Source organism: Chaetodon auriga, chromosome 2 (genome assembly GCF_051107435.1).
Source record: "Chaetodon auriga isolate fChaAug3 chromosome 2, fChaAug3.hap1, whole genome shotgun sequence".
Taxonomy (NCBI): domain Eukaryota; kingdom Metazoa; phylum Chordata; class Actinopteri; order Chaetodontiformes; family Chaetodontidae; genus Chaetodon; species Chaetodon auriga.
Genome location: NC_135075.1, coordinates 20,963,622 through 21,107,800, shown reverse-complemented (window position 1 = coordinate 21,107,800; position 144,179 = coordinate 20,963,622). Strand labels below are relative to the sequence as shown.

General features: G+C 41.1%; 3 protein-coding genes across 12 annotated transcripts; 1 reads left to right on the top strand and 2 right to left on the bottom strand.

Annotated features, from left to right (window-relative positions):
- Nucleotides 1-48,292: 48,292 nt before the first annotated feature.
- On the bottom strand, nt 48,293-55,007 carry LOC143332260 (SH3 and cysteine-rich domain-containing protein 3-like). The gene is made up of 12 exons (XM_076749604.1): nt 54,938-55,007; nt 54,458-54,536; nt 52,771-52,927; nt 52,568-52,665; nt 52,400-52,459; nt 52,111-52,209; nt 51,744-51,813; nt 51,354-51,394; nt 51,112-51,215; nt 50,887-50,938; nt 49,901-50,038; nt 48,293-48,807 (listed from the first exon to the last, which is right to left on the bottom strand). The coding sequence occupies exons 1-12, from the start codon at nt 54,952-54,954 to the stop codon at nt 48,709-48,711; spliced, it is 1,014 nt and encodes a 337-aa protein (XP_076605719.1). The 5' UTR covers nt 54,955-55,007; the 3' UTR covers nt 48,293-48,708.
- An 11,214-nt stretch (nt 55,008-66,221) lies between these two features.
- Nucleotides 66,222-122,064, bottom strand: r3hdm2 (R3H domain containing 2). 10 transcript variants are annotated; one of them, XM_076740278.1, is made up of 28 exons: nt 121,759-122,064; nt 121,336-121,388; nt 96,333-96,412; nt 95,405-95,563; nt 95,091-95,313; nt 94,140-94,181; nt 92,493-92,579; nt 92,179-92,302; nt 90,586-90,664; nt 90,059-90,118; nt 89,254-89,394; nt 88,158-88,266; nt 86,460-86,555; nt 85,874-85,905; nt 85,084-85,137; nt 81,853-82,088; nt 80,626-80,792; nt 80,002-80,100; nt 78,297-78,590; nt 75,224-75,359; nt 74,076-74,233; nt 72,965-73,104; nt 72,609-72,709; nt 70,702-70,871; nt 70,323-70,467; nt 68,715-68,809; nt 68,259-68,343; nt 66,222-67,871 (listed from the first exon to the last, which is right to left on the bottom strand). In XM_076740278.1, exons 5-28 carry the CDS (start codon nt 95,247-95,249, stop codon nt 67,471-67,473), a joined length of 3,210 nt encoding a protein of 1,069 aa, XP_076596393.1. In that variant the 5' UTR covers nt 95,250-95,313; nt 95,405-95,563; nt 96,333-96,412; nt 121,336-121,388; nt 121,759-122,064; the 3' UTR covers nt 66,222-67,470. The 10 variants fall into 10 exon arrangements, with proteins under 10 accessions (XP_076596393.1, XP_076596374.1, XP_076596403.1 ...); XM_076740259.1 differs by having other exon boundaries at nt 85,874-85,923; nt 121,759-122,061; XM_076740288.1 differs by having other exon boundaries at nt 80,626-80,750; nt 85,874-85,923; nt 121,759-122,061.
- Nucleotides 122,065-124,400: 2,336 nt separating this feature from the next.
- On the top strand, nt 124,401-128,732 carry LOC143331600 (inhibin beta B chain). The gene is made up of 2 exons (XM_076748658.1): nt 124,401-124,878; nt 125,852-128,732. The coding sequence occupies exons 1-2, from the start codon at nt 124,509-124,511 to the stop codon at nt 126,631-126,633; spliced, it is 1,152 nt and encodes a 383-aa protein (XP_076604773.1). The 5' UTR covers nt 124,401-124,508; the 3' UTR covers nt 126,634-128,732.
- The last annotated feature ends 15,447 nt before the right edge of the window (nt 128,733-144,179 follow it).

The window sequence follows — 144,179 nt, the reverse complement described above, 5'->3', positions numbered from 1 at the left end:
TCTGCACCCAGACAGTCACAGCCTGTGACAGGCGCAGAGGAAGACAAACAGGTTCACTGACACATGTGCTAACACTTGAAGGATAGGTCCACATTTTTTCTGTCTTAACCCGGGATCTGTGGATTAATGCTAGTGGAATCACCTCCAGATCAAAGCAGGGAAAACCAAAGATCTGGTGGTGGACTGCCACAGGTGCAAACAATCTCCTCCTACACCTGTGAACATCCAGGGAATGGACATCGAGATGGTGGAATCTTACATGTACCTGGGTGTTCACCTGAACAATAAACTGGACTGGTCTGACAATACGAATGCACTATATAAGAAAGGCAGAGCAGGCTGTATCTGCTGAGGAGACTTGGGTATTTTGGCGTGCCTGATGCACTACTGAGGACCTTTGTTGACTCAGGCATCGTCAATGGAGTGGTCTGTTGGGGCAGCAGCATCTCAACAGCTGACAGGGAGAGACTTAACAGACTGCTCAGGAAGGCCAGCTCTGCCCTGGGATACCTCCTCGACCCAGTGGGGGTGGTGGGAGAAAGGAGGATGATGGCTAAGCTATTACTCTTGATGGAGAACATGTCCCACCCCATTCAGGACAGCGCTGAATGAGGGATGAGAGATACCACAGGCCCTTCTTTCCTGGTGCTTGTCAGACTTTACCATCAACACTGCTCTCCGCAGACCACAAACACTGAAACTGCCAAATTGACTCGTGCTATGTCAGTGTATACTGGGCAATATCAATATTTCCTGTGTGCAATAATGTGAATTCAACCACTATCTGTTTTACTTGTTATATTGTTTACCTATTCATCATATCTTTGTTTTTTTACTGATGCTTCTTACTATTACCGTATCCTGTTATGACACATCCCCATGCACTGTGAGATAAACAAAGGATTTCATTATGATTCATATTTGTGTTTATTGTTAGAAGGAGGAAGTCAGGCTAAGTAGTATAAAGAGTAAGAAAGTCTGCATTAAAAGCAACGTGGGGTGGATGGATGGATCAATCAAGCACAGGACTTTCACCCCGGACCACAGTTCATGTCCTGTGTGAAAGTCAGCGTTTTTACATTTTGGTGCTGATACTGTCCAATGGTGATATATGTCATTGTGGGAGTCACTGGAAATCAACCTATTTAGCCATTTAGGTATGAGGATGTGTTGTCATTGAGAGGGACATTTCCATGTCCTCTCACCAATGCTGCTCCCACGCATTACTGAATCATCTCCACATGCATGGAGCTCGCACAGATTCCAGCAGGGCCGTGGACATTTGGTGGACATTTCCGTGGCTCCACTCTTCCTCTAAACCTCCCTCAGTGCAGTCAAACCCTGTGTACTCTACATGTGTGTTGATAGACACTCCATGTCAGGGCCTGTGCCCTGGGTCAGCGTACGCTGTCTCTCTCTTACCCACCGCACAGCCGCGCGACTGTCTGCAGCCTCACAAAGCAATGGAGTAATGAGTCCCATGACAGTCCGGTGGAATAGGCTCTGAATAGGTAATGATGGAGTCTGAAGGTGTTGGAAACACTGGCCGTGTCTGATCGGGGGTTATAATGTAGTCTTAGAGCATTCTTCCCTCTGCTCGTCAGTGAGAGTTGTGCTCGCACAATACCTGCTATCTAAAATTTATTGTATAATGCTGCATGCCTGTGTTGGAATCATGTTCCCGACACACTACCCATCGAATCATGTTCTGATCCCTGTCCCCTGTTAATGGTCTTTACAGTCAGTACTCCTCCCATATGTATGCTATACATGCTGCTGAGCTCATAATAGGAAGGTGTAAGGCAAGTCAGACAGCCACTATGACGCTTTATATTCAGAGGCAGTGAGGCCCAGACAACGACTAACTGACTGGCTGGACTGAGGAACCTTGGGACCTCAGCTGACAGTTCCTGTGTTACATTCAAATGACTTGTGTTAATGTGCTATTCACTGCAGCTCCAGAGATGCATCTTATTGTGTTTATGTGCATGTGTTGTGGCACATGAGTTTGTGTGCCTATCTGTCCACCTGGCTGTATGTTTTTCTATCTGCGCTCATGTATTTATGTATTTATGCTTAGAGAGAGGCTGCCTAGTAGTGCCTAAGGCATAATTAAAGCCCGAGAGTCGAAGCAGAGGAAAAGTTCTGGGAGGTGAATCAAAAACAGCAGCGCCTGGCAGACACTGATAGACAGGAGTGGACAGTCATCTCTGTACCTTCCAGGTCTGGGGGGGTGGGGGTGGGGGGTGGGGGATAATGCTCAATTCCTCCATCTCATCTGCAGTACTAGACAGAAAGATAGGCTACATATTCCAATTTATGGCTTATCTCATCATCATCGTTCCTCTGTCTCGTTTTACTGCCCTTGAGATTTCACCCTCGTCGTCTAACTGGTAATCAGAGATTGGAGAGTTACATTTATGACTGTACAATCACGTGTCTGTGATTAGCTGCTCAGCGCGACTGCTGTGAACTTCTGGCTCACTCTTTCTTGCACTTTAGGGTTTGTTACCGTTGGATTACTTTGCCTCTACACCTATAAGCAATTTCCATAACTATCGATTAAATGAAAGAATGTCCTTATTACACGAAATCTAGGCAAAATGTTGGTGATACATTCAGAGAGGCAACCTGGAAAGAAAACACAATTACTCTATACATTTATGTATGTATGTATGTATGTATTATGTATGTAATCATAGCTATACGCTTTTTTTCAGTGAATCATGTTCCTCACTCACAGTAGCATGCTGCTCTTTAATGCTCATCAAGCGTACAAAGACCTACTGTTGCATGACATGCAGCACAGAGACGCTGCGCAGATGAGTAACACGGTTGTTCATCATTAGGAAATATCTCCAACCATGTGCCTCCTACTTAAACCACCAGGTCTCATTTTTTATTCTCTCAAGTAATAGTTACATTATTAAAACATTTCCAAGAGGCACCTTGCCTCTTTCTGTATTAGTTTCTGTGGAATGCCATTGGCTTCTCAAGAGGGGAGTTTAATCAGGACACCAACGTAGACCAGCGAGGTATCAGCACACCACAATGAGGTTTTTCAGCTTATGTCAGCATGATCAAAAAAAGGTATGGCGAGTGAAGGAAAGGAGAAGGGGGAAAAGATGGTGAAGGAATGCATAAAAAAACTACAGAAAGCCTGTCAGCTATAAATCTTCTGACTCCTTACCCAATCGAGTGGCTGCAGAATGGTTGCAGGGGGCTTTTACCCCTTCCACCCCATCTGTTAAAAGCCTGTCTGGTATGGTGGGATCGGTATGGCTGTGTCAAAGTGTGTATGTGTGTGTGTGCAGGTCAACACACTCACATGCACGTGTAGTGTTTCTATCTGTCTTAGGTGGAGTGGCGAGGGCCAGCTGGTAAGGGGATGAAGATTGGCCCCCCAGCACACCGTGCAGGGACCCATCCAGTCACCTCGTGCTATTGATCAAGGATAACGGAGGCAGGGAGCTCACTAACTGTACAAATTCACTGCAGAAGGTCTTCATACCACAGTAAGCTTCAGTACACATTTGCAACTTGCTTATAGACTCATGCATACACTCCAATGCTCTTTATCCACTGCCCCCACTCTCTCTGTACCTGTCTTCAGCTCTCTCTCTCTCTCCTTCACACACACACAGACACACACAGACACACACACACACACACACACACACACACACACACACACACACACACACAGTCAGAGCTTGACAATACGGACATTTTTCACTGTCAGGAACCCGCTTGAGGAAAAACACCAATGGTAATGTCTGCTGATTTCAGCAGGATAGGGATTTAAACATCATAGCTGCATGGCATTGTTACTGTGGGAGCCTCTTTACTCTGCTCGATAAAGTCATCCATAAAAATGTAATTATTTTTGGGCTCTCGTGGTAAAGACATCAAAAGGGCAGTGGAGCTCAAACCCCCACAGTGCTTCAACTGACTGAGGATAAACCACATTGACCCTGTTACAATTGTAGATAAGACTTGGGTCACATATAAGCTGCAACCAGCATGGCTGAATGGAGAAGTCAATGTGAACATGCGTACATAGATACAGCTCCTCTGTGGCTGATTGTTGATTTGTCTGATGTAATGCGTAACAAACTGCATTCAATATCAGATTACTTGTTTTATATTTGATTTTTCTGTGTGCATTTGTCATATATCGATATGGGAAACACAGAATATAACATAATATTTATAACACAATAAAAATATAATACATGATAGCACAATATATATGAAATGTCATTTATTTCAAACATATTGCTCAGCCTTACTTAAATGTGCCCTGTGGAGTTTTCTTCTGAACAAACACAAGTTGTGTTTACATACACAGTGTGTGATCCTTGAGCTCTAACAAACATGTATTAATATAAAAGTATTTTAAATCCAGCATTGGTGACATAAACGTTTTCTGTTGCAGTCTTCTTCTTCGCTGTCTTTGCTGGAGCATTAACGTATAAAGATACTTTATTATGTGATATGGTTTTACAACAAAAGAGTTAAACTTTGTATATTTAAAAAATCTTCCTCATTCTGAAGTCCAGAATACATCAATATGCAAATATTTTAATTCAAAGTTGAACTACAGGACACAAGATGTCTCCTACTTCACTGAAAAGTCCTTTCTCAGAGGATGTTCACAGGAGGTTTCAAGTTCCCACATCTCACTTCAGTAAGATGGATCACGATTTACTCCAAACCACTTGTGGTGTAACAAAAACATGCTCGTACGTCCACTCAGATTTAACACAGCGAAGTGTTTCCCCTTCAAACGAGGAATGTGAAAACAGTTGAGGTCAAACATCCAACTGAACTAAAAATAAGCAAGACACATTTATGAGTGGAGGGGGGCTATTTTTTTACAATAAACTGAATTTCAAATAAACCCTGATTTCTTGTATTGATATTTTCACGTGGTAAGCATCATCCATGTATTAGCATTTTGAAAAGCGAACTCAATGACTTATTAGTTTCTCTCCATCTCCTCTCCTCCCTCTGTACCAGTCCCTACGCACAGCTCTTGATAGCTGAACCTTGATGCATGAGTGCTGACCTCCCTATGAGGATATTCGGGGAAGAGGGGTCACAGAAATCACACCAGAGTCTCCTCTGGATTTACACAGTCATGGCTTGTATTAATCAGCCTGTTTATCTTAAGGTAGAAGCACTTGAGCAGTTGCCATTCCTCTGTGAGTTATGCGCCTTTGCAAAGTTTGAATACTAGATTTTAACCTCTTCATTGTGAGAAAAAAAAGAGAAAACCTTGCACAATTACTTACACCTGCCCTTTCCGGGGCCCATTGTCTGAGGAGAGTTCTGTTCCTTAACCTTTATCCAATGATATATGAGCTTGGAGGAGTCGCTGCAGGCCTGTGCATCCATAATGTCAGAGCAGAGTGGAGTATGGCACAGGAGGAGTCGCAGAGCCATAAACAGGACTGTTATCTTTGTAATTGGCTTTAAATAATTAAAAACAATTTCTAAATGTGTAGCATTGGAGTCTTCTCACTCTCACTGCTCTGTCTTTGAATTTTAGACTCTCAGACAAAATAGGCACTTTGAGAAGGTCATCTTGGGCAGAGTGTGATCGGTGTTTTTCACTACAGTCTGATATGTTCAGGGACTGACCGAAAAAATATAATCGACAGATCACTTGATTAATCAAAATAAAATTCTTTACTTAAGTAAAAATGACAATACCAAAGTGTAAAAATACTCTGTAGTAAAATTTGAAATTCTACTTGATATAATTACAAGTATTAGCAATTGTTCTGAAAGGGGCATTATGGAGCCTTCAAGGTCCTGAAAGATGATATATTTTATACACACACACGCACACACACACACACACACACACACACACACACACACACACACGTATGTGACCTCAAGTAAATCCCAGCCGGCCTTATCAATGACATGAAAACACCAGATCTGTGGGGCCTTTAAAAAGCACAATATTCCTCTTTGAAAATGTAAATGTCACATTTCACTCTTGCAGGCATCTCTCTCACTATCAAATCAGCACATCGACATCTATATTTGGTCGACTTTGGTCATCCTGAATATGCACTGAATTCAGTTTAGCACGAAAGAAAAAAACCCACTGAATACAAGTGTACCTGAAGGTTACCGTGCTCCGGTTTTAAAGAGTTATTGATTCTACTTTATGGTCATTTTGGAGGCTGCAGTTTGTGGTGCTGCTGAATTGTATTGCGTTGTCATGACAACCCATTTATATCAATGAGGGTAGGCTAAATAACAGAAACACCTCTCTGTATAACACGATACAGCTCAGCAGCACCACAAACTACAAAATGATCATACGGTTGAATCAACACCTCTCTAAAACATCACGGCCTTCATGAAGGGAGGATATATTGCAGGACTTATATTAGACTGCATTAGTTTTAGCTAGGTGTCCCAATGAACTGTCGACTGAGTGTAGTGTTCACGATACGGGCGACGGCAGAGTGCTGACCCTCGTGCATTATAAGTCCCTCTGCAATAAGAGCTCACACTAATAATGTCTGTATTTACCACATTTTCTGCCTGTTTTGTCATAACCATAAAGATGCACGCGTGGATACCGTCTCCCAAATTTGTGTTTTTTTTTCCCTGAGATATACAACTACTCACCTACCAGGCAAGTATACAGCCACAGCTATAATAGAGGCTTATCATTTGGAGGCAATTTCACACCATTCCGCCCCTAATTGAACAGTCTGTTTGTTACACTTCCATTTTCCCCTCTCCGCCCTCTCGGCAAGCCTATGGGACAGGCCTGAGAAATGACACTCTCTGCGTCTCATTGAGCATCCTCAAGCTCAAACAAAGCTCACAGAGCTGCACACAGGAGCCACGCATGGCTGCCTTGACTCATTGCTTCTACTTTGTCTGTTTGTGAAGGAAGGCAGCAGACAAAAGGAGGGACAGGAAGAGGGAGGGCTCGGCTGGGATTGGCTCTGCGAGAATCTTTTTACATTGGATGTCAAGGCCGTTTTGCTACGTGCACTTTTAGTGAAATGTGTGGTTCTAAATAAAAAGACCAAATAACATAATTGATGAAATGTGGACAGTAGCATCCACCCACTCTCTGTCCTTCTGTGCGCCTCGCTTAAGGTCACAATCTCTATTTCAAAGAAGACACTCCCAAATGTATCAATGCAAAGGCTCGATGAGAGGACGAGCCTGTGGTTGGTGACCCCTTGTTCGTTAATCCTAATTAATATCCCTCTAATTGGGAGATGGCTGAATGTTCATCAGCTTGAGAGAGGCAGGAAGTCACAAAAATACTAAATTGGGCTACTGATTGGCCAGTGCTAATTGAAGGCAAGCACAGAGAGAACGAAGAAGTGGGAAAAAGCGGGGCACAGGGAGACACGAAGGGAAACAGGGCTGTTACTGATGGGAACAGTACGACACTTCTGTACAGTGTGAGATGTTGTTCCAATTAAAGCCACTGAGGATCTGTCTTTCTCTTTGCCTCTCGCTCTCCCTGTGTCTCTCTGCTTGTTAATTACTGGTGGGAGTTTCGAACAATCTGCTTCAGAAAACAAAGTGCCAGCTATTTTCTTTTTTTAAAAAATGCAACAGATTTATCGGAGATGTGTTCTCGGTGGCTGTGGAAAAGGGGAGGGAGGGGGATGAAAACATACAAACGTTTGTTAAAAAGTTTCTCACACCCCGTAGCTGAAAGGTGATGAAGCGGGTTATGATGATGACGATGAGAGGGAGGACGCTGGTGATGATGACAGGGGTATTATTGTCAGGAGGCTGTGCATCTTTGTTCACGACTGCAACAAGTTGTCTCTCTCCAGGTTATTCTGCCTCACTGTTCATTCCTGTCAAACGTTCTCGTGGTGCAACCAACATTTCTGAAGTTACGCTACTAAAAAAATAGCAAAAAGCCTGTAATTATATTCTAATATAAAGACAGGAGACTCTGCAACTAAATCACTGCAATATATTGAGATTAATGTAGATTAAGATTCTTGCTATGAACCAGAATCAAAGTTTTCAATTGCAAACAATGGATTACCTCTGGACACAGACAGAGCTGAGTCAAACGACTGTTCAGATATCTATTTTGTTTGTCCAAATGAACCGGAGCATTACGTGCTCAGAAATGAGCTGTAAGCATAACAATGATGTAAAATACAGTAAAACTGGAGGCCAGAAAACCAAAACAATGAGCTGAAAGTCACTATAAAGCACCTCAGATCTGAGGGGAACAGCAGAGTTGAGAGATAATTCTCTTTTGGTTGACACAGAGAACAAATAGTCATGTGATCCATTGTTGATACTGAAATATTGACTATGAAAAAATTACTAATGTCATGTACAAAGTTAAAAAGAAAAAAAAAAGGATATTTTGCTAGCAGGGCTTCCAGTTTATCTGATTATCAATCTTTTCCACCATTGTCTGACAGTGCGAAGAAGGTGCCAATCACACAGAAGTGACTCTGTCTAATGTCACGATAAGCTGATGAAGATAAAAGTTAAACCTGAAGATCTGATGATTAAAAAAACAGCTTGGATGGAAACTTACATGCAGCGTAACATATGCGTGTTTTATCCCTGCCACTTGCTTTTTAATTCGACCGCCTCTGCCTCTCCATGTGCTAACCTGAAGAAACGTGCCAACTGAAACTGGCTCTATTCCAACTGCTGTGGATCTCATTGAGACCATCTTCAATCCCATGGTGGCTAAACGGGACCTCTCCAACAACCCACCATTTCTTATAATAATCCTGTCAACCTCTTTACACCAAGTTGTCCCATTCCTCCTTCCAGCCCTTCGTTTCCCCTCCATCTCTCTCTCTCCCTTTCCCTCCCCTCTCCTCTGTCCTCCCCAGTCTGTCGCATCCCCCTCCTCCTGTTCCAGAGGCTGTCCGGTATATGATGAAGTGCACATATTGAGAGACTCTGGTTCCCATCTTCACTTCCCTTTATCTCCTCCGTTTGGAGTGTCAGCGTTATTAATGCAGGCCCAGGGTCCACAAAAGGGAGAGAGACACACAGACAGAGAGAGAGAATGAGAAAGAGAGAGAGAAGAAGGACTAGAGGGAGACAGAGAGGTGGCACATGGACTTCCAGCAGCAGTAAATACACAAGTAGGAGCAGGAGAGAAGGAAGAGGTGTGTCACGGTGTGATTTATTACACGGGTTTCATTAGGCAGCAAACAAAAGGTCAGGAAACCTTAAGGTGGGCCTTGGCAAATGATGGAAAATGCAAACAGTCGTAAGTATTCTTAGATACAATTAACCTTTTCCTTCTCTCAGTGCTCCTCTCTCCCTCGCTCTTTTCCTTTCTCTCACTCTGCAGGCTGGGTGCTGCAGGTTTCCCTGACTGGGGCTGTCAGCAGCTGCCATTCCCAGACACTTATTAGGCTGTAATCTTACAGCTCTTGATTCTCATTCCTTCCCCTCTCTCCGTCTCTCAATGACTGGGCCTGGCACTGTGAAGTGACCTGAGCTTTGGCGTGGAATAATTTTCACATGCTAATTTGCAGGCAAAATCCGAAGCTGTCCATTTTTCCAACACAACAAGAGTGATTTGAAAACTCCTGTTAAGTCTCTCATGAAGTGCAGTTTGCCACGTCCAGATGCGATTATAACGTGTTCTGTTTTAAGTTTGTATTTCACTCACATGTCAAAGGCTCTGATTGTTTTGAAAAATATCTTAAGCTCAGCCCAGTGCTGCTGCTGCTGCTGCAGTAACAATATAACATAGATATGGAAAAAAAAAGTATCCAAAAAAAAAGTAGGTGTAACTTTGGTAAGAGGTTTTTCACCTTCAGTCATTTTTAAGACAGGTACATGTACTCTTCATCAGACCTTAAGTAAAGTATTTTAACTGAGTACTTCTGCTTCAACATAAAAGTATTCCTCCTTTCCTCAAGCAAAAGAGTTTTTGATGTTTAATCCTGTGAACAACTGAAGTCTGCTTAAGAAATGTGAAAACCACTGATCAAGAACTCTTTGCCTCTGCAGTAACTTAACTTTCAAACTCGTACACGGGCAATCTACCGAGACCTTGAAGTTAGAAATGCAAGATGGAGTTCTCCTCACTATCCCATCCTCCCCGGAGGCCGAGTAACAAGTTAAAGGCTTCATAATGCATCAACTGCAGAAGTCGTAGGCCTGCAGAAACAGTTGCAGGACGAAACGACCACAGGGCAGTAAACAGGCTGGAGGATATGTTCTGGTGCCATTCAGAGGTAATAATTCAGCCTGCTGTTAAATACTTAGCCACTTTATTTATTTAAGTAGAGGCAACCAGGTGTTTATGATGTACACGTAGGGCAAACGATCAAGATTTCAAGGTTATCACATTTCATTTCGGGGGGTTTAGTGCACTTGGCATTTTATGTTGACAACACAGTTGGTGAGGACAGGATGGTTTATGGACAGTTAAGATCGAGAGATACAATTGAGTGGTTTTGGCAAAGCGGTGGAGGCGGCCGTGATGGCACCAGACAATTTGTCCAAGAGGCAGTGGAGAGAGTTTTAAGTCGACCAAATGTTGTAGTTGTTGTTAAAATCATAAATGACAGGGACTGTTTGATCGTCTGGATGAGAGAATCGTATAAGCAGCTAAAACACAGACAAATGGTGTCTCTCTACATATTTGTATATTTTTTCACCTGTTTGTCACATGAAAATGCTTTAGGGTTCAAGTCACACATTGAAGAGTTTGAGTAACAAAATCTTGTCTGAGGTGAAAACTTTACTCTGGTTGTAAAATCTGGGAATTGAAAACTAAACTAGGGTTGACATATACAATTATCCAAGCACCCATCCCAACCCCACCCAGTAATAAAAAGCATTACATCCAAATTTGACAAGCCAGCACCTCAGGATTTGCATGCGACGGGGCGGTGGACTTTGGCATATGGCTCCTCAGACGCACAATTAATGTTTGTGTTTTTATTAACCATAACCATAATCTTTCCCTTACCTAACTCCAGTATTTTATTCCATAGTTGTCATGTGCTGATGTTTTAGAAAGCTGGAAACAACTTTGGCATTGGACAAATTGTTTCATAAGTGAAATATTCAGTTTTTTGCTGAATAGTTCAGCATCAACACCAGCAGAGACACTGTAAACTACTTTCATCTAGATTGACTAATAGCAATAATGGACAGCTGACACACTTTTTCCTGCATGTGACAAACTGCCTCCTAAATGTCTTCTCTGACTTCAATGGATATTTTTAGTCAAGTTCAACTGTGCCGTGCATTTCCATAAGGCATGGCTTTTGTTGCAGTGATTTATTGGTTGCCATGGCAACCCTTGTGTTAATCAGGGACCTAATCAGTGATGTGTTATCTATGCTCACTCTTTTGCAGAAAAAGTGAAGCTGGGAATGTTGTATAAAAGCTGTAATACACAGCAGCTACTGTTGTGGATAATTAATGACACTGATGGAAACTGCGTATTGATCACTATCTGGAGGACAATATGATGCAAGTTAGCAGACAGGTTTGATATGAATAGTGCAGAGAAAATAGAGAATGACATTTTGTCCAGCAAAGCAGAACAATACTGGGGACATTGGTTTTTTTTTTTTGTGTGTGTGTGTGTGTGTGTGTGTGTGTGTGTGTGTGTGTTTTGTCAGCAAACATTATTCCCACTTCTCTCCTTGCATAAATACTTTGCTATGAGGCATTAAGAAGCAACAGCCACTCAACACTGCAACACCTTGTTTGAAAAACAGAAATATGAACCTCAAATGAAGAGATTTCTTCATACAAAGGCAAAGTAAAACCAACAAGTAGAACACTTACTGGCAACCAAACCACTGAAATTCTCATAATTCATGAAAAGAGTACTGGTAATGTACTGGTTTCCCACTGATCTTGTGCCCACTACTCTTAAAATGCAGTGTGTTGAATTCCATACTGCAGAAAGCCTGCAGGTTTACTGGATTATTGATGGTCTTAAATGTCCTGCTGTGAGGCTCTTCTCTGCAAGCAGATGCTGCGGTAGCCGCTAACTGGCCGCTTAGATGAACATTTGTGCTAGGCAGGCTCTAAAGCACCGCACTGATATCATAACACCACCTGTTCTCTCCAGATCCTAAAGAATCAGAGTGAGTCTGTCACACACTCTCTCACCTCTATGACTCACTCACGCTCCTTCACACTTCCTCCTCCAGCCCTCCACTCGCCTGTCTGTACCTAACGTCCTTCCCTCTGTATTCAGTTGCATGACACTCTCTTTCACAGCAAAATGAGCAAACAAATACTTAGTGAAAGAGGCGCAGGAGAGGTAATATCCCTCCATTTGTTGAATCAAAGGCCGGGATCACTCCTCTGGAGGCAGCAAATAACAGTTTGTTGTCATGATCGGCAGCCTCTGATATGCACCCCAGTCATTACAAAAAGAGCCATACACCTCATTTACACATAACCAATTGATGCATCCATAGGATATATACAAATACTGGATATAAGAAAAAACATGTAAATACATGCAGGAAGCATTTGAGACAGATTGAAATCCTATTGAGAGTGAGGGTCAATAAAACTTTAGTCTCCCCCCTACAGTAGTTCATGAATACAGTTCATCCAAGGATATGATTCGTATGCACAAGTTATTCTTCTTCTGGTGTTTTTGGTAGTTACCAAACAACTTCAGGTGCAGAAAAAAAAAAACAACAAGATTCAGGATCTGGCCAACAGAGACGCATATACTGTATGTGGTGAATGAAAGCGTATTAAATGTCATCTGGATTTTACCTGGATACGAGACACCTGAAATGGCAAGTGTTAACGGAGCCATAGCATTACTGTGTGGAAGCATTTGAAGCTGCCAAATGAGAACTGATGAAGTGTACAGTTTACACACACACAGACACACATACACACACACACCTTCATAATATTGCACATACAGTGTGGTCTTAACACATATTCCACATGCACACATACGATTTAAACTTAACAGGAAGAAACAACACATATGCACACACGTTAATTTACACCTCTAAGTGAAAAATGTGTTGTCCTGAGAGCATGTCACACATACCTATGTGCTTACTGTAAACATCTGCTTTTAACTTTCTGTAACATTTAAGTGAAAATTACCAAGAAGAAAATACGTACATACAAAAGGCAGCCATGACAGTCCACAGAGTTACTGTAGCAGTGACACTGAAGACACAAGTTGTCAGACTCCAGTGACAGCTGACAGGTCTTGAACAAGCTACCAGGTTTGTTTGGATTAATACAGTATTATTTTTATTTGGGACTGAGGCATAAATATTCTTCAGTATTTAGCTGTTAAACACAAATTGTGCCAGAAGAGACAACAGATGCTGATGGCATGTCATCCTTTGTAGTCACTTTAGTTACTAGTTGTCTGTGTGAACAATAGCCTCCGACATTTTGCTGTTTAAAATAACACATTTAACTATAACATTACTGTCCTTCCAGTGTCATGTCAAGCCTTTTTCTTGGCTAATGTTCATATTCTGGGGTGGCATTTCACTTTGAAAGCGAGTTATTGTGATGGTTGTCAGATTTACACCGCTTGCAACTATCTAGTCATTAGGCACAATGGAGGGGAGAAAAATGGACACAAAATGTGCATTTTTAGCACATTAAGTCAACAGAAATTTAAAACTGAAACACTAAACTTTTAAAAGTTTTATGAGTGACAATAACGTGCTGCTATACAGTATAATATTGGAGAGCATCACCATTATTTCAGCTATCAAATCCAAATGCAAAACAGTTTTGTTTTTTTTTGTTTTTTTTTCCCGTTGTTTACTCCAGTGTGAAAAGGAATAGATAAAATCTGGTATACTGTGAATCCATAAAACTCATCAATAGAAATTCACAGTATCTTTTATAAGATGTGATCTCAAATGTAGAAGTTAGCATTACACAGAATGTGCTAATTGCTCATTGCTTCCCAGAAACGCTTTACAAACAACACATTGGCAGGAGCAGGCTGAGTGCAAAATGTCTTTCACATCCAGTAAATAAAGTAACACACACAAAATAGTGGTAATATAGGGCGGTAGGTAAGGTGGGTAAACTGTAAGTGCATTTGCTCACTCTAGATCCAGAGAGCGGGTGGTCCTGTGCAAGAGGACACAGAATATCAAAATGTTTGCAGTTTTTGTTTTAAAGCGACTGGTGAAACATTATCTTACTCTCACACTGCATATCTGGGCTTATTTGTGTCTGTGTGGCAGCGGTGACTTGTCAGCGATAGGGCGACAGATGGGAGTGTGTCCATCTGCGTTTTTGTAAATGCACAAATGCAGTGTGTGTGTATTTTGTGTTTGAAGCAGTGCAGTGAAGTGCTAGGTGACCTTTCGGGTGGTGTAGCGGTGGCATCACTGTGACAGTGTGACAGAGCGGGCCTCAGCCTTCCTGTAATGGATGAGCACTCTCAAGGTGAACACCTCTCCTTCCTCTCTTTTCTCTTCCCCCTTCATCCCACGTGTCCTCTTTTCCACTGAGACTTGGTGCATGTGGCCCATCTCCTTTGGTTGTTTTTGACCCAGTGTGTTATGATTTCCTGTTTTTGCTATTATGTATTGTATTTTTACAGTGTTTCTATGGAGCTACTGTGTGCACCATCAAGACACAAGAGCCTGTCGTAACCCACAAATGTATCCAGATGTTATCAGGTGACACACAAATTAAACACAAATCAACAAAAGTGAATTCATTTGAAAAGGAAAAAAGAAAACTCGCACTTGAACGCATCATATGGTTGCTTCATTATCAGTTACACTGAACTACTAACCTGTTATTTCCCATACAGCTTATTCTGTCAATTGAATTTCTGTAATGTTCCAACAGTCTAGCTGACGCTGCCCTTTCAAAGAGGGGATATATGATAATGGTGTTGAAAAGACACACACTAATCCCTCAGAGAGCAAAGGTGGGGATGGGGGTTTGAGGGGGTGTACAATCTGTTCGTGTTATTGATCTAAGCTGAGGGGACGCGGATGGCAGGTCACAGCAACATACTTGCATGATATTGATGGGTGGGCAAGCAGCCGGCCACCCACATCTCTGCTGTTTGTCCTTTAGACCGAAGGACTGTATTCTTCAGTGGCAGTGGGCAGTTTGGATAAAAGGCGAAATGACCAACAGTGTTCCTTGATGCCGCCTCACCGGAGTGATTGACTGAAAGAGTTTGACAAACATTTGAACCCAACACCTAAGCTTCATTACATCTAATGTATCCAAACTCAGCTGAGATGGAGTCTAACTGAACAGAAAGTAGCCACAGCATGGATTCTGCAGCACTATCATTACCGTGCTAAAAGTTTTAGCATACTAAAAACAATGTGCTTTCTGTGGCTGTGATAACGTGAAGATAGAGGGCTACACACGTCCTCATAAAACTGGAGTTACACGCACTAACCACTATTTTCCTCGCTAAATGTGTGCGCTAATCATTTTACTGCGGACTGCTTTGAAGGCCAGGATTCAGTTCAAAACTGAAGCTCAAGGTTGGATCGATACTGAGCCTGTAAGTTTTTATATCTTTACATTGCTTTATTTTGCTAGATAGCTTGTTGAATTAGACGTTCTGCAGGATCAGTGTAGTTTAAACATGGGCACAGCTAATTCGTTTTGGTGTAGATGCTGTACACATGCTCCAAATTTTTGAAAAAGACTTAAGACCATTCTTTATGCTTTTAAACTAATTTAATTTTTATGGTGGTGGTGGAAATGTACGCACACAGACACACACAAGAACAAGAGGGACATGATCTCTGTGTTCTCGATAGCATTTGCAGTCCAAAATTAGACCAACAGAAACAAAATTGTAGCTGGGATTGAGACTACAAAATGTCTAATGTAATTACGCCACAAAACAATCCGTGATAGTGGACTTACAGATCATGCTGTCTACACGTGATTTTCTCTGCAAAGCAAGATAGGATTTAATATCTATTGTGTTACTGAGGTTAGTGGTCACCATTTGCCCTTTAACAGATTTCTGATTGAACTGACCTGGTTGCTGACAAAACAGTGTGTTCATTCAGCCCAGCTCTGTGGTTCAGCACAAAATGACCATCACATAAGCTTCATGTCACTTCAGCTTCACAGCTACAACACATCACTCAAAGCTAATTGAATATGCCAGGGCTTTGCCTTAATTGTCCAATATGTTACTGTAAACAAGTCTAACGAGATTAACATTTACGCACGCTGATATGAGAAATGTGTTTTACATATGTGCTCTGTAGTCGTTGAGTTAATTGTCAGATCATTAAATGTTAATGACATGATTAGGGCAATGCTCTAGCTGGTTCAGCACAGCACACAAGGCCTCGCCCTGAACTGGGAAACAGCAGAGCGATTCAAAGAAGATTGCATTTGTGACAAACACCATTCCCGACTCATCCATCATGCTTGCCAAACTTAGACATTCATTATAAAGTTTGCCGATGGATGCAGCCCGTTCTGCTCGGCCATTCATTTTTTAGACCCTCTCTCTCTTTCTCTCTCTCCATCTCGTCCTTCCATCTCCATCTTTTTACCTCTCACTCTCCCTTTTGCGCTCTCTGTGTGTGCACGGCTCGATGTGAATGAGTTTCTCTTGTTCCTTCTCTCCTACTGTGGACTGAAAGATGCTGAGCAGCAGTGTAACAAAGGCGGCAGTGCATTAATTAAATACAGCAATTTGCTTTCCTCTCCTTTTTGTTGTGGGAACAACGCCACTAAGATTGATGAGGCACTGTCTAATACGCAAGACGCCCACTACATCTATATCTGAGGCTGATTGTGATGGAACACCCATTGAATGGCCAGTATGTATTAACATGTCAACTTTTATATTATAAGCTGCGTTGGTCTGTTTATTCATATTTTATTTCATTTATGATTTTTTTTTTTCATCTTTTGCATGTAAGCATATTTGTTTGCCAAGCAGCAGTCACGGTAATAGTGGCTTTACAAACAGTCCTATAATGCAAGTGTTCAAAAAGGAGGAGAACGAGCAGGAGACGGCCTGGAGAGAGAGAATAATCTGTTAAAAATATTGCAACCTACTCACCTCCAAAACTCTTTTCTGTATGTTTCCTTTGTTCTTTAAACCTTATTAGTTAGGTAAATGTGACACTGCTGCCTTCCCCAAAAGCTCACATTATGTGCAAGCGTGTTGGAGAACGTTTACTGTCAAAGTTTCTGCATCATGTCCGTGCATCTTTGCACACTCGCAAGACGAAGAACAGCATGTCTTAACTCTAAGCACAGAGGGGGAAAAAAAGAGTGCCACATTAGGAGGACTGAGGGAGGGTAAAGGGAGGAGGAATGGTGTTCAAGTGTTAAAAACTGCCATGGAAGAGCAAAAGGAGCCCTTCGGGGTCCTCTCATTATCATGCAGCCCTGTATGGACGTCACATTGCAGGGCCATAATGACCATTTAATGAAGGTTTTCATCAGCCATATTCACATCAATTACAGAATATTATTGAATGTTTCTGTTGTGGTATATGATTCCTACAGGGATTTGTCTAAAGGCACTGAAGCAATGTGGCTCCACTTTAGTGCACAGTGTAACCCAAAAAACACTGGATTTTCAAGGTCAATATTGGAGAGTTAGAGGAGTAAATTTAGAGTAAAGCAGTAATCAGGGTACAGCAGCCGAGATGTATTGATCTGGAAGCGAATGTGGTGAAACTGTAGCTTTTCCGAAGAGTTCACACGTGTCATGACACCCACAGGCATGTGTGGTTTTACATAGAAAACAATATGCCTGGGTGTTAGATGCACATCATAGACGGTAGGCTACGATGAGAAGTGAATTGCTTGGATCCCACCGAAAATGAATACAGACGAACCTGCGTGACACACCACCACTTTCAGTGGTTTCATCCCTTCACTGAGCCAAATGAAACTAAAGTTAGCTCAGTTTGAGCAAGTCAGTGTTACTATGTGAAGTTAAACAACATCTCAACGAACAACAAACAAACTAAACAGTTCGTGGTCGAGCAGGATCCTGCTTCAAAACAGTGAATGAAAGGTGATGACTTTGCTGCTATGAATACAGCAAGGTGAGAAATGAAGCCACTGGAGGTCAGCAAAAACAGGTTTACCAGGGGGTGTTAACCAACTTTTTTAAGCCAGAAAACAGTAAGTCAGTTGATCTCAAACATACAATGGCCATTCCTGACATAATTTCATGTTGGTCCTCAGCAGACATACACCGTACGTATGTAATTACTGGCAGTGTGACTAGTTAAAACAAAGGCAATCCAGCTGCTATACATGTGATTTTATCTATTATTCAAATAACAATTTCAATGACTATTTGTGCAGCCATACTTCATACAGCCATACAATCATTTTCTACCATCCTCTAAGTCGCTGATGAAACACTGTAAGTCTGATGTAGTTATCTCACAGCTTCACTGAACACCCACCTCTTTCTCAGCAGCGCTGTGTCTTGCCCCTTTGTGTCTTGGCTGTATTTCTCCTCTTTCCCTTTCTCACCTCTGGCCTCCCCTTGGTGCCGCATTCTCTCGCCTCTTCACTCTAATTGATAGGAGCAGACTTAGTTAAGATGTCACCTGAACGCATCCACAAGCCTCAGACGTGGCGACAGCCCACCATCGACAGCCCACCCCATGCCACCCCATGGACTAACCGATGGTTAAATTGGTGTTGTAGGAGGGTCAGGAGTGCCTGCGGCCCTCAGGGAACATTTGACCCTTCCTGTCACACACTTGCACACTCTCCACACTTCAGCTGGTAAAGCCAAAGCCCCACAATCCATTTACCTCCACAGCAGCTCAATTAACACATGCAGCCAGCATTGTAGGTAATACAGCCTTTCAAATATGCACATAATTACACATATGCACACGTACACACAGCTCACTAGCAGCATGTATTGTGATTGGTAATTGCTTCCCTGGTTCTGACCCAGCTGTCATGATCAATGGGTGTGACCAGGTGATTAGACGAGACAAGCACCCAAAGCCATTGATTAAAGACATCCATTCCATAGGATATAGATTTATGAGCCCCTCCACTGCACAACGAGTCAACCCAATGGGATTTCTTGTGTAAAGGTTACAAAAGGGTAGAGAATCTTCTCCTAAAGGATTTTCATTTCTAACAGGATAGAAGTGACCTTTTCAAGAAACTTTGTCAGAATAGTGAGGGATGCAGTAATTGCGGAGTATGCATCTTTAAAATTCAGAGTACAGACTGCCTTGTTTGGCAGAAGGGTTAGAGTTCAGGGTCAATCAAGATGCACGTACATTTCATCCTTACTGCCTCATCTCTGATGACAGAGAACCCTCGCGTATGTATCAAGATTGATCCATGGACACTAACTGTTACCCTCATCGTGTTTTCACTGTACTGACCAATGGAATTAACAATGGTCTAATGATTGTGTCATGTTTCTATCTTTAAATATGTTTAAAATATATAATAGATTACAATAATACATTCATTCATTCACTCATCTTCTATACCCGCGTATCCCTTTCGGGGTTGCGGGGGGCTGGAGCCTATCCCAGCTGGCAATGGGCGAGAGGCGGGGTACACCCTGAACCGGTCGCCAGCCAATTGCTGGGCTACAATAATACATTTAAAGCATTATTCTTAAGCTGAAAGTCATTGTAGTCATCTGTATCACCTACTTGGAAAATATGAGTTTTAAGCATTTTCAGACTCCAAGTAATGCATTTCAAATAACGTATAGCTGAATCAGGTGGGATCAATACTGTACAGTTGTTATTGCTGCATGGAACAAATCAATAGACTGTAATAGACTTGTTTTTGTTGTGTGTTTAGATGATACTATAGCTGGAGGTTCATTTAAGTCTTTGTGTGTGTGTGTGCATACACTATGTACAGTAGATGGAACAGGCACAATAGGACCAAATGAATGCAGTTTTATTACTTGTTCTGTAGCCAGAGGATATATTCATAAAAAACCCTGCAAGTTTTCAAGATAGTCTCACATGACATTCAGAACTTGAAACATGCATGAACACTTAGAAAACAACTTTCAAAGTATAGTCTTTTTTCAGTATATAGCTTAACAGGAAAATCCCAAAACATCATGCAATGAGCAGCAGATTTCATCTTCATCATCACTTTTCTGACCTGAATAGTGGGTAATTGGTTGTCCAGCTGATGATCAAAGAGAGCAGATGTCAGCAGGGCAAAGTCAAGAGGCCTGTCACTCAGTTTCCATGGTCACTGCGTGTGACGTTGGTCTCTGACCTTTCTGTTTACAATGCTGTGGCCTGAGAGAGTGGAAATGAAGAAAAGTGAAGAAGATGTTTAGTAAGGTTGGGCAGATGTAAAAACTTTGAATCCGGTTTAATCCAAACACCACACTGAGGATGTGACTCAACCACTCTTGAGTGGAACATCATGAGTGAAACCACAGGAACTGAGTGACACATCATGTTTTTAGTTCTCACGACAATCACTCGGCTTAAGGCAACGTAAGAAAATATCAAAATATTGTAAATCTATTTAATTTCTTATTCGTTTGAAACAATGCACAATGCATTTGAAATAGAGTGAGAGGAGCTACTGTCGGGACTTTATGTGGCACAACTACTGGGACTGTATGTGTGTGGTGAGGATAAAGGAGCTTTAAGAGTTAAAGGGTTAGTTTGGATTTTTTGAAGTGGGGCTGTATTTATCCACAGTCAGTGGATTACCTACAGTCGACGGCACTTGGCATGACCCTCAGCTCAGCAGGCAGAGTACCCGCAGAGAAGCAATGGACTTCTGTGGACAGGCAGCAGCAAAACATATATATAAAAAGGCTCAAAAAAGTCAAAAATAGTCCTTTAAAAAAGACGTTAACACCTTTAATGTGCACCTTGAAAAAACAAAACAAAAAAAAAACATCGTGCCCACTGTCTCACGTGTGCACCCTGGAGGAGCTCACTTGTGAAATAACTTAGATGAGACATGAAGCATTAACCTTATTACCAAGGAGGATAGGGAAAATTAAGAAAATGGAGAGCGAAAAAGGTATTATAATCCATTCTATAGTTCTGGGGAAGGGGAAGAGGGGGTCTCATTTATCTTATGTGAAGATACACATCCCAACAATACTTCTCTGGATAAAAACTGGCCACAGGCCTGGCCTGTTATGCCGGTGAAAACAAAAAAAGCAAGATTTAGCATCCCCCCCGCCCTCCTGCTGTTCACACAGTGATCAGCAAAAGTGCATCTCCAGAAACTTGCTGTCAGGCAGAATGGATTGTACTTAATTTCCAATAAGGTGCTTAAGAGCGATCCCTAATCATGCCTTTAATTAGAATCCCTTGGTCATTAAGGGGAGATAATTCAGTGAAAAATAAGTCTGCTCTCTGTGGGAGCAGCAAGGCGGCAGACGGACGAACGGTCTGCTCTGTACACAGGCCAATTCCTCTCCTATGTCACAGAGGGTCCAACTACACAGGTTAAAAAGGCTTTGACAAGACATTCAGCCAAAAATAGAATCATACTGTCAAGCATTATTGTGGAGCGAGGACATTTTCAGAGGTTTACCTTTAAACTTGTAAATAAAAAAAATGTAAATAGTTCAGCATATTGAACCTTCTTTTTTTTAATGATTTATGGTATGTTAAACAGCGCAAAGGGCACTTTGAGATCACCTCACTTCTAGCCATGTTTGAGCTGTTTCCATGGAAGTGCAGGACATATCTGCAGTGAAACACACAGTCCAACAGCAAGAAATGTGACAGGAGCAAAAAATGCCTAGAAACCGCTTGAGGTTCTGAGGGTTAACCCAAATTAGCCATCGGCAGCTCGTTAAAACACAGTGTTTGAGGGTGGTCTAAAAAGAAAAAGAATGTGGTAGTCAGTCAAACAAAATGAATCACGTGAGCTTCACAATATGAGCAAAACTCAGCCTAACACCAGCGACAAGGACTGCGAAGCATACTGAGCATGCCATTTAGGAGATAACGGGGACTTAAGTTGTATAAATAGATTAAAATGAGTTTCCTTTATCCAAACCACAGTGGAAATGTTTACTTTTCTATGTTTTACCTCCACGCTTCCAATGCTGTAAACCATGACGGAACAAAAGTCACCTGAAACCAGAAATACTTCATTTAGTGCATTATGTTTTACTAAACACCAGCTCCGGGGCTTTCGGGGACAATTGTTAGCATAGCGCATTTACTACTTCCAGTCTATTGGTCTGGAGGAGAGCTTGGAACAATTCGGTGATGTTCCAGTGCGTGCTCTGTTATTTTTGTGTAATGTATTATCTCTATCACTCGTGTGTCACTTGTTTTCTCTATTACATTGTACATGTTTGTCTTGTTTGCGTGTGCCTGAGATTCAATCTGTGCATGCGTGTGTGTGTATGTGGATATATCGTGGCGTTTGATTAATAATCTCCTTTCATTACAGTAATCAGGTCTGGGATCGCAGGCGGTGGCAGGATGACTTAGAACTCAGGGCCTCGCCTCATTAACTCTCTGTGTCCAAGGAGCGACACCCTCACGACAAATTGGAATTGCTTCAGCACCCTGACTCAGACTCTTCAGGCTCTTCCACAATGAGTCCAATAAAAGTAAAGATTATATTCTTTCCCCTCTAATCTTGTCTCACAATCATACCTGAGATCATGTCCCTGACACCTTTTCCTTAGGAGCTTTATACTCATTTTGAACACGGCACTGGTGCATGCAGTGCAGTGATTTATAGTCCTTTCCCTGTTAATGCAATTTTTGTTTCAAGCCTGATTCCAAAAAAGTTGGGAAGTTGTGTAAAACATGACTAAAAACAGAATGCAAAGAACTGTGTTTATAAAGAACAGTTTGAGGAGGTGTTCCTGAGCCCATGCAGTAATCTCCTTTATACAACCATGTGTTCACAAAGTGGTGAACCTCGCTCCATCCTTGCTTGTGAACAACTGAGCCATTCCAGGATGCCCCTTTTATACCCAATCATGATACTATCACCTGTTACCAATAAACCTGTTTACCTGTGGAATGTTCCAAACAGGTGTTTTTGGAGCATCTTTCTCAGTCTTTAGTTGCTCCTGTCAAAACTTGTTTGAAACGTGTTGCAGCATCAAACTCAGAATGAGCAGACGTTTACAAAAATCAATGAAGCTGATGAGGTAAATAATGAAATATATTGTCGTTGTATTGTTTTCAGTTGAGCATACAGCAAAAAGGATTAGCAAGCTATCACATTCTGTTTTGTTATGTTTCACACAGCATCCCGACTTTTTTGGAATCAAGATTACAATGCATGTGTTTAAAAGCGTTAACTGATTTTGTGTCATCTCTAATCTTATTCCACACTCTTAACCAAAAGTTCCCTTTTCCTTTGTCTCTGCTACTCTATTGCTTTTAATTCATCTTCTTATATGTATATCAGGTACTAAATATATTCTCTTCTTTACTGTGAATGGTCTCCCGCCTCCAATAACCCAGTGACAGTTACTTACTTTGAACAGACAGGATGAAAACAAATGCTCTGTGTATTTGTGTATTAAAAAAAAAAAAAATCCCTGGTAAATGCAGAGTGTAGCTGTAACTGCCTGGAAATCTGGCCTCCAGCGGAGAGTGTTTTTGAACTCATTAGGCATCGCTAACTCCCACTTGTACATTTTACGTCAGACACTTTTCTGAAGCTTGACCCAAGTTTACTGCAAATTCAAAGAGCTGTGGAAAAGAAGGATGTAATGAGAGTGTTTGTGTGTGATGTGTGTGATATATAACTAATATATATATATATATGAAATACTCGTAGACATGCGCTACTCTTTGTGGAAGCACGTGCCCATGTGGCTTCAAATTTGCACATTTTCAGATATTTAGAAAGAGTGCCTGAGGCTTAAATAATGACCTGCTGTCATCTCCATGCCCTCTGAATCCCCACTCTTAATCAGCCCCCTCCATGTGCACAATTTAATTAGCTGCCCACCAATGTTATTATTAAAACTAATCACAAATGCCCCTCCAGACTCTGATGGCATAGTGGTGTTCATTTCATTTTGCACTAGTGAAACCGGAAGCTTTGGAGTCAATGAATTTTCATTTAGGAAACAAAATTGAAAAATAAATATTTTGCTAGAAACTGCCCATGTGTTGTAAAGCCATATCACTCAGTGCTGGTGTGATGAGAATGGAGAGAAAAAACGTCTGAAATTATGTAAACTGGCCCCTTGGGAAATTTATATGCGACAATAATAACTGAAAACAAAAAGAAAGATTTTATGTAACTTCAGAGTCCAGTCAGCATTGAAGCAGCCAGAGCAGACAGAACAGGGGGCCTCTTAACCACAACAGTTCAGTGTTAAGATCCTGGCTCTGCGTCCGTGTCGAAGCTAAAAAACCTCCATATTTCCTTGTGTGGCTGACAGTAATGGGAACCACGCTGTGTCGCACAACCCACCGCCCTGCCTGTGTGCGCTCGCTGATGCTCAACCTACTGATTGGGATGGTGACTGAGGTCATCTTTTTCTGCACTGACCACAAGTTGTGAAGCAAAAATTCAATAACCCACTGGGCTAATGCAATTAGTAGCCAACAACCATATAACTTATACAAACGATGAGTGCCGCCCAGAGGGAATGAACGCCGTTTGGGCCTGTGCGTGATAAACAATGAGGTCTTCACAAAAGGGGAATAGGGAAGGAGGGGGTAAGAGTAATGTTATGGTGCAGCCTTGGTGTTATCAAGTCATCGGTGTGAGGTTAGGGTGAGATAGAAAGTAAGGTGAACAGTGTGCTATCAGCGTGGAATAGGATGTTATCTCAGAGGAATTTCGTCAGTTTTGCCCTCGCTATCAGTGCTCTGTATCTGATGAACACTCCATAGTTAGGAAGTGCTCACACTGCCAGAGATATGACACCAGTAAAACTGTTTTTTGCTGCCACGCAGGCACAATGGGTAGACAGAGCTGAGAAATCTCATGATTTTCCTATTTCACAAAGAATTATGTCTTTTTTGTGTTGCATAGATCATTCACAAATGGCTGGACAACATGTGTATATATAGATATATATAGATATAGATATAGATATATAGACAGAGAGAGAGAGTGAGGTTTTTTTTTCATTTTTAAGTTTTTCTTTCAAAAAGTCTGACACCATATAAAAAGGATACTATACTTATACATTTGCAAGTAACTTGAACCAGGGAATATTATACCATTATTAAATACGTAGGTGCATAGTTGTACAATCAATGATCTCTGATCATTTAAGGAAACTGTGACCCAAAAAACTTGAGCAACACTAAACTTCCAGGGTGTACGTCGTCTCATCTCTTGTTGCAGTTTGACCTTCAACCCAATCACAATCAGCACCTGATGTAATTAATGAGGTGATTAATCGCTGTATTGATCCATTGATGAACCAAACAGCTCTCGGGAAGGAATTGAAATCCTACGCTCAGTGTAATTACTGGGAATATTAGGAATTTAATTGGACGCTCGGGTCAATTTTGGTGAAAATTTGTTTCTAATTTGTGGTGTGTTTGTGTGTTTTATAGTACAAGTTGTTGAAATAAAAGTAATAGTACCCGTGATTTCAATAACTGCAGTGTGTGTCAAGAAATCCTTCCAATCTTTCAACACATTTTGAAAAAAACAATATTGTTCAAAATATTGTAAAATTTGGGGATACAATCACAAATCACACTATTTAGAAAATGTTACTTTGTTGTCTATTTGTTGTGAGTACAACATTTATCAATTACTCACACTTTAAGACATGGTTTGGGAGCTACAGTCAATCATATAAACCCACATGTACCTCAGTTACTCGGCATATCATCGACCCTGACGTGTAACCAGGTGAGAGATTTTGGCAGCACAGGAGTCATAACTAATCCCAACTGCAGTCTTTTAGCGAAGAATTATGGACTCATTGTCATAATCTGCTTGTTGAGTTCATGCCAGCTGCAAAGGTTTTGTCACATTACTCCCAGGGACAGTTCTGCTCTAATGTTGGAACTGATATTTCACTGTTGATTCCAGAGGCTACGGTGGCCTGGATTTATTTTGCTTTGCTAGCCTTACTGGATGGGTAACACTGGCTATGTTGTCAAAAAATCAATGCTTTGTCTGATAGCGTTAAATGTAAAGCTGTTTCTGCAGCCAACCTTCAAGTCTTAGATGGTTAGATGGACTCGTGTAAGACAGGAAAGTCAAAGTGAAAGGAAGAGTATGAGGGATAAAGTGTGTGATAGTGAAGACATGACGGAAAACACAAGTAGCAAAAACACAACAAAACACAAAGGCAGACAGAGAGGTGAAATGAGGTAGTGGTAGTGGCAGTTTGTAGCTTGGGAAGGTGACCCTGAGATACAGGCAGGGCTGTTCATTTAGGCAGGCAGGGAGCAGAGCAGTGACAGCCTGCACCAGAGCAGTCGAGGACCCCTGGAGAGAGGCACTGTAGCAGATGGAATAAGAGAATTTAGATTAAACAATCCCACACTGCACAATGTCACCATGTTGATCCTGTTCTCTTATTAGAGGTGATGTTAGACTCGAGTACCTGAAGGATTTGGTAGCAAAGAATTTAATTCCTGTGATACACAGCTTGTTGAAGAGAATGCAAATTCAAGTTCTTTTTTTAGGGGAACTGACGACAGAAGATTGGATGAAATGATGAGGATCCAACTGAAGTATTTTAATCATTAATTAACCTCTAAACTATTTTATTATTTAATCATTTGTTTATTCTAAAGACATTAAGAAAATAGTCAAAAGAATCCATTGCAATTTCCATAGCCTGAGGGTATGGTTGCTGTTTCCAAACAACCATCCAAATACACCAAAGATATTCAGTTTATAATAACATAAAACAGAGAACACATTAAATCTTCTCATTTGAGAAGCTAAAATTAGAGACTGTTTGGTGTTTTTTGGATCATTGACAAAGTTTTAATCAATTATTAAAAACTATTTATATCCTTATTTTCTGGTGGCTATCAACTACCAATTCATCAAATAATCAATAAAGCACAATTTAATGCTCTTAATTCAAAAAATAATCCATAGCTGTGCATTTTATCTCATTTTGTCAGTCAACAATGTCCTCTGACCTGTCACTAAAATCAGGATCAATGCAATCTTGTTATAATGTCCAGTATGTGCATCATTCTGTAAATCCTTTGAGTATAGCTGCACAACACCGCCAGTAACAATGAAAACTACAGTATCATAAAGAGGCAATGAAAGCCTATTGCCGCAAAAAAAAAAAAAAAAAATTGCATCAAAAATGCAGTTTGATATATGGAAATCTTAACACTTGTAACCTTCAGGAAGAATACGCCAGAGTTAAGCTGTTTCATATGCGTGTCAGGGAAGTCATAGAAGCCTTACAGGAGACAATGACCCCATGTGGAATCCAATACGACCATGAAAAAGAGGGTGAGACGAAAAAAGTGACATCAGACTGAGTGTGGACAGGGTTGGCCAAACTCATCATTATTGGGTAACGGGACTTCTAATTTTTCCACCTCAGTCTCATTCCTCATTTCAAGGGCACATTGGCTGCTCAGAGTGTGATTGCAGTGTGCCTGTATCAGTGATGCTCCCTCCATTGTGGTTGGACGGCCAGCTGCCTGATGTATTATATCTTCTGATTACCACCCACCACACACACTGATAAGATCCCAGCTGGAACAGGACAGGGGCCAGAGTGCCAACACTCGGTCTGTATGTTTTTTGTAAGCCAGTATCAGCATGCCTGCGCATATGAGCATGTTTGTCTGGCTACTCAAACATCAGCATGCCTGAATGTGTTAGTGAAGACTGGCTGACGTCAGCACTTCACATCTGGGCGGTGTGAAAAAAAGGAAATAGAGACACCATTACTTCCCCAGATGGAAACATACAGATGAGCTCATGTACACACAGGCCACATACTAAACCTATCATACATGCATGAACAAACAGACATAACAAACAGAAAGATGCATGTCAAACACTTCCGCCTTGTAAAATGCAACAAAATAAATACATTTCTTATAAATTTTACATTTTTAAACTTAGACACTAGATGTCCACAGTCTTGACTACAGCATAAATGTATGTTGGGTTGATGGTTGTCATTGTCATTTCTCATCATAGATTCTATTATTGGTGTTATAACTAGACTGAGATTTTGCCCAGCATATATATTGGTCAATATCAGCGTTTGTATCTGTGCATATGTCCATAGATAAGCAACAACAAATTGCATTATAGACATGCCAAAATAGGTTAACGTTGACTAGTCTAAAAGTTGTATATTATAAGAGCCATTTCAAACCGTGAATCACACTCGTCAATAACCAAATAGTGAAACAATAATAATAACTGTCTGGTATTTCTGGTGCCAGCTAGTAAGGGAAGCAATGTTTAATAAACTAGTCGACTAATCACACAAATCCTAAATTATTTGACATGATAATTTAATTCAAAGAGGTCTTTACAGGCCTTTTGACTGTGGTATTAACTGCTGTTCTTCATTAGATTATTATATGGGTGTCCTTTTTAGTGTTTATAATCCAATAATAGAAAACAAAATAGGAAATAATGCGAACCATTAATCCCCAGGGCTGCCAAATTTTAGTACTTTCGCTATCTCAACTGTCAATACACAGTGAAATGGTAACAATTATTCATTTAATAATAGACAGAAAGGGAGGACTGGCAGCTTACTAGTGAGTTAGCCGTACACTGGGAGTAACCAGATGGTCTCACTTTATCCACACTGTTTGCTGTTGTTGTTAATACCCAGGCTGCAGAGATCATTTTGCTTCATTATCACCATCGTTGTGTCTTCTCGACATGACAGACCAATTTTTCACCAAGACACTCACTTCAGCTAATTCATTTTCCTGAAACAGAATTTATCTCCCATTACTCTGCACATGCAGGAATACAATCATATTTTCCCTTCAATGAAAAAGGAGGGAAAAGGGCTTTTGTTGCCAGAAGACGTCTCATCTTTTTTTTTCCCCCGATGGCAGGTTCCTGATGATCACCTCTGTATGTAAACTGTCTGAATTTATAATGTGGCACTGACGGATGCATTAATTTCCTTGGCCACTTGTCTGATTCAGTATTATGCGTTTATCTGAGAGTGCTGCCTCTTCTTCTCACGAGTGTTAAAAGGCTCCTCCAGGAAAACAATTACTGTGCAAAAAACTCACCTCTGAAAATTTCAAATAATGACTTAAAATAGATGTACAGATGTTCATCTCTCCCATCAGTCTGATGTTGATATGACACTTGTCTGTATGTCACTCAAAGGTGATCTGCCTTTTTCCCAAGGAAACGTGTATATGATAGCTGCTCTGTCACTGATTGTGTACACAAAGCTCCCTGGAAGAGCAGGAACACACACATAGATATGCACATGCACACATATACATTCATGCACATCAATGCAAAAAAGATTCACATGCAGCACAAATGCCACACAGGTATCGATGGAAATTCACATCAACAGCCCGTAGCCATTTTTTCCTCATCTTTCCTCTCCTCTCACACCATCTTTTCCTCATCCTTCTTTCTGTCTTTTTCCTCATCTCCTCAACCTCCAGAGGGTTCCTCCTGATTCATTATTTCCTGTCAACATGTGTCTCCTGAGGCCTCCTATGCACTGGAGCCCCTTCTCTAACTTCACTTGAGCTGTTAAATGAACACACACCCCTCTTCCTAATGGCTGAACCCAATGTGTTCATGCTTTAACTTTTCAACAGGTAACAGGTTCTTTGTATTGAATCATGTGGAAAGATCTGTGCTCTTGATTTCACGAAGTGGTGTCAGATGCATATAGACCAAACACCTAAGAAATGGATTGCATTTAAATAGTGACGCCAGTATCAGTCCACTGTGTCTCTGTCTTTAGTTGGTATTCACCATATTTGGGGATACCAAGGGAAGAGAAACAGATCAAATGTGATTTATCCAATGTTTGACAGCCAGCCAGTAAACATTACATGCTGAAGAAGATCAGGAGGTCATGGAGGGGAAGGTCACAAATGTATAAATATTGACCCGGCAGTCCCAGACATGATTGGTGTATGAAGAATGGGAGACGTGACTGTGAGTGTGGGCAATGGAACTGCATTAAAAACTGTGCTGCATCCATTTTTATACAGTATATTCCCACACCTCTCCAGTGTCATAATTTAAGAAAACAGTGTTAATTTTTCTGTTAATCTGATCATTATCACATAATGACCACAGAGGCTTCCTATACGAACTGCTGCTAGCCACTTTACACTAAGGTGGTGTTAATGTGGTTTCTGTGAGTTATGGGCAGCTGCAAAGCAATCTGGCACCAGGTTGTTGGGGTCAGACACTGTAATGATTTGACCTGAGACCTTGGACTGTCATGTTGGCAATGGAAAAACAAAAAAGTGCCAGTATGAACTAGGTCAGTGCAGTTTGACAGGTCATCATCGCGGTATATAAAACAGACAAATCTACTGCACTGTATGCGTTTTGGGGGTGAAATGACACTATGACTGCATATAAGGGATTAATGCAATTACTGTGCATGTGACATTTCTGTCAATTATATCATTGGACTACACTAGATTTAATCTGAGTATATTCATTCATTTATTCATTAAATCAGTGTTGAGTATATGATAATTTTCCTCAGGGTTCACTGGAATGCAAAAATTCTGGAAAGAGGTCATGGCAATAATACATTGGGGCTCTGATTGGGGTTTTGTGTCAGACACTTTCATTGGAAAGAAACCCAACGACTAAAAATTAAAAATATACTAAATTTAGCAATAAATAAGCCTGCAAGCAATTTTTCTCATAGAGCTGTCAGCATTCCTTTGCCGACTGCAAACTGGAAACCTCTGCCAATATAACTTGTCCTGTTTCTCATTTTATCTAAAATTTACAGTTTTTAATTTGTTTTTGGTGGGGATGATTGCAATGGCTCCAACTTCCTCTCACATTTTCTCACAAGTACCGTTCAACATCTAACATTTTTATATCCTTTGACATCTGGCATCCAAACTCTTTCTCTCCCCCTTCTCTCCCAACATGCCTCCCACTATGTCCTGGCAGTCCTGTGGCTGTGAAGGTCAGCCTGTCTCTCCTCGCACACGACACGACTATGCTTCCTTTGGGGCAAGAACCCAAAAGAACTGCTGGTGTGTGAATGTGTGTGCACCTACTGAACACCTGCATGCATGCGCTTTCGGGTGCTGATGCATGTAGGCAGCACTGAATAAATGGGCTGAGCTAATTAACAATTGGCACATCCTAAATTGGACAAGGTGCCAGACAGAATAAAAACAAGATTCTGACCAATACTGAATTTTTAAGGCTGATATAAAGATCGATGTTTAAGAGTTGAAAATCAATTTTTTTTTTTTTTTTTTTTTTGGAGTAGATCTCTTAAAATTGTTACCAAATTGTGACCAGGATCCATCTTTTAAATCATACTTATTGTACATCAAGGACTGTCACAGTTCAAGGACAATTACAGCTTGTATGGACATTTCCGTCAAGGCAGCTATGGACACCGGACACTGAGCATATCTGGGAATGTATGGACAATTATTTGCTACTCTGGTAACCGTTATGGTTTTTGTTTTGTTTTTATCATAAGTCTGTGGGTGCATCAGGGAGGGGGCCTGCCTCCTGTTTCTTTGTGTATACTTGTTCTAAAAGTTCAATAAAAACCATTAAAAAAAGAATTGAGACCAACATACTGTGTGTACTGAGCAGGATATTTTACAATTGAAAACTAAACTTGTCAGTGCTCTCTGGTGGAAAGTGATGTAATGGAGACGCTGCATCTTTGGCATTTCTGTACTGCAACATGTCCAATACCAATATGTCTGTAAGAAGACAATATTGGCTGATCATATTGGCCAGACAATTTATCATTCAGGCCCTGTTAGTACAGGATATCTGACTTATTTTAAAGTAAGAGTGTGGGATCCAGAGATAGTGAAAACAATCCAATACATGTTCTCTTTAGAAGAACACGCTGTCCATGCACAGGAGGTGTAGAATTGCCACAAGCGACTGAATGGTTTCTGAAATTAAATTAGCCTGGGAGAAGATAACACATTTGGTTACCATGCTGCTCCAGTCCCAGGAGACCCAATGCCCAATGAAACAAATAGTTCAGTGATATCAAGTGAAGAGACAAACAGAGCCAACAGCAGTCTGCAGGGACAGTCTGAGTAGCGGAAGGGAACCCACAAGCCCAATCTTTATCTATAGAGGATGTACGTACTGTACAATGCATCTGTGTCAAAATACACAACAGCAGCTCCACATTGAATGTTATCTGGCATCAATCTACGGCCACATGTTCATATAATTAGAACTTAAAGTTAAAGAAAATGTCTGCAAGCATTTGGTTCTTGTGGGCATTATTTTGTAAAGCCCTACAAATACAGGACAGATATAATACCTTCCACCTGAGCAGGCAGGCTGTGTAAGCACAGATCAGAGTGATCCAAGTCATGAAAATTGAATTGCACTGCTGGACCATGACTGACACACACCCTTCTGTGCCTGCCCATCCATTTCACAGCAGTTGCATTCATGGAAAGAAACCAAAATATCACACAGGCACAGGTAAGGGGGAACAGAGAGGGTGTGCAACATAAAGCTCCAAAGTGCAATATGAGAAAGAGCGCTTGGCCCACAGAGCACCTGGTGTTAATAAATGCATACACCTTGTTTGCAGCTTTTAGAGTGATGAATGTATTTTGAACAAAAACGTTCCCACCAGGTACAAGAATTTGTATCACTCATGCAACACCTTTAGGCAAAGAATTAAGCTGTAAAAATTGTATTAATAAATTAATGTTAGACTAGCTAATCAGTCTTGCAGATTGTGTCGACAAGAAGGTACAACGAGCCATTATCAAGAGGTGCATACATGAGAAAAGCTTTTGTTGCGAGCAATCGTGTCTATGAACAATCTGTGATCTGCTTCCTTCTATTTGTGTTGTACAACATAAGTTCTTAAGAGGAAACATCACAGTACTATCACTTGTGTATTTGTGTATACACTGAAAAAGTCATTACGTTAGTTCTAGATTATCTTCTCTACTTTCATCAGTCGAAGCTGCACTTTGTATAACATGCCAACATTTAGTGCAATACCTAGCTAATGTTAACATTAATCTACAGCTGGGGCTGATAAGAATGCAGTCATGTGTTAGAGAAGCACACACTCCCTCATTACTCCCCTAACTCCCTCATCACCTGAGTGCAAGACCAACAGAGCAACAGGCTGACTGTCGGTCTGTTCCACCACTAGGTGGACTGAGCTGCATAAATCTAATTGAACATATAATAGCCATTGGTGTCTAATATTCACCTGAGGGACACACCCTAGCCCTTGTTAATAGCCGCTCCCCGAGTCCCAATATTCATTTGTAGAAACTCACCTACAAAGTAACTACAAAACTGCTTCCTTCAGGTTTGATTTGACAGTCCATCTCTCAGAATCTGTCTGTAGAGGCCCGGTCTATTCTTTAGAGGGGTTTGTTGATCAGTGGCACCATTCTGTCATTCAGCAATACAAGTGATTTACCTGAAGACAAAGACTTGAAACAATACAGTCAGTGCTCATCAATCTTTCCCTCTGCCACTCATCTGTTTCTTGTTGTCTACTTCCACCGCTTAAAATATTACAAACAGATATCCAAAGTTTTAAAAAGTCCAATAGATAGGGTCCATGAGTGCAACTACTTAAATAGAATAGCGGCTTCGTAAGAAAGCTAAAACAAATAATAAGAAAGTAGTGTAAGTCTAGAAATGGCTGCAGTAAGGAAAACTGATCTTCTCACATTAAACACAAACTGCTTAAAAAACTGGACGAATGGTCAAAGTGTCTTAAAAACCATAGCAAACTGCAACTGCGCAACATGTACGGTGCATTTTGCGACTGGACCAGTAATGACCCCCACTTTTCACTGGTTTGAATGACTCACTGTGCTTTGCAGAAAGGCACCGTAGTAGTTTTCCTGAACTTTTCTCAAGAGGGTGAAAACTGCTTACGTTCTATTGATTTTCCTTTTTTGCTCCCCTTTCCCATTCTGCAGACTCGTCACTTTTTTCTGCCCATCTGTAAGTCCCGCATTTCCTATCAGTAGATAACAGTTATCTGCACAATTATTTGTAGCGAAGTGATGGTCAATAGAGCTAATATAAAATGGGTAAAGAACAAGCAGCCTGATACCCCAAAACACATTAGCATAAGTGGGTTTGAACACAGAAGCCACTAGGATGACTATTAAATGAGATGGGGTGTGAGAAACATGGAAATGTATTCTGAGTGTGTGGCTGGTGGCATTACCACCTTCACTGCCACCTGTCAACACACACACACACACTGTACACGCACACACACTAACATAAACACAATCAAATGACATAGAGAGGCACTGGGAGAAAACTCGGGAGAAAAATTGCATGTAGCCAACACACACGCGTGCACACACCAGTCACATCACACTGCCTCACTCCCAGTTATTATACACACAAGCCACCAGTGTGTGTCTGGGCCATCTGCTGAGAGAGGACAACAAAATGAGACCATGCAAAAGAGAGAGAGAGGAGAGGAGAGGAGAGGAGAGGAGAGGAGGATGAGTGGAGAGGAGATGAAAGAATGACAGTAATGTGTTTCACTGGAAACTGTCACTGTTGAGAGAGCATAAAGCATTCTAATTGAATATAACAGAAAACTGATAAACCTGCAGAGCAACACGAACATAAATACTCCTTTGTGTTTATGTCTGACAGGTATATGCACATTTTACATGTCTACACAATTCGAAAAGACACATCTGCAGAGGGGCATGCTCCACGAACACATCCACACACAAACAGAAAAACATAATGATGTGCACATGAAAACAAGCAACACCAGGCAACCAGCCTGTGCGACGGAGGCATCAGTCGGCTACCAGACTGCTACTCACGACTGAGAAGAGAATTTCAAAACATCATATTACAACTAAGATACCTTTATTGATCCCCAGGGGGTGTTACTGCAAGATGGAGGCATTATGAGGACAAAAAAACTTAATGATTGATTAGACAATTAATTGATTAGTTGATGGACAGAAAAATAATTGGCAATCATTCATCTTCAATATTTCTGTGTTTCAGATAATTGTCAACTGAATATATTGGGGTTTTAGACTGAAGCAAACTGGGATGGACAGTTTTTTCAGTTTTTTGCATTTCACAGGATAATTAATTGATTAATTGATTCATGACAAAAATACCTGGTAGATTAATTTAGAATGAAAATAAGTTAATACAGGACTTTATTATATTGTATTAATAACCACCAGTAGTAAATTAACGCTTCTTCGAAAATTATGAGGGAATAGGCATTTTGTTGTATGATATTTTTTTTCCAGTGTTTGAGCTTGTTTCCACTTTGAAGCATGCGTAGTCCCTCCAAAGGAGAAAAAAAAAAGAAAAAAAGAAAAAAGCGAGCGTCGGGTACCTGGGAAATGTTCGGACTGTGAGTGTGAGCGGGAGTGAGGGTGCGCTGACAGGGTGAAGGGGGGAAAAAAAGACAGAAATAGAGTTGTTTGTGAGTTTATTTTGAGCTCCATTTCCCCTATTACAGATGAGTATCTGCTCTCCACCCTCTTCCAAATGCTGAGGATGCAGGTGGCCCACTGAGGAAAGCACCTATTAATCTCTCCCCGGCCATCTACCTATCTGCCTGCCCATTTATTCATCAGCTCATCTACTGACAATCCACCCTGTCCATTCTACTGTTCTTCTGCCTCTCCTCCATCTTTCAGATAATCACTCCATCAACACATCCATCTGTGCACCCATCCAGCAATTCATCTACCCATCCATTTATCTCCCCATCATTCATCCATTTGTCTATCATCTATCCATCCATCCATCCTAACACACACGCTTGCTTTCATCAGTTTCCAGCAGCTCCATCAAGATTGCACCTCAGCTGTTTAAAGCGCCTCACATGAATACAACAGGCTGTATATGTTAGACTTCCAAAACAGACAAACGGGAAACAGAGGAGCTTCTCGATCAATAGACTGTAATCACTGGTGTGACGCGATAGTTCTGGGAAAATGCAAAATACAGAAACAGGGAAAACAATTAAAAACGCTGCCAGAAAACAATGTACCACCACTGTTCAAAGACGTGGGAGATAGCGCTGATTACCAAAAGAGTCTTGTCTTTGAAATCAATTACCAGTTCACAGATATCCTGTAATTGAAATGGATTAGTGTTGGAGGATTGTTCTCCTGTGCCATGTACAGTAAGGCCGTGTTTGTATAAATCTAGACGAGATGAGAAGATTGATACCTTTCTCCTGCCTGTACACGAAATATAAAACAGCAAGCCTGGCTCTGTCCAACTCAGTCACAAAATCCATCTACCGAACCTCTAAAGCTTGTTAAACCAATACAAACAAACTGAAATGAACTGCAATTTGCTGTTTTATGGGGGGTTATGTGAAAAATGCGTGTGTAAAATGTGTAAAATGTTGAGTTTTCATGTTTACATATGTGACTACATACCTATCACTTTAAGAAACGCTCTTTGTTGATCCTTAAACAAAGAACATAAAGGGCATAAATGAAGAGTATAATTTAGGGGTGGCCCACAATTCAATATCATCATGAATCAACTTGCAGTGAAATCATATCAGTTATTGTTTTATTGTCAAGCAAACGGAGGGTAAAAACTCATCTTTTTTTTGTTTGTTTGTTTGTTTTAAATGTCATCCTATGAGTACTCTGATATACTTTCAAAGCAAGGGGAGACCAGCATATGATGCATGTGCTTCAATATATATATTAAATAAATATTATTTTATATATCAAGGCCAACAGTCTTGAAAAATGACAATATGCCAAAGAAATACTTAACAAACTGATTAATGGATGCACTTCAAGTGGAGGGGCTTAGCTTTTTCTTTTTTCGCCATCCTTTTTTCAAAGATGATGTTCTTCGGAGATGACGTGCATTGTGGGGCTGTGTGGGTCTGACACACTGCCAGCTGCTGTTCTGATCAACGGGATGGCAGTAATTGATTCTTTTTAATAAGCAGCTCTCATAATTCTAGTGGTGTATCAAACTGGGCGCCCATCACCACAAAGTCGATCTTGAAGTAACATCATGATCCTGAAATGATGATCACTGCTGGAGGGCTACGATTTGTTTACATACTTTTGAAAAAAAGTTAAAACAAATCAGATTTGCTGTGATCAGATGATGGATTTTGTAGTGTGCACATGAGGAACTCAGACGTGGTGTGCAAACTTCTTTAGTCTGAGCTCACCATCACAGGACCTTTTTTGGATGTCACATATCTGGAGCTTTCAACTGCTTGAAATAATGGTGCTACTGAAAGCATGATGCTTGGCGTATAGCTGCTGATTCTGTGTGCCTCTTTTAATAATGGCCCCTGTATAATGATGGCCCACTCACCCTGTTAGTTACACAGTAAGTCCCTCCTTTTGTGTCTGCTACTTTGTTGTTCTCCCCTTTCCTGTTTGGTATGTATATATCTTTCATAATGTAGATGGCAGAAAAGAAGCAGCGTTGGTTTCAAAGAAAATGTATTTAAATGAGGGTCTCCAGAAGAGGGTATGATGACAATTGATACTGAAAATACCTTTACTCTACATGTTCTGCAAACCACTGAGGCAAGCTCTGTGTGGCATTACCCTCAGGGGAACAAAAACAGAATATTTGTGATTTGCCACGTTTGCTATTTCAGACAATTAATGCATTATTGAATTCTTATTGATTCATCCTCTGTTCTCTCAACGGAACATCTGCAATTGTCTGCGAAGGTGAACCTCACTGGTGCTATTAGGAAGAGGAGAAACAAATGCAGAGGCAAGAGCTTAGCTGCACATGTCATCCTCTGACACCCCTCCAGGCCAACCATTAGCAAGCAAGAGGCAATCACCATTTCATCAACGTTCACTGCACGGCCTCTCCCCTCTCTCTTTTATTCATGTCTTCTTTCTTTTTTGTTTTGTTTTTCCTCCTCCGTTTCTCATTTTCATTCTATTTTCATCATTCTTCTCCGTCTCTGAGCGCTTCTCTTCTTCCCTTGGTTGACAATAGTGGTGGATGCATCAATTCATCCGCCTCTGTATGCGCTGATGAATGTTGATTTGAGTGAAGAATGCAACCCCATTGTGTAAGATTTGGTACGTACGTGTGACTACCACAGGTGCGTCAGTGTGTGTTGATGTTTGTGTGCGTGTATCTGCAGCCAGTCAGGGCGACCTGATGCACCCTGATGGCAGTGGAGGGGAGCGTGGCGTCACTGTTACGGGATAATGGAGGATGTATCATTCATTTCTCTCATTATAGGTCTCTATCGCAGTCGTTCTCTCTCACATAAACATCTCTTACCGGTCTCTTTCCTCTCACACAAACACACACACATACACCTGTATCCTCTCCCTTCCCTCCCTCTCTGAGAGGCTTCACTCAACACCTTATCGGCTTAAACCAGCTCTGACAGTGCTGGCCCCGCTCACACACACCTTGTCTCGGGGGCAGACCACATTATGAAACAATTACTCCCTTAATTGACAGTTAATTAATCTAAAGTCAATTTGACCTTGCCAGGCTAACCTTGAGATTGAGAGCCGCGCTTGTCGTGACACTGAGGCGAAGAACTGGGTTGATGGTGGGATGGAGGGAGCAGATGAAGAGGAGGGATGGAGGGAAATGATAGACCGATGTCGACTTATCTCTACACGAGCGGAGAAATCGCTTGCAGTATCTTCTTGTCTGAGTAAAGATAGACTGCACTAGCATCGCATATGTTTCTGCGTGTGTGTTGCGGCCTGTTTGTGTGTGCAGCATTACACCTTATCAGACAATTGCCAGCTTATTCTGCTGAGTTGATCATTTAGGTGTTAATTACGCCTCTCATTTGAAAACTCGGCAAAGCCTCGGTTTTCATTCTCTCAGGCAACCATCTTGGCTACAGCCTGTGTTTGTGCGTGTGCGTGTGTGTGTGTGTGTGTGTGTGTGTGTGTGTGTGTGTGTGTGTGTCCAAATGTCTTTACAGGTGAAGGTGAAATTACCAAGAACTTACAAATTCAGCTGAACTTTTTTTCTCAGTTTGTCTTTATCCTCTCTTGGGTCCTTGGTTGTGGATGAACAACTTGTGCAATAAATCCAACCTACATTAAACACAGAGGCAGGTGACATTCAATGATGAATGCACCAAGTAGATAGGACCCTGTTTTCTTACATACACTAACAATGTAAGTTTAACAGAGTGGATTTTCTTCAGAAATGCTCGTAAATAAATTGGTAATTCAGTGGACAAAATTTACCCAGTGCATCAAATAACAGTAGTGTTGGGTAATATGACAATATATATATGTACTGTTAGATAATTTGGCTACTGGTTGAGATTTTGTGGGATGGTGGGAAGTTACGATCTTGTGATATATCTGGTTGTTTTACACCAGTGCAGGCAACACTGGAAATTACTAAACTGGTGGGAGGGAATAAGGGAGCAAATGCTGGCTTGTAAAATGTAATCACATGCAGATGCAAAAGCTAGTGTGTCCTTACCAAACATATCAGCATAATACTGTGTTTTAATCTAAAAAAGGCACTCAGCATAAAATGTCAAGCAATTGCAGAATCACAGTGACAAGGGCAATTGTTTATCCTGTTCCACCCAACTTTACATCGTCATAGCTGTCAAATTAAAAGTTCGACTTCTCGCAACCGAACAGTAGCCAACATCAAAACAATATCAGAGCCAACCTCAATGCAGAGACCCCCATTTGGCTTAGCCCCTTTTCTTCACAAGCGCCTCCACATTTTCTGTATCAAAATCTATGGTGTGCTGGATAAATTTGTCTCCACTTTGTGTTGCTTTGACAAGACAGAGCTCCGGCTTCATGGCCGACTGAATTTGTGTGATTAAAGACGACAAGCAAAACCATCTGCTTGTCACATCCATCTGTCATCGCCAGCGTTCGCCATCAGCCGCACATCACTCAAAAACAACAGCAAGTCGTGGAAAGAGAGGGAGAGGGAAAGAGAGAGAGAAGGGGGGCATATGCCACAACGCCTCGGAGAGAGAGAGAGAGAGAGCGAGGGAGGGAGGGAGGGAGGTGAGGACAGGGGAGGGGGAGCTGAAGAGACCAAGAGGTGTGAGAATGAGAGTTGGAGGGTGTGAGTGAAAGTAAATGAGGGAGTTAGGGTGATGAGATGAAGTGCAGGGGTGATGGAGAGAGGGGAAAACACAGCAAGAAAAAGGACCAGACACATGGAAATTTTCTGCTGTCCATCTCTGAGCCAACCTGTTGATGTTGCCCTGTTAAGCCCACAGATTGTCCTACAGTTACAGAAAGTGTCCAGCCAGCTCCCACCAGCCAACGACCAAAGCTCACACAAGCTTTCTTCCCTCCGCTTCCCCAACTTATCATTCACTCTTCTTCACCACTGTGTTTTTAGAAAAGAAAACTGCTCACACTCTAACAACAATAACAAAAGACTGACCTTTGCAGACCCAAATCTCCACAACGTTAAGGAGAAATCTGTCAAGATGTTGCTGCTTTAGTGACTTTGCTCTGCACTCATAACTGACTTAATGCCTCACACTGTTTGTGTATGAATTGTCAGTTTAACAGTGTGGTGACACTCCACGATTTTAGCACATTTTGTCATTCTTATAAATAACAGGCTGTACTATCGCGTCACAATTAATTCATATCAACTGAACCGAAATTTGAAGTGTCATCATCAAAATATACAGCTTAGATGTTTTCATGGGTTTTGTTGAGAGAAAATTCGTGATATTGTATGAAAATGTGAAGCTGCAATGCTGTCATTTTCTCTTCTAAGCTGTAAAATGACTCTGCATTTCTTGGCAAGCTGAGTCAAGACGATACGACATGGAGTTAAGCAAAATGTTCAAAGGAGGGTTTTTTTTGTGCAGAGGACATTTTGTCGTTTCAGACCATTTTTCAGTTTCAGTCATTCAGCCCTTCCTCTTTTTCTCCTCTCTCTTTTTCTCTCCTTTCACCTCAACAGTGTCCTCTCATCCTCAGATAAAAACACAGTCAGCAAAGGGGCCTTTGGGAGTTTGTGGGAAAGCCAGCCCTCATCTTTCATCTTCCCATCCTGGCCCTGTTCTTCCCCTCGCCCATCTCTCTCCCCCTCCTCCTCTGGTGTTTCTTGTCTCCTTTTCTACTCCTCCTCCACCCTTTCTCTCTCTCCCCCAGCCACTTTCTCTCCATCTTTCGCTCTCTCTCTCTCCCACCAACTATCTCCAGGATTATCGATTTAGCGTAGGCTGTGATTGAGTCTCACTGGGTGTAATGCAGGCCCTAAGGTGTCTTCTGAATGGAGAGCATCATGAGTTATGGACTAACTATAGTCACTCTTCCACAACACCTGAATCACAGGCAGACACGGTATCCACACACACACACAAGCACACACACACACACAGAAACTGCTTTCGCCAAAGCAAACCAAACCGTGTGCAAAAACAAGGACACACACATCGATCGTACTTACATTCACTGACACATACAAAAACACACATACACACATGATCTAATGCTCATTGTCGACATAACTTAATTTCAACAGAGGTATAACTTAAAGGTGTCACTTTATAACCTCCTGTGCTGACGTTTGTGCTCATTTGCATTCAGATAGACTGCATCCAGCAGTGACCTCTGACATTTTTTTTTCATTTTCATTGCAATAAAGGTATATCAAACACTCTAGTCTAATTTTACATCCATGATTCAACACCATGAACAGCCACAGATGTGCATGGAGTACAAATTAATCAACAAGACAACAGACTCACAATAATGCCAGTGGTGGAATAAAATCAAGCTCTACTCACCATTAAAATAGGAGAGGACAGCAAGTGTCTGTGCTGAACCATCTTAAGACAATATCCTGTGAGGTATTAGTGCACTTTGTTGCAGGTAAGGCTCGTCACATGAAAGGCACTGGCTCGTCCGTTCAGTGAAAACAATCTACAATCTCAAAGAGACAATGGTTGCAAGTAAGAGTACTGCAAGCACATTTATTCAAGAACTGTACTTGACCTTTCCTTTTCACACTACTACTTATGGCATTTCAAAGGGAAATATTGTACTTTTTACTCTACTCCAGTCAGTACATTACAAATATAACTAAGACATGGTTACATTTCAGATTAAAATGTTCATCCAAAACTTACAGGGAGCACATAACATGTACTGTTATTGCTCAAACTGCCCAAATAACACAAAGTAATGAACAGTACCGTGGCGCCAAAAAGCTGTACACATAAATGTGTCAATACTACTACTACTACTACTACTACTACTAATAATAATAATAATAATAATAATATAATATAATAAAAACTATATAACAATATAACACTGTGAGGTGCATAATGAGAACTAGTACTCTTGATATGCAAGTGTTTTGTGGAGCAGAAACATGTAATCAATTAATTTATCATTTTATCTAAATATGTTTGTTAATCAAAAATGCCTAAATGTCACTGCTTCTCAAATCTGAATATTTGCTTGTTAAACAGAATATATTTACATGCTCAAATGTTGGTTGTACAACAGGAGCAATTTGTATAAGTCAGCTTGGGTTTTGGGAAACTCATGGGATTTTCTGTGTTGATTGTAAATTGCAGCTCTTTTAAAAATAACATCAGAAAATGATGGTCTATTAAAGGGATGTGAATTTACAAACTATATCAATAATTAGCCAGTGTATATCAGAGCGTGTTTTTACGGGTATATACACGCAAATGTGCGTGTGTGTAGTTACTTTATGCATTCTCACCAGCTAACACAGGGAAGCTAAATATTTTAAATAATTAATAAATTGAGTTTCTTTTATTTTTGGTGGCAGTATTGTTATTTAGTTCCTTTATTTAAGGGTGTAATAATGTTAAAAAAAAATGAAACCTAGCTAACCTATGCTTTGAATTCAAAACTTTATTGACAAAGACGTAAATTCATATTGTTGTTTTGGTCTTTTTACAGAATTGAAATAATAAATGATGGTTTAATATTTCTTCCTTCACTGGTAAAACAAGTTTTCACATGTGACAGGGAGTTCAGTGATGGCTAGCTAATGCTAATCTGAACGTTATTCCCATGCAGACAGTGACAGGAATAACTTTTCAGCATCTGCCTCGACATTATTTTATGTCCGCTACAGTCTGTATCGATGTTAAATTAAGTCATAACCGTTTACCTTGTACTGTATAATGGGTAACTTGACTTGGAAGTCCCAACATCTCCGAGGCAACAGCAGAGGGAGTCTGTGGGCCCGTCCTCCAGACCAACGCTAACGTTAGCACTGCCGTTAACGTTAGCTTAGCAGTGACTGATATCAACGGCTGATTTTCCTCACTTGTTGCACTCGATAGGAGCGAAACCGTCTCCTCTGGTACTGCATTATCTGGCCTCCCTACCACTGGTGTAGGGACTTGGTCAACAGGAAGAAAAATCTAATTTTTTATGTTACCTATTATAGCCTCCGTTATACCTCCACTTCCTGTTACGTCAACGACACCTGCGTGGGAGGAAAAAATCGCACAATCTGTAGTGCCGCTCCTCAGACACTAACCTACGGGATTTTTTTTTTTTTTTTTTTTTTTTTTTTGATGTGATTATTTTATATCTAAGGTATAATGAATTGTATTTTTCTGCGGTGTTTACTTGGACATTTTCCTGTTTGTTTTTTGATGGGCTAGTATTATTGTAATCAGGCTAAGCATAGGCTACCTACTTTAAATGCTGACTATACATGAAACCATGAAGGGGGGAGAAAATAAATGGTTTACTGTGAGCACAGTGCTAGAGCTTATGTGTCATAACTATAACCATTTCAATATGTCCAGCACTAACCAAACACTCCCTAAAGCACAGATGTTCTCTGCAAATTGATGGACAGATTTTCTTTATTTGAGTGCTCTCACATATTGCATAGTGACTGACGAGTTTTAAAGGGAAATTTAAATTGGACTTCCTCCTCTGAATGGGTAACGCTTTGCCAGAGATTGAAGTAGAATCAAAATATGTTATTACGTGAAAAAGCAACTCAAGTAGTCAAGTGCAGTATGTTTCTATTGCCTGATTTCCCATGCAATGTGTCAATGTATGGGCCAAAGCTCTCTAAGAAGACAGGGATATATATTAGATATATATATATATATTCTAATTATTATTGATGATAGTTTGGGATCTCTTAATCGGCCTGCATAACTGATTAAAAGGCATTTATGTAACAATGAACTGGTCGTAATTGCTGGTGACATTTCCAAATGTATGCTCGCTTTTATCCATGCATTAACCCTCCCCTCCTCCTTGAACATCTTCCGTGCCCCAAAAACAAGACGCTCATTGTAATTCGGGAATCCTATTAGGATTGGCCCCAGAGTCGGCCTCTGCTTAGCAAATAAATAATGGTAATGATGATGATCCCTCATCTTGTCACTAGGGCTCTCCCCCGGGGGCCTCGCAGTGCAGGTGGAGGGAGCCTCTCCTGGCCTAATTGGTTCCAACCCTGCAGTCTTCTCTCCAGCCTTTTCTCCTTCCCTCCCTCCCTCCCTCCCTCTCTCTCTCTCTCTCTCTCTCTCTGGGCCTTGGGACTCACTCAGTAAACTTGTCTTTCTCTTTATATGTGTGTGTGTCATCACCATCTTTAATTTATTCTTGCACAAGCATGAAATCCCATGTATACACCAGCACTTTCTGTCTGTCTGTCCTGGTCTCCCTCCACACACACACACAGATGGATGGACAGACGAGCTGAAAACACACGTGCAGACATCTACTGCACCGTGGCAATGCACTGCCAGTATCTTGCCACCGTCGTCCCCTGTGGTCTCTCTTTGGCAGCTGGTGCGTATAAACACCTTGAATTCTTTAATGGTGCCAGACAGGAAATTGTTTCCACCTCTTTACCTGTCTCCATAGTCCATAAGTCTGACCCCTGCCCTGCACGGAGCCTATCTCCAACCATCACCATACCTCATTACATTCCACTTTAAAAAGACACCAGTTTGTAACATACAAGACTGCAGTCAAAAAGACATTTTGAATGCATGAGTAATTGAGATTAATAATCGTACAAATCAGATTAGATAATTGAATTTTGGTGCCTCACTGAAAAAAACGGAAAGAAATAAAAGGAGTGGTATTCTGCGACAGTTATTAAAAGAATCATGTCAGGGCTTTAATTTAACACTTCAGAGGTTCTGTCGGGAAATATGGGATTTGATACACATTCACACGATTGCACGCACACACACGTCACAAAAACAGAGACAGACAGAGAGCAAGAGAGTAGAAAACTTTCTAAAAATAAATCCGCTCCCTAAGCTTTGTAAAAGGTCTAAAATGTTGTTTTGTTGCTTCGAGGACTGGGAGAAGAAGCAGCTTTAGCACTGGCCCGTGGAAGAAACATTTCTCTAAAGATCAATACCTTCTCTGCTAGGCAAAGAGGATCTCTAATATAGTTTTATGTTATTATTTTTCCTCACACATTGCTACATTTCTCAGCGGCTGGTGGAGGGAAGATGGATTTTCTCTTCGACTGGATGCTAAATGTGATTCTGAATGTGGTGGGTCAATGAGATGATGCAGAGCCTGCACTCTTAAAAAGGGATGCGTCTCTTTTTGCACATCCACAAGTGAAGTTTGACACCTCACAAAGTAGCAATGCTGCACAATGCTTTGCAAACATGTGCATAAACTGGCATTTCACACACGTTACTCATTGAAAGTAACAAGCTGACAGCACAGCCTCCGACTGCACCCATGGCTGTCATACATAATAAAGAGAGAAAGACTATTGAACCTTTAACTCAAATTTGATCACTGAATCTGATGCGAACTGCTGATACTGATGACAGCCTATTAAATGTCTTGCATTGTATGAACAGAAAATCGCTTGAATACTATGGAAATATGGGATATCTTCCGCTTTTTAGAAACCAAATTAATCCAGCATGTCTGCACAGCTATTTAAAACCAAATGATCATTAACATTAAAAACAAATTTCCTCCCTCTTGCAAGCCTGTGATCCTTTGGCCTGGACAGACTGCACATCAGCTTCACAACTATTTCTCACAATGAACACACTCCTTACAGTGTGCAAAGTCGGTTCAGTGAGAACTTCAGTGCGTTTTGCTTGATATCCAGTACAACAGGGACCTCTGTTGGGTAAAATCACCATTACATGTTAACTGTGTCTCAGTACAACTCATTGTAACTCAGTATGTAACACACTTGCAGCAGCATGTGTTGGTTTTACACATGAAAATTCAGATATTCATCTAAACATAAAGAAGATTTAGAATTTTCTTTCACAACTTTTTATTGCACCTTGCTGGTTTTAAAAGGTGAGAAGTTAGATCCTAATTAACTCCTTGTCTCAATGGGGAAAAAAAGACGAATTTCTTGATTTTTTGTTATGTAATCCACAGTCGTCTTCGGCGTTGTGAAAATGAGCTTAAGGTCCAGCTGTGGCAGTCGCCATGGAAGTGTGCATGTATGAACTTTCAAACTGTTTCTATGGTTAAGGATGAACCGCAAAGCTCAACTTTCAGACCAGCATGGACGTGAAGACGCAGAGGTTCAGCGTCATATGACAGTCTGAACATCTGCAGTATGTTTCCATGGCAACAAAACAAACTCCACTTGCCCCAGGGGACCATGGGATGTGGCCGAAAGCTCCAGAACAAGCACGAAAGTGAAAGCTGTGAATATTGTTCTATAAATGTCCGCACAACGGAAGTCAGAGATGAGCCCCTTTTACTTTCCAGCTATATTTTTGTTTGTTTCTAACCAGAAAAAATAAATATAACTCAAATAAAACTTAAAGTTTGTCTGCAACTGGACTCTAAGTTTTGCACTTGTTTTCACGTCTCCAATAAAAAAGAAATTCTCTTGAATTGAATAGATTCATTGCCACAGCATCATGCCGCCGCCCCCTCCATGCCCCTGCCCTCTTGCGCACGCACACACACACACACACACACACACACACACACACACACACACACACACACACACACACACACAGACACACACACAGACACACACACACACACCACATTTAAAATCATCCACCCACAGAAATCCACAAACATTTTGGCAACCCTCCTCCCTCCTGCCTATCTGGAGTGGCAGGGTCAGGGGGTCAGAGATGACAACATGGCAGCTGTGATATCTTCCACGCGGTCCCTCGGTCCAGAGCGGCATGAAGCAGAGGCTGCTTCCCAAGGGGAAGTGACCCGTGTCTGAAAGGGTGCTCTGTTGTCCAATCAGAGAACTGCTGAAGCCTGGCGGCGGTACCGACTCGGGCCATGCTGCTCCTTTCCTCTTGACAGACTCCAGAGGAGGAAGAAGGCGTGACCAGGCAGCTCATCATCTGCGTGTGGCCGCTGAGCGTGTGGAAACCAGGGAGAGATAAACACAAACAGCAACAAAGAGGTATGAATAAGAAGATCAATCTAACATAGACAAACAACTAGTGAAAGAACAAGAATTAAAGGAAGGATTTATTGCATTACCAACAAAAAAAAAAAAAAAAAAAGAGAAGCCAAAGTGAACCTGTCGCTGTCTGTCTAGGTGTTGTGTTACTCAGGCCTGTAGTTACTAATGGAATGTCTCTGTGGACGCACCGACGCCATTGGCTGCATTCCTGATCTCTGAGCCGTCCCTTTACATAGCAGCCCGTCCCCATGGTGCTCCATATGGCTAATTACACTGCACTCAGGGCAGCTACAGAAAATAGCTCCGCATCCTTTTGAAGTTCTGGAAATGCCTCCATCTCATTTGAATGTCTCATTTGTTCATGTGAGGAAATGAAAGCGTTCTTCCCATCACTGTGACTGACAGCCATAACTAAGTGATAATAACTTCAGCACCTTTTCACAGATTCACCTCTTTGTCTGTCTCTCTCTCTCTCTCACCTAAGAATAATGTTAAGAAGAATAATGTTCACCTAAGAAAGTCTTGTCTCCCACTGTTGTCATGACAGGAACTGATGGAATGAGACACACGTGTGCTGATAAGTTTGAACAGATTTAACCAGAGGAGGAATGTACGGGAGCTACAGTAACTGAGTCTGTTGCATTTGTGACTTATTCTCATGTGTCGATTCTCTTAAATCCATAATTTGCATGACTCAATGATGGTGCAAAAAAAAAAAAAAAAAAAAAAATGTTACAGGCAAGTTTACTGGAAGAGATGACATCATTACCAATCTCTTTTTTAATTGTTAGCACAAATGCATGCTTAATACACAGTGTACACTGTAGTGATACAGGAGTTTAACACACTTGCAATGATATTTAAACATATGGGAACTTAAAAACTCCTCAAACTGAAGCAAGTCCTGCAGTTATTAAAAGTGACTTTCTCTGACACATCAGAGATACAAACCAGTGAGGTGACCTGTGTACTGTACAGTCTTGTTGGATAAACACTTGTTTGAAGATTTGGTGGGTTAAACCTGCCTATTTAACACATGCTGTGCTTCCTGAGTAAATCCACCAAAACATATTAAGCACACAGGCTTTGTGAGGTCAGATGTGAATTTCCAAACTAGAAAAGTAAAATATCAACGTGTGTTGAAATTAAAACTCGAGTATAAAGTGTGATTGACGCTGAGATGAGAGCTGGCTGGAGGTCTCCTGCGACGCCTGCTGGTCCTCCTCAGATCTCCTGCAGCAGGTTTGCAGGGAAGAAGCCGAGCTTCCTTCCTGTGCTGACCTTCAGGTAGCCGTTTACCTCCTCACCCTTCTTCACCACGATCTGAGGACACACACAACAAGCACACTTAGATTTGTTAATTATCTTACACAATAGACTGTGTTTTCCTTGATGCTTGACTGCACACGAGAGTGTTTTTTTCTCCATGTTATATTGTGGCTTATCAACAACAAATCTACCAACAGAAATAAATCTGCAATTCAACAACGGAGAGTGTGCAGTGACAGATTTATAAATAAGACAAGAAGAGCAAGTCTCAATAGCGAGCAAGAATAGAAATGTGCATGTAAAACACGTTTGGAGCCTGAAGGGAGGACTGCATGTGAGCAGAACATAGAGCAAATTATATCTAACACATTATATCTGACCATGATGTGTCGTTCCCACCTTCTGAGTAGGTTTGAGTGTGTTTAGTTGGGTCCAATAGTTTGACTAAACCAGGATTTAGCACTCTGCTCCTGAAAAGCGTTAAATCCTGATGTGCAGATTTGTTAAAACAAATACTATACTCGACAGCAATGTGTGCCAGTAGATAGTTTTCAGAGCAAAAGTTAGCTTTCAGGTTGATTTATTGCAAGGATTAAATTTAAACAGCTGTGAGGTGTAACGTCAGTGACTGCACGTAAATCATGGATACTACAACATTTATCTCTTCACGTCAACATGACATATACTTGTGTGTGTGTGTGTCTGTACTTGTCATGTTAAAACACATGATGTTTGTATTTACATGAATAACTAATCAATGTTTCGGTCATTAAACTGGAGGGCACGGTGTGTTGTTTTTACCTTCCTCTTCCGGATCAACACACAACAGATGGATAACCTCAATTCTCTGGTATATGTAAGTCAGTGGATTAATTTAGGCTTTAATTAAGCAAACAATCTATGGAGAATTCATCTGATAACTTGTCAGACAGTGCTTCAGGCTGTAATGTGTGTGTGTGTGTGTGTGTGTGTGTGTGTGTGTGTGTATCTCTGAGGATCAACTGTCCTCACAGTAGGAGAGAATATAAAAATAGACACATTTCAAATTGGGGACATTTATGGTTTGCTTATATAATCATGTGTCTGCATAGGAGTGTGTGTACCCGTGTACCTGTATGTGTGTGTGTGTGTGTGTGTGTGTGTTCACCTGGTCTTTCTTCAGAGTGATTTGGCCCATCTCCCTGTTGCCAACGAAGGAGCGTGTCACCTTGTAGACCCTCTCTCCTGCTCGCACTCGGATGATGTAGTTGGCAGGTATGAAGCCCGTCCTCTCTCTGATCTTCCCCTGGTGGAGCAAAAGCTTGAACAGTGAGATGTTGCAACCCCAGTTTCTCATTTAGATTACTCAAACATTAATATGTTGTCCCGTGTGGCTCTGAGAGCTGAGCAGCAATGCAATATTACCAAAAACATACCTCTCTCACAACAATTTCAACAACCTTTCAGACACATAAATGTGAGCTTCAAGGTCCAGTGACTACACGGTCTATCTGTTGGGTCTGATTCATTCAGAGGGTGATTACAGTGAATAGTTTAGGAGAATTATAACAACTTTATGAGCCACAATGTTTGTACAGGTTGAACATTTAAAGCACAAACCAGTGACAGCATAACAAGTGCAATGTCCATGCAGTCAGGTGCAGGAGGGGTTAGTGTTGTCTGAGAATCGTATCGTTCAGCCTACATGAAATGATGCTCTAGTAAAGATAAAGCCTGTTTACCATTTTGTGCAGAGGCTGCAAATGATTCATTTACGTTCCTGGATTTTTAAAAAGGAAAAATTTGAACTAGAGGCTCAACCCTGAAGGAGGAGCTCTTCAACTCATTGTTTGCATCGTTTTGATTTTCTGTCCTTTGATTGTCGATTGACTACAGCTACATAAACACTGCAACACAACGCTCTGAAGTAAGTGACTTGGAAGTTACAAGAGTTGGACCTTTCCTGCAGCACATGAACACACCATAATTGGTGTGGCTCAAAAAATAAAGATCATCAACAATGAATGGCAAAAAGGCCCAGATCAAAATTATGACAATCAACCTAATTGATCCTCAACCTTTTTGGGTACTTTTGGAGAGCAGAAATGAAAAGATCACCTTGACATCAGTGTGAGTAACAAATGTGGGACTTACCCTCCACCATTCTTCATTGGAGTCATCTATCACTGTGATACGGTCACCAGCACTTGGGAACAAACAGGATGTTTGTGAGGGCGGATTTTAATATTTAAATACTATATAAAGACACCAACAAGTATGTTTTTGTGTGAGTGAGACAGTCAAGAAGAAAGAAAGCTTGAAAAACCAGCAGAGAGACACACTGAGAGAGATTAGTTGAGGTGATGGATGGAGGCTTACTGAACATCCAGGTCATCTTTCTCTATGGCTTTGAAGCGGTACAGAGCCAGATAGTAGTGGGACTGACTGAACACACCGATCTTCCCCGGCTGAAGTTTTTTGCTCTGATAATCACAAACATACAAAGCAGAGAGATGATGATGGATGATCATAAAGCAGGTAGCTTCACCATGGTTTGTTCTCTTACTATCATTATGTTTGTCCTTATCATCACTGTTGTTTTAACTGATGTCATCTCTGACCTTGTCATCAGCAGGAGCCTTGTCTCCTCTTTTGTCTCCTTCTGTGTTTGCTGGGACACACAACACAATAAATATGAGACAAGGAGAAATTATTCACCTTTGCAATATTACTGTAAAGAACAATTTGATGGTATTCCTGCTGCTCTGCACGCCCAAAAAACTTCTGCAGGTGCTGGATGAGAAAAGTCAGACTAGAGATCAGCACAGTGTAATCATGACTCCCAGGAAACTCAATTTAACAGAGCAACATATGGATCAGGGACCTTCGTCAGCCATTTGTCAGACATTGAAGAGAGAAAGCGAGCATGGAGACAGAGGGAGGTGACGTATAGTGAAGGTCAGTCAAACAACAGGACATTGAGTCTCGACTCATCAGCTACTCATGCACGCGCTTACCTCCGTCACCTCCTTCATCCTCCTGTTTGGGTTGGGACTCATCATCCTCCATCATCATCATCATCTGAACGATTTAGGATAAACAGCAGCAATATAGAACTCACTGTTAACATTTTAAGGATCAGATCAAACAAAGAAATACATTTAAAGAAGGCAAAAGAGGAAAAAATGAAATACAATGCACTGTACCAATATCTAAAGTAAACATTTAAAGTAAAATTATTTACGTGAATATTATACGAACCAACCTGATAATTTAAATCTACCTAAAATTAGAGTTTGGGTTAGCATACATCAAAGTCGAGACCCTGGTTCATAGGGAGTGAAACAGTTATATTCAACACTTTTTTTTTTAATTCACACTCACATTCTTCTTGTCCTCTGACCCTTTTTTACGCTCCTTGTTGGCCATGATCACACCGATACGCAGCGTCTCAAACACAGGGTCAGTGCGGTTTGACTGTGCTGCCAATCAAACATCACCAATCGACAAACAGAGAAGACATGGATGCAGAACTTAAAATGTTCCAATAAGAGGTACTTAAATCTGATCAATTCGGACCAAAATGTACACAAATCAAGGTGGAATTTCTCTTCATGCAGAAAAATGTACATATGTTGGACTCACAAAAGGGCAGCAGCTGTGAAACTGTGGCATTCTGCTGACTGCTGTAGAGAGGAGAGCTGTAGGCTCTTCTGAATCCTGGAGGCTAAAAAGAGGAGATGAGATGAGTTTGAACAATAAATATATTGGAAAGAAAATCTCTGCGGTGCATTTTTGAATTGAAACCAGTTGAACTTTGTAACATGCAGCTCACAATTTTGCCAAAACACCTCTGGAACTCAACATAGGACTGACACTGGTGGTGGATGCTGGTTTTGCAGTTCTTACATCTCAATGCAAACTTATTGTTTACTGAAGAGAAAAAAGAAAAAAAAAAAACAAAATTACATCTGGAAAACTCATTTTAAAGATCACAATGCACTGAAGTCCACTTATTTGGAGAAAAGACAGACGCACAAACGATCATGCGTGCGCAGACGTCACAAAACTTTGGTTTCTTGCAGTAGTGGTCTTTGAACTTGTGAGGTCTGTCGTTGACTGGTTTGACTGGTTCTGCAGGAGGTGGTTCATCTTTCTCTTCTTCCTCGATCTCCTCGTCATAGACGAAATACACCTGGAGAGAGGTGAGGAAGGTAAAACATTAAATATATTAGTCATTATTATAATTATTTATTTATTATTGAGCTGAGTGAAGTTGAATTGTTTTGATTTAATCCAAACCGTCCCAGTATCCTGCGCCACCTACAGCCTTGCACGTTCCTATGAGAACGATTCTATTAATACTGAAGCACCCTGCGGTCTGACTCACATGGAGTCTGTCTGGTGTTCACACAAACCGTCTCATATGAGCCAGATTCACGAAAAACGACATCACACACACACACGCGTGTCAAAACTACTGTATGTTTTCTTTTACACTTTTATTTTGGTAATTGAGCTGTAACTCTGCATGATACTGGGAGTTTGTCATGCACGCGCGCGCGCGCTCGCGCGCACACACACACACACACACAAACACACACACACACACACACACACACACACACACACACACACACACACACACACACACACACACACAGTTGTGTTTCCATCGCATTAACCATTAAGACCCTTCCCTGAACCTTAACCTAAGTCTTCACCCCAAAATTTAGTGATTTACATTATAGGCACTTGCATTTTGTCCCCAGAAGTCCCCACAATGTGACCGTGTAAACAGATCTATATCCCCACAGCATGAGAAACACACATCCACACACACGCACACACACAAACCACAGGTGGGATAGACTGAAAGGGGCTTAGATCTCAAAATAGCCTTCAACTGAGATCTACAGAATTCCCAGCTGAATGCATCAAAGCTTGACATTGCTACTCCTAAATATACTGCGGTCTAGTTAAACAGAGCCAAAAGGATGTCACACACACACACACACACACACACAGTCAGAGGGACGTCTGACAGGCCGAACTGGCTCCGACTCTCCATCACTGGCAGGATTAGAGGTGTCCTGTGGTCGCCAGGCTGTGGATTTACACTACAATAACTGATAATACCAGGGACGGTTCACACATTACAGCGCCATCATTCTGCAACTCTATTTAGCTGTCAGGATTCCTAAACAAACCGACCACAATGCAGCAGCACATTCGCCAGCTTAGGCTTGATTTATTCAAACCCGTCACAGCAGTCTTTCACAGATCAAGCGAGTAGAAAAACAGGGGATGTGATATCTGTCCATACATTCAGGACCAAGGCTGAATGAATATAAATCAATAAGAGTCAGTTCAACCACACTGCAGAAGAGCATAATATTCATGCAGTGGTGTGAAACTGGTCATATAGTTTTGAGTTTATTGTGCCGGGTTCACATTCATCAAAGTGCTAAAAGAGGAATTTTTGGCTGAAAGTACTTGAGGTTATCAAAAGAACACACTCATTTTTCAGTGAAGGTACTTTTACCTGAAGGACTATTTCTCACGTGTTCTGGGGATTATCAGCACCCTCTGATCACAGTCACTAATTCCTGGTGCCTCTGACACTTTGTTCAGAGTTACTTGGCTCTGAGTAATCAGCTTTCTGGACAGTTGCCTGTAAACAGCCGCTTGATGTGTGTGAGGCGTGGTATATCAGATGTCTCACCGTGTTGTCCTCCTCTTTCACCACATTATCAGGGAGAGGTGGGTTGTCATGAATATCCACAGAGTCCTTGTCATCCAACCTGTCATCGTTGGGGAGCAAATGTCACATCAAGTTGCAAATGTTGGAATGCAAAAGACCGCGGTGGTCTTACTGTATGAGTGTCTGCCTCAGACATCACACACCGTGTTCTCAGGTTTTTAATTTTGTTTTCTGTAATTCTGACATATGATAGTAAGAGATTAGCTTAATTTGGATTTTTTTCATACACATTGCACTTTCATTGTTGCTAATTGTGCATTTTCATTCTTCATAACCTCTGATATTAAGATTCAACAAGCCTTTGAGTGAAATCAACCTCACACACAGGCAACCTGGCCTAAAAAGTACACAGACACTTACAACTACTTGTAGTTTGTGCATGAGTAAAAAAAAACAAAACAAAACAAAACATGTTTCTTCCTGTCTGCAGTCTGAACTTACGAGTCATAATGAGCCATAGGTTATTTGGTCACTTGAGGTTTAGTTCCTCCAGATATTTGAAGTCTGGTCCAGCAGATGGCACTGTAGACACAAACCACATGAGCATCACTGCTATTGCTGCAAAGGGATTCACAAAAAAATGGCCTCTGAAATTCCTGCAGGTATCTAATAGTAAAGCACCTCCTGTCATCTTATCTTACAATTAATGTAACATCAGATCAAAGACGCCTACAAATCTGAAATGTTTACAGTAATTCATGTTGATTCACAGGTCTTCTCACTGTGTTTGGTCTCACTTTTGTGCAGTCATTTTCAAGACCCACAGACAACCAAGGTCCGGTCTGGGCAGGCAACTTGATCTCAGCTAAGTTAAAACAGGACTCACTTGTAACCGAACGCATCTACAGAGGGTTTGGAGGGTCTCCCCCCTCTCATGTTGCTCTACATGCTAGAACATGAACGAGAAAACACTCAGTGATCCAACATTTATCAAGCACCCAGCAAGTATTAGTAAGAGATTAAAGCAGATCATCACTCTGGTTATTCATTCAAAAAACTGACCGTTAAACTTGAATTCCACTTCTTGTCAAAGTGAGGTGGTTCTTATCCCCCGCGTGCCATCAGGAAGCGTCCCTGCAGCGTCAAAGGTCTTTGGACTCTTTCTAGCTTTCTCTACCAGCACAGTTGTTCAGTCCTTTATGTTCCCAGCTTTCCAAATGAGCTTCCAACAGGTGGGATATTGGGATGAGTAATGCCAGCAGGCTGATCCTGCCCAGCCCTGGGTGTGTATATTTGGGTATTTGTGTCTATGTGGGTGTGTGTGTACATTCATGTGACTGTTTGGGACAGCTGAGCACTTAAAAAGCTGAGAAGCTGAGTGGTAAAAAACAAAAAAAACAAAAACAGTGCTGTTCTTCTGGTTCCTCACTCAGGTTGAGATAATACTGACAAACTGCTAACATTATTCAACAATTGTTATTACATTTATTTTATTTCAGTTTAAGCCTGCACGATTACCTTGCAAACGTCACTGGTTTGATTGCAGGTGGGGGCCATGTTGCATGTCCTGCCGCTTGCTGTTGCCATGTTTTCTGTCTAAAAACAGGGTGAAATCACACAGCCTGGGACAAGGCTGTCAAACTCATTTTCACTCAGCCACATCAGCATTATGGTGCCCTAAAACTGTGTAAATCTAACTACTCCTTAATGTTAAATAACTGTCTCTGCACTTGATTATCATTCGTTCAAGCGTACAAATACTGTATATGCATTTACATAAATGTAAAGATATTTGTGAAGAAACCCACATTGCTCCATCAATCAAAGATCAATCATTTCAAGTGAACCAAAAACAAATATCATAAAACCCAAGTTATTACATTTCACAGTTTATCACAGTTGAGGGGGGGGGCAGAACTAAGGTGCAATAAATAACTGTGAGCTGCTGAGAACGTGTGACAGATGTGCCATTTTAGAAAAACATATACTGTATCCTCAGTTTATCATCCAGGTCCAGAAGCTTTGCACACTGAGCCTCTTGGTGGATCAAGCCATGTGGCCGTTTTCATGAACTGCTGATGAAAAAGTCAGGTGAGTGCGGGTCTCTTCGGCCAGCTGTGTTGCCAGATTTCCTACTAGTTCGTTAACTCGGTGTTTCTTGACTAACTGACATTTTGAAAAGTCTGTATCTGGTAGGGGCTCACCTGCTCTCACACCTTTAACATGCACCGCTTCAGAAAATCCCCCCTCTGAAAAACACGGGCGATTTCTTGGGCCACAGTAAAGCTAGCTTTCATCGTTTCTGGCTGTGGCTTTTGTAACGAAATTCTGCTGCCATTGGACAATTTGGTGTTTTTCTTCGAGGCTAAATTTGGCATATTTGGCTCCGTGTTTGGTATCAAAACGCTGACGTGAGTTGTGTTCCTTCATCACTGACACTGCCTCGTCACACAGAAGACATACCGGATTTCTCCGTGACGAACAAACGTGTACTCGCTTTCCCATCTTTCATCAATTGCCTTCACTCTGCATCAACTTTACCTTTCCTGGACATTTTGGGCTTCTTTGTCGATCATTTCACCTCGATCACTTGTTAAAAAAATGCTCAAGTTAAATACCGATACGAAAACAGTGCACACTAGCGGCAGGATGCCATCATTTCGCGGGTCACAAAATCGACATGCATTGTGGGAGATGTAGGTTTGGTCAGTGTACACCGTAAAGGAGCATAGATTTTTATTTTACGACAATCATACGACCGGATTCGGCTCGCGGGCCCTGAGTCAAACACATGCGGCCTAGGACATTGTGACCAACTGTATATAAATAATAAACACTATAAAGTTGATAAATAAAATTGTAATTAGGCAAACATTTAACAATGGTTCATCACACTATTACACTATAACATTAAATTACAGTTGAAGACAGACATTACATTTTTTGAAGTGTTTATTGATGGAACTTTGATTCTTCCTGTGAAGAACCGCTAACTGGACTGTGGTAGACGGTTAATACTTATATTAATGATTCTATAAAATATGTCTTCATAAGAGTTATACTGTAATGGTGAAAATACTAGTGCATTGATAAACTACATTACTGTGTGTTATTATGTGTTGTTGCATATATACAGCAGTTAAAATAGAGAGAGAGAGAGAGAGAGAGAGAGAGAGAGAGAGTGTGTGTGTGTGTGTGTGTGTGTGTGTCACTCACATTGCAAAACGCACGTCTCCATAATGTAAATCTAAGTAGTTAAGATTAGGGTAAAAGTTAGGTTAGGTAAGCAGTGGTTATGATTGTGGCTCGCTTTGTCTCCAGGAAATAAATGTAAGTCTACAGATTATCACGAAAAACGATGGACAAACGATTGCGCGCCCGTCCGCATCTTAGATGTTTTGTGACGTCATCGCGTGACGTGAACGATTGCACGCGCGAATGCGTGACACGTGCGAATGCGATCAAAGCCACCACAGCAAAGCTGTTTTGTGACGTCATCACGTGACGTACCCGATTTCACGCGCGAATGCGTGTCATGTGTAAGTGATCAAAGCCATCAAATCAAAGCTATCAAATCAAAGCCATCAAATCAAAGCCATCAAATCAAAACCATTTAAACCAGAAGACGCCTTGTCAGCAGCAAACCAACTCACTCTACCGTAGTATAATTGTTAGATTAATTCTTTTTAGACATAGCCCTCTGAACAAAGTGAAATGGAGAATAAAGAAGAAGATTGCAAATATGAAGAGGCGGCAATCAATGAGATTGTCCGCTCATTCGTCTCAGACATAACTAATCGGGCAGTTGCCGATACCACTAGGTTGATGCGGCGCATCTCCATGTGGAAGGATGAGGAACACTCAAAGTTACAGGCTGATGACTCTGAAAGTAAATTTTCAGCAGCCTATTCCACCAAAGAAAAAGTGGTGTGTTACTTGAATGTATTTTTCGGCCTCCGGCAACGGTTCGCAGAGCTCCCAGAAGGGATGCTTGATGACACAAACGATGACTGGGTCACACTAAGACCATCAACACAAGAAATATATCACGTACCTGCAACTGTCAGTGCACAGAAGGTGGCTGAAGAACAGGATATGGATGCAACACCTAGACCCCCCCCGATGCGATCTGTACGCAGACATGTCAGCAAGATGTATAAAAGCCTGAAGTCTGCATTGAAGCACACCTTCAAATTGAAACCAAGAAAAAAGGTGGCTGAAGAACAGGATTTGGACGAGCCTGCCAGTTTAGACAGGAGTGACTCAGAACCTGGTTCTCTCTGTCTTGAAGAGCTGTCCCTCACTGCCTCAATCAGCTCCAGTGAGCACATCATGGGTGTTGAGAAAGCAGAGCCAGACACAGACATGGATGCAACACCTGGACCCTTCCCGATGCTGCTGGGAACAGAACATCAAGATGAGGTCATCTCATCACCCAGCAGCAACAAAGATTTGAAGACATCAGTATCTCCATTTCCTGGAGAGATGTCCTCTACTGAGATGGAGACGCCGTTGCAAGAGGACAACAAGGATATATGTGAGGCCATGTTGACTGTCAGTGCACAGAAGACTGATGATTCTGACAGGACAGATGGAACACCTGTACGCAGACATGTCAGCAGGATGTATAAAAACCTGAAGTCTGCATTGAAGCACACCTTCAAATTGAAATCAAGAAAAAAGGTGGCTGAAGAACAGGATTTGGATGAGACTGCCAGTTTAGACAGGAGTGACTCAGAACCTGGTTCTCTCTGTCTTGAAGAGCTGTCTCTCACTGATTTAATCAACTCCAGTGAGGACATCATGGGTGCTGAGAAAGAGCCGGATACAGACATGGATGCAACACCTGGACCCTCCTCGATGCTGCTGGGAACAGAACATCAAGATGAGGTTGTCTCATCACCCAGCAGCAACAAAGATTTGAAGACATTAGTATCTCCATTTCCTGGAGAGATGTCCTCTGCTGAGATGGAGACACCGTTGCCAGAGGACGACAAGGATATATGTGAAACCATGTTGACTGTCAGTACACAGAAGACTCATGATTCTGACTCTCCACATCCTGAAGAGACATCTCAGAATGCCTCAGTCAGCTCCAGTGAGGACATCATGGGTGCTGAGAAAGCAGAGCCAGATACAGACATGGATGCAAAACCTGGACCCTCCTCAATGCTGATGGGAACAGAACATCAAGATGAGGTCATCTCATCACCCAGCAGCAACAAAGATTTGAAGACATCAGTATCTCCATTTCCTGGAGAGATTTCTTCTACTGAGATAGAGACGCCTTTGCGAGAGGACGACAAGGAAATCTGTGAGACCATGTTCACTCTTAGTGCACAGAAGACTGAAGATTCTGACAGGACAGATGCAACACCTGTAAGCAGACATGTCAGCAGGATGTATAAAAGCCTGAAGACTGCATTGAAGCACACCTTCAAATTGAAACCAAGAAAAAAGGTGGCTGAAGAACAGGATTTGGATGAGACTGCCAGTTTAGACAGGAGTGACTCAGAACCTGGTTCTCTCTGTCTTGAAGAGCTGTCTCTCACTGCCTCAATCAGCTCCAGTGAGCACATCATGGGTGCTGAGAAAGCAGAGCCGGACACAGACATGGATGCAACACCTGGACCCTCCCCGATGCTGCTGGGAACAGAACATCAAGATGAGGTCATCTCATCACCCAGCAGCAACAAAGATTTGAAGACATCAGTATCTCCATTTCATGGAGAGATGTCTTCTACTGAGATGGAGATGCCTTTGCGAGAGGACGACAAGGATGTCTGTGAGACCATGTTGACTGTCAGTACACAGAAGACTTGTGATTCTGACTCTCCACGTCCTGAAGAGACATCTCAGAATGCCTCAGTCAGCTCCAGTGAGGACATGGGTGCTGAGAAAGCGGAGCCAGATACAGACATGGATGCAACACCTGGACCCTCCTCAATGCTGCTGGGAACAGAACATCAAGATGAGGTTGTCTCATCACCAAGCAGCAACAAAGATTTGAAGACATCAGTATCTCCATTTCCTGGAGAGATATCCTATGCTGAGATGGAGACGCTGTTGCCAGAGGACGACAAGGATATATGTGAGACCATGTTGACTGCCAGTACACAGAAGACTCGTGATTCTGACTCTCCACGTCCTGAAGAGACATCTCAGAATGCCTCAGTCAGCTCCAGTGAGGACATCATGGGTGCTGAGAAAGCAGAGCCGGATACAGACATGGATGAAACACCTGGACCCTCCTCAATGCTGATGGGAAAAGAACATCAAGATGAGGTCGTCTCATCACCCAGCAGCAACAAAGATTTGAAGACATCAGTATCTCCATTTCCTGGAGAGATGTCCTCTGCTGAGATGGAGACGCTGTTGCGAGAGGACGACAAGGATATATGTGAGACCATGTTGACTGTCAGTACACAGAAGACTCGTGATTCTGACTCTCCACGTCCTGAAGAGACATCTCAGAATGCCTCAGTCAGCTCCAGTGAGGACATCATGGGTGCTGAGAAAGCAGAGCCGGATACAGACATGGATGCAACACCTGGACCCTCCTCAATGCTGCTGGGAACAGAACATCAAGATGAGGTCGTCTCATCACCCAGCAGCAACAAAGATTTGAAGACATCAGTATCTCCATTTCCTGGAGAGATTTCTTCTACTGAGATGGAGACGCCTTTGCGAGAGGACGACAAGGAAATCTGTGAGACCATGTTCACTCTTAGTGCACAGAAGACTGAAGATTCTGACAGGACAGATGGAACACCTGTAAGCAGACATGTCAGCAGGATGTATAAAAGCCTGAAGACTGCATTGAAGCACACCTTCAAATTGAAACCAAGAAAAAAGGTGGCTGAAGAACAGGATTTGGATGAGACTGCCAGTTTAGACAGGAGTGACTCAGAACCTGGTTCTCTCTGTCTTGAAGAGCTGTCTCTCACTGCCTCAATCAGCTCCAGTGAGCACATCATGGGTGCTGAGAAAGCAGAGCCGGATACGGACATGGATGCAACACCTGGACCCTCCCCGATGCTGCTGGGAACAGAACATCAAGATGATGTCGTCTCATCACCCAGCAGCAACAAAGATTTGAAGACATCAGTATCTCCATTTCATGGAGAGTTGTCCTCTACTGAGATGGAGACGCCTTTGCGAGAGGACGACAAGGATATCTGTGAGACCATGTCGACTGTCAGTACACAAAAGACTTGTGATTCTGACTCTCCACGTCCTGAAGAGACATCTCAGAATGCCTCAGTCAGCTCCAGTGAGGACATCATGGGTGCTGAGAAAGCGGAGCCAGATACAGACATGGATGCAACACCTGGACCCTCCTCAATGCTGCTGGGAACAGAACATCAAGATGAGGTCGTCTCATCACCCAGCAGCAACAAAGATTTGCAGACATCAGTATCTCCATTTCCTGGAGAGATGTCCTCTGCTGAGATGGAGACGCCGTTGCCAGAGGACGACAAGGATATATGTGAAACCATGTTGACTGTCAGTACACAGAAGACTCGTGATTCTATCTCTCCATGTCCTGAAGAGACATCTCAGAATGCCTCAGTCAGCTCCAGTGAGGACATCATGGGTGCTGAGAAAGCAGAGCCGGATACAGACATGGATGAAACACCTGGACCCTCCTCAATGCTGATGGGAACAGAACATCAAGATGAGGTCGTCTCATCACCCAGCAGCAACAAAGATTTGCAGACATCAGTATCTCCATTTCCTGGAGAGATGTCCTCTGCTGAGATGGAGACGCCGTTGCCAGAGGACGACAAGGATATATGTGAAACCATGTTGACTGTCAGTACACAGAAGACTCGTGATTCTATCTCTCCATGTCCTGAAGAGACATCTCAAACAGCCTCAGTCAGCTCCAGTGAGGACATCACAGATGCTGAGAAAGCAGAGCTGGATACAGACATGGATGAAACACATGGACCCTCCCCGATGCTGCTGGGAACAGAACATCAAGATGAGGTCATCTCATCACCCAGCAGCAACACAAATTTGAAGACACCAGTATCTCCATTTCCTGGAGAGATGTCCTCTGCTGAGATGGAGACGCCGTTGCCAGAGGACGACAAGGATATATGTGAAACCATGTTGACTGTCAGTACACAGAAGACTCGTGATTCTATCTCTCCATGTCCTGAAGAGACATCTCAAACAGCCTCAGTCAGCTCCAGTGAGGACATCACAGATGCTGAGAAAGCAGAGCTGGATACAGACATGGATGAAACACATGGACCCTCCCCGATGCTGCTGGGAACAGAACATCAAGATGAGGTCATCTCATCACCCAGCAGCAACACAAATTTGAAGACACCAGTATCTCCATTTCCTGGAGAGATGTCTTCTACTGAGACGCCTTTGCGAGAGGACGACAAGGATATCTGTGAGACCATGTTGACTGTCAGTACACAGAAGACTCATGAGTCTGACTCTCCATGTCCTGAAGAGACATCTCAAACAGCCTCAGTCAGCTCCAGTGAGGACATCACAGATGCTGAGAAAGCAGAGCTGGATACAGACATGGATGAAACACATGGACCCTCCCCGATGCTGCTGGGAACAGAACATCAAGATGAGGTCATCTCATCACCCAGCAGCAACACAAATTTGAAGACACCAGTATCTCCATTTCCTGGAGAGATGTCTTCTACTGAGACGCCTTTGCGAGAGGACGACAAGGATATATGTGAGACCATGTTGACTGTCAGTACACAGAAGACTCGTGATTCTGACTCTCCACGTCCTGAAGAGACATCTCAGATTGCCTCAGTCAGCTCTAGAGAGGACATCATGGGTGCTGAGAAAGCAGAGCCAGATACAGACATGGATGCCACACCTGGACCCTCCCCGATGCTGCTGGGAACAGAACATCAAGATGAAGTCGTCTCATCACCCAGCAGCAACAAAGATTTGAAGACATCAGTATCTCCATTTCCTGGAGAGATGTCCTCTGCTGAGATGGAGACACCGTTGCCAGAGGACGACAAGGATATCTGTGAGACCATGTTGACTGTCAGTACACAGAAGACTCGCGATTCTGACAGGATAGATACAAAATCTGTCGGCAGACATGACAGCAGGATGTATAAGAGCCTGGAGCCTGAAGAGATGCCTCTCACTGCCTCAGGCACCATCAGTGACATCTGGGATGCAATAAAAGTTGCTTCACAGGTCCACCTGGGAGCTGAGGAGAACATGATTGAAATTACCAAGACCACCAGCAGCGACCTGACATCTGACTGTGCGTCTCCAAAGGACATGTCTACCATTGCCTCAATTGGTTCCAGTGAGGACATCAAGGCTACTGAGAAATCATACCTGAACGATAGCCCATTGGAACTACCACAGCATGACGGGAAGAGGTCTACGCTAACAGAGGACTCAACCCCAGGACAGTCAGAACAGGACAGACATCTTGAAGGTTGTCATGACAACAATGAACTATTGGCCAAGCTCACTGGCTTGAAAGCCATCTTGTACACCATCATCACAAGATTCTTTGATGGGCTCACTGAAGAGCAGCGAAGGGATATGAGCAGGTGTGTTTTTAATGTGGATGTGAAGAAGCAGCTGACTGACATGGGAGCAGAGGTGCTGGGGATTGTCACAAAGACAATCATTGATACTTTGTCAAAGGACCTCAATCAATCTGCTCCCCCACACTGTACCTCATCCAAGAGGAGGTCCACTTCTTCTCCTGTATGTGGGACAGATGCACTTACCCAGATGGTGTACCCAGAGCTTCTTAGGCAGATGCTTCTCATCGCTGAGGACGGCGGAGACTGGAGTTTGAAAGGCTCCTTTGACATGGATCTCTGTGATGTTGATGGTGCATACACAGCTGATAGCTTAACAACAGAGGTCACAGAGGCCATTGTGAGAACAGTCACTGATGAGGTCATCTCTACAATGTCAGAGATCATACAGGTCTCACTGAATGAACTATCCTCCAATGAACATGCTGCTACCTGCTGCCAGTTCCAAAGTTGCAGAGCATGCAAGGGCATGTTGGCAAGAATTATCAATGCCATGAAATCCCTTATCACAGATCCAGGTGTGGAGCCCCCTGAGACTGTCACGACACCAAAACAAGTCCACAAGAAGAAGTCACAATTGGGGAGCTTCTTTTGTAACATGCAGAAGAATAAGGTCCATCCAACTGCAGAAAAGCTGTCAACTGAACACAAACCCTCCTCATCTCCCAGAGTCACAACCAATGCAAGTCCAGATGTGCTAAAGATGGGGCCCCTTGAGACTGTCTCTACACCAAAACAAGTCCACAAGAAGAAGTCACAATTGGGGAGCCACTTTTGTAACATGCAGAAGAATAAGGTCCATCCAATTGCAGAAAAGCTGTCAAGTGAACACAAACCCTCCTCATCTCCCAGAGTCACAACCAATGCAAGTCCAGATGTGCTAAAGATGGGGCCCCTTGAGACTGTCGCTACACCAAAACAAGTCCCCAAGAAGAAGTCACAGTTGGGCGGTCACTTTTGTAATATGCCGAAGAATAAGGTCCATCCAACTGCAGAAGAGCTGTCAACTGAACACAAACCTTCCTCATCTCCTGGAGCCACAATCAATAAATGCTCTGCACACTCCAGTGAGTTGAACTCCACTCCTGCTGAGTTACATGGAGAAGACAAAAATGAGAACAGCAACAGAACACAAGCTTCAGCTCAGAATCAGGATACACAGACCACAAGGCCATCTCTCCTGAAGAGGATCCAGCAGGCCTGGTCCCATTTGAAGCCCCAGTGACCAACTTAAATGACAATGCTGAAGCACGAATAACCACCTCACCCAACATGGTAACCTTTGTAATGAATTGATGCAAAAAAAAAAAAAAAAAGAGAGAGAAAAAAATAATAATAATAATCAAAATTTCAGATTATAGTCTGCATCGCTAATAAAATTTAAAATTTAGATATAAAATGTAGAAAATTCGACCCCCCCCCCCCAAAAAAAAACCAAACAAAAAAAATCAATAACTAAAAATTGACTTGAATCTCCTTGGAAGGCTTATTGGAAAAATCAATCAAAATTTCAGATTGTAGTCTGCATTGCTAATAAAATTTAAAATTTAGATATAAAATGTAGAAAATTCGACCCCCCCCCCCAAAAAACAACAACAACAACAACAACAACAAAAAAGAAAAATCAATAACTAAAAATTGACTTGAATCTCCTTGGAAAGCTTATTGGAAAAATCAATCAACATCCTTCCTCTGATGCAAATAAATAAATAAATAAATAAATAAATAAATAAACAAAAATGAAAAATACATTTGTACTGTTTCTCAGGTTGTATTGTTTAGACAGAGGGAGCTGAGTGGGAGCTCCTCTTTAAAATCAGGTTTCTTTCTATGGGGAGCATGAATGTGCTCACTATGTATAGACAGGTGATGAATTTAAGTGAAAATCTGAATAAATGATGATGTGAACCATATGCTGTGGCCTTCGCAAAGGACACGATCTAACCCAACTGAACACCTATGGGAGAATTTGGACTGAAATGTCAGACAGTGTTCTCTGACACCATTATCAAATAAGGTTAAATCTTCAGCATGAATGTTCTTCCCTCCATTAGAGACCTATAGAATCTGTGCCAAGCTGCACTGAACACTGAACTTAGACAATATGTGTTTTGCCATTTGGATATGCACACACTGGATGCTGTAAACACAGGGTAGATTATGACTTTGTCTAGCTCAGTCAACTTTAGGAAAGTCCAACAATGAACCACATGACACAGATGTTTTGATAGATTTTTTTTCTCCACTTTTATATTTTTAAAAACAAACCAAAAAATAACAGATTAAATAAAATTTACAGTAGACATATGCAATCATTGTGCACTTTTACTACTTCTTCTGATACGTTCTGCACAGCTGTCAACGAAAAACGCAAACACAATGGGGTGTCGGGGTGGAGCGGGGGGATGTGGGACAGTTGTGGGAGAAAGGAGAGGATCAAAGAAATGAGGTAGAGGGCAGTAAGGAGGAAACAAATGTGGGGAAGAGGAGAAGGGGATGAAGAGGGAAGGAGTAAAGGATAAAGGAAGGCCTAAACTTTTTCACTCAGGGGAAAAAAGAAAAATCACTTAATATATAGATTTCTTTTATTCCTTACATCACTTATATAAATATATTGAATCCCAAAAAACAAAAAAAGGAAAAAAGAAAACCTTGAGAAAAAAAAGCGCAATACAGAAACCCACAACAGCAGTAAGGCAAACAGAAAGCAAGAGAGGAGAGAGCAGTGAGAAAGTACATGAGAGGGACAGAGGAGCAGAGAAATATAGGAGGCAGCATGAGACGTGGCAAGAAAGGGGGGGGGGGGGGCAAAGAGAGTGCGCAAATGTGCGTATGAAAATTTATAAATATGTGAGATTAAGAGACAACTGGGTGACGCAGAGTTGAGGAAGGAGAGAAAGCATCGGCAGAAAAAGGAGGAAAAGGAGGAAGGGTTGGAGAGCGGAGGGAGGAGGAAGAGGAGGAAAAGGTTTGACTGAGGTCGACTGTCCAGTGTGTTTTTGTCATGTGCTATGTGACCCTGTTGCCTACGATTGTGTCTGATTGTGTCTGTTTGTGTCTCCTGCTGTGTGTGTGTGTGTGTGTGTGTGTGTGTGTGTGTGTGTGTGTGTGTGTGTGTGTGGCGTTGCATGTGTTTCTGTACGATGGCAGCACACATTCCACGGCAACAGTGAAACACATGCTCACGTGTCTTGTGTGCTCTTCTGCTGTATAAATACAAAACAAAAACAATGAATAAAAACAAACAAAATCAGGTTTTCAACCAAACTCCAGCCACCTCATGATTCACACCTTCTTCCCTTTTATACATTTGACACATTACTTAACTCAAGTTTTTTTTTTTTTTTTTGTTTTTGTTTTTAATAGTACACTAAGAGCAGTCCCCCTCAGTCCTCCTTCCTTTTCCACCACTCCACCGAGAGTCTTTCTGTCTCTTTGACTTTCTTTCTTTCCTCCCTGTCTCTTTTCTTTTCACTGAGAACTGGCTCTCTCCAACACACGCAGGTCATAGTTCTTTTTGGCGGCCCTCAGTTTGAAGAGGCTGGCCCCGCTGTTGTTAAGTTTGAAGGAAGCACTCTGGGCAGCCATGGTGCTGGGAAACACTGCCACTACTGTGTAGAGGTGAGCAGGGTCGCTGCCGTCGCACTTGGCACCCGCGATGGCCCCGGGGCCGGCCCCAGCGGCGGCTCCGTGGCCAGAAGGCCCTGCACCAGGACAGGGGCCACAGCCACCTGCTCCTCCTCGGCCTCCTTGAGGCTCCTTCAGCCACTGGATCTTGGCACCGCACATCGACAGCTGGTTGAAAAGCTTCTCAGCCTCTGGACGTGAAATCCCCTCTGGCAGGTCCGTTACCTCGAGTATTCGACTCACCACTGGTCAAAGAGACAAGAAGAATCAGAGAGACACAAGATATTAGCAGGTTTGACTGCTCAAGCTCTCATCCTTTGAGACTTGAAGGACCAGTGTCAGACACATGCTTTGTGTGTTTACTCGTCTCTTTAAGCTGGAGCATTTTCGCAATGTGCAACTCGCCGTTTATTTCGTGGCATCAACACAGATGGAGGGTTTTTGTGAGTATGTCAGAGAACAAACTCTGCTGCCCTCTAGCAGCCACTTCAGCCACTATACCTGAAAACATTATGTGATGGTAGAGCTCTTTGAAATACAAGACCACATGCAAGTGAGTACACCGATACCTGCAGAGGAATGTAATGATAACAGTGGTAGATGTTATGCTGGTCTGTGATGATGCAACTTACCAACATCAGTTGTGCCCAGATCTGTTGATGCAGATTTGAGTGTTTGTTTTTTCCCTCGTGCCCCGTGTTTCATTCCTCCTTGGCCCTGAGCACATAACAAAATGGATATTATGGGCATTATTATTACAATGCAGTTCCATGACAATACACTAGATGGGAGTGTAAGCAATCAGTGGGAGCCTTAAACTTAGTGTTTGGTAACTCAGACAGCTGCAACATACACTAGTGGGCACAAGGGAGATGATGAGAGATTCTGTGGTCACTAGCTGGTCCGTAAAAAAGTAACAGCTGACATTTTCACATATTTTTTATCATGTTTAACTCTTTAACAACACATGGCAAAAGATGCACAAAAGCTTTGAAAAATGTTAAGACCAGTCAATATCACAGCTTTAACATGCTGACAGTCTGAGTGACGCTGCGTTTCGGACAGTCCAAATGCCTGCCAGTTCTGACCTGATGGGAGCTGTAGGAGGACTGGCCATGCATGAGGGGAGGGGGACACAGGCTGTACTGGAGAGGCTGCCCCAACAGAGAGTAGCGTCCGTCACCTGAACGACACAAATCACAAGTTCAAATGAAAATGGTGGACGGTGAAAACACTTCAGTTTGTAGTTTCATTGCTTTAGTAGACACAAAGTGAATGATGTCATCACTTCGTCAAACCAGGTGACAGTTCATGTCTCCTTGACATAAAAATCTCTTTTTCAAGGGAGACCTGGCCAAGACGGCAGCAGAAACAGTGTTATGACAAAGAATCGAAATATACGGCTCTGCAGGTCCATGATATTTGAATGTATGCATGTCTCCACAACCATTCAACTGATCTACTTCACACTTTGGCGGGTGTATTGCTGGGGACCCAAGGACATACAGAGTCGAATTTGGTGAAATTTGGACTTGTGACATGTTCAATATTAATACGTTTTGAATAAACAAGCAAACAGCCAGTCAGATGAAGAGCTGCAGGCAACAGGCAGCACACCTCCAACTTCTCAGCAAGGTGACCATCTCCTTTCACTGTGCCCTGATTTCTGCAGACTCATGCTGTGTACAGCATGACATCATGAGATCATGGTTGCTCACAGAGTTTTTTTTTTTTATTAAAACAACAATAATTTATTTATTTTTTGACCTCAGAATTAGTATACTATAAACATGGTGGATCTGAAGCTGCTACGTCTAGAATCTGCAGGTGCAGCTGATATTGAGAAAGATACAAGACTAAAAGGCATGTTTTGATTGGACACTGAAGAAGTATACTGAACAGCAGTCAGAAAGAAGATGGACGATGGATTTAAAGGAACAAGTTTTTGCAAACAAGATTTTCATCAACACAATTTGACATAATTCAAAACAGTATTCTCAGTATTCATTTTGGTGTTTTAAAGACAATCCAGTGAAGACCAGCGTCATGGTGATGATGTGGATGGTTGACTGACGCAAGACTGTATTTGTATGTGTAATCATGCATTCCAAATAGTGGGTCTATTTGTCAGTAAAGGTATTGTGGCTCTGTGTGTAAATATCGGTCAGAGGACAGGGACAAGATAAAGCCGTGTGTGGGGACAGGAGGTTTGACCGGGTGGCACGGTGCCAGTCATGTGAACCTGCTGAAAAGGTGAGAAGGGAAAACGATGACCTATTGGCTCTGGGCCACAAGCCACCTGACAAGGTTCAGAGGGTCGCTGAGGAAATGGGTGAAAGAGCACAAATGAGTGCAGGGATTCAAGCACACAGCCGTTAGAGCAGTTCACGTTTATTTGCTCGTGAACTAAAGGAGGAGTCATTTTTTAACTTATTTTGGTCGTTTGGGTCATTTCTCATGGTTACAATAATATTTTTCTTAATTGCTCAGATTTGGGGATGTGGCGACATTGCTACAAAAGGGATGAAAGAAGAACGAACACACAGATGCATGCGTTTGTGGTTCTCTCCTCATTCTTCCCAGAATATCTGTAAACGTATTACAGGTTTTTGCTCCGGTACTGTTGCATCTGTTTGTTGGATACCATATATGCAGGTATCTGTATCTGGACCTTCATCCTTCTTGTTCTTTTCTACCTTGAGCTGGTCCTCCTGGCCGGGGAAACTGGGAAATGAGGGGTAATGGTCCCAGGCCTGGACAGACGCTGCTGACGCTGCCGGAGGGAGAAGGGGTGGGAGACTGAGTGGGGGAGGCCAGGGGACTCGTCAGCTGGGTACTGGCCTGGACACAAGGAAAAAAAAAAAAAAAAGAGAGGAAAAATATAATATAATGCATCATGGACACGAGTACCATTTTCCTGATCACGTAACATTTTCAGCCACCCAGGGGCAGAGCGGGTAACGAGTGAAAGCATGTACATGAATGACTGGATGTGAGTCACAGCCAGGATTAATGAGATCTGTTACATTTATAAGTAAGATCAACTAATGATCGAGACGACCTTCGTGTTTGTACCTGTGGAGTGTTGTCAGGTTTGTAGAGTTCTCCTGGCTTGCCGGGCCTCTGCTCTATGCTGTAGTACTTGCATGGGTTCCACTGGACCAGAGGAGGGTTCTGGGAAGGCTGTGGTCCATTGGGGACGCTGAGCTGCATGACCATCACCCCGGGCCCAGGAGGCGGTACTCCTGAGAGAGCACGAAGAGAGACAAGCACACATGGAGATAAACCGGTGATCGTTAACAGAAATAAAAATCAAACTTGTGTTTTTATTCTCTAAATTTTGCATCAGCCTGCTTCGCTTCCATGCCTTGTGTAAAGTATTTTTCCAGCCTAATGGAGATGTACACAATTATAATAAAACACATGTCAAGTGGTTACACCTCCCAGTATTTGGTATCGGTTTCTGGCAATTCTCTAGTAGACACAAGGGGGATTAGATATGGAACAACTACACCCAAAATTAATATCAGCGTACTTCTCTCAAGAATCTTAAATATAGGCTTAGGACCTGTCTGAGGAACTAAATTATCCAAACTCTCATTACATTATTTTATTCATTTTATGCTTTTGTCATTTTATGCTACCAACTTTTCCTTTGCTTTTTGATCTTACAGTTGCTTCTTTGCTTATTTTAGTGGATTATATGACTTTTGTATCTGCTTCCAATACATATACTGTGCATTTAGAGATGGTTCTGCTGGAGTGGCATAGCATTATAACACAGATTGTAATCTCTTTTCCATGGATTTGACACTCCACATCCCAGGTTTTCATATGCCTGCTCACCAAAACTAGTTAACAGTATGGATGTATTGTGATTGTGACAGTAAAGATAATAATGTGCAGTAATGCTGTGATATTGTTCACTTTTACATAGCTTGCAGATAGACTGTGTAATATCTTTAGGCTGACCTTTGGCATCTGGGTAAAACCAGTAATTTCCCCACATACAAGATGTCATGTACTTCTTTGACACTAACCCCATGCCTAGACTGCACACATTATCTCTCATTTTAATCTAAGCAACTGTCTACACCAGCTCCACGCTGGCTTGCTTCTCAGCTGCCTATCACAGATGGAACCGCAACCTGAAGCATTTCTTCATGTCTCAAGTTGATTTTTTTTGAACATACACACAAACGTGAGGGTGATGTCCAATAAAAAGGCACAAAAAATGCATTTAAGGTCAGATATTTGAGACATTTACCCATTTTAGTGACCTGCAGACAACCTGTAAGACACACTGCCATGATGCCTTGTTTCCTGATTTAAGATAACCGTCTGGTTTGCCTGTCAGAATAACAGTTTAAGCTATCAAACGGCAGAAGATGAACTACATTCATAACACGTAAAATAAGCAGCTGACAACATCTCATAATATTCAAGAAGACCCAAAATTTAGACCTATGGTTGAATTTAGTCTCAAGGAACAGAGCGTGAAATATAACTTTTAGACCAAATCATTAATGGAAATTAGTGTCTCATCGATTCATGGAGTGAGAAACTGACATATTAAATTACTTTTTCAACAAATAAATATATACCTGAGTGAATGGTACAAACAGAGCAGAGGTTGAAAAGATAAAGTGACCATCATTACAATCAACATTTACTTAAGGCCACATGGGAGCACAAGGTCCTTGTGAAGTTTAGATTTTCTGTGATTTCTTCAAACATTCCCTTTGTAAGGACATCGATTTCCAGATTGTGAACCCTGTGTACCTCTGCCTGAACTTTTCCCTGAATACCTTTCACCTGATTTTGTAAAGGCGGAGTTTTAGTTCAATATCGTTGAATTGACAAATACTCGAGGTTTTCAATTTCGAAGAATAATGCCCACGAAGTAGGTAAAATTAATCGTAACTGTAAAAAAATAAATACGCTAAAATAATAATAATAATAATGTTTTAAAAAAGTCTCACCTGAATATTGCTGCTGCAACTGCTGAGGGTTGCATGGGGACGGCGACTGTGTGATCTGATACTGCTCAGAGCTGGGGGGCTGCAGGTAACCTACTGATGGGCTGCAGGACAGACACGTAAAACGGGACAGAAAATAAAGACATGTTGAAAAGTAATTCATACAAGAGGATAATCAGGCAATGCCGCCAGAAGATTAAGAAAAGAAATTTCACATATGTGAGGAAATGCTCTCACAAGACTGCATGTTTATGTTTAATGCAAAACTTGTTTTTTTCACAGCGATGGAGATCACTTGAAATTCTTGGACACTACTGCCATCTCATGTGTAAGAATATGATGCATTCATACATACAAACCTTGTGCTATTCTGCTGTGTGGGTGTGATAACACTGTAGTATACAGGCATGGGTCCCTGGACAGACTGGCTGACTGGTACCATCACCTGCTGCTGGTACTGCTGCTGCACCACCTGCTGATTTTCACTTGCCACTGGTACCTGAAAAGTGTAAAGAGTCAGGAGAAAAGACACCATTTAGGAAGAAACAGAGAAAAGAAGACAAGACTAACAGAAAGGGATTAACTGAAGACCTGTCATTTTTACAGTTCAACAAAAACTGCATCTGTCTGTCCATTTTCATCTTGTTCGGTTTTCAAATACTAGAGACCAGAAACTCCCTCTGTCTGGTCCTGCTGAGCACAAAGCTACAGAGCAGTTCATTCAATGGCTTGGTCTTCACTTTTGCTTCATTTATTATTCAATGGGTATACCAGTGATTTGCATGTCTTTCCCCATTTAAAATATTCAGATTAAAAAGGAACACAAACTCAGTGACAGTGTAGCTGCCACTTCCTGTCCTGCTGTGGTGTGTTCAACGCTGTGGAAATATCTGGACTGTAATCACCCGGAAGATGTGGCTGAGGAACAGTCATTTAAACAGCCCATAAAATTCACTTAATCCTTTGATAATGTACATGTTTGTTTATTGTTTGTCCTCTCAAAAATATCACAATATTAACTTGGATTATGAATGCAGTCCTTTTCCCCAACCAACAACTCCTCACCGAACTGAACACAATCACAAGTAACAGGTTTTGTCCTCTGGAATCGGACCCACATCTGAGTTTGGCACAGTCAACTTGAGCCGACTCAAAACTATCTGCTGCTCAAACCTGCTTCCTCGTTAAAAGCGTCACAAAAAAGTGTGCTTTCATACCATTTATTTGATGTGTTTTCGTTAAGCTCACAGCAATTCTCTTCATCGTTCACTTTTTTTGGGGTCATCTAACTTTGTCTGACTCTTCAACATAAAATGTTTCTTAAGCGTGCACCAGATGGAGCTGTTAAACCAGGGAAGATAAGCCACTTGTATATTGACACTGGCAGGGCTAAGGGTTAGGGTTAGGGTTCAGCTCACACACAAGCCTAAAGTGTTATTTTTGTATCCTTTATTAATTTTGTGTCCATACCTGATATGATGGCATCTGTGGGTACTGAACCATTATGCTTTGCATTTGTCCTCCCATGCCTGCCCTCTGGGAATTGAGCAGACCAGGGTTTTGGGGCTGCTGCACACCCATTATACTCTGGTAGCTCGGCTGCTGGCTGGGCATCATGGTCTGGAGACCTGATGACGACAGACAACAATCAGAGCAGAGAAATTAGAGTGGGGTGATAAAGGAAGACTACAGTGCAAAAGAGGGGAAGGGTAGTTGGGTTTTTGCCTTTGAGGGGAAAATCACTTTACAACAGGACAAGAGTGAAGTTGACTTCAACAAACACAGACCGTAACAGTTTACAGATTATGGTGCTTTGAGTAATCTTTGCTCAAAGGCCAAATTGAGACAAGTTAGATGACTGTACAAACACATTTCTCTGAACTACCTTTATACAGTTGTATTGTTTTCATAAAAGTAGCACTTAATTTGCTCAAAATCACAGTTTCACAACACAGAGGTATTTGTGGCTTCACAGCAGTTGAGTATCAGCAACTATAAGGGGAGTAAATTCAGAAAGCTCTCATGTTTGGTATTTCTGGAAGTATAAATCTTCACCCATCACAATACTCATATTTCAAACCGGACAGCCATGGACTGATGCAAGGTGCATGATCCATGTGGATGTGGCATGCATCCACTATGAGCCAGAGTCCATTCAGGCTGTCAACAACGTCTATCAGTCAGGTACTGTATAAACACACAGCCAACCTTCACAGATCCCAAATGAAAGTGACTGAGGGATAAAGCTGTCAGAGTTTTGCCTGGAAAAAAGGGAAAGGCTCTATTTTGGTCTGAGCGTATTTGACTTGGCAGAACAATGCAGACACAGGGCTTAAAATCAACCTTTCACCTGGTCAACTTAAACTGAGTGTGATTCAGTAGTTAGCGGTGTTTTGCTGTGGGACAACATATTACAGTTAGAAACTCAAGTGCCTCACAAGAAATTTTGACATCTCAATATAGATATTAAACAAAAAAATGAGTGATTTTATGAATGCCCACGAAACATTGCTATTATTCATCTTTATGTAATTATGTATATCCACCCATTCATCTAACACGAATTCATCTAGAGTTTATTATCGTGCTGCACAGTACAGCATTAAAGATGTACTGACCTGACTGCTGTGTGGGCTGAGGTATGGGTTGTGTGCGCTGGGCAGGATAAGACACCTGGTGGGACATGGGCTGGGGCACACGATACTGCTGGCCTGAGCTGGGATACTGACCAGGAGGGTAATACGACACCTGTATCTGAAGACAAACAACAAAAAAACAATAAATACACAAAGATGAGAGAAGAATAACTATTGATGAATCACCGTGACTTAGCCATTTTCAGGCTTGTCCAAGTGTGGCACAGAGACGAAGCTAGGACACTCCCTCATTCATGGCATTGAAAACACATTATTACTTTTTTAATTAAATGTATTTCAGTGTATTTACGCTCCATTATGTCCACCAGCTAGTCACTAACTTTGCCTGTCTGTCATTTGGTGCAGTCAGAAAATGACGACATAGTCCTCATATGTGATTGGTGGCTGACAGTGAACCAAAACAGTAAAGTCACTGACAGGAAAAACCCAAACAATTAGTTGAAAGTTGGTTCAAAGAGCTGAGGGAACTGCAAATTTAGGTGATAATTATCTATGGGTTCATCACTATATAAGTAGTCATGTGATCTATTGACAAATTGAAAAGTGGAACTCATTTCTGTGCTCCTGTGTCAACGTGTCAAGAGTTACAGGTTGTTGAACACTGAGGGTTTAACTTGCAGCTTATACGACTGGGCTGAACATATAAATACTGAATTTCCAAATGAGACATCAAATGGACAAACAGAGAGGAAGTTCAATGTTAGGAGGATCGATAGTTCCTGCCTCCACCTTCATCTGCATACATGACAACATTCAGCCCATCTAGAGGCTGCAGCGGTGTCAATATTTGCACTCCTGTTACACTGTAGACCACCCACGCATTGAACAACACAGCGCATCTTTCTTTCCCAGCCAATGCAGTTTATACAAGTATGGAGATCTAAGAATGACGATAATATAAGATGGTGTGTAGGGTGATAAAAGGCACGAAAAGACACTTTCTACACAGGTCAGCGCTTGGAACTACAAAATAAAAGCGCAGCAGATGAAACCTATAAAAAGACAGAAAACAGGTTTTACAGTGCAGCAACGTGGCGAAGCTATTTTTAAGACAGCAAATAGTAAGTTTGCATAAAGCTTCTCAAATGTGCAACTGATTCAAGTAAATGTTGCATTTTCCATCACATCTGGTAAAGTCGCTCTGGCTGTGGCAGTAGTGTTCTTCATTCATGTTTGTGTACTCTAATTGACAAGCTGCTTTAAGGAGATACTAATGACCCCAGATTCCCTTAATAAGAACACAATGCTATTTCCAAATTAAAAAAAAGTCACCTCTGCTACTAAAAACTCTATTAAACAGACTATCTTCCTTTACAACTTAGCCCCAGAGCAACATTACAGGACCTTATGTCTCCCACCGGGTGTTTAATGGCCAGGTCACTACAGTTCTCTCTCCTCAAATGAATTAGAATAACTACTTTATGGATTCAAGTAAAAGCCTGAGGGAGGGAAAGAAGAGTGTGAGTGACAGAAAGTGAGAGAACTCATTACTGTCACCGCCTCTGCAATCAGAGCAATGTGACAGGCGAGCTGACTGACTGAGACTCAGCTTGTGAAGGTGACGCACAGCACTCTGAGCGTGACGACCAAACTTGATATGTCACACCTAACTCTAAGTTTACAAAAGAAAGATCTTCTTAATGTGTGATATTTATCGCATTTATGCATCAATGGATAGTTTTTAGTGGTAAGGCATTATTTTATGGTGCACAGCGGGTCAGCTGAACATGCAGAAGCATAAAATGTGTCTTCAGGCACACCCTGAAATTCAACATCTGAAGAAATAAGTTTCCACAAATAAACAAAAAAGGAAGGAAGAGCTTTAATGAAGCAGTTCTTTCATGGAAAAGTGTACTTTTTCTACAATTAGTGTGAAATTACATAGTTCTTTTGAGGAAACTTATTAAATTACTAGAAAGTTATTCCGAAATTATAGAGTTATGAAAGAGGGATGTTACACCTATAGCATTTTGATCAACCTGCATTTGAATAAATGGGCTTCTGACAAATTGTGCAATAGCACAGGTTATTATTACATATTTTCTGGTCATTTTGCAACCAGAGGGGAGCAGCGCACCTGAGCCACATATTAAATACAAAAAGAGCATTGACTGTGAGAAGAGCAAGCCTGAACCATTGTTATCTAAACCAGTTATGACTTCCTTGTGACAGGAAAAAAACTGGGAAACGGTGTTGTAGTTTTACTGTTACTTTTTAATCTTCCTAATTTTACTTTATAACACGAACTGAACCAGAAAATGTAGGTCTGTGGCTCTGCTGTGTATCTTGGGCAGTGTTAGATTTTGGACAGGTTTAAGAAGGTCTACGAGCAACATCTAAAACAGATTTTTTTCGTCCAAATTTCCCTTGACACAAATTTGGATTTCCTCAAAAAATAAATCAAATAAAATAAATCCATTTCTCATCAATAAATCTGACTTTGACTTATCATTTTAACTGCTAAAGTTTTCTCTACGGTGGAAGTGAAAGTGCCATCTCTTTCCTCGGATCCTAAGCTTCAAGTTATTTTTCAGGCTTATGAAACATTCGTAATGTCTTGCAAAACAAGGAAGCCCCTTGCACATATGGAATATTAAATGAAAACTTCCAAATAAATGTTAAGAGTCAAGTATCGTGGCCCGAGAACAATGAGACATTACAGTCAAACCTGCGTGTGTTGCCTCATGTATTCATTTCTCGCTGGGTATTACTCAATGTGAATTCTGCGAGCCTGACTTGCAGCACAAAAGAAGAGTGTTAGAGCATTGACCTAAGGCCAATTACCATTATAGTCGTAACACAAATACATACTTAACATATATTAATGGCAATTAAATGCTAAATCAGGGGTGTTTGCCACACACAAATATACCAGAGTCCCAAAACTGTATATAATAAGTAGTTCACTGGCATAGTACCCTGACTTTCTGAGAGAAACTCATTCTACCTGGAAGAATAAGGGCAAAACATTTGAGAATTGGATTTTAACCCATGTCTGATGCCTTTGTCTCACCAACTGTGACGACTGGCGTACCTGTTGAGGTGGAGGGGGCTGCATGTAGCCTTGTGGGGGTGGAGGAGCCTGCATGACGGGCTGTGATGGAGGAGGTGGTGGAGGTGGAGGATGGGGGTGTCCAGTGGCAGGCTGGTAGCCAGACGGAGGCGGCATAGGCTGACCCGTGGTAGCCATGATGTAGCCGGTCTGAGGAGGGGGGTGCTGGGACAGCACTGTGGGAGCAGCCTGATACATGGGGGGAGGCTCAGGGTTCTCGCTGGAGCCCTGCCGACTCAGCGTCATCTGGCTGAACTGGGGTGCCAGCTCTTCTCCCTGGGAGGAATGGGAATGATATCATTGGTAGGTTAGTGCCACGACACTGAATACAACCACACTATCATAATTATTCATCTAGATTACACAGCATTGAGTACAACATGTGTGATATAACTAACAACTGCAAATTACACTCAAAGACAGCTGTCTGAAACGCCAGCAGTGTATAAAAGGCTAAATACTAGACAAAAAATATGCAACCTACACACTGGCTTAATATTTAATGCTCTTTTTAATTAAAAACCCTTTATTACAAAGTGTATTACAACAAGTCGCTGTACCCATCAGGCTGTGTGTATCCGTAGATAAATTTATAGGTCACAACCTCAAAGAGGCTGCAGAGCTGTTCGCTGCTCGTATCTCTGTATCAGTGTCTCTTGTCAATTTTGAAGTTGTGGTGTAAGGTCTAATTGAGATCTGAGGGACTGAGAGTAATCACCACACAGCTACATCAGTAACAGTGTGAGAGCGCTGGCAACAACACTGTGACATTTCGGAAAATACGCCGTCTATCATCTAAAGAGCCAGGAGAGAGGATTTATATACAATTTCATCACTTTGCATCCAGAACAATAAGAATGTGTTTAGCAATCCCAAACAAAGCCAAGGTGACTCCTGGACATAATGGTGACTAGACAGAAGCTAAGGAAACAATTCTGCAGCTGTTAGATCACACATCACATCTGACTGTGTGTGTGATGGAAAACAAGTATGTTTTCCAAAATACTGGAGGGGAATTCCTTTAAGGTTTGGATCTAAATGAACACTCATCCGGTCGCTGCTAATGTGGCAGAACATCTTCACTTGGCTGATTAGGATGAGAGCATATTTAAAAGGTGACATTTGTTCAATTGTTACATTAAGTCAAGTAAGACCACACAAAGAGCTATTTTAATTTTTCTCCAAATTTCTGTCCTAATCCTTTCAACCCAGCGATATGATTTTCATTTAATTGGTCAAATACATCGAGTTTTGCTATATCTTAACACAAATCTTTCCCTTGAATATACAATTCAAAGGATGTAAACAATATTAACCTTAACTATTAAACTTAAACAACTATTGAAATGACCAAAATAAAGCACCCCTAAGCACAACAGTCGCTTCTTTAGTCACAGTAAATCACATGTGCTTGAGGTACATGCAGACAGCACATGGAGTAACACACGGTGATCTTGCCCCGAGCCAAGCCTCTCAGGCAGGTGGAGATTTTCATACAGCCTGAAGACAAAGTGCTACCTGAATGGTTTGGAGCAGTTAAATACCTAATATGAATGAGAACAGGGTATAAGAGTGCAAGAGTTTCTAGCAGAATACAGCAATATCTAAATGTGATGTGTGAGGGTGTCAGTAATGCAGTCTTAACTAAATTAATATAAAGAGATGAAGCTACAAGAGGTGCCAGTACCATTGTGTACTGCTGGGGAGGAGAAACTGGCAGGAGAACCTGGGGGCAGGAGGGGCTGGAGTAGGAGACAGGCTGAGAGGGCTGCAGAGACGGCACCGGCTATACACGCCACCGGAAAGAAGGAGGAAATAAAGAGGCAGAGCACAGAGAGACAGAGAGAGTGGAGCAAGCCAGTGGAGAGGGTGGGTGTCAAAAGCAGACGGATAAGAAGGGAATAAAGAGAAATTAAGATACAGGAAAGATGTGGGTTAGAACACAGAGGAAGAGTTGTTAATGAACAGATGGATAGAAATGGAAATCACATTTCTAAATTTTATACAAAAGCAATAAAACTGAACAAAATGAAATGTAATCAACATGAAACAAGAGAGGAAACGGCTATCATTATATATGTTGTCACTGACTGTAAATAACTTTTATATTGTTGCTCAAAGTACCTTCTCCTTACATGTGACCAGATACAGCCTCAGGCACAACATTCATTTAATTACCAACCCATTTCAAGGAAGACGGTGGACAAATTCCCATTGAAAACCAGATTCAATTAAATCCTGTGTAAGCTGAAAGTGTGCCTTCATTTTTACTGATGGGGTTGATATAAACGCAGGTAGCGGAAGAACATACCTGAGCAATCATGTGGTTGCCCATGGGGTGTTGCTGTGGAGTGGGCAGCAGGGCAGTCTGAGGCGGAGGCTGGGGCTGCGGCTGTTGTGATGGGCAGGGAAGTAGGCTACGGCTAGACTGGGAGGCTGCAGGTGGAGGACACACATCAGGACTGACTAGGGGCAGACCTAGTGATACACATGAAGACATAACAGATACGCCGCAGGTTAACATTGCAGCAAGAGGTGAAGTCTCTCTAGTTTAAATATTTTTGGTCTGGGGTTAATCACAGCAACAAATAATTCCTGTTTAGCTTCAATATTGCTACGCTAGTGAGTTTTTAAAGTCCGTTTATAGAGCACCTGTCTGTGAGTCAAGCTGCCAGTATCCTCCTACAGAAGGGCTTGTCAGATGGTCAAATAGCTTCAGAGAGCCCCTCTCCTCACACCTTTGTGACGTCGGATTGGTGGGGGGTTGTGTTATTCTTGACAACTATTTCTGTCACTTTTCAAAGAAGAGAACAACTGACTCTAAAACCACTAATTACTTCCAGGAAAGACTGAAAATGTGCGCTGTATCCCCATATTTAAAAATTATTGTTTGGGTAATTATTTCTGCCCAAGCACAACCTGGCCCTTAGTGCTAAGTAAGTCCAATTTAACCTGCAAGAGTTTCCCATCGCTCGTGTAACAGAGGAAAGACACTCCTAATGAGTGAAAATGAGATGTATCTCCGGACATCTCGTCTGTCAATCATCTGTCAAGCAGCCAAGAGGAACTAGAGTCACAGAATTTCTTAATGAGGGACTCAAAAAGAAAATGCTAACAGCTAGAGAAAATTCATTCTGATCACTTCCTAGAGTGAGACAGAGTGTGAGTGTGTAACCCACAGACAAACTGAACAAATGTTGTATTTGCCCTGCGGAAGTGAACAGTGATTCACTTTTCAAGAGAAAAGGCTTCAAGTACGAGGACTGTCTGCTCCTTGCACCAGCACTATGTTGGAGGAAACTTTCCAACGGGTTAAGTGTTTTGTATCTTTATAAAATTCCTTTAACAAGAAGAAATGGGTGGTTGATGGTCTTATCTACATTATGACATTACACTATATGTTTTATGCTGTGCTTGCTTCATGTACATAACAATTATGTGAATGGAAAAAAGCTAGTGTTACAAGTTGGCTAATGCTAGCTTTAATGAGAAGCATTAGAAGTCTCCATTTTCTTTAGTTTTCTTCCATAGTCCTTACCAGAGCGAGAGCCTTTGCAGCTTCCCTGTGAGCCTTTGCTGCTGCCAAGGCTATCCCCTCTGGTAAGAATGGAGATGCCAGAGAAGCTGCTAGCCTTAGTGACGGGCGGCCGGAGGGTGCGATTGGAGCTGTCTGAGTCGGTGCTGCTCCAGGGCCGTGGCTCCAGGCACTTCATGTCACTGTCTGTGCTGCTTTGACGACTGCTAGATGCCCGGCTGGAGCTCTCACGGTTCCCTCTGAGACAAGACAGAACGGGGAGGAAGAAGAGACAAAGAGATGAAATGAAGGGGATAATGCGAGAACGGTTAGGACGTAGCAAGTGACGGATGTGTACAGAGAACAGAGTTGAAGATTAAGAAGTCAGATGAGGAGAGAGAGACAAAAAATGTACGTAGGAGAATTTGACGTGGAGACGAATGCATGAGAAAACAGAAAAAGGAGGATAGTCAAAGGCAAAACAGGATAGAGGGGAGAGCAGAAGCAGAAGAGCACAGAAAGGTCATTAACAGATAGAGGTGACAGTGTGACAGGCTTTAGGATGGGGCATTCAACACAGATGCATATTGGCTGGTTTAGTGAAACCATAAAACAAAAATCAGGCAACAGAGCACCAAACAATGTTATTTTCAATCATAAACATATGACCACGCACACTTCACACACACAAATAAACATACAAACCCATTCACATAAGAAAACATACATGCGGGGAGAAAAGATGCTCCAGACAACCAACACTGGGGTGTAAGAGGATATTACAGTGACACAAGATGAGACAAACACCCATGAATTTGACACACACCACACCATCTAAGACTGGAGACAACATTCACATGAGGGACTTGCATACTTATGTGTTATACATTTGAACACTGATTAAAAAAAGGTAACACATGCACTTAAAATACATTGTATTAAAGACAAGAAACACATACAATTGTAAATTAATACCAGATGTACATCAACACTCAGACAGTCAGAGCAGATGTACATCAACACTCAGACTCACACACACTTATCTACAAAATAACCACTTGCTACCACTGGTTCACCACTATGGTTCTTTGAACTGTATTGCTGTATACACACTCATTATGTTGCTGTGACGCTGTCACCCTGGATAAGGGCAGCTGCCGAGAAAACCAATGATCACACTGTAAGCGTAACCACCACTCTGGGGAAACCCCTCCATCACAAGTGAATGGTTGGGTCTGCCATTGACATGTCAGCATTAAGAATATTACTGTTCCATTTGAACACGCCTGGCTGTGCTTGTGCTTGAAAATAAAGTCAAATAAAAATTTAAAAAAGCAAAATTCGTTATGCATACTTTGGTGTAACATAAGGTTAACTGTTGATAAAAATCCTTGCAGGTGAACAAAGACCTATGAGTCTAAATTAAGGATAGCAGAGTTAAAATAAACTCTTGCTTTTTCATCCTCTTGGAACCGGAAGAGGGATATGAAGTGACTATCTCCATGTAGAGAGAACAAGAAAATGAATTCAAAGCACGAAAGGCTGATGGTGGGAATCTCCGTGACGAGAACAGGGATGCGGTATGGGTTGTAAAACCCTTGTGATAGCGAGTGGTGTTTGAAGGTGGCTGTGGCTGATAAATATTTCAGAGAGACTGTAATTAATGGAGGATCTATTTTGAGTCCTCTCTCTGCACAGCCTATTTTAAGGAAGGGTGGGTGCCCTGCTATTCTCTGTGAAGGGAGGTGCACACTTCGCTTGGCTCTGCAGACAAAGATGAGAGCAGGATGAGCGGGAGGAGGAAGAGGAGGAGGAGGGATTCTGCTGTTGATCACATGATATTTCATCTCCACTCTCTCCTCACGACAGCATTTCCCATCACACGCACAAACAGGGGAAGCAGGGAAGCTGTTTTTATTGTGCGCTTCCATCACTCTCAGTCTATACTAGACGGCTCACATAAGACTTTCTTGTTTTGGTTCATTTAAGTGAAGTCTGTGGTTTCATGGCATTCTTATATTAACAGCACGTAACCTGTAAAGGTTAATACCTTATACACTTTACATGAATGCTTTCCTGAGGACACCAAGCACATTTTTAGGTGAAATGTAAAAAGGCCACAAATAGGTTCTAAACCTCAAACATATAAATAATATGACATAATAGATTACATGTCAACCTCGACTCAAATTTCTGCAAGCAGCACAAACAGAAGTGATGACAAAGGAATGAACAAAGAGTCACCAAGAAATTGGATGATTCAAGACTTGATGACAAAAAATGTGAGTCTATATCTGAAAGCTTATCTTAAGCCCATTAATAACGGTGCACACGAGACACAAACAGCAAAATGCATATAACCTACTTTTACACTACAAAAAAACTATATGTGGTTGCACTCTAAAGCTGAAACGATCAGTGGGTTAACAGAAAATTTGTTTTATTGCAACTTGCACTTTTTATGCCTGTATTTGATAGCAGATAGTGGGGAGATTACAAGAAACAAGGATGAAAGAGATTCAGATTATAACTGGGGACTCTGCGGCTCATAGTTGAAGTTGTAATACTTTTGAAAGATAATTCACTTACTGAAGTGAAAAATGCCAAACATTCACTGGTTTGAGCTTCTAAAATGTGAATATTTGATAGTTTTTTTTCAGTCTTTTGACGTCAGCATGGGTTCTACGAGGTTGTGATGAACATTTTTCACTCTTGTCTGTTATTTTATAGACAAAAAGGTTAAATCGAGAAAATAATCAGAGAATAAAATCAACAATGCAAATAACTGTTGCACCTTTTCGCACTTGAAGCAAACACGATAACACTGTCTTTTCTCTACAGTCTCATGTTTCTTATTTTCTTGTCGTCACCTCGACAGCACCATTGTATTTACTTCTTACATATTTGTATGTGCCACTATGCAACAGGTGACATGCCAACAAAAACTACAAGACTAAGTCAACCACAAAACAAACAGGTTACTGTGGAAGCGATGCATTTATTTTATATAAAAAAATGTAGTTGACAGCGAATGGGTGGAAGGGTAAGTAGGTCAATCAGTCCCCAGTGAAACCACAAAGCAGCCATGCATGGGCCTTGGGAAGCCCCACGGTGCAGTGTTGGAATAGCCATCAATCAGCCGACTGCGCCAAGCAAAGATATAAAAACCACCACAAGTCACCACTATCATCACCAAACCACTTTCAAAAAATGGGCATGGCAACACACAAGTCAAAGTCAGCAGCACCCGAATACCTAAAGATCTGCCTCCTCTTTTGAGAGCTAGAGCAGTAGCCCTCAGTGGAAAGTCTGTTGGGGTTAACATTAGGAGAAAATGCTCGGGTTACAGAACTGGATTGGAGAATAGGAGGGGGTTCAGGGGAGGGTGAGATAAGGAGGGGTGGGATGTTGAGGCAGGCACATTGTAGAACTTTTACCCCTGAGAAGAAGAAGGGAAAAAAAAAGCAAAAAAAAAAAACAAAAACCGCACACAACGCAGAAACTTTGACTGTTGAAAAGCCCACGCTTCCTCTCTCTCTCAGCATATTATGTCCTAATCTTTCAACCTCAATGGCCAGGGTGCTTAGAGATGGAGGCTGACTGTAACTGCTGTGTGAGCTAGCTTATTTCTAGAAAACATTTGTTCCACTACCTACAACACTTTCTCAGAGACAGTGTGTCCCTCACAGTCTAGCGTAATGCAACCCTTGAAAATCTGGCCAAGGAGAGAAACATCAGCAAATGCATATTCATTATTTCCCTGGCAATGAAAGGAATAAAATAAGTGGGAAATAAAGATATGCAAATTCTCTTCTATAACCACAAGCTGTTTGAAGTGGACTTTTGTCTGGGGTAAATTATTGCCAGTGATCAGCTGTGTGCAGAGAATCATGATGTAATCTGTAAAATCAGTTATGTTTACGAATCTAAAGCCTCCTTCATTTCATACCTAGCAAGCACACTGTAGCTGTAAGGGTAAAGGTGGTGAGGAGGGAGTCTTATAAATTGTACACACTAGAGTCCCCAGCAGGATGCATCCTCTTACCTGTTGTCGTTGATGTATCCATTTTGAGAAGACTGTAAAAAAAAGGACACCTGCACATTATGAAATGCTTCATTCATCCAGGAGCACTTAAGACCGACATTTCCTGCCTCTAAACATGTGTGTTTAGGATGTAATATGTCACTTAAAGCTGTAGTTCCCAATCTGAGGACCAGAACCCCCTCAAAGGATCGCCAGATGAATCTATGGCCACAAGAGTATTACGCAAAATTGTTGATTATTTTACTTTTATGTAATCCTTGCTCTTTTCTTGGCAAATACTGTAGAATTTTATCTCTGCAAACTATTGAAATTAAACGGTCTGAGGGGGTAAAAATCACTCTTTGAATGAGCTGCACCAACATGCACTCTGATGAAACGTTGGGAACCAGTGACTTCAAGTAGAAATCTTACTATGTTTCACTTCACCAGGTGTCAAACAGTTCTTATTCTCGTCTGATCAAGAAATACTGACGTCTTACTACTCAAAGGAGCTGGAGGTAACAGCTAATGATTGAAAAACAGATTGTGGTTTAAAGTTGGCCTGTCCTTCCCTTGGTCTGTTCCCCTGTCTAGGTCCAATACTTACTTCTCGGGCAAAGATCCGGTCTCGTACCCGCTGATACTCTTCCTCTCGCTCTTCAATGGACTTGCTACGTCGCCCGTCCTGCAGTGGCACACGGATCTAATATTTGGGAAAACAATCATAATGTGAAAATAGTTAAATATATGCAGAAATATTATGTAAATACAAATAAAGCCACACTTAGTGTGACCTGCTGCAAAAAGTCACATGATGACAACAGTAGCATGCGAAGGGAGAGCAGCTGCCTGCTGTCAAAACAACAGACAGAATGGAAAAATGAGAGTTCTGAGGAGTGGGATCAGCGTGGGAAGGTTTAACACCACAAACGTGATAGAAGACTCACAGAATCATCATACAAAAGAATATTACAAATATGCACAAGCATTAGGTGCCAAAGAAAAGTGCCAATGCCTCAAACAAACATTGCTGGAAGGAATGAAGAAGTGTGAGAAACTTCAGACAGCAACAAAGCAAGCAAAGTTGATTAAAAACATGCTTCGTTATTCTCATTATTCTTTTAATGCTCCAACTGTTGCTGCGGTTGAAGACATGGTGCTTCAATGCTTAATTGAAAACCTCAGAAAATATAGTAAGTATGTAGAAACAAGGTATCAAGTTCCTTTTGAAATGAGGAAAAAATTGTGCAGTTGTGAGTTTTACAGCTGACAAACTGAGTTTTAACGTGTATCTCGTGTTATTACTAAGTCTGACAGCACAGTAGATGGAGTCAAGTTTTGAATCACAAGAAGCACTGCTCCAGGCTAAACAGTTTTGTGGCTCACACAGGGAAATCAGCAGCAATGGAGGAGACGTTGTATGCATGGAAAATTGAAAACTGTCATTTTGAGAGACGGCACCAGGAACATGCAAGTTATTGCATATGAATGGCCTATGAATAGTTCAGTACACTCTCAGTGTTGGTGGTGATTGTATTGAAATGAAAAAGTGGTATCACGCTTTCTGCGATTCTAACTTTAATTTATCAACAATATAACAAAAGCAATCCCGCCGTGCATACAGGAAACCTGAAATGTACGACCCAGCAGGTAACAGAGAATTGAAAGGTTTGGACCTTAACACAGCCTTAAAAAGGTGACTGAGCTTCCTCCAGTGTTAGCACTACCTGCCAGTTGTCACCTCTGCCCAAATGAGCTGCTTCACCTCCACCGTAATCACCGTTAAAACTCTACATGCTCTTGCACATACCTGTCATTGATAAATCAATTAAGGTTCTGTCAACTTCTACAGCTTTTTTTGAAACAATTAAAGAGTTGTTCTTAATTATCAACACATGGCTGGGTCAAGAGACGCTGCAGTACTTGTTGAAGCCACTACGCCCACCACTACTCCTACTTTCAGATGCCCAGATAGTCTGGGGGCTCACCACTGGAAATCTGTGAGTGTCTGATTAACGGCTTATTTGCCGTCAAAAACAGACCATGCCTCCTTTCATCTGATAGGCCCTTTTATCTAGAAAATACAGACTTAAATGGTTAAGGTCATTATGAAAGATTGCATGAGACAAGCTTACGGCAAAGTTTTGTTTTGTTGCATAATGACGAACACAACTGATGGCTGTAACTACAAAAAGGTGACAGTGTGAAGGGGAGTGAAGTATGAGAAATAGTGGCACGTGTTCGGACCATTAAACACTCGGTACTTTTGTCGTTAAGTTGACAAATGTCATGGTATGCAGCCCACCTGATTATCATCCTTGTCCATGCTGGCATCATCTCTCTTCAGGATGAATTTCTTCTGGAAGTCCATGTTACGTTCATCCTTGATGTGTTCAGAGAACCGTTGTTCTGGGCTGTTGAAAAAGTAGAGGGCAAAAAGTGTGCCAAACATATCATCTGACTGCATTACAGAAAATATTTAAGCGAAGTGACAGAAGAAAATGACACTTGAACTATTTAAAAGTGGTCCCACAGTGAATGTGGTGATGTTAGCACTCCTAAATCTGAATATCAAATCCTCACACATGATTTGGGCAACTATTAATTGTTAAGGTGCATCTAGATGCTGTTAAAATTTTCAACACCTCAACACAAGTGCATCTGCTTGTCTTCTGACAAACTCTCAAGTTATTCTATGAATTTTTTTTTTTTTTTTTTCCAAAATAACACAATTAAGACTGACACTACATTTATTACCTACACATACTTTATTTAATGGTTGTGGCTGTGGGGTATAACCTAACTTTAAACAGCTTGCTGGCTGCTTAGCTAACATGTTCCTCTGACTATCACACAGTGTAATAAGCGCACCGTGTTTTTGTCATTGGTTTGTTGTGTTGAGTTTTTTCCGTGTATGCTGGGCTGAAGCTGCTTTCATTTCTCTGGTGTATGTGTACTGTCTCAGCCTTCTGCAGAAGCAGAAGTTCCACTTGCCAACCTGTTGCTGCTCTATCAGAGTTCTGGTTCTGGTTGTTCTTCATCCAACTCAAGCACAGAAGATACGGCTGCAGGATTCTTCTGTTACCTTCATGCTATCATCCCTGTGTTGTCACAGCAACCTCAGCCATGTGGGTTGTTATTGTGTTTTGTGTTTTTACTCATGTAACCTTCTGGATTTTACGTGCATAGAATAGCCCGTACCATAAGCTCTGTTGACACCAACACAATCAAGGCTGGAAAAGTCTGAATAAAGTATGGGTGTTGTTTTTTAGTGTCATTAAATACTTAAGTCACCTCTGTTCTTTTATTTTAAGCATATCTACATAAAACAAAGATCTGAAAAAAATGTAATTCTAGATCCAGTTTCCTGTGGCTTTAAGGCTGCAGCTGCTAAAACTCACATGCGTGTGTTGCCCGTCTTGTTGATGATGACGGCCTTGCCTGTCTGATCCACATTGTGGTCCATGCCAAAGTAGGCAGCCACACGGTGCAGCAGCATACGATGATAAGAAGTCATCTGAGGAAATTTCTTGTACTGGTTACTGCAGGGGATACAAAATACAAGGTTGTAATTAGCATGTTATTTGCATTGCAATCAATTAGTAGCTGCAAAATTACTGTATTTCTGTTGAATGCTGTAATGTCTACTCTCATAATATGTATAATTCTTTTTAGCATTTGCAATATTTTTGAGAACACAACCCTCTTCTACAATCTAGGGGATTCTGCATCAATGGTTGTTTCACCAGACTGAAACTACATTCCTTTTCATACAAAATTGTATTCTTGATATTTTCAAAAGAACAATGGTAAACCCTCCAATTACACCATTTTTGTAACTCTTGTAATGCCTTCTGTCGTCTCGTCTCCCACAAGAATTATCGTCTCTTAAAAAAGGTTTACTTTTTTTTATTTTCATTTTTTGAGGTGTTTGACAAGCAGGATGTTCCAGGTTGCAAACAAATATTTTATAAAAGATGATTTATTGCTTTCAGACAGACTTTAAATCATAATACCTAAATACTAAACACTATTCTAGTCACAGGGGAACACAAAGTCCTTGCCAGAAATAAAAACTTGCTCCATAATATCAACTGCAACCTGCCATATTTGTCTCAGTACTCCAGCAATCTATAAATATAAAGGAAAGGATGTAGAGGGGCTAAATTTAAATACAAGAGAGTGGTTATGAAGAACGTGGCTTACTTGTCGTCATTAATGAACTCCAGGATATCTTGTTCTAGTTTGAGCAGCATCATTCGATCCCTGCTAGGCCAAAGGGGGGAGGAGAAGTCATGGGGGAGTTGGTCAGTGAAGAGAGTGCAGTGAGCATACCAACCACAGATCAAAGGCATGATGTATGGCAATAAATTCCTTGTTTCCCTCAAAAGTTGGCAGGTATTCAGGTACTGAGTAGTCAGTGCATGTTATAATTCATATTGCACATTGCCACCAATGCAACTACCAGGCCATTTCACTTTATGAAACCTGAGCGATGAATGTGCAAGTGCTTTTTGACTTTGTTTGTCTTTATTAATCTGTTGGGTTAAAGATTATCCAAAACTGCTGTCACATATCTCAGTAGTCAGTTCAAAATTCATTGTGTAAATGACAAAATAAATTAATATAAATGAGCAACATCATATTCATGTTTTTGTTCATTTTCTGTTGTGCTCCTGTATATACATGTTATACATGTGCATATCAGTCAACCTTTGGTGGCAGCCTCATACCTGGGATTGTTTTTCAGTGTGTTGACCAGAAACTCATGAACATCGATGCCCGTGGAGTCAGTGTATTCCTGACTGGAGTCTAACAGAGAGAAGGAAAAAGTAAATGGGCAGGCAAGAGGAGGAAAAGCTTGAGAGACTGGGGCGGGAAATGATGGTGACACTTCCATAGAGTGCAGGGGAGACAGAGAGAGTTAAGCCAGACTGCTGCTAAGCATAGCTGCTAAAATGATACCTCAACACTTGGGTTGGGCAATCATTTCTATTTTCATATCGTCCAATTGTGGTGACTTGAGATGGCCAATAGGCGATTTGATTGCCAGGGTGTAGTGGGAGTAGGGAAGTAGGAGGGGGTGTGGGGAGGGGGTTATGTCACAGCACACCAGTGATATGCCAGCATGGACGACATTGTCTTTGTGCAAAAGAAAAACGTGACATCAGATGGTGATCTCTATTAGGAGTTTTACCCAGATGTCAAAGGTGAACCTAATGATATTACACATCCTATCTGTAGGCCATTACAAGGCATTTATAAAAAAGAGTGAACATTTAAAAAAAAATCTATTTAATAGCAATGTCTCCTCTACTCAGATGACAGCTCTCTTTTTAAAGTCTGTGTGTCTGTGCATGGTGTGTCAATATCACAGCGACATGTTCTGGTTTACAGTATTATCTCATAATCATAATCTTAACTTCAGAACTACGCTTGGGAGAACATGCATATGAAGAACGGTGATGCAGGGTGTCAGATCCATGGAGATGAGATAGCAAATGGCTTTGTAATTAAGGATTTCAACTTCAATCGTCACGTGTGCTGATTAATGGGGGATCGGTGGGCAGACATGACACTCCACCAGAAACATCTCTAAATGTAGGACACAGATTCAAGTGATTACTTATAGAACATCTTAGTCGTGGTAGTAAGTTAGTTAAAAATCACCCAATATCGGCATAGGAAAAATCGGCAATCATCCCTGCAAACATCTATATACAATACCACTACCAATCGGCACAAGCCTACCCAACACAACAGCAAAGACATCCCAGGCTGTTCAGGGAGGATAAACACAAGACGCAGATAGAATGAGACACCAGCTCGCTGTTCTTCAGTGCTTCCTCACACATGCACACACACTCTACAGGGGATCATTTTCCACAATTTTCCACAACACTAGACAGTTGGGCTAGCCATTTCATCTCTGTTGCTCTCAGAGCCTAATGATGCCTGTGGGCCTCTGCAGAGAGAGGGAGTGAGGTGGGTAATTAAAAAAGGAAGAGGGAGGGACCCCATTATCTTCCAGAGAAATTAGCTTGACATCATATTAGTCTGGGTATTAATAAAGCAGTGGACATTATATTTACATGTAACAGTCATGACACGACAAAACCTTTGCCCTAGCATTCAAGATATCTGTGTAGGGGGAATTAATTAAATGAAGAAAGAAGGAAATTTTATAAACTCAACATAATACTACATAGTAGACAGAGCTTGTCTTGTGTAGGAATAAGCATGGCACCGGCACTGATAACACAGGTTTAATTAGGACTGCACCAATAGGATACAAAATGCACTTAAGCCACAAAGTTGCATCTTACCACGTGATAACATCTTTCGCGGAGTCTTGTCCTTCTTCTCCTTCTCTTCATTTTCATACTCATCCTTTGACGACTTCTCTTCTTCCTTGTCTGATGGACAGCTGATGTGAAGCTGGATAATATCCTGGAAAACGACATTCCACTGCTATGAGAAAAGATGGTAAAATTCTGAATTCAAATTTTAGTTTAGTCTAATAAGTATTGTTAATCCTACACAAACTGCAGTAGTGTACCAAGAATTGCAGGCTAGGCTAACTGCAGGTTATGGAGTAGGGTTAGGGTGAGGAGTTAGGGGTTAGAGACAGGAACAGTACCGATTCTGGAGGCCCATCATTGGAGAACGGACCAGAGGACTCCTCACACACTGCCAGACTCCGTACCAGCTTCAGTTTGGCATTAGACTGAAACAGAATCACACATATATCACCTGTAAGGCTAATTGTGTTTGTTTTTTAGGGATTTTCACTGAATTTAACTAACTGTTCTTCCCATTTCCATCCCAATTTTATCACATGCACCGAAAATTCATACTATGAGAGCACTGGTCGTTTATAGTAAACAAGGTCCTCTTGCAACAAGCACGGCTCACAAACAACTGCTAGCAATATGAAGTCAGGAAGGACAGAAAGTAATGGGGCGAAAATGCAAATGAGCTGCTAACGCACCAGAGTTCCTTGAAGTAAAATAAATATTAAACAGTGAACCAAACTGAACTACAGAGTGCTGGCACCGCAAGGAGCATTATTACAGTTTTTGTTTCCCTAATAAACTTTTTTTGCATCACTGATTTTTTTCATATTTGAAATTAAAATGAAATAAGAAAATTTATTTTCCAAATATTCCTAATCTGATTGATTTCAGGCTTTTTGTTGATACAATTTATTGATGAGAATAATGAACCTTAATCATCTGTCAATACTAAGCGTTACGATTTGAAATGAACCACAGTGTGTAGCAGTGTGTGTGTAACAAGTTTCTTTCTCCCAGTGTTTTGTTGGGAAGAGAAAATCCTCTCTACTTAATTTCAGAAGTTGTTGAACAATGACTGATAATAGAGGAGGAGCTGAAGTGAGACATGGTGAACACACACAGCTTTAAAACAACTGATTAGCTGATTGGGACAATGTCCCTTTGTGGATTATGTGCTAAGACAAAGAGGGAAATTAAATAAGGGTGATCCAACTTCAAGAATGTTTTCACTGTGTTAACAGCAATTTGATCTAATCTCTTTTACAGGAGGCATTATGAGTAGGTTAAGCACAGGATGTCAGCCCCTCCCAAAACAAATAGTTAGGGCTGAACTCTCATGTGCAAGTATAACCAAACACTGCCTTGCACACAAGCCTAAAAAACAGGACACTTCGCTACACATCTTCAAGTTATGAGCAAGGCAAGTTCAGTTTTACAGATGCAACTGCTAATGCAATTGTTAGTATACTACAAACAAGTGGAGTTCACAGAGTTTTTCTGTCCTCGTCGATGTCCACAGTCGGTCGGGGAGTTCCTCCATTGGCAGTTTGTGGCAGAAAGATTCAAACTTCAACATGTCTAAGCAAGGCACAAATCAACTTCACGCTGTATCTGAATGCAGCTTGCTCAGCGGAATGGAAAGTATCTTGGGGGAGTGAGATAAGACTCACTGTCAGACTTTTCTTAGAAATTTAATTATTTTGCAAACCAAAATCTATCAAATATAGCTGGTTATAGTTTTTATCAACTCTCCTCTTTCATAGCCTTACTGAGGTCAGCCAACTGCCATGAGGAGGTTAAAAGTAGGTGGGTTAAAAGTCAATGATAAGGGGAAGGTGGTCCACTGTAGTTGAGAGGATTAGAGAGTTAATATTGGAAGGTCATGTTACGCAACAAACCAGCAGGGGGTTATTTCAGGGAGCAGGATCATGACTTTTAGAAGGATGAGTATCTAGTTTTGTAGTTGAAATCAATGACCACAGACTTCTTACCTTGGCCCTTTTCCTGCCATGGCTGTGATTAGGAGCTCGTTTCTGCAAGACAAAATTATTTTACTGGTATTAATAACAAAGTGCACAATGCAGATTCGAGACATGCAGATAAACACACATGCAAAGACAGTCCAACCAGCAGATACTGCAGTTCATTTGCAGATATTTTAGCTTCTAAAGCTCACTGAATATTAGAACTATTTATGCATTAATTGACTTCAACACTGAATTTCTACTACATAAATGGCATGTTATGGATTCAAATAGTGCAGGGGTAAATTTAAGTTCCTGCTACTGTAGTACTGTCATATACTTGACAAGATCTCATGTTGTTTGCTAATAATTCTATTTGAGCAAGATTTGAACACAACTAGTCTGCTCAGATCAGTGACCAGGTGCATAGAACAGGTGTGAAAAAGTGTAAACTGAATTGCCTTTTTCTGCTGGAGAAACCTGGTTTTTTTGACCGTGCATTGGCCTGAAATGGCTTTTTAACAGGGTTTTTAAAATGTAAAAGTATCACTGTGAGGACAGTGTGCTGATCTGATAGGGATTCCTCTTGCAGTGAGTCCTTGTACCCAAAAATAACTAAATGAAGCTGGTTAAAATTTACACTGAAATAAGACTAAACAAGTCAGTTTATACCTAAACGATTGTTTGTAAAATTCAGACAAATGTGCACAATAAGAAAAAAATAGGCATGCATTTATTAGTGCAGAGCCTTTTCTTCCTACAAAGCTTCAAATAGAATAGTCTTGGCTGAAAAATATGGTAGATAGAACAGAGAGGAGTCACATTATTACAGACCAGCTGTATACAAATCCTCATTTTGCTGTAGCAAGTTTATTTCGGAACAACTCTAATGTCATCGACAAAACCAATATAATGTAGAGTCCAATATAATGGTGTAAAAATTCCTACTAGCACTCTTATGTTGGCACTTCTTCCCACCTGTGCATCCTGTGGGGAGCTATCCTCAGGCTCCAGGCCCTCTCCTGTCCCTTCCTTGGTGCCCTGTGGTTGAGGGGAGGTCTTGCCTCGACTGCAGGGCTCAATGAGTGGCCCACTCTCTCCCTCCTGCTGGATGTCTGTTGTCAGGCTCACTGACATCTTCTTAGGGGAGGGGGAGAGGGTGGGAGTTGGGGAGGGGGTTGGGTGGAGAACCCAGGAGTGGCTGGAAAGAGGAGAAAAGAGAGGGAAATTCAAAGTCCCGACAGAGACACATACAGTATATGTGTGAGAGTGTACTTTACTACACTACCTACCTGTAGGTGGTACCAGATCTGTGCTGGACTCTGTACGGTGAGTCTGGATGGGAACCACGCACAGGAAGATGAGGGGAACCCACTAAGGTAGTGTACTGGGCTGGGCTGCAGCAGGGGGCGAAGCGCAGTCCATAGCAAGCCTAAGCCTTTGGGGTGGGGCTGTGACAGATCAACACAGATCAACAAAACGCTAAAACTACATTCAAAATTACGAATTTAACGATTAAAAGACTGATCTCGGTTTTGTTTTATTACATGTTCAGCACAAGCTCCTTCATTTCAGGTAGGAAAAAAAAACATCTGATTATTACATCTTAACATCAATTAAGATTATTATTGACATAACCTCATTTGTCACCAGTGACCATCCAGTTTTATACATTAAGCGCAGGTTGGTGGCAGTAACTGACTAAGGACCAGAACGGGGGAAGAAAAGCAAACCCAATAAGGTTGTTCTTTGTTTTGTTTTTTTTCTTGAATTTTTTTATTCCTTCATGAAGAAAGGCATTTTTGTGTGAGCCAGAACTTTTCATTTCATTCATTACAATCTTTTACAAAATAAACTTGAAAAAACAATGACTGCCCAGTTTACTAGTCCATGGTATTGGCTGGCATTTTAAAAGGAATCTGAGGCAATCTGATTATAACCATAAAAATCCTTTATTAAATCATGGACAAACCCAAATTTCTCTGAATATCAATTTTGTTTTTTGTGTTAAAAAAAAACAAAACACAACACAAATAAAAAAGGTATTTTGGAGGCTTAATTTTCCCCAGTACTGTTACAAACCAACAGACACATCTTTAGTAGAACAATATGAAAAGAATATAAACATGCACAACAAAAAAAGGCAGCAATATTTACAGCAATCAGGTGAACTGAAGCAATAGCAGCAAGACAGGCAGACAAGGGGGAGGGGCACACTACCTCAGCGGTCACTGGGGTCTCTCTCTTTTCTCTCCCTCCGGCTTAGTGCAGCAGCATGGTCTGTCCTCCAGTCAGGAGCCCTGAACACCAAGAGCAGAAGAGGAAGACACGGATGACGTCATGTTTCACACACTGAGTGACTCATCGCTGCTGCTGCTGATCGTAGCAGGGAGGAGGACAAGGCAGCTGAAAGCTCAGAGCATACTGGCACACAGGGTTTATAAATGAAAGGCTCCAGTCTGGTTTAATCTTCCCAAATCTATTAAATTGTTCATTATTTGACTTTGTCAGTGCATAACATGCTGGTTTCTACAGTGTGGGCACCTCTTGTCATTGATGGGAAACACATCTGAGAAAGAACACAGATTTATTTTTGCTGCTGAAATCAAACTAGTAGAAATATGTCAGTGACAGTTCATTTTGCAAAGCTGTAGATCAAGTGTGGTGACAGTTTTTGCATTTTCAGCTGGAAGTCGCATATAGCGCCAAGTACAGTGGCATTTCTTTAGTTCCTCTAGTTACGAGCAACTAGCAGCTAAGAGCTGTGCTGTCATGTATCTCCTCAGATTTGGGGTGTATGCCAGATTTCTCTGCTTTCACAAAGTTGACCATAGAATTAACAAAGCAATGTTTAAAAAGAGCATAAAAACAAACACACATCAACACCTCCTGTTTAAACCCACTAGGCATCTTCCAGCTGCAAGCTCATCTTATTCAATGTTTAAATTTGGGCTGCTATATCTTCAACAGCAAAATTGCTATTACAACAATATTTGCGATAAACATATCCTTATCATGACTAGTATTGATGACCACAGACTTCTTACCTTGGCCCTTTTCGTGATCCTGCCCTCACTTTCTTCAGCTAATCTACATCGTTAAAACTATTTTCCCAGCATGGAAAAAGATGACACAGAATCACAAACAGCTTTGGGATGAATTCTGGCTCCAAAGCGGTAACTCTGACATCTTAGGCATTACACCCATTACACATAAACTGTACACAGACAGACAACATGGATGAATAACAATCTATCTGACAAGCTCTGGTATCACAGGGTCAATATCAACATAAGTTTCTTGCTGAAAGAAAGATGAAAAGTATGCATTAAATCCAAGAAGAATTCACACATACAACAGTGAGATAAAGCGCAAAAGAGCACAAACTCAGCCCTCAAAAGCGTGATTGCCAGATTGTTTGCATGCAGTGTGGATGAGTGTAATTCATGCATGTTCCTGCTTGTATCTCTGTGCTGGCCTGTGCTCTACTGTACTGTGCTCTACTGTGCTCTACTGTACTGTACTGTGCTGTGCTGTGCTGTGCTGTGCTGTGCTGTGCTGTGCTGTGCTGTGCTGTGCTGTGCTGTAGGATAGATGAGACGAATGAACAAACGAGGCAGGGATTCCCAGTGTGGGGAAAACCCAGGCAATGCAACAGCACAAACGTCATCAGCTGCAGCATCAGCAGCATTACACCACATCACTGACCAGGACACCCACATGCCCCAACCCACTCTGCTTATGCAAGCCGGTCTTACAGCAGCATAGAATACAGCCACGCTATCTACTGTATGCAGATACAACTGCCTGACACAGTCTCTTCGAAATAATCCCCCCCTTTTGCTCGCTTAAACGCACATGCACACACACTGTATTCTTGCACAAAAAGAATGAATGGTTTTGGATTAGAAAGCAAAGAAAATCATTCATCTCAAGTGTCATTCTTACGGCTGAGCGAATATCCTAGCGTAATAGCAGGGAGGGGCCGCGGGAAAAATTGTGAATCAGAGCCAGGGTGCTTATGAATAAACCAGCTTTACCTATCCTCTCCTCCTCCACCCATTCCTCTCTTATGTTCCCTCCGCTCTCTCCTCAACACTCCCCCCTGCTTCCCTCAAAACACACACACACACACACACACACACACACACACACACACACACACACACACACACACACACACACACACACACACACACAGGCAGGCAGGCAGGCAGGCAGGCAGGCCCACAGGGTTGCCAAGGAGATGGTAACGTCATTCTCAACTGCTGCCATTTGTGTTGAGCGAGTACCAGTGAGAAGGGCAGGGAGAAGAATGATATTAAAAATAAATACGTGGACTGCAGTGTGCACAGACTGAGAGGGATGGACAGACCGATGCAGAGAGAACAGGGCAGAATCAAAAGAAAAGGCTATCTTAGACTGTGATATAAACAACAATGTGGGTTCTCAGTCATTCAGGTCATGTAATATCAATCAGAAGACAGTCAAATTAGTGCTGCTGAACTGACTAAGCCTGTGACATGAGTGGTGAAGCCTCGTCAAAAACTATGCAGCATATACGCAGTTGCTTTTGACCTATTATTAGACAAACAGCAATAGCGCCTTAAAAGCGCATATATACGTGCCCATTAACACATTAATTGAAAACGATTAAGCACAAAGAATCTACCCTGAACACAACACAGTTTGCACTAACACATGTTTATAGTGTGCAATTCTGATTGGTTCTTCGAAGTCCACATTCTGTATCACCTGATAAATGGTCAGTGCAAACAAAATTCATATGAATGATTCCTCCAGGACACCTCAAAGATGGGACTACATGTACCTCACTTTAAAGTTAAAACCTGTCAATGTTCAAGTGCTTGTTCAACTGTTAAGCAGTGACATCAACAAAAACTTAAAATGCTACTCTTGACTGTTGATGGAAAATAACGATGATACTAATTAGGTAAACACAGTATTAGGTCAATTTACATAGTAGTAGAATTCTAGCTGTATTATTAGAACCACTTTTGTGGCTGGTACTAATAAAGAGCATCCTTATTCTTATGTAGTGGTAACATAAAGTGTTATTTTGGTATAAGAACTTAACTACAGTGTGTCTTAATACAGGCTGCAAACTGCAGACTCAACATCTATAAAACCAGCAGCAGCAGCACTAATCTCTGCCTGTTGTGTCCCAGTTCAGTCAGCGTGTCGGTCGGCCTGATGTTGGCATCTCTCCGCCAACTGTTTACATCATCACATGTGGCTGCAGACATGCAGTAGGGCAGCTGATTCACACAGGACTCTTGCCAGTTACATCATAGTAAAGGAGGTTATCCACATTATGCTGGCCTCACAAAGGCACATTAACGGGCTGTTGTAATACAGCATGATAGGGATGCTTTGATCAGGCATTTAAGAGCAAATATTTATAATCCAGTTTATTATCTTGAAGAACTGTCCAGTTTAAAACAATGACTAAAACAATGTTTCTTCTTGTTCCTGAGCATTTGTACAAAAAGTTCAAACTAAGGCAACCACTTTTGTAGTATCTGTACTATTTTTCGTTAGTCTCGCAATAGCACAATATTAATACAGGCCTGCATAGTACTAGTAGCTCATTTCAGAGGATTTTTTTCTGATTCATTGAATCATTCTATTACTACAAAAATCAGCATGTATCCCTCTTAACACTATCCACTGGTTCAACAATCAAATGATATAAACAACCAGTTTTTCCAATTCTTTCACACATTTTCTTTCAACTATGAGACAACATCAGAGATTCAGGTGTCATCATGAATATATTAGTCCTTACGACAATAACTTAGCTCCCCATTTTCTTTAACAGAAGAAAAAGAAAGTGATCCATTTTCTTAGATTTGGTTCAAAAAACGATGAACCAACTCTTTACTAAGGACTTTTATCAGTGTGAAATTAAATTTTGTTAAATCTGAAGAAAATACAGTGGCAACTGTTTCACAAAACCCCATGAAACCTATACAGCTAGATGGGCCATCTACATAGACACACCACCCACCAAAAAAAAGCATCTGTCATAATGCAGGGCAGGGCACCCTGACCCATTTCACACACATTACCGGCCTTGCAGACTCTGAAACGGGCCTTTCTGATGACAGGCAACCAGCTGAGACACACAGGTCATACACTGCCCTGTCCACTGTGTCAGGTTACCACACCAAAGACTGCCAATGGGAGGGGGCCCTGAGTGAGACAGTAAGCGTGAGTGTGTGTGTGTGTGTGTGTGTGTGTGTGGTGTGTGAGCCAGTGAGTGAAAGAGGCAGAGAGAGCTATCTCTGGTCAGCACTGTGTGTATGTGTTCATGTTTGTGCTAAGGCGCACAGAATGTACATCGCCACTTCAGACAGTGGGCTAGCCGGACTAAATACTTTGTGCGCGTATGAGCTCACTGTCAAATTTAGCCGCTCCAGGTCAAGCTTGGTCAGGGTCTCAGCGATAGATGACAGCAGGGCAAGCAGCAAAACTGAGAGGAATTCTATTTCGTGGTCGCTGGTTAGAGTGGCAGGCTTGTGTGTATCCATTTTTTTTAACTGATTAACTAATTAGATAACTAAGGTTAACTAACAGACATCATGCACATGGAGCAAAAGCCATGGTTTGATACAAGTTACTGACAAAGAGCATCAATATATTTGACAAGTTGTAATTTTAAAAACAGGGTGCATTTGGCTAAACCTACGCTTTGATCTAAAATGAAGTTAATCCATCCGAATCCAAAGTAAATGACAACAATCTTAAATTACTTTATTAATCATCAAGATTAAATCAGAATTGGTGAATAAACAGATGCTGAAAAATTACTGAAGATAAAATAGTCAATAGTTTATCAGTGTTACACACTTTGCCCAGTAGCACATACTGTAGTGACGGGAGAGCATGGCTATGAAAGGGGCATCCTCGAAAGGCTCGTTCACAAGCAAGGGTGGGGCGAGGTTCACTGCTGAAAACAGATTGTATAAAGGATATAACTACATGGGCTCTGGAACAGTTCCTATATCCATTGTTGGCAGACAGTTAATTTGCATATTACTGCATTGTCTTTAATTACATTTTACACAGCATCCCAACTTTTTTGGAATTGGGGCTGTACAGTGGCCATCTGATCTGTCCTAGATGACAGACAGAGTGCAAGTGAACAGACAATAAGCACTGCCTAGTCCTTCCTAATTTCGTGTGGGTAATGATTAGAGCTGATTCTATCATCAGTTATTTATTTCATTCATTGCATTATTTCAAATTTTGTAATGGAGAACTATGTGTAGCAGACATGCCTCTCCATTTTCTCTGCAGAGGCTGAATGAAAGATGAAGGTGAATGGAAGCGCAGAACGCTGCAAACAGGAATGAGCAAGCACGCACAAACCCACAGACAGTAGTGGGAGAGACACACACAGGCAGTTCGACCCAATTCAGCTCCTCTGTATTCAACCGCGCACCTCGCCCATTTGACGTCAGAGAGAACCCATTTCACAAAAGGCAGCAAGGTTATGTCTTCACAGAGTGGAGGCTGATGTGTGTGTGTGTGTGTGTGTGTGTGTGTGTGTGTGTGTGTGTGTAGCGATGGCAGAGTTTGTGCAAGCTCAGTGCCTGCACATATTATATATCAGCAGCACTTGCGGTGTGTGCATACCAGTGTTTGTCTATGTCAGAGAGGATTCCCCTTTGCGTCGGTTGCACAATCTCACACAGGGAGGGGCAGAGAGGGCTGGCAGAGCACTAGTGACTGTAGGGGAACAGTCCAGGCACAGTCGCACTAAAACTGAGTCTGTGCTTCACGCAGTAAAAATACTGAAACGCGTATCACTGGCCACCACACAGACAGACACTCCAGAACACTGTAATTATTTTCAGTCATGAGCTATGAAAAAGTGACAAAGGTGACTGTGTGGCTCAGAAAAACTGAGCCTGGAAACGTTCATGATGATAATGAAAAAAAATATCCTAACAAGACATAAAACACAGATGAGAGGAACATGAATGGTCAAATGCAGCGTAAGACAGGGTTTCTCTTTTTCCATCTACGTCTCTTTCTGTCCTTCTCCGTGCCACCCCCTCTCTCGATTCTCTTTCAATGCTATGAGGATACCCCTTCCTGTCTTCCACCCCCTCCACATCAACCCCTCCCATCAACAGCTCATTCTCCGTCCACACACTACTAAGTCTCAGCTTTCTTAGTCTCTCTCTCCCTCTCTTTTTCTTCCTCTTTTAATGTGTCTTCTTAAATTGTCAGGCCTGCTGCTGACGCCATCCTCCTCCACTCAGCCAGCCCACTCAGTCCTGTGGGACGAGCTATGACTCATTCTCTCCCTCCTTCCCTCCTCTCCCTCCCTCCCTAGTTACCTACCTACCTTTCTGCAGCTCTCTCCAAGTCTCCCTGTCTCCGTTGCTCTCACTAGTTATAACCTATGTATAGTTCTCTGCTGCGTGTGGGGGAACATGCAGAACGAGCATGAAGAGAAAAAAAATGAGAGCGAAGGATAAAAACTCAAGAAAGTGGGTGATGGAGAAAAAAAGATGTTGGCCAAGTGAACGACAGTCTCCCTTCTGCATAATGAACGAATGGAGAGAGAGAGAGGGGATCCTGATCTTGCGTGCATTATTGACGAAAGCAAGGGTGCTGGAATGTGGGTGAGGGAGAGGGCCAAAATTACACAAGTAAATAAAAATGATGAAATAATCACAATCAATACAGACAATAATGAACCAAGACAAATGTGAACTAATTACAATAGTTACAAAAAACTCACTTTGAATTTTTTCAAGCATTTCTTTTCTTTCTTTAACCATAAAATCTTTATTTCTTAATTTTTCATTGTGGATCATGGTGATCAGATCTAGAGATGTTCTTGCCATTAACATGCTGAAATGGCATTTTTACTTTGGCACATTTCCTGTTAAAGCAAGATGGTGGAGCAGGACATAACAGTGCATTCTCAACTTTAAACCCACTGGACATCAGGGACAAAGGGGAAGAATTATCTGAACAAACATATGTACAGTACCAAACAAAAGTTTGGACATCCCTGCTCATTCAGTGTTTTTTCTTCATCTTTTTCATTTTTCTTCATTGTACATTAGTACAGACAACATCCAAACCATGAAATAATGTATGGAATTATTTAGTAAATAAAAAGTGTTAAACTAACACTAACTAACCGGCTGATATCTTGAGATGGTGGTTCAAGATATTTAATTTTTCTTCTTCATGATGCCATGTATTTTGTGAATTGCACCAGCCCCTCCTGCAGCAAAACACCCCTACAACATAAGGCTGCCGCCCATGCTTCATGATTGGGGTAGTGTTCTTTGGCCTGCAAGCCTGCTCTTTTTCCTCCGAACATTATGGGCAAACAGTTAAATTTCTGTTTCACCAGTTTGGAGGAAATTTCTCCAAAAAGTAAGATCTACGTCCCTATGTGCAGTTATATTCTGTAGTCTGTCTTATTTTTGGTGTTTTTGGAGCAGTGGCTTCTCCTTGCTGAGCGGCCTTTCAGGTTATGTTGATGTAGGAATCTTTTTACTGTGAATCTAGCTGCTTGGGTAGCCGTTTCCTCTAGCACCTTCACAAGGTCCTTTGTTTTGTTCTGGGATTGATTTGCGCTTTTTGCACCAAAGCACATTCATCTCTTGGAGACAGAATGCGTCTCCTTCCTGAACGGTATGATAGCTGTATTGTATTGGTTTGTACAGATGAACAAGGTAACTTCAGGCGTTTGAAATTTGCTCCCAAGGATGAACAAGACCTGTGATTTTCCACACATTTTTTTCTGAGGTCTTGGCTGATTTCTTTTGATTTTGCCATGATCTCAAACAAGGAGGCACTGAGTTTCAAGGTAGGCATTAAAATACATCCACAGGAACACCTCAAATGGACTGAAATGATGTCAGCCAGCCTACCAGAAGCTTCTATAGTCATGTCATTTTTTTGTTTTTTGCTTTTTTAACTTCCAAGCTGTTTAAAGGCACAGTGGACTTAGTGTATATAAACTTCTGCCCCAGTGGAATTGTGATATAGTGAATTTTAGGTGAAATAATCTGTAAACAACAGTTGTAAAATAAATGTGAGACATGCACAAAGCAGATGTCCTAATGGACTTTCCCAAACTATAGTTCAACAGGAAATCTGTGGAATGGTTAAAAAATCAGTTTTAATGAATTAAGTGTAAGTAAACTGTACCCCTACTGCAGAGCATAAGTTCATTACAGTTACCAGACTCAGAAATGATCAAGTAACAGCACTAAAGGGAGGAGCCCACATAAATACTAGTAGCAGACACATCTCAACATCCACTGTTCAGAGGAGACTGTCTGAATCATTAAATTAAAAAAAAAAACAAAACACATTTATTGTGAAATATTCATATTTTCCTAATTTGCATTTTAAGTCACACATGACGAACACGAAATATACATTATATCCAGTGTATCAGCAGGGTTGTGCAGAGCTATAGTGTAAGTCCCATATTTTGATTAAATAACGTTGCACAATGTAACACTTTTGTACAAGAGAAAATAAATGACTCAGGGCTGCATGTTTATACGAGAGATTAACAATACATATTTATCTCTAATCCCACATATGTGTAAAAAATGATGACTGATTCATAGAATTTTCAGCATCTTACTGATATGAAATCTTTATAAAAATGTTGGTCTTCTTTTCTTTACCTGACATGATCTCAACTTCAGAACCTTCACTTAACTTTATGTTACCTTAAATTCAGGATAACGTATTCAACAAACGAAACACTGCCAAGTGAAAATAAGGGCAAAACGAGAGGGAAAATTAATCAATATAAAGCCAAGTGGAAAAAGGATTTCCCTTGGCTACTTTTGACAAGGAACTGCAGCTCTTGTTCTTTTGCTGGTGCAGGGAGTCTCCAGGCAAGATTTGAGGAGACGACCCTTAAATTATGAGTCCTTTTATTAAGTGATGTCTGCCCACGCTTTACATAAAACATTTGAGATAACAGGAATTAAAATACTATGAATATGTCTGAAAAGGGTCTAAGGTGCAACAACAAACGACAAGACTGCATTAAACGACAAATCTAAAGTGTGAACAACCACAGCAAGAAAAAAAAATTTCAGACGAACAACTGAAGAGAAAGAATGAGTCACAATCAAGAAAACCCCGTTGGTGATGTTGAAGACAAGGAAATCAATTTGTGATGCCGGAGTTAAACTTAACATTAGGTTTGTACTAAATTCAAGGTCACATTTTGCTGCAAGAAACTTTTTTGTCGGAATGAAATAAGATCATGATAATCAAGAAAAATTGTACTGATGAAATTCATACAACCATTTGAGACACTGCATGAAAATGAAAATTGTGATACAAAAATTATCATTCCCTAATTGTGAATTAGATTCTATTAACTGTAAAATAATTGCAATATGATTTTTTTTAACCATACTTTGCATAATAGCATATGAATAGCATGTGACCCTTATTATACACATTTCCTATTGGATTTAAATAACTATTCATAATAATACAATTTTACATGATCAAAGAAAATCAAGAACTGTATATCCCTGCCTACAAACTAAAAAACAAGATTTTAATTCATATTAATTAGGCTGAAATTTTACACTATGCTTAAGGCTTGGGATGCAGTAATACAAAGAATACTGCATGTAAAACTTACAGGACTGAACTGGAGAGAAGGGAAATGTTCATAGAAAATAGCGCTCTGTAACAAGTACATTTCATTTTTCTTGCATAAAACCTCAACTTGCTTCCAAGTTGAGGCAGCTCCCAAGCTTTGTGCTGAATAATCTGACCGCAAACAGACAGCATCGATCAAATGTCTGCACTTCTAAAGGTGCTGCACAGATACATTTTAACGTAGTCTTTAAACCATTAGAAACACGATTCAAAATAATAACATTTCTTAGCTGTCCAATAAATATATAAATGACAGAATGTGGGATTGTGGGGTTATCTTGTCTTTTTAAGTACAGTGAAAGATTTGTGAAAGATTCTGCCTGCTCAACTTGAGCTGCTGATGTAACTTGAAGAACTGTGTCAAAATGAAATTGGGAGGCAGCTCCTGCACTCATTATAAACCTTACGTAATTCATCAGCTTCTTTTACTGTGAGAGTGGGGGGTGGCAGTAGAGGAGTGTAAGAGAGATAGGAGGAAAAAAAGGGAAAGATGGAGGAGCAAGGGGTGGCTAGTGAGACAGGAAGAGAGGAAAAACTTCTCAATGATGAAACAATCTGTGCTGTTAAGCGATTGGACCAGACTTCCACCAATGGGAGGACCAGCTCCATGGCAACAGGCTCTGTCACCAAGAGAAAAGCAGCCATATCCCTCAACACCCCCATATTTTCTCTTCCTTTCTCTCTCACGACCCCCCTCCGTTCCCCAATTACAAGGCCCGGTGTATTTATCACTGGGTAAACACAAATAAAAGAGCACACAGACACACACAGCAGCCTCATGGGTTACTTATAGCCCGAACAACACCGCTCAATCGCACAGACACAACAAACATGCACATGCGAACCAAACAAGGCTTGCAGATGTACACACAGGCACACAGACTTAATGGGGCTTACGTAGTGATCAGAATGTGAGTCATTTGCACACACAGTTATTTAAATGTGCAGATTGGCAATGACTCTTCTCACACACCGTCTGACTGCAGACAGTTCTGTTCCACTTCGTCCTGATGAGAGCAATGACTAACTATCAGGTCTGGTGGAGCTGAACCTTGAACTAAACAGACTGAGCTCACAGACACAAGAACAGACCTCCAGAATAAGGAAGTAGGCCTCAGCAGACAAAAAGAAACTACCCTCCCCTCACGGACATAAATATGTGCAAGATGAAGTCAGCATGCATCAAAGGGTATCAGTGCTAAGTACCAAGCCAGCTTCACTCTGCTCAACTAGCTTTAAAGGCTAAACCTAGCTGATATGAGGTGGTAAACCACAGGACTTCAGTCTTATTGTTTGAGGTTAACCCTGTAACTTATTGGAAGCATAAATAATACACAGCCTACAATAATAATGGACTGCTGCTTATTCACTGAAGATGCTAAATCAGCAGTGCATGTTCAGAGGTGAAGTGTCTTCAAAGCAGTGACACAGGCTTAAGTGCGCTCCACAGTTATTTTGTGGACGACAGCATGGCAGACCAATATTGACAAATATTGCTGTGCAGACAGGTCTGTGTTGAGCAGGATAAACATGAGGTGCACACCTAGTAAGCAGCGTTGACATAATGACAGCGATTATGATGTAATAAACTTGCAATATTCATTTTACGTTTTATATTGCCTAATATTTCATTCACTGTAAATGTTGTTGCCATGATGAATAACCTTAAAATCCATTTTAGATCAACTTATATGAGCAACATAATCTTAATAACACCCCATGAGGGCACTGTAACTCATGTCTACACGAAGAAAGCAACAGACTAAATGCAGAAACCTTGACTAATTTGTATCTGATCTGCGCGTAGACAATACCAAATCTGTTGTGGCTGCTATGTATACTATAAGTGCTAGTGTGTCCAGAACTTGATCTGCACAGTACCAGTTAGAGCTGGTTGGGAGTGGTTTCCACTCCATTTCAACTTGGCACACCAAACGCTACATGCCATTCTTGCACACTTGAATCAACAGCTGTGTGCAGCAAATAAAATATCATGTGTACAAACAGCATCGTAACCAAAACACCAACCAACACTTAGAAGCTCTAAAAAGATCTAAGTTTATCACAGCGTGGCACTACCTGCTGTACAATTCAAACAATACTTTTACATATGACCAGTCTCCATGGTTGACCTATTAATAAGGAAAGCTCTGGCTTGAGAGGGCAGAGGATAAGTAGCCAGCTCCATCAGTGGGCTTTCCTGGAATGTCTCACCCAGGTAGGCAGGGACTCCAGCCCTAAGGGAGGAACTGCCAATGACCGCTGGAGCATGAATCAAGCTTGAGCCACCACACAACTTTATTGGCACTATTCCTTCTCAGCACTCTGGATATCTCAAAATATCTCTCTCACTCAGTTTCTAACTCTCCCTCGGTTTAGCTGGTGGTCTTTAGCCAACAGGCTCTGCCTCCGGCTTAAGATGCATATTTTATCACCCCGTTAGCCAGCTTGCTAAACGCCACACATTTGTAAGGCCAATGTCTTGGCCCCAGGTATGTTAAAGACAATACAGCTCTTATTGTCTCTTTCTGGCTGTGTCTCTCTCACCCAATATCTTTTATTATCTGTCCTATCCCATTTCAGAGCAGAGTGGAGCAGCAGCGATTCCTGCTCCCCCTCAAAGTATTTTGTAATCACTCCACTCCCAGTCTCCTGTTTGCTCTGCACTGACACCAAGAGAAATCCTGCTCCTTTACATTCCATTGCAAATATGGTGAATCCCATCATTCTGTTGCACAATACAGCACAATAAGAAAGATTTAAATGCATCACAAATGATCATTAAGTTAGTGAAAACTGATTCAAACTGAATGGAAAACTTCCCACTGGTCTAAGTTGTAAGATTTCTTGAATAAAGTGAAAGGAGCAAAAAGAAGCTGGAGGAAGAAAGTGAAGCAACTGGCATTCTTGGCAAGTTTGGAAACAGTTTTTCTGATCTGTTACTAACTGCACACAAGTTGTTACAGCAACATTCAATATCCACAGTGAGGGAATACATCACTCGGACCAAAAAGAATTCAATTTCCCACAAATAAAGCTAAACAAAATTGTACTTTTTCACCTATCTGAACGCAGGTGCTTGTGGGATGGATCTGTATCTTGGAGTGAGAAAAAAAAATCCAATGTTCCTAGCTTTTTCATGTTTCAGGCAAAATCGTGCCACCATGCTCCCACACCCTGTTCCTGTCTATAGCGGCTTGTGTCTTAATCTCTCTTCCACAATCTTGTAGCCCTCAAATAAGCATCGAAACTTTTGCATTTCATCTGAGTGGTCAAAACGATCTTTGATTCGAGAAGGGCACTAAAATGTTTCCTTGAGTAGTTTTGGAAGCATCAAACTAGTCTTGTTAAGTTTTGCATATGTTTATCATTAGGCTTTGTTAAATTGTGGTAGACCATGATTTTTATTTTTTTCTTTGGCAAAATTTGTGCAGTGCTGTACAGGACTTACATGCATGTCAATACCATTTACTGGAGTTTTGAGGTTATGTCCACATATTGTGACAAAGCCATCTAGCTCACCAAAGCAAATTCCTCAGGCATATTCCTTAAATGTTAATTATGAAGCACAAGTTGTTAAAAGAGTGGGCTAATTAGGCCCTCTCCTCTTCAGGAACTTAATAACTCGAACTTGTGAGAACCTTTGGCCACTAGAATTTTTCTCAATTTGGTACTACAGAAGCAAATCATAACTAACTTCAGAAATCCAATCTTCTCTCAGGAAATCCTAAATATTCAATCCAACATTGCTTAATAACTTTTATGACTGTTACCCTTTTCCTAAATCAGGTCCTAACAAACAGTTAAGTTAGGATCTAAGCTAGGGCGTTTCTGCCCCTCATTTCTACTGCATTTTACAAACCATAACATTTTGAAGTCATTAAAATGGGGTCAGCCAGACAAACGTAATTATGTTCAACAGCTTAGTGAAAATGACAAGATCTGCCAAAAGAACAGAGAATACAAGTCAAATCCATAATGATTCCTGGGATAATTAAAATAGATCTATTCTCAAAATTCTGAAACGTAAAACTTTTAAGCATGTTGTTGTGGCAGGAAGGTAAATTTCAAAGGTCTGTTAACGAAATGATTAGCCACACTAGGGCACTGTTGTGGATTGCCCACTATTCGATACTGTAGACAGCTGATCAATATAGGCCAAATCAATTGCCATGATTGACGCACATGCTGTGGCATAGTCAAGCGTAATGGATGACCTACTAGCAGCAAAACTAAAAGAGGAAAAGAAAAAGAAATTGCATGACAACAGGAAAAGTGGTATCTACATTTTTAGAGGGCTGGATCAGTGGACTCAAGATGCTATTAAGCACAACCAAGGGTTACCCTGTGTACAGTGTTCAGCTAGTCACGACTGATATGAAACCAAACAAACATAACCCATAATAACGTTGCCAATGCCTCTGACATAATCCAGTTTTTTAGAACAGTACATTGTCTCTGCTGATGTTGAAATAAGTGCTGATAAATGGCAAGATCCAAAAAATTTGAAAGTCAATATCAAAACAAACTAACTTTTTGGTCAGTGCTAATGCAAAGCTAGTGCGCATTTGAAAATGAGTGTAGCTCCCTTTAGAATGAATGATTGCACTATGGAACCCTGAGCGGACATTTTATATAGAAATTAGTGTTTAAGCAGAATTAGGTATTAACTTTTGCCACTAAGCAATGTGTTGGACCATAAAATATATGAAATATATTCAGGATGGATCATAGCAATATAAACCACTGTGCGGTGTCTTGGCATCCGATTAGGCTTCAAACTGATATGTGTTTTACCCAATCTGGACTTCCTGCATTGTATGCACAACAACACACCTTCACCAACGAAGCCCCTCACATTATTTGTTAACGAGGTGCTACTTTTGGTCTGAACATCCCCTAAGAGGCTGAGTGAAACTTCTAATTACACGATGAAAAAGATGCTCTTAGCTATAACCTGGCTAAATGTTAAATAATGCATTGCCCAACAGCTGGACGTGTCCAGATGGTAACCAATGTCCTCTATGATCTGCACAAACACCTCCATTTGCCACAGCCAGGCTTAAAGACAGCTGGCTGGATGGGCTGCCATGCCCAAACAGAGATGGAGAATCAAGTGCTGCCAGCTAGCCAACTAGCCAGCATAACCCGGAAGTCAGGCATCCAGCCAGTCAAACTGCCAGGCTGTCTCTGTTGGGCCAGCAGAAAGTGTGGTCTCTTACAATGTGGCTTGTGCACTCCAGAAGAGCCAGCAGGACGGCAACATGCCAGTCATTCAGACATCCATCCAGCCAACATCCAGCCAACCAACACTCAGCTCTGTCTACCACCCTGCATCCCTCTTCAACTACTCTTCAGTGTTCCTCCTCCCTCCTTCTTTCCCCAGGCACCTTGCCAGCTAAATATAGTCCCTTCAAATCCCACAGGCCCACAAGGGTCAGGGTCTGCAAACTAAGCACACACCCCTAACAAGATCTCTCTGTCATACACTAGATGAGATCCCTTGTACCCATCAACACAGACGGATTTAAAACCACAACGAACAGAAACTATAACAGTAAGTCAGTACAGACACACACAAAACATGGCCTCTGTCCTTTCTGCATTACCATTACACCAGGCATTGGGTGACTGTGATGTTCCAACCATGACGACGCTGTGCTAAAATAGAAAAATAGGGGATGATGACAGGCCTGCTGTGTGCTGTAGGAGCTGTGGACACAAAGTGACATGCATACTGTATGGACCATTTGACAGACGGGTAAGCTCATTTAAGTGGGGGCAATATTCATCTATATTTGAATACAGCTGTGCAGATCCTTATCGAGTCACTACCCTCCTACCTGACATGTCTGGAATAAAATTTTAAGAGCTTACAACATACTCTTATGTGAGAAAAGTTTATCTGAGTCCATAAGTGCTCATATAATGAAAGGGATTTCTCTTTTTCTTTTACTATGATTATTCAGCTTTAGCAAAAGAAAACGCTTTCCACAACATACACTCGACATGCTAAATTAAGAAACTTTTACTCTGGTTTTTGAAATGAGTTGCCATTGTAAAATTCATAATATTCTTTGTTCTCTACTAATCCATTTCACGTGAGAGAATGACAATAGTGCATCCCCAGCACAGATTAGGAAGGTAGTGTTAATTTGAGAAACTGCACACGGCAGTGAGTCGGTAGATCACGTAGCTGACCTGACAGTGGCACCTCGCTGCGCTATGCCATCTGTTTACCTGTAAAAGCCAACCACTCCCAATACATCCACCTGCCTAAGGATAGCAATTATCTATCCCCACCCTCTACACATTTTTCTTGCCTCTCTGTCCCTCAGTCTCTTCATCCATCATTACAACCTTTGCATTACGTCAGAAACAACCACTCCTTGACTTGTTTTAGTTCAGTATACCATGTTCTCCATCATCCTCTCCACTCCAAACTCATTTACTTAATGATTTCCATTTTAAAAGGCAATCTATTGGCTTTAGAGGCCTCTTACTGATACCCTTTTCTTCTCTCAGTTGTTCCCTCTATATGTCTCTCGAGAAACTTCAACAAGTGGGTATGTCTCTTTGCCAGACTAGTCAGAGCATAAGGGTGATTCAAGGTTGGGCTAGCCTAATTTGCATCGCAGTGTCACTTTTCCTTTATCATGACTCTAAGGTAGAAGATTTTGGTTAAAATAAGTGTTCTTCAGGATTTAATAGCCATACATCCCTGCTAGTTACTATTAACTTGCTGCCTACAAGAAACATCTGCTTTGTTTCCACTACAGCTATTTGCATGCAGTCTTGCAATTCTGAGGCAAGTGAACTGATAGACTCACATTAACAAAATAAAGACACTGGGATATACAGACACATTCAACACAGAGAAATAAATATGCAAATAACACAATAAAAACATAGTGGAAGCAAGAAGATCAAACACAGACGAGGGAAGAGGCAGTGAGAAGGGACAAGGGGATGGACATTGAAGCATTTTTTTTCTTATGTTTGTTGATCTAAAAAGTATGACGTTTTTTTTTTTAAGCATCGGATAAGCAATTGTGAACCCTCTGACTTAAAGGCAATTATAGCAGCAGTTACTCAAGGGTTTGCTATTGATTTTTTTCCTCTTTTCCTATCCCTCTCGTGCTTCCTCTCTCTCGTACTCAGTCTTTTTCCCACGCATTGACAATTAGTATGCAGGATTGAGGCTGCAGGAGCTCCAACTACCTGGAGAGCAGAACTCGAGTCACAAACAAACAAATGTAATGGTCATATGCACAGACAAGGATGCACACACACAATTTCATAATGCAAGGGGATAGACTAAATTATGTCAGTCAGGGCTAAAACAGCTAGCTTTAGCTACTTCAGCTATCCATGTATTTTCGTGTTCCAGAAAGGGGCTAACATATGGACTCGCAGACATCAGGAAGAAAACAGCATTAGCCCTAGCAACCTGACACCAAATGGGCAGCTTCTATCTAATTTGGGATTTGCTGTGGTTGTTGTCTGTCTTTTGCATTTCTAATTGACAAGAGGGTAGAATCATGGGATCGTTGTCATTTTATGAGCCAACATCAAGCTAGTTGAATTAGGGTGCATCACTTAGGACAATGATACATCTTGATTTATTATAATGGTATAAGAGGTTCACACACGGACACAAACAGTCAGTCATTATATAAACAGCCCATATCCAGCACAAGACAGATCTGGGCCGAGTGAACAAAAAAAGAATAAAAGGATGAGGCTATGAGGAGGATTGCGAGTCTGATTTTGCTAGGGTCTAACCATCAGAACAGAAAAATAGAGAGAAAAGCCAGGTCTTCTAAACCTGAAACAGTGCTGAGGCCATGAGGACGGCTTGCTATTTATAGCGACAGATTTTTTATTCAGGAAGGCTCTGCTGTTGTGCTTTCTCTCAAGCTTGAGCTGCCTCTCTCTCTCTCACCTCCTCTCTATTCTTTCTCTATTCCCGCACATTGTGTTCCACAAATAAAGGGGGAAAACACTAACATATGCAGGTGTAAATGTATATTGTCTTTGGAGATCAAAGGAGATTTCAAATTTCCGATGCATTCATTGAAGGGTCATAATAATCCAGCGCCGCACACCTTCAAGCCAAGAGGATCACTGAGGATAAACTTCAGGGTCTCTTAACACAGGACTTCCCACATGCAGCCTTATGTAAGCCCATAGGTTGTCCTTTTTCCCTGCACCCCTCCCTCCCTCCTCAGTATGACAGTGTTGCAGAGTGACGCCTACTTCTCAGTGACTCTCCACCCCCACCCAGGCCACCTCCACCCTCCTCTCTCCCTCCTCCCACACAGGGACACAGTGGAAGGGAATTCCTCATTACCTCAGCATTTGCCTCACTAAAAACACTTTGTGTGCATCTGTACAAACATATACAAACATAAACTGACCACTAGGCACATAAACACAAACACTACTACAGTCACCACAAATTAGACGGCATCTTCCTGCTTGTAATGTATAAAATCATCTACGTAAAACCAATCATGCTCCTTCCAGCTTGGACATACTGGTAAAATGATTTCCAATTATATAAGAAGAAACCGCATGCATAGTATATGAAACTATCTTCCAGTGAGCCTCATGTGAGTTTTGCATTTTTTTTTACTGAGGCATAATTAAATTAATTGCTGCAGGAACTTTACAAAGAGCAGCAATGAAATGTGGCAAGGTGAGGGGCTACAGAAAAGGGTGCACACTAAAGCAAGGCTCAAGAGTTGTGAAAGGCACAAGAACAAGCTACATCTCACCAATAAATTACTAACACCCACTGACAAAGACACACAGACACATACACACATAGCACATGCTTACTGTATTTAGAGTTCAGCTCTGGATCTCCAGTCAAGTTGAATCAGGTCTCTCACAAATAAAAGCACATTATCGCAGGAGAAGCAGCAGCAGCAGCAGCAGCAGCAGCAGATACAGCTCTGGACCAAGACAACGCTGACATTGGTTTTATCTTGCTAAGTAGTACAGATGAATGAATTCCATTTCCTGCAGCATGTAAATAGCAGAGTTTCAGGGGTGTTTACCTCTGTCACTCTCTTCAGCTCATTCTACTTTCATCTTCACGTCCGCTCTGTTCCTTTCCTGCCTGTAGGTACTAACAGCTCTGTTTTGTTAATGGGTTTCATGAAAATGGACAGAAAACTCTATTTTGACTGCCCCCTCTCTTTTTCTCAATGAAGCACAAGCAGTACAGGGAAACGGAAAGCCTTGCTTGTTGGCTGGCTCTCTTCCTACTGCTCTTATGCTATCATGCGCACAGTTTGCACCGCTCCCTTATCCTCCAACCCTCCCTTTCGTGTGGATTCTCTCTCTCTCTCTCTCTCTCTGTGTGTGTGTGTAACAATATAATTGCAATGACAGCCAACCAGTGCTCACAAGAAGCCCAGCTGTTTAAAGCCCTGCTTGGATCAGCCTATTTGTCACTTGATACAAAAGCATACTTATTTGAGAGATTAGAGAACATAAAGTTATCCTTTCACAGCTACTATTTAAGGTTTGGTATTTTTATTTATTTATTTATTTTATTTTTATTTTTTTTTTGCAAGAAAGGGCACAAGCCTACATCCACAGGCAGGCAGAGGACACAGTACAGGCACACTCTAGTCATCCTTCATTACTCTCCATTTCATGGGAATATATGAAGTCATTATCTGTAGCCTGTGTTTGGGCAAACTGAATGAGCTTAAAGTACAGACAGCTGCTGGTGAAACAGAGTGCTGCTGCAATGGTCAAAAATAAATAATGAAAACAGGATGTTTTGAGGGAAAGATAGTGGGAAAATAATGAAACCACCTCATTAGCTAGGAAAACCCTTAATCCCACAAGATGACATATTTGCATCTTCTCCCTGCAGGCCCCTCACTGCAAACGGCAGCTGAAAGACGCAGTGGAAAAGAGGCAGTCAAAAGTTCAGCATCAAAGGGAACGTGAGCAGGGAACTCTGGGTAAGGTAGCATCAGTCCAGGGATGTCTGTCTCATACATGGTTCAGTTCTCAAGTTGACCGCATGTAACAAGATTTTATATGGGACTTGGGGGCAAAATCTGATCAGAACAATGTGCCAAGTTCGGCAGTGATCCAGCTTTGAATCACAGTAACCAGGATGACTTATAAACCATGTAAACACTCTTCAGTACGATAATGGGAAAACCGTCAGTGTGGACGGTAAACAGACCAATGGTTACACTTAGGAATAAATTGGAGTTAGGTCTGTGTAATATGACCAAAACCTCATTTTCCAATACAGGACATTTCATATCCACATATCAATACACATGGCACATTTCTCTTTGAAATGTTTGACATGATTTTTGCATAGGTGGTAATAGAGGTTAGTGCTGTTTGAGTCTGTTGTGGTGACAGCAATCACCGGTGACTGGGCAGCACCTGAGAAGCTCATTATGCATATGCAATTCGGGGGTGGGCAGCTATTGCATCACAGTGGCCTTGGCCCCCCCAGTGGCACCCCTAGCCATTCTAAATTATTTAACTCATATAATCACACTAACCTCTGTGATGACTGGAACTGCTTCTCTTTTGTGAGGCCTCTGATGTCAGATGGTAGTGATGATGATGATGCTATTCACAGCTGGTTTGGGTCAGTCCGTCATGGAAGCACTGAGTCAAAACAGTCAGTTTCGAAGAGAGCTGCTTTGCTTGCAGGTTAATGATTTCATGTTGTAGGTTGTAAGGCACATGAGCTAGTTTCAAATTAAACAGTGTTGCAAATATGTTCAGTTCCTTTTGTTTACTTTTCATGTCCTGAAACTTCTCATCAAATGCCTGAAGGAGTTTTCACACTCCCCAGCATATTCAATGTCATAGCAGGCTTTTGTCCACCATGAAGGCCAAATTACACAGACACTTGCTGTCATTGAATTTCCTTGTCAGGTTTTCCTTAATCTCTATGAATTATTCCAGACAAAGCCAGTTGGAAACAATTTTACAATGATCAGTGCTAGCAGCTCTGCAGCAGCAACCCTCCTTCACAAATTCTCCCTCTGAATGAGGTTTCAGCTTCCTAGCTATTAGCACTCTCACCACAAAACTTGCCTGCATAACACTGTCTCTGTCAGAATGTGGTCTTGTGAAAGCTGCTTGTTGGCCATGCAAACTCTGCAGAAGAGAGTTACCTTTATCCAAGCGCATTTGTCCTTGCAGCTCATCCACTTTAGCATGGGTTAGAGCAATAGAATGACTCTAGAGATTAGCCTTAGGTTCCTCACCCCTGATCTAAGTGCTCCTCAGTGCAGTTGGATAATAAAATGTCCCACTTTCCAGATATGGCACTAGGGCTGAACAATTAATCAAAATATTATCGAAATCCCAATATGGCAAAGTGCAATATCCAAACTACAATAATCACATCATCATTTTTATATTTTGTCAGGTAAAATGAAATGCAAAAATCACCATTCCCAGTCAGACTTTTGCAGGCCAAAAGTTAGTTGTTGCAATAATGCCATAGGGCTGAATGTACAAAGCAAAATATTTTCAGCAAGACTTTTAAACTCTCAACCACGAGCCTGGCATGAAACAGTAGGCGATGTTGATTTGGATTTGGGTGCAGATTAAAGCTTTCCACCAGCCAGCCAATGTGAGGCTTTTACTGTGAAGCAGCTACAGTTTCCTGTAGCCTCAGACAGTGACGGAAACAACTGCAAACTCCTTGATGCATTGAAATAAGCCTATATTAGAAATCTACACAATTGTTGGCCAGCAGGCCCATTTAAAATATAATAGGAAAGAGTGTTGAAAGCATAAAGAGCCACAATGAGCTAATCAGATGAAGACGTACACTCAACAGGTGCTTGTTGCAGTTCAGGCACACATCAAAACACAAAACACTTAACCAAGTGAGACCTTATTATGTTTTTGGTGCAGGGAAAACAACTTGCGCTGTGAGCCATTTAGTCACAAGTTAAAACAACAACTTGAGTCGGCCATATGTGTGTTCAAATGTGCATAACTGTTGTGGCACAGGGTAACAACACTGTTGGTCTAAACTTTACCTTAGCAAAGGTACATTTCTAGCAATTTAATAGGTGGTTCTCAGCATCTATCCCTGGCTGTGGGACACAGTGGTGGCCCAACTGGCACCCTGAGCCGTCACTGCTTGATTTTTCAGATTTCCCTCTCTGCACCATGTCTTACTTGTTTCTCACTTTTAACACATTATACTCATTGTTTTAGATCCATTATGTCTGATAGCACATCTCTTGTATGACTGCCTGGTAAATGGACAGGAAAGAAAAGACGTCAGAAAATACTTTCAGCTCTGGCACTGAAGTTAAAATCTTGTTTTCTCTAAACACTGTTTTCCAGTTCTGGGACCTAACACTGATTCTAGACAGCTAAGCAAATCAATCAATCTCCTATTTTTATTTCCAAGGGTACTACACTGCTCTAAAGCACAACAATTTGAGGCAGAACACAGCCCTACATCCCCGTAAAAGCATTCTGGGTGCTTTGAGTTTGTGCACAATGCTAGTCTGCCACTTAAATTATATGAAGCAAAGCTTAAATTTGACTCTTGATGATAAGCAAGGCAATGAACTCCTCCAGCTCTGGGACAGAGTTGTTCATGTTTACATGTCTGTCCAGCTATATTTATTATGTTTTTGAACACAAAACTGACCTTCAACCCTTACTGAAGTTAAGACAAGACAAGAAACCAACCAACGACGCAATCCTAACATGGCCCTGGAAAAAGTTTGTCTCAGGCTGTCCACACGCTGGGATAAAGGGGATGGCATGCACTAATGCCACCTAATGCCTCAAACCAAGTCCAATTGCTTCATCTGTATTTGGGCAGCCAGGTAGCCTCTTTCACAGGACAGTAAGAGAAGTCAGTGAAGGACTTTAAAAGCAGGAAGGAGAAAGGGGAGGAGCTGAACAAGGATCAGTAGCCAAAGATACCACAGATAAACCGTTAGTGAACGCAATCAGCTAACATGGTGCTGCACTCTCTACATGCAGAATATCATGGTGGTAAAGCTACAAGGAAACACTAGGAAAATGGTTATTGTTTACAGGGAAACATACAAACAGGGCTTATATAAAATAGAACTCAGCTTGGACACAATCACTTTCTTACTGACTGGAGTTGAATGAGGTCTATTTCAGCCCAAATATTTGAATAAATAAAGCTACGCTTGCATTAAGTCAATACATACACATTTTAAAAGTGTTAGTAAATGAACAACAGACACTTTCTCAACCCCTGCTAGGATCCTATGATCCAATGGTAAATTTCAACATGTGATGAATTTTCTGTTTTCTTTCCCTTTGAACTATCATGCGAAAACCCTCCAGCTTTGCAGCAATTACAATGAAGTCAGTCAGGCAGCTATACCCAATCTGAGGCCAGACTTACGGCCATGCAACCAGTCGCCTCCCTTCTGCTCTGATCAATAATTTACATCAAAGCAAGCAACGAAGGAAAAATGTGGAAACAGAGCGTTGGGAAACTGAGAGAGAAGAAGACATCAAGAGAAAGGCAGCGCAGATGAAGAGAAAAGAACAGAAGAATGCGGGAACAAATAGAGATGGAGAGACAGAGAAACAGAAGCAGGAGTGGTTAAGAGAAGAGAGAGATAGGAGCAGCAGCAACAGCACCACGCTTGGTGCTCTGGCAGAGATCTATAAATAGCTCTTCAAATCTCTCTAGAAAAAGCCACTCTTCTGCTTATGCTGCTGCAAACAGATTCAGAGACAGAGGACGATATGGATACCTGGCTAGCAAATACAAACAGATCACGTCTTATTGGATAATCGCTGCAGAACATCAATTACATAAGCGCCTAAAATACAGTAACAAAACCGTTTTTTACTTCAACCATCTTGGTTTGCATAAATATTTCATCACGGGAAGTGAATACAGTAAAAGCAAGTACCTCCAAGAAACAAAATTACATGTTCTTACATGTTCTACTAGTGTGTGAATAAATAACTGTTTATACATCCTGCAAACCAATTAAAAGAAAAAAAGAATCTTGTAATCAATTTTCACAATATGTCCACCAAAATGAGTCTGTAATTGTAAGAAACAGTGATTTATTGATACCTCAGAAATTGTTAGGTAATGCAACATAAAGATTTGCAAGATGTTGGGAATAAAAGGGGAAATATGTTGACAGTGAGACAAGATACTCCCTCTTTCTCATTGCTGACCTTAGCAACAGCAGACTGTTGATCCAATGACTCACTTCCATCAGATCTTACAATGGATAAGCCTGTTCTCAATGATACTTCCTTACACCAGCAACTGAACCCAATATTATTTTGGAAAGATATGTGCACAATGTACAAATGCAAATACAAGTGCTGTAATGGGGTCACGTTTACAGAATGCTGAGTATAAAATGCTTTAAACAATACTGGTTTGCTGAGGAGGGGTACCTGCTTAACCTATTCACAATTCCACCCAAGTCTTAAAAGGAACAGACAAATTGTGCTATTTTCAAGACAACCTCAACATCAAATGTGCCTATATTAGCAGCCCTTGCCTGACACTTGCAAATTCTCAGGATCACATGACTGGCAAATGCCAATTGATATGAATATTTATGTTTTCAGACACACATACTGTTTTCCCAGAGCAGATGTTTGAATCACAGCTCCGACAGTCTGTGCTGTGATCCCACCTAGTTTGACACAACAGTCTTGCTATCTATTTTCAGCTTGAGTGTCAAAATGTAGAGCTAAAGCCAAGACACAGAGACAGATGACCACTTGTCAAGTACTTCTTGACAAACCCTATTTCTTATTTGACACAAAATGAGTGACAGGCTTGTTTCTGTTTCATCTTAATCTATCTAAGAGGAATTATGCCTCCCTAAGCCAAGGCCTAGGACGAAAGATATATACCTTAGTTTGGAGGGCGGCAAAGAGCGCCTAGGAACTCAAATAACACAACCAAAACTTCAATGCCATACTATAATAAACACAGTATAGCAGAGGGAGGTCATTTTTGTTGTTTTAGACTGCTTTGTAATAAGCTCAGTTCAATTCAATCTCATAACCCACCAACATTCAATAATTGATGTTAATTATGGGTTTGTAACTCCGGGTTAATTTATTGTTACATATTGTTTTCTGTCGTTTTTGACCATCAGTGGACACACAAATATACACACCAGGGTATGATGGTATAAATACCACTTTGTTGTCACCAGCTAAGGTGGGCTTCAAGTATGACTGGAATGAATAGCTACAAACAAATTTACAATCACTTCACTCTGATTCAACCAAATCTCTAATAAGTTCATTCTAAGTCAGTCTAGTCTCGCATTCATGGACCGAGTTTCAGTAACGTCTCTCAACTAAGATTGGATAACATGTTAACATGGCCATCTCGGATCAGGCATGGAGTACGCGGACTTTAAAGATGGTGCTTAACGTTGCGTTACATACCTGACTACAGATCATGGATCATCGGTTATAAGTTACCTCAAGTCATTTTCAATGTTCAGCTTACCGTTTTGCTGGCCGTAGGTCACGAGTCCGTCTGGAGAATCCTTCAAGTTGTGTCTGTAGAGAGCAGATGGCAGTACGGTCAGAGCCGTGGATAAGCATTTGACTGAAAATATTAGCTTGCCCACACGCTAACAATAGCTAGCTCACGGCATTAGCTTGCTTCCTCCGGCGAGTATAGCTAATTAGCCACCTACAGCACCTAGCCACCTAGCTAGTGTTAGCCCGCTAGCTAGCCCTTTCTTTTCAGTGTGCGCTAGCAACCCAACGTTAACAAAACCTAGCGTTTATATTACAACCGGTTAACCAACAAAGTGGCATGTGTTTACAGGAAGGCTAACCTTGTTATAAAAATGTACCAGCACTGTCAGGTCTCAAAATAGGAGGCGCTAACTGGAACTGTTAGCTAGCTTTCCGAATGACTTACCAGTGCTAATATAATGGTGCTGCTAGCTTGAGTTGGTTCACTGCGACCCCGACTGTCAAAATAGCGCCGCGTGAGGGGAGAGCGGCATGGACGTAACGATAGATAGCAAGCGCTGAGGAGCAAGGCAGTCGAATCCGTTACAGCAATACAGCTAAATAACAACAAAACGCCAAAGAATAAAAGGACATAAATTAAAGAAAAAAGAAAGAAAACGCTATTCCCCCTTCACGGCTCCGGCTTCTGTGTGTGTGTGTCAGCGTCACTTTTTTCCCCTCACCGACAGTTTACGTCAGCGGCGTACTTCTCAGTCGCAGGGAGACGTTCAAGGTACGGTAAACTTGGTTTATGATTCATGTATGTAAAAAAGGTAGGCCTGTAAAAAAATAAATAAATAAATAATAAAAAAAAAATGATGGCACCTTAATGAACATAAGTCATTTATGTGCCATTATGTGTGGCCAGTTTTGGTAAAAGTCCTCTTCAGTTGGAAATTAGTGAAGGTTTATTGGCATTATGAACAGTTAAAACACTGCAGCGTTTTTTTGAAGGTACATTTTTCTGCAGAATATCTCTCACATACCGGGTCTATGCAATAGATATGGAATATCAAAATACACACTGACCTTATCAGTCTAACACTGAGTGATTATTTTTAACCTTGCTTCTCAACCTTGCTTTTTTTTATCAGGTGGCTGCTGATTCATGATCAGGCGGCTGTTGAGTGAAATACATTTTTTTACATTTATTTTGATTTGTACACTTGTATTTAACACATTATTCAAAGGCAGCAATCCATGGACTAAGTAAAGTTTGTTGTAGTTCCTAAAATCTCCCACATGTCGGCAGGCAAGTACCACCCTGCCATGGAAGGGCCTTGTCGCTCAACCTCATATACAAGTTTCAAGATTTTTATTGGTCATATTACAATTGCAGCTGTTGGCAATAAAATTCATGTTCTCAAACTGCCTTCAACAATATTCATACAAATGTTAAACTATAGCAATAGAAATGAAATAAAACAATAAAATAGATTATAGATATAGTACTTTGGTAGATAGGTGAACAGAAGTGATACAATGAATAAACTGCATGTAGACAGGTTGTGCAGTAATGTAGATATGCTTAAAGAAAACCGGTTATGAACAGGTACAAGCAGGATATACATGTAAACAGGCAGTGCACATAAATAATGATGTTTAGACATTTAAGTTCTACCAGTGCCGTGAGAGTAAAGTGACATATAGGTCTGTTCTAACCTAAGGCAAGCAAAAGTATGTTCTTAACCGTTAAGGAACATTGAAGCAAGTATGTATTTTAATGAGAAGCATTTTCAGTTCAGGACAAGTTCTGAGAAAACTTGATTGTCAATCCAGCTTGTCTTGTATGAGTCCATGTGGAAGGAATCACACTCAAAAAGTGTTCTATTTTAGTGCAACATATACTGTGATAGAGCACTTATTACAAACAAGAGTATAAATGTTTAAAATGATTTTGAAAGTCATTCCTTTCCTTGGGTGCATAGGTTTTTTTTTAATAACTTAATAGCAACATGTTACCACACTCAGAATCAGAATCAGAATCAGATTTATTGGCTAAGCATGTGCACATACAAGGAATTTGACTCCAGGTTAAACATTGTACTCAATGTGTTCAATCCTACATGTTAACTATAATGTGCAAATCCAAACTATGGAAGTAATTTGTTACAATGGCTTTCTTGACACTCCCACTGCTTACATACTAACTATATTGCCACTGAACACTTTATGGCAATATGTATTAATATAGGTTCAAATTAGCATCTTGGGAAATCTGCAACTGTAGAAGATTCACGGTGCAAAAAGGCCACATTTGAGCTCATCAAAAGGTGTGCAGGTTTGATGAAGTGGTGGTGAGAACCCAGACTCTTCTTCTTCTCTCTCTCTCTCTCTCTCTCTCTCTCTCTCTCTCTCACACACACACACACACACACACACACACACACACACACACACACACAGGAGGCATCAATTTGCAGTATGATTTTATACCACCTTGCATGACGGAACGTGTTTCAAATACCGCAGTCCCAGCCTCATAACCTCGGGCACTCTTGCGCATTTGGCGACTCTGCGGCCCGCGTTCTGTAAGTGGGTTAAAGGGCACTGAATTTCAGCTTGATCGACAAGAGTGACAGCAGGTCGCGTATCCTGCTCAGGTGGCCTGGTGAGGACAGCGGGGCACGGTAACTAGCTACCTCTTGTGATGAACGTTCGTGTCGACCTCATAATGTACAGTTTATCCTCAAATTAATCCAAACCAAACACTTTTAGGGTGACGTGTTTGTTCATGCAAAGCAGCGAGTGAGGTCCTGTTGCAGGTGTGTCCTTGACAGAAGTTGTATTGATTTCGTGTACCACTAGTCGTCCCCTCCCGGTGTCAGCGAGTGTGAGTCAGTAGTCTACGTGTGAGTGCGTGTTTTGTGTGTGTTGTGTGTGTGTGTTGTGTGTGAGAGCAGGACAGACAGATGCTTTGCCAGTAATTTCCTCGGTGCCCCGATGCGCTCATTGGTGCGTCCCTCCAACGTGTCACCAGTTTTGGTGGATTACCCCAGATATCTTTACCATCAGGAGGGTGTAACACCAGTCATATCTCTCAGCTCCTGTCTGCACAGTGTCCAGCTGCGAACGAGGACCTCTGGCAAAATTAGGAACTCAGGATAAAGGAGTTGAAGATTTTTATTCGTTCTTTCTCGTACGGCGCGCACAGCAATGCATTTATTTACTTCAGAGTCGAGGATGACGCTGTCTTTTTCATTCCCAACGTTTCTGATTTTGGCACACTTTTTGATGAAGGGTCTCTGTGTCGGTGGCTCCCCGGGCTGCGCGTCCTGTGGCTTGCCGGCTATGGAGAAGGACGCAGAGGAAAGACTGATGATAGAAATCGCCAAGAAGCAACTTTTGGACAAGCTGCACCTGAAAGAGAGACCAAACATCACTCAGACTGTGCCCCGCGTTGCGCTCCTCACCGCGCTGCGCAAACTGCATTCGGGGCGCGTCAGGCAGGATGGTACTCTTGAACTAGAAAACAATATTCCAACAAAAGATCAAGGCTATGAAATAGTGAGCTTTGCTGATATAAGTAAGTTTGGCATTTACCTTGTGCACTCTAAAGCTGTTTTTTCCCCTGTACGGCACACGAGTGCATTTTGTGTGCGCTTTAAAATGGGCACAAATTAGGTCAGAGTGTCCATGTTTTTTAATAACTACTTTAGGTTGTTGTTCTGTTCCATTCAGTGTGGTGAAAGTTTGGGATTACACTATCTGACATCAAATTTTAGTTTCAAAATTAAGCATAATACAACCCCTGATTCGAAAAAAGTTGGGAGGCTTTGTACAAATAAAACAGAATGTGATCATTTACTAATCCTTTTTGACATATACTCAAATGAAAATGGTGCAAATATAATATATTTAATGTTTTACCTCATCAACTTCATTTATTTATGAACATATTTGCTTATTCTGAATTTGATGCCAGCAACACGTTTCCTTGGGAAAAGGGGCAACTAAAGGCTGGGAAAGTTGTGGAATGCTTCAAAAACACCTGTTTGGAACATTCCACAGGTAAACAGGTTCATTGGTAACAGGTGATAATATCATGATTGGGTTTGAAAGGGGCATCCTGAAAAGGCTCAGTGGTTCACAAGAAAGGGTGGACTGAGGTCCACCACTTTGTGAACACATGATTGTACAAAGGATATTAATACTACTACTACTCACACTACATTTACTTAGTAAAACCGTTGGCAAACACACTTCATTTACAAACGATTTCATTCTTTTACACTCAGTCCGAACTTTTTGGGGGTCTGGGTTGTATGCCTGCAGGACTTGTATTAAGGGTCAACCATAACATAGAGATAAGTTAAAATGCTTAAAATCTATAAAAGTACATTGACATGTCCTTTATTTTTGCATGGCTCTGTAGTTTTACCATACAAGCATTGTGTTAAAAATGACTCTCCCTTTGCTTGTATAACGAAAGTGACGATCTGTAAAACTACCAAAATATTAACAGTCTGTGTTGTTCTTATATTGTCATTGATCAATAGATGAAACAGGGAGTGGTGACAAGGACAGCCTCAGTCTTACCTTCCAGTTTCTGCAAGAACATGGCCAAAGTATCCAGGTCCTCCAGTCTTCTCTGTGGATCTACGCCCGCTCCTCTGCGGATCCTCACAGAGACTCCAGGCTCTCTGCGCGGGTTTTTCTTTCCACAGATGGTGGGGTGCCAGGCTCTAACCGCACCCTGGTGATAGAAAAGATGCTGGAGGTCCAGGAGAGTAACTGGCACACCTTCCCAATCACCCGCACCCTGCAGGCCTTCCTTGATGGAAGCCAACGCCAGCTGCGGCTGGAGGTCAGCTGCGATGAGGATGGGAAGAACCTTTGCTCCCTGGATGGCACTGCTGATACCCCCTACCAGCCCTTCATGGTAGCCCAGGTGCGTCTCCGTGACAACCACTCCAAACACTTACTCAGGAAGCGCTCGTTGCGTTGTGGCGACGATGTTACTGTGTGCTGCAAGAGAGACTTCTACATCAAGTTCAAGGATATCCAGTGGCATGACTGGATCATTGCACCTGAAGGTTACCATATGAACTACTGCATGGGTCAGTGCCCCCAACATCTGTCTGGCTCCCCAGGCATAGCATCCTCATTCCATGCCACTGTCTTCAGCCAGCTGAAAGTCAACGGCATTAACACGGCGGCCTCTTCATGTTGTGTTCCCACTGAGCGTCGGCCTTTGTCCATGGTGTACTTCAACTCTCAGCACAGCATTGTCAAAACGGACGTCCCTGACATGATAGTGGAGTCCTGTGGATGTACATAAAGGACAGAGTACGAAAGATACGGTTAATGTAGATTTGTTTCAAAAAAAGAAACTTAAAAATTATGTGTGTATTGTTGACAGGCAGAAAGGTACAAACTCACATGAACAAAGGAGATGAAAATGGAAGTATTTTTCTGTGTTTAGATTAGATTTGGGAAATATTAGGCACAAAGAAAAAGAATAATATAGGATAAGCTATTACCACAGCACTCAGGCATATTCAAGCAAGAATAGAATAGTAGAATTTTCAAGATTTAAATCACTAGATTTTTTTGTCTTGTATGTTAAGAAATCATACTGTCTTTGACGTTCATCATAATTCTTTAAGTCATTTAAAATGCAGTATTTAATGAGGTGGCTGGAGATAAAAATTTTGAGTGCCTAGAACCAGCTGAATCAATATAAATAAGAGTATGAGTCTGTTTGCAGACACATTTTTTCATCAATATGTCAGAGGCAGGGATTAACGAGAGACTAGAAAGGCAGACTCAACACAATGGAAAAGGTGTGGGTCAATGGAGGTCACACCAAACAACCAAACGAGATTAATATGAAGCCTTTGCTGTAGTGTAGACTTTTGAGCAGCAATCTTTTGTCATTTTCATCACATGTAGGTTATTTATTTTTCAGTTCAAAGTAAAATGTTTTATGGTTCTCAGGAAATTGGGAGCAGAACTGACAGAACTTCTAGCTCTTTCAAAACTTTAGCCACAGTATGTTTCATGTAAGAGTCCAAATATTCTCAGCCTGACTAAATGCTGCCATTTTAAAGCAAGGCTTTTTAAACAATGAAAGAGACCCTTGATTTAAAGTGTGCCTTCTTCATTAATGTATGATGACTACGTGTAACTTGGACATTGAGTTTTGAGTCATCTTCATCTAAATACCAAAGAGAATCCACTGAGTATATCACTTCAATTTTTTATTTTTCATTTTTTTACATCACAGACTAATCAAGTCCTTTCATGTGGACTTCTGCTCATATGGGCTATTACTTGTTTTCTAATATTATGACTTTTTTTCTCTCCATATCCAACAAGCATTCTCATTTTGTAAAGTTGTGGCGAGAAGCAGTTTTTATTACAGTGCACGATAACACTGAAATGAAACAGTTTAGACAGGTGCAAGCCGCCCCGAGTTCTATCTGAGTACAGCCGATGTATGCCGAAATATGTTTGATCAGCATCTCCACTGTATTGTTTACACAAGTCGGCTAATCAGTTGGGTAACTATGGCTCTGTGTATGAACCCAAGGTCATTTCTCAGCAGCATGAACAAACATTTAGCTATTGCTTCAGTGTCAGGTAATGTGAAGGTCTGTGAGGCAGGTGGGTCAATGAGCATGTACTGTTGCACGTTGGCATTTACATCTCTCAAAGTCTAAAGTTTTCCTCAGGTGATGTAAAATTAGAAGCTTTCCAGAAAAGACAATCTGGTAATCATTTCTGGGGATTTGAAAAGCTCTTTCTCATATGCCCATTGCCTAACTCATAATTCTAAATTTGTTTTGAGTATGCACAGTTCTGTGTCCTTACCACACTAAAAGAACTTCATTCAAAGATTATAACACCAAGTTTTTGACATTTTTGTCCAAATATTCCACAAATATGTTCCACCCCTCTCTGTTGCCTCCAAGCTGCACTTGTGTTATTTCTCATAACAATTCTCTCTCTTCTCTCAACAATTTTATTGCTAGAGTTTATTGTTTATTACTTTATCATGTAAGCACCCCCAGTCACAGGACTAAAAGTGACATTGAGGTGCCATCGTAACATAACTTACTAAGCACTTTATCACCCTACTGTATTTTTATGGCAAATTTTGCTTGAAGGATCTACTAATAACTCAGGTGAGCACAACCTAGAAAATGTAAATAGGCCTTCAGAAAGCAAATGTCAGTCCGCTTATTTTCTTAAGCTCTAGTTGTGTTTAAATGTGTGATATTGCATCTGTTTGCAGAGCATACAGATGATGCAGAAATTTCTGTATACTGTAACTGGTTGTGGAAATGGAGCCAGGATCTGAATTTTGTGTCAATTTAAAATTACAATTATTGTCTTTATTTTTATATTATATTTCATGCACAATGAATGATTTGTAATGGCAATTTAATGTAAAACATTTGTCATAATGTGCTGAAATGATCATGATTGCAGTATATTTTAATAAATAAATATTTTAAATCAACCCATGTCCATTCACTTTTTTTTAAAATCGTTGTTTCTCTTGTCTGTGCCATATAACAGACAGCATGATGGTCATTATAAAAATGTATACAACTTGAACTGATCACAGCAGAAAAAAAAATTGTAAACACAAATAGTTTTTACTCTCCTTATTCTCTTAACAGTTGTGGGCATAAGCTGTATTGGCTAGTGCTACATTTTGGCTTTGTAGGAATATGTTTTGATTTAGAAAACGTTTGAAACTTTTCACAAAGCATTAGTTTTTTTCAGAAGCAGCATGAGTGTACATTTTACTACCAAGTGCATAAAGGATAAAGCATTAGTAACAGTCAGTGAATGTCCTCTTAAAGTAAGACATGTAATGAGACATCAAAATCCCAATTTTAGCCAGCACGAGATATAAGTTTGCCATGTAATCACACCAGCACTGTCTGTAAGGCAAAGAGCGTGTTTGCTCATACAAATAGTGGAAGTGGCTTTATGGACTGTCTGTATTTGGTGTGTAAACAGTTGTCACATTCTCTTGGCATGTTGTCATTTTCACATCATTTGCACCTGATTGATCACAGTCTAAAGCTGAGACAATAGTACAGAAGCAGGTGATTAACCTTAGTATCTATTTTAGGTTTCATTTCAGCAAGTGTATGAACGTAAAAATGCACAAAACTAGAGAGAATGTATGTCCTTCTGTTTCTCTATCATGTCAATACAGTAGCACAACTACACCTCAGTATATGGTAAACCATGACTGCACACCTAACCCATAAATATTTCTATGCGTAATAATTAAGTCAGACATACAAACTCGAGCATAAACATATATATATAAACCACTATTCCATGTTTTCAAATCGACTCACAGTGAACTTCCTAAAGATCAATTGTCCAAATCCCTGACTTGCACTTTTAAAAACTGCCAAAATTTGCCAACTCCCCTTTTACAGCCAATGCTACACCATCAAAAATGGACTATAATCAGTGTCTGAGGGCAGTCTGGCAATGAAAAAGTTTTTTAGATTTACAAGTTGTTTATACACATTGCTGTCCAAGTTACTGTTGGCCTAATATGTCAGGGTCATCGGTGATAACTCAGCAGTTACATGCTCTTAGTGGATACTGTTCTCAATAGCAATACTTAGAACAAGAAGAAAGCCACGTAGACTCTGGGTTAGTTCTGTTGTTGTGTATCATATGGTGCAAGGCACTGTCAGTGGTCTATAGACTCAAGTCACCCACTGTCATAACCCGGGTTTTGAAGAGAGCAGTCCCAAGCACCTCTGCTACAAAGACTGAAGGAGGTACAGATACAGGTGTCTTATCACAAAGCACATGCAACCCAAAAAATCTGCAGATTATGTTAAAACCCTGATTCCAAAAAAGTTTCGATGCCGTGTAAAATGTACATAAAAACAGAATTTAGTCACTTACAAACAAACTATGTTTGCCGTCAGTGGTTTTATAAAGTGTTTCTGAGTCCATGAGTCCAATAATATCCTTCATTCAATCATGTGTTCACAAAGTGGTGAACCTCACTCCACCCTCGCTTTGAGCTTTCCAGGATGCCCCTTTCATATCCACTATCACCTGTTACCAAACAACGTGTTTACCTGTGGAATGTTCCAAACAAGTGTTTTTGGAGTATTCCACCAATTTCCCAGTCTTTAGTTGCTCCTGTCCCAACTTGTTTGAAACATGTTGTTAAGGTCAAACATTAAATATATTTGTAGTGTTTTCATTTGAGTATATGTCAAAAAAGGATTAGCAAGTTATCACATTCTGTTTTATTTGTACACAGCGTCCCAACTTTTAAATCTTAAAATTGATGTCAGACAGTGTAATCCTAAACCTTTACCCTATTGTATCTCTCTATGGATAGAATCTCCATTCTTAATCAATATTGCCAATCGTCTATTCTCCGTTGCTTAAAGGATGAACATTGATCAAGAGTTGGAAAACAAATATGAAATGATCGTTGTGATAATACGGTTTAAATGTAAGCAACACCCATCTAAATATATAGTGTGAGGTGTGTATCTTCTATTCAGTTAGTTCCACATCACTGTGAATACTTTCTTCCAAATAGGTTTTTCAAAAGATTTGTTTTTGACCCACCGCAGACACTCATCAGCACCATACACCTTGCAGGCTAACTGCAAAATATATTTCGCATTTCGCTCTCTCAATTCATCACTTACTGTTCTGAAAACTTAATTTGTTCAGGCCTTCATGTTTGGCACAGTCCAGGTATTGGGCACCCCCTTCTGGGGTGATGCTGAACTGTCCTAAAATGAATTACTATCAATACAACTTTGCTTTTCTAGTGGATTAAGATTAAGTGTTGAAAAAAATAATGGTAATACTTGACTACATGCATAAAACACCAGAGTAGTTACCAAAGAACATGTAAGGAATGAACCGGAGCCAATCAGTGAATAGCACATCTGGCCCTTTTGCTAGATGCTTCACTGTGTTCACCAGCTATTGGCTAACTTTGACTGTACTTTTTGATTTCTGGAAGAACTGTACAGTAGGTAATAAGTTACTTGAGATGCTGAATACTACAAGTTGAATTTTTCTCCCTAAAATGTGACCACAGCATTGTTGCAAGTTCCTGCTCAAAGCCTCACAGAGACAAACGAATGGCGTGTTAGAGCAGACATTGTCAAAAGCGGCTGAAATGACCAACAAGATTTTACTTCTGTGGCCATGGTTACCAAACCATGTACCTGGTTAGTATGGATCAGCACCAATAAATAAAGTGACCAACACACAGCAGAATTGGGAAACATCGACGGCAGCAAAGGATACACCTGCTGGGCAAATGAGAGACACAGCACTTAGCTGTAGTTTTAGAGAGCCTTTGGAATGTACTTGTATATGAAGTGTGGACCTTTAAGGAGGCAGATCCTAAACTGGCACAGACCAAATTAATACAATGTCAGTTCACCCAAATCACAAAGCTAGCTACTAGACACAGAGTAAGCAGCTCATTGTTTATAGAAAATTACCCTGATGTTTACTCTGACATTAGCAAATTTCCATTTACCTCCACTGTATTTTGGTGGTGGTCGATGTTCCAGTAGTAGATAACTTAAAATTAAAACTTGGACAAATAAAAGCAGTACAAAACCTGGTTCAATACCCCAAGGGGTAAGTAGGTAAGTATATTTTTTGCGATGTGAATGAAAGGATCGTTAAACCGATGTCTGCTCATTGATTTCTGCTGGTCTAATCTGTGCTTACAGTTTTTTTTTTTTTGTTTTTTTTTTGCAGCTTGCAGTCGAGGTGTGCAGTGACTGGCTGCAGGTTAACAAATATGCTTGTAAACATCTGCAGGTTTGGTAATTCCAAACGTCTATGTCTGAATGATGACACGATGTCAAACTGCTAATTATGACTGACAGCACCACATAGCAACTGTGACACGTAATATGTGTGACACATCAGCAATATGTCAATAAATGATAGAAGTCCATAAATAATGATGTGACAATGAAAATGCAAGTTGACAGCTAAGAGCCATGAAGCAAAAGAGGCCTTTTGTTTATGTTAGGAGAAGAACATCGGTAAATGGCTGCACGTGTGATGGCTTTAGAGTTTGTGCACAGTTCAGAGTTAACATGGGATCAGTTTGGTACTCTTTGACACCAGGAAGAAACTGCTCTGGCCTGCCGAATGGAAAGCAGATAGCTGACCTACTCTGGGAAAAATAAAAGCCTACTGACTCACTGATATACTGACACACTGACCCACAGACCCACTGTTTGCTGTGTGCCACTAAAACCCTAATCCTTCACTCCAATCACAATCCCACAAATCCCCTGGGAAGGTTTAAGGTGTCACAGACTCGTCCCGAGCTGCGTCATGACAGGACAACCTGAGAGAAATTGTTCTCACACTCTCCTTCCCCCCCGCCAGTCCCCAGGTAAACTGCAAACTGCAAACAGCAGTGTTCTGTTGGGTGTTTAAATTAGTTCACAAACATGTAGCAATGATTATTCGCCGAGTAGAAACCATGCTATGACATACGTTCAAGGATTAGTGCTATTAATATGCACAGCAAACAGAGAAAAGTGAGCCTGCTTTTGCAAACACACCGTCAGACTCTCTGTTGACTCGGTCAAATCAAATCCCTGAGCAGAGGACAGATCAATTATTCAATCAGCAATCTAAGATGTAGGTTAGTCAGTGAACAGACACAATGTACTGCACACAAAGGTGAAGTAAAGCTGGGTTATTTCCACTGAGAAATCTCTATTGCGGTCTCATATTTAAGAAAGTCAATGCTGTTATTTGGTCTGAATATAGAGATGTGAAACATTAAAGGAAAAACCTGAATAAAAGTGTAATATAATAGTAATACAATATATGAGAAACATAACAAATGCAGATGCTTCCTCACAGGAGCATTGCATGGTACAATCGGCAGCGTGTCATGGCCCAACGCCTTACTAGATACTTTATGTTGTTTTTTCCCTTAATTTGTCATCTGTCTGTATTTGTTTAATGTCATCAATATTTATCTACAGGGCAATGTTAAAGTTATGCATCCTATAGTTAGGCGTCCTATACTGCATGTATTCAACCCGTAAAAGGGTAGAATTTATAGAAACCATGCGATTAGAGAATACATTCTTAACTTCTGCTTATTAAGAAAGCCTACGTTATACCAATGTGTATTTAGTTGACCTCACTTATTAATTACAGTATACTCTTTGTTTGGAAATTCAACCTGAAGAACCATTTCAAAGGCCCTTGATCTGTAATGTTATCTGCACTCTCACTCCTGCATATAGGGCACTTCAAATAACTTGTAAATCCACAGGATGATCCCATTACGGCAGCCCTAGTTACCTGTTATATCACTATGTGTTACATCAGAAGTGCCTTGTTACAGAACAACATCCGACATCCTTAATGTGAACTCAGGTAGAGCTTTACTTTTGACATAGTGTCCACTGTTAAAGAACTCATTTGATTTCAATAGCTTTTGCTGGATAAATCAAGTTGCATAAAGAAGAAAATTCAACATAGTAGAAATAATCATAATAATGGAAATATAATCTATTTATTGGAAAATGTCACATATATACATCACATTGTCTAACAATGATCGCAGCAACTACTAGAAAACCTGTCAAATCAAATTACTGAGCATAGTTTACATTTGGCACGGCAAATCCAGTCACACTGACTGCCTGTTGAAAGATGAATTGTATCACTTAACACTTAAAATGTACAAAGCTCTTAAAATTTATAAAGTATCTTGAATGAACACATATCAAAATATATGGTAGAAATAACACGCTCATGATTTCACTTGTTGCAATATCTTAATATATCCTCTGAAAATTACACATGAAACATTAATTGTTAAATGTGTAGTTGATATTGTTAAGTGCCAGAAATAATATTGCCATTTTTCTTCTTTTCTTTGATATATTAGGTAGCCTATCTGCCAAGGCCAACGCAACAAGTGTAAGTAACTTTGCCAGTCTGCTGCCAGTGTTTCCTAAAGGCAGCACCAGACTCGAACTTCCCAGTTTTTGCCACTTGGTGGTGTTGTTTAAGTAATAAGCTTGAGGGTCACTCATTCAGATTTACTACTGGGAAAAATCCAATTAAATCGACTCCTGCTTTACTGTGATCGTGATTTACTCAGTCACGTTTACCTCCAAGAATTTCAAAATCCATGATTGCCAGCTGTTTGAGACCAGCACAACAAATATTTGAGTTGAAAGGTTCAGGGACTCCATTGTAAAAGTAATTTCAGAATAATCTGTATGTATCTTGCGCAAGAATTTCATATAAAGGAACGAAAACTTGCCCATCTTGGAAGTCCAAAGTAATCAGCAGATCTCTGGACAAGCATTTGTCTGAGGTGTGATGAACGCCAAGCTCAGCTTCCTTCTGATCACAGTTCTAAAATGGTCAACAAAGAGACAAGTGTAAATACAGTAATAGTGACTGCAGTTATGTTTATTTACAGTTTGGTCAACAGAGGGCACTAGACTTGCTGTTGTATTTAGTTGTACTGTATGCATCAGTGAAAACAGTGAAAACTGCACTCTGAAGATACTTGTGGGCATGAAATTCCACATAATATGTGTATGAGTAGTAATGTGAGGACTCACTGATGCCCCTCACAGATCGGACCACCTGTGCAGCAGTACGTCTAACAGTGTTGTTAAACAGTAGCCATGTCTATAGGTATTCTGGGCCATTGTTGAGCGGACATACAACTGATGTTTGGGAATACAGATCAGTACAAGTACTGATCCTGATTATCGACAGTGGCCATGTGGCACATTTTAAAATGAGAAAAAGACCCCAAACTCCTGCACCAACGTTTTATTACAGTGAGAATTGGACTTCTGTCTCTGTTAGCCTTTTTTGTTGGTAAAAACATGGCTGTATACACAATTCATTGAGTGGCTTCTGAAGGTATCATGAGCATTTCAGGGTAAGAGTAGTCCGTCTGAGCATGCCAGACTCATATATTCTACTCAAACATGACTTTGTTTTGTCGTAGTTAGGCAGCATCTGACTTCCAAGCCTTTGCTTGTTGCCAAAATTTAATTGGACTGCGTTTCTGCTGTCAGGGCTCTGTCGTATAAAAATGATATGTGGTTATAGAGACGGGAGAAATATTTTGCTAGATCAACAGAGAGAAATCAAAAGGTTCTGACTGTGTCAACACACTTCTCCCCTGCAATGTGACCTTGCAAATATCTGTACTTTGAAGATCACCGAATCCTGTAGAGAAAGCCATTGCCCAGAGTTGACAAGTGAAGCGGAGGGCTTTTAGATACTTAGAGCAGGTTAGATGTCAAAGATGGCATTGTGTTCTAAGACCTGCTTACAAGTTACCTACGCTTAAGACTAAAGGTGGAGTAGCTCACTAAAACACCACTTTTGCATTGTAAGAAAGGTTCCAACCATCCAGCTTGCAATTTGAGCAATTTGATCAAACAACTGGATTTCTACAAGTGAGAAGATTTTGGGATACTTGCTTTCAAAAGAAAGAAAACCCAACTTATCTCCAGCCTGATAAAATGCTGCATACGGGGAGTCCTTGGTAAGCACTAAGCCTAAGGCAAGTCAGAGTTGGCGCCTGAGTGTCTTGCATAAACATATCAAAACATGCACATTTTAAATGCCTCACAGCAATATCAAAATGTTGTATCATAAGTTGTACCTACCATCTAGAGACAGATTTATGCTAGTTCAAGCTGTCAGTGCTTACCTGATAGCTTTGACTGCAAAAGACACCCAGTTGGAAGAGACAGTCCGACACTGTTGACTTGTCTTGGCCAGTGTATGGATCTAATAAATTACATGACAATGGATATATTGCTGATAACAAACTAGACAAAAATCTGAGTAAAAAGCAATAGAGTTACAGCTCGGTAACCCATGCAACACCTGGCTGCCACTTGGAGGTACAACAAGAAGAGGATACCACAGAAATAAGGTATCCAACGAATCGGGTATAGCTGATGACTTGAACTGCTGTACATGGGAAAAGTGTTGTGCTAGGTCATACTAGCTGCTAACGACATATCTTAATTGTAAAAGTGGCTCCTGTTATTTACACTTTAGAGCTAAACACGATTGACACATGTACACTGCCCTTCCTTGTTTCTTCTTTACTTCCTCTTAATTTAGGTGACAGCCAGCTGTGAATCTTGGACAAGATGACCAAGAAATGATTTTGTTTGTTCACCAGAAGTGAGTTTTTATGACATAGAGCCACCTGTGGCAATCTGATGGTTGCACAAACCTGTTCAGGTGTCTCTCCGAGACTCAGAGAAGCACTGATTTGTCATGAAACATGAGTGGTGGTACCACTGGATGGAACCTTGGACACATGCTCCAGGAACATCCATCAAGAGTTTCCTGATGTAATCTGAGGCACTGAAACAGTAAAAGACAAGCAGAACATAAACATGCATCTTCACCACGTATCTGATGTGCCCAACAACCCAACAGTGGCTGAAGAATGACATGCATGAATCGCCCAAAGTACACTGGTCTGACTCTACGTAACAACACTGGCCCAATGAGTGCTGCAGAGGAGAATTCATTCACAGTCCAAACTGGCACAAGCATGCACCTCCAAAATCTTGCCAAATCTGGTGCCTGCATTCATTATGTGTCTGAATTGGCAGGGTTGAGTGCAGAGCTCAGTCAAGCGTACCCAACTCAACTAGCTAGTTGGTAAGGCATGCTGAGCATTCTTACCAAAACGTTTTCAACCGAATCACTGTAGAGCTACGAATGTCTTTGCGGGATGTGCAGTTCTCTCATACAATGCTACAGAACCTGCAAAAGTTTATCATTAAAAATTCTTCAAAATTATACACTTGTCCTGCACTGTTGGTGCCACTGTACAGATACTATCACCTGTAAAAGCATTTTCTGGCCACTTGGGGGCAGCAGAAACCAGAAGTCATCACCTTTCAAGTTGATGAACTGCTAACTCCTCAGGGACATATCTGCCTCTTTGTATGCTAAGTGCTCTGCTATGTTCACCAGCTAGTTGCAAAATATGTCTATCAGTTAGTGCTGAGCATTGAGTGTACAGTGGGTTTTAAGAGATTTCACACTGAAAACAACTGCGTGCTGCAGCTGGCAAACAGATGCAAAACAGAATACAAAAACAATTAGCTGAAAGACGCTATGAGCACCTTAGTGCACCGCAGTGTTGTGCAAATCAATAAAATTAGCAATTAGTTACAGTACTATTTACTTCTCTCAAAAGTAATTTAATTGCTTGACCAATGGCTGCATATAAAATTAATTAGTAATTAGGGAAAGTAACTTTTGCATTATTTTTAAATTCTTTTGCACACGGTTATTACTACTCCACCACCAGAGTGCAGCAACAACTTGCGTTCCTACCAGAAAGCTACACTTGAATGGTCTCGTTAGACAGGATTTGGGAGAAGACGACCAACACGCTGCTGGACGTACATTTTAACTGAGCTTTGCTACAGTAATTAATAGATAATTATATTCAATGAACCCAAGTTTCTTTAGTTTTTGTTCGAAACAGTACAATCACTATGATGAAAAACAAGCTCACATTGTCTGAACTGTCTTGTGCCACCGTCAGGTTGGGTGAGTGTAGATCGGAAAATCCAGCGAATAAGATGCATTTGTCTGCTATCCTCTGCAGTTGACCACTATTTTCACTCAAGTAGAAGTAAAAAGTAATGATGCCATTTAAATTTCAGTAATTGTAATAGTGTTTAATTAAAAAAAAAAAAAAAAAAAGGACTTAGTTAGTTACCAAATGAGTTACTCCCAATAGCTGTGGTGATTCTGTGCAGGTTTGTCACTAAGAGTGACCGCTTTCACAAACAAGTAGTCATTTGATCCAGAGTTTATACAAAAAATATTGTTCATTACCACTTCAAGTGAATTAGTGCGTATTTTGTGTACAGGGAGCACTGTGTAATATAACAAACAGAATCAAAACTATCAGGAGTCAGGACATAAATGTATTTGTGTCATTGCCGATTCATTTGTTAGAAAATACATGCTGTAGTCTGGACAGTTTTTTGGGGGGAATGGCAAGTGGCAATTGAGGTAAATACACCAAATTGACAGGATACAGAAATAAAACAAGACACCCCCTTCAAGCTACACTATGTGTTAAGTTCTTACTGTGCGAGCAAAAATGGGTGCACACTTTGTGTGTGTTTTCAGCCCATTTCTCTCAGTGATTGGATCTATGGGTGAGAGTGGGAGAGGTCTGCCACAATGCAATTTTTTGGTACTGCCATTAGAGAGCGCCAAAGTCAGATTTTTTTTAAATCTGCACACACTTGTTTTTTAAGAAATCTGTGAAGCAACTGTGTATTTTGAAATAAAACTAGTCCCTGGCTTTGAGATCTTCAGCCAAAGATAAGGATCCTTCCTTTGTACCCTTTAGTTTTTGAAACCCAGTGTCTTCACAAACAGGTGGGCTTCGAGGAAGTGTTTCAGTGAAAAAAGGGGCTGCTGGATGTAAATAGTTCATGATCCCGCAGGAGCTTGCATCAGCACAGCTCAGGGAATTAATGTCACAGTCCTCGCTGTTCCACCTTAACCCACGCTCAGGTCTTACCGCACACAATTTCCTGTGGGGACCTAATTCTGTCAAGGAAGACTAAACAGAATCCACCCAATCAGGTTATTGTATCCCAGCTTCTAGTGTGACAACTTACAGATGTACATGACCTGCTGCAGAGTTTTAAGCGTATACTGCATAAGATTAAGCAAATGGCTCATCTGATTATTTACTTTATTTACTTAAATACAGTTGGTCAGAAATTGATAATTATCACTATCGATTATCATTATAAAATAATTACAGTAATTTCTTAATATTCTGTTGTAAAAAAAAAGACAAACTATTAAGGTCGACAATATAGGAGACAGCAGCGGATATGAGATGGAGGAAGGTCTTCTAATGTAGCCACTAATATTTGTTCTGATTGTAAAAATGTATTTTATTTAGTTCAACATTTTGACCAATTTGGTTCACTTAAGAAGAATATGGTAAATAAATATAGGTTCACTGTTTGCACTTTCCATTTTGTTGCATACGTACCCGAGGACATTAAGAGTCATTAAATATGCCTCTCTTGTCACAATAAGCAGTATTTGCTGAGATGATGTGGAATCTTTCCAAGTGGTGGCAGCGACATGTCTGTAAACAGATGTAAACACATGTACAAATGAGTCAACAAAACATTTGGACATTTGGAAATCAAGGCTGTATGTATGCAGTAAATGTTTTATATCAAATCCTAAATTCTGCCACTTCCTCTAAGAAACGCACTTACATTTGCGGTTCTGTTTCAGACTTCACAAAGCTGTCAGAAGGAAAACAAAAACAGACAAAACCATGAGTTGAATGCTTCAATGTGATGTCAGTATATCTAGAAAAGCCTATTGTATGTTTCTAAATATTATGAAGATGAAGAGGGGGTGTACATGTATCTGTATATGTTACCGTAAGTAATAACATCATCCTCTGTACGTACACACATCGTAAATGGTGAACACTGTGTACAGGACTGTACCGCTTTCATGATGTTTGGTTGGCCCTGTTCTCTGGGTTGTATTATGCTGCCCTCTGGTGGCAGTAAATCAAATTTAAAAAGCAATCTTAAACATGGTCATTTGTGGTGGCAGTTAGTGTTATTAAATGTATTTATTGCATATTAAATATATCTGTTGTATTTGCTTGATGTGCCTGTTACCATATGGAGCACTAATCACGTCACATTAAAATATTTTGGGATGCAAAACTTCTGCACATCTGCATTCAGGTAATGTTGATAAATATTTTTTGAGTTCACAAATTGTTTACATACTTCTACACAGAAAGATATAGCACATGTGTGACAGAGAGAGCTGGCCCTAACACTGTTGTATATTCATGTCATAGTATTAGATATAAATATATAATATATTCTCTTTATTTTACTCAGCTGTTTCAGCAAATGCAGAATTAAAAACCTTTGCACAATGATTGAATGTTTGAAACACACTTTAAATATCTCTGTGTTAAAATGTTTTTTCTTCTTTTATTAATTGTTAAATAATAAAAAAGAAAATAATACAAATGGTAAAATGCCCTTACTCCACCTATCTCTTGTTTAAATTGTCTTACAGCCTGGTGTACATAATCCATTCAAAACGGTGCTGTGGATTACAGTCACTCTCGTAGTACTACTCTCAGATAATGCTGTGAAACACCTCTTCCATTTAAAACCTACACTTCACAGTCTCAGTTATGAAAGTCCATTTATTTGAAGTTAATGGCAGATATTCCTCCATTGCACAAATATAGATATTCAATCTCGAGTAACTTGACAATGTAAGGAGACCAGGAGGTGCCTTGGATGATGGGAGCAAGCATTCATTTCTTTTCACAGAGGAAATTTAATCACACTGCGGAAGTTTGATATAATAAAGATACACTGAATTAGATTAAAGGCAGTGGGATATTTGTGAGAGTAAACTGGGTTACTGGAAAAAACAAAGCTATGGTTTGTTACTTTAAGAACTCATTAGTGTCACAAGATCATCTTAATGGTTAATCCTTCAAACATGTCTATCATTATTAAACATTCATCACTTGTCAAATAAAATAAAGAGTATGTTAACTGCAGATTGTGAGTCATTGAGAAGTTGTTCATTAGATCTAGATTATTTCCAACAAAGTAATCCCAAACATTATGCACCTCTCTTACAATGACATATGATTTCTAATTTCAGGCTATTTAAATTAAGGACATGGTCTGAAATCAAAAAGTCAGGATGCCAATATGTTTGTCTGTCATGTAGAAGTAAAGTCTTTTTTTGAATTACTTCAATGCAAAACTCTTTAAATGCAATAATGTCACAGTTCAGCTGAACACATGCATGATAGAAATGCTGGAAAACTGGATGTGGTAGCATGCTGAAGTTACACCATGCAACCCTACTATATAGGAAATGCATCACAAACACTGCACAAGCTGCAACTATCAAGCAACCATGCAAATGTAATGCATTTGTACATGCATTGCAAAAACAACTGTGCTAAATACACAGTGCATTTGATTTCTTTATAACCTACAACAAGATCTCTGTGCAACTCTTACCTGTCCACCCCGCTGTGACTGAAGGTATACATTGTTTATTCCCTGCAGTCTCTCCTCTCCAGTTTCCTCTCTTCAGCGTGCAAGGCCTGAGGTGAAACCTGGTGCAGGCAGAGAGCACCGTTATATATAGTATCTGCAGCACTGGCAGCCTGTGACCCCGGACCAATGGGAAGAAAACATGTGCAAAGGACCATCTGCAATGGAAAAACAAATCCTGTAAAAGATTTTGTGGATTTTGCTGCACGGGGGAATGGTGTCCAGCTGCCCTGAGTCTTAGTGACAGATGCTTTCTCTCCTTCTCACTTGGCTAACGTGCACGTTCCTCTGTATCCTCCGGTGGCCTTAAATACTCTAAACCTGGATGCTCTTTAGCCTCCACCTATTCAACACTGTCAGAAGAGAATGAATTACACTTTTTGTGCTGTTAAGCTGTTAATTTAGTAAGATAAGGTGATGTTTAGGCATCATGTTATGTGGATATTCCATGTGTGGGAGTATCTCAACTTGTCATATCCATGTATATAATACGCAGTAGATTAAGTAAAAGTATATTTCAGACATGCAGCTAATCACCAATAGCACCAAATGGCTTCTACTGATTAAGGAGAGTGAAAGGTTTTGTGATAACACGCTTAGGCCAGGTTTCAATAACACTGATGACACTTCATTTGCAGCCTAAGCTGCCACATTCACTTGAACTGAGGTGAAAATCATGGCCAAGAGCTTTTGCTCTGACTTACCTACATTACTTACCTCGTCTCTAATCCATCTAGTGCTGTAAGCCCTCTATGAGCTTTGGAGGTGGACATCTGTAACTTATTTCTGTACCATTCACCTTTCCTCTTTAAGATTCATTAAGACATGCATTTGCTCTTTTATTAATAAATGCAAAGCCTGATAGATTCTTGTTTCTGCTTCGATTGCATTTGGCAGGATCCTTGTTTAGCACCTTAAAGCTGCAGCAATCAACACTTCCTGTATTGATGAAGTATAAATGAACCCACAGGTAATTATCACCCAATTCTGCAGAAACTTTTAGTCTATTTCTGACATTTGTTTTGGTTCTGCTGTTACACCAAACTCTGTTTTCTATCAGATTTACTCATCCTATGAAGTATTTCAGCTATTTTCCCACTGCAAATGTTTGCTATCATTCTTAGCTCATATAGCTGCTACCAAACATGTTCCCTCAAAAGTATTCAGATACTGTAGTGTCACTCATTTTTTCTGTGATGTCTCAGCTTCTGTGAGACTAGAGTGTTAACTTCATGAAAAAGACCAAAGCGTTGACCAGGCATCGACAGGTGTGGAGCGAAACTCTACAGATGGACCTGTCCCACAACTTCACTGTAACCTCGTTTGCAGCTGCAGCAGGCAGCTCTTTTCAGAAAAAAAGCTCCAGTAGACCAGCTGGACATCACCTGCCTAGCATCAAATAACAGACAGACAAAATTAACAGCTAGATGGCGAGCATAGTGGAGCATTTAGCAGCTAAAGGGACAGATATTTCCATCAGGTGTTGGTGGAGACCAAAGACGAACTCAAATGAGAATAAATATTGGATTTACATTTGTCAGGTGGACAGACAAAGGACTTATAATCAATATCAGTGTAGCTATGTAGCTGCTAGGCCACAGTTGGCTAACACATTAGCAAATAAGGTAACGATACTGTACTTGAAATTTGTGTTTTCAGGTTCTGCTGCTCCTCAGTGGCCAAACTAATCAATTTACACAGCTTTCTTTCTCATTTACCTTTACGTGAAAATCCTCTGGTCAATGTAACTCTTTGTACATTACTGTTGAAGTAATCAGTGTAAGCTATTTTTTGTTTCAAACTAAGGTACTTAACTCATACATAATATCATGTTTCTTGAGAATACTCTGCTAATTGTTTTGCGTCTGTCATTTAACATTAGAATTTACAAGTGTTTTTCCAGTCCTTCATAGCTTTGCATTTAAAGCTTTCAACAGTTTGACTGTACAGAGGTCATCATTAATCAAGATGATTATTGCGCATATGTGAAAATTGTGGAGATGTATTCTCCAAAAGGAGCATTAAAATGAATATATGGAAATACTAAAAATAAATGTCTTGCACTTCCCAATAAGACCATCAATACTTAAGCTGTCTGGATTTGCTGCCTCACCTTTAATCCCCTCCCATTGATAATCTCGAGTGAAGCCTGTGTTGGATTCTCTCTGCAGTCAGATGAAGCATATGGCTCCAGCATCTGTGGGCTCATTAACATCCAAGATTTCCCTGCTTGGCTGCTAGCGCAGCGACTAAAGCCCACGACTTTCATTGACAAAATCTGATTTAAGCATTGGCCGTATGTTGTCAATGGACTCCTTGGTTCAGGTCACCAACTGTTCAGACTTTGACTCAGCTTTCATTGCTGCTTTAAAATAAACCTGCTTCAAGCCTGTAGATGTGTTATTTTCTCATAGAGAAGTAAACTGTTTAATATGGGTAAATCATAAGTAAAATATATCAAATTCTATTCATATGCTCACAGGCAGCCAAGCAGTGACCATCAAAGAGAAAGACGAGGGAAATTCTACATAGTCTATGCAAGAAGGCACTGACAGACTACTAGTAGATTAAGCTGTTAGAGGGGCAAAAACTTCATGCTAGGCCCTTTTTTGGCCCCACACCTGCCACCTTACACTGTGTGTGTACATTGTTGCCTCCAAGTCCCTGTTAAGTACAGCAC

What these genes read in the sequence shown, in the direction of transcription:
- LOC143332260 (XM_076749604.1), bottom strand. An exon ending in GCAGTCAGCAGAATGCCACA is followed by an intron (nt 52,210 to 52,399) that starts GTTTCACAGCTG and finishes TTGGCAGCACAG; the next exon opens with TCAAACCGCACTGACCCTGT. An exon ending in AAAGATGACCTGGATGTTCA is followed by an intron (nt 50,939 to 51,111) that starts GTAAGCCTCCAT and finishes TTTGTTCCCAAG; the next exon opens with TGCTGGTGACCGTATCACAG.
- r3hdm2 (XM_076740259.1), bottom strand. Translation starts at nt 95,249, where the DNA reads ATGTCAGTGAGCCTGACAACAGACATCCAGCAGGAGGGAGAGAGTGGG. An exon ending in GCAACCACATGATTGCTCAG is followed by an intron (nt 80,101 to 80,625) that starts GTATGTTCTTCC and finishes TGGCGTGTATAG; the next exon opens with CCGGTGCCGTCTCTGCAGCC. An exon ending in AACCTGACAACACTCCACAG is followed by an intron (nt 70,468 to 70,701) that starts GTACAAACACGA and finishes CCTTGTGTCCAG; the next exon opens with GCCAGTACCCAGCTGACGAG.
- LOC143331600 (XM_076748658.1), top strand. Translation starts at nt 124,509, where the DNA reads ATGCATTTATTTACTTCAGAGTCGAGGATGACGCTGTCTTTTTCATTC. An exon ending in AGTGAGCTTTGCTGATATAA is followed by an intron (nt 124,879 to 125,851) that starts GTAAGTTTGGCA and finishes ATTGATCAATAG; the next exon opens with ATGAAACAGGGAGTGGTGAC.